Source organism: Ascidiella aspersa, chromosome 2 (genome assembly GCF_963924565.1).
Source record: "Ascidiella aspersa chromosome 2, kaAscAspe10.2, whole genome shotgun sequence".
Taxonomy (NCBI): domain Eukaryota; kingdom Metazoa; phylum Chordata; class Ascidiacea; order Phlebobranchia; family Ascidiidae; genus Ascidiella; species Ascidiella aspersa.
The window spans coordinates 30,026,089-30,142,894 of record NC_139448.1 but is presented as its reverse complement, the minus strand read 5'-3'; the positions used below and the strand labels follow the sequence as shown (position 1 = coordinate 30,142,894).

General features: G+C 35.0%; 6 protein-coding genes, 2 long non-coding RNA genes and 1 other non-coding gene across 12 annotated transcripts in view; 4 read left to right on the top strand and 5 right to left on the bottom strand.

Moving 5' to 3' along the window:
- Nucleotides 1-763, top strand: part of LOC146164793 (uncharacterized) — a 1,825-nt gene extending 1,062 nt beyond the window's left edge. Inside the window, exons 3-4 of the long non-coding RNA XR_014494556.1 lie at nt 300-359; nt 595-763. This is a non-coding gene — a long non-coding RNA (uncharacterized LOC146164793). The remainder of the gene's footprint in view (nt 1-299; nt 360-594) is intronic.
- A 15,353-nt stretch (nt 764-16,116) lies between these two features.
- On the bottom strand, nt 16,117-23,709 carry LOC146164792 (uncharacterized). Its single transcript, XM_083382711.1, has 6 exons — nt 23,392-23,709; nt 22,998-23,081; nt 18,053-18,115; nt 17,440-17,462; nt 16,676-16,785; nt 16,117-16,330 (listed from the first exon to the last, which is right to left on the bottom strand). Exons 1-6 carry the CDS (start codon nt 23,443-23,445, stop codon nt 16,233-16,235), a joined length of 432 nt encoding a protein of 143 aa, XP_083238837.1. The 5' UTR covers nt 23,446-23,709; the 3' UTR covers nt 16,117-16,232.
- A 523-nt stretch (nt 23,710-24,232) lies between these two features.
- On the top strand, nt 24,233-31,188 carry LOC146164791 (uncharacterized). The gene is made up of 7 exons (XM_083382765.1): nt 24,233-24,418; nt 24,711-24,794; nt 28,262-28,363; nt 29,163-29,225; nt 29,724-29,746; nt 30,384-30,493; nt 30,932-31,188. The coding sequence occupies exons 3-7, from the start codon at nt 28,307-28,309 to the stop codon at nt 31,036-31,038; spliced, it is 360 nt and encodes a 119-aa protein (XP_083238891.1). The 5' UTR covers nt 24,233-24,418; nt 24,711-24,794; nt 28,262-28,306; the 3' UTR covers nt 31,039-31,188.
- Nucleotides 31,189-36,298: 5,110 nt separating this feature from the next.
- LOC146164790 (uncharacterized) lies at nt 36,299-43,627 on the bottom strand. Of its 3 annotated transcripts, none has more exons than XM_083382821.1 (6): nt 43,530-43,627; nt 40,628-40,697; nt 40,339-40,407; nt 39,100-39,122; nt 38,629-38,693; nt 36,299-36,755 (listed from the first exon to the last, which is right to left on the bottom strand). In XM_083382821.1, exons 2-6 carry the CDS (start codon nt 40,682-40,684, stop codon nt 36,664-36,666), a joined length of 306 nt encoding a protein of 101 aa, XP_083238947.1. In that variant the 5' UTR covers nt 40,685-40,697; nt 43,530-43,627; the 3' UTR covers nt 36,299-36,663. The 3 variants fall into 3 exon arrangements, with proteins under 3 accessions (XP_083238947.1, XP_083238945.1, XP_083238946.1); XM_083382819.1 differs by having other exon boundaries at nt 43,459-43,618; XM_083382820.1 differs by lacking the exon at nt 43,530-43,627 and having other exon boundaries at nt 40,628-40,726.
- Nucleotides 43,628-55,899: 12,272 nt separating this feature from the next.
- Nucleotides 55,900-63,576, bottom strand: LOC146164789 (uncharacterized). The gene is made up of 6 exons (XM_083382757.1): nt 63,405-63,576; nt 60,220-60,289; nt 59,886-59,954; nt 58,947-58,969; nt 58,474-58,538; nt 55,900-56,623 (listed from the first exon to the last, which is right to left on the bottom strand). Exons 2-6 carry the CDS (start codon nt 60,274-60,276, stop codon nt 56,535-56,537), a joined length of 303 nt encoding a protein of 100 aa, XP_083238883.1. The 5' UTR covers nt 60,277-60,289; nt 63,405-63,576; the 3' UTR covers nt 55,900-56,534.
- A 12,417-nt stretch (nt 63,577-75,993) lies between these two features.
- Nucleotides 75,994-96,958, bottom strand: LOC146164787 (uncharacterized). The gene is made up of 6 exons (XM_083382291.1): nt 96,601-96,958; nt 80,151-80,258; nt 79,701-79,769; nt 79,143-79,165; nt 78,689-78,753; nt 75,994-76,813 (listed from the first exon to the last, which is right to left on the bottom strand). The coding sequence occupies exons 2-6, from the start codon at nt 80,205-80,207 to the stop codon at nt 76,725-76,727; spliced, it is 303 nt and encodes a 100-aa protein (XP_083238417.1). The 5' UTR covers nt 80,208-80,258; nt 96,601-96,958; the 3' UTR covers nt 75,994-76,724.
- On the top strand, nt 82,524-82,598 carry Trnaa-ggc (transfer RNA alanine (anticodon GGC)). The gene has a single exon. It is a non-coding gene; the product is annotated as a tRNA-Ala (tRNA).
- On the top strand, nt 83,352-97,622 carry LOC146164786 (uncharacterized). The gene is made up of 3 exons (XR_014494552.1): nt 83,352-83,435; nt 94,391-94,578; nt 95,974-97,622. It is a non-coding gene; the product is annotated as an uncharacterized LOC146164786 (long non-coding RNA).
- Nucleotides 97,623-107,922: 10,300 nt separating this feature from the next.
- Nucleotides 107,923-116,131, bottom strand: LOC146164785 (uncharacterized). Of its 2 annotated transcripts, XM_083382669.1 has the most exons (6): nt 115,908-116,131; nt 112,677-112,746; nt 112,388-112,456; nt 111,150-111,172; nt 110,679-110,743; nt 107,923-108,779 (listed from the first exon to the last, which is right to left on the bottom strand). In XM_083382669.1, exons 2-6 carry the CDS (start codon nt 112,731-112,733, stop codon nt 108,688-108,690), a joined length of 306 nt encoding a protein of 101 aa, XP_083238795.1. In that variant the 5' UTR covers nt 112,734-112,746; nt 115,908-116,131; the 3' UTR covers nt 107,923-108,687. The 2 variants fall into 2 exon arrangements, with proteins under 2 accessions (XP_083238795.1, XP_083238793.1); XM_083382667.1 differs by lacking the exon at nt 112,677-112,746.
- Nucleotides 116,132-116,806: the final 675 nt, after the last annotated feature.

The following is a 116,806-nucleotide window of genomic DNA, read 5'->3' as shown; positions in this document are numbered from 1 at the left end:
CCGAATTAAAAACGTTTTAAATTGAAATATTTAAAAACAAAAACAAAAGCGATGATAGTATGTTATTGTCAATTACGATAGTATTGTTTGACTGACAAGCGTTAACCTGATGAAGCACGGTCGTGCAAAAGTTCAAAATGCCACCTAATTTCTAGACTTAAAGTTACACCTATACAAATGCGGTTATCAACAAAGTTTTATAATGATAAAAACCGTATCGATAGACCTTATCTGTGACCAAAAGTTTTGCTTGTTGCGCATTTGATAAACTATACAACTTGCCTATTACCCATTTGCAGGGGAAGAGCAAATGTCACAATGATTTGAATGAAGCAGGTTAATCCCCTGAATCACCTGAGGTCAGTATTGTCTTCGATTTTTGGCAAAAGAACAATAGAGAGTCAATCTAACTTCTTCACATTTTCAGCAACCTCATAAACCCAACAAATAACAAATTTACAATTTAATGTTTATCAAACGTATTTTTTTTAATGCAAAAATTTAAAGGTTAACATAAACCGACCTATGGATATCAACAGGCAATCTATACGAATGTATGGATGTCCTTTTCAAAATAATATAAATATTTTACAGATCCACCATCTTGCCGGTACATTGGAAATCAATCGTGTCATCAAAGTGAAAATTTAATCTCACCAAATTTGAATTCTCTTCATTTCATTCATCAATCCTTTTTCTACATATGCATGTCGTTCGTAAAATAAGTTGGTTGTGAATAAAACTAGTCGTGAACGTCAAACAATTTTTGATGTAATTCGCTTAAAGAGTCTCGACAATTTAAAGTACCGGTACACGAAATTTTTCGACGATGGTCTTACACACTGGTCTCCAAATATTGTCCGGTTTTGATTTTGACAACTGATTCTAACTAATTTGGGGTCGATGAATCCGAAAAATAACTCAGATTTGCTCTACCACGTTTTTGTTAGTTATGAAGACTTCTAATCTGATATGGTTTGCGCATTTTCGTTTAGGAAAAGGAATACAACGAAATTTAGCTAAATTAGAGCACAGCCACCATTAATTCCAAATGAGTTAGCAAATGGCACATGATATAGTAAAAAAACTGAACATCTTATTCAATGTCCAAACCTGGATTCTGCCTTGTGAAACAACTTTTGTTGGTACAGAACTGATGATAATACCGTAACGGTAGCGTAAAGCTTTTGGGTTCGTGTGAATCAAAGAAGAAGCGTTCACTTAGAAACCCCTGTCGGGCAATCTAATTGATTAACGAAGTGACAACATTAAGCTGATAATGCCACATAATTCTGCAATCCTCTTAACTGTTAAAAGGCCATCTCAACGGACCATATCATAGCGTGTTAGCCACGAATATAGAGGGAATTTGCCTAAATGCTCTAGGCTAAGACAAAGTAAAGTTAATTGAAAAAATACATATTTAAGTGTAGGTCAAGGACTTGACTCAAGCCATTAGAACCCCCAGTACAAAAGTTTTATTCCAAACGTTGGGCTGTTTTTAACTTCTGATAAATGCATTTTACCGACGCGTATGTTGTTTTAGTATGTTACAGTATTATGTAACTAAAATAATTGTAGCTTTATACCTCTCGTTTCCAAAAAGTAAACTTCTTCAGGAGGAAGGCATGTTTGTAAAAAAATCATTTTGGGACACAAATTATTGAGAATCCATGGACGGGGGTCATAAAACATGATCAAACGTTACGAACCACTTGTCTCTAAACCAGTGCTTGAGTCATTCTGAAACGCCTTCAGTCAAGTAGGCCTAATTGTAAAAAACGTTAGTGTAAGTCGCGTCTTTTAAAAAAACAAAAAACAAGCCAAGTACCAGATAAGTCAAATCCAAGTCAAGTCATTCATTTAAAAATAAACTATTAAAATAAACAAACTCGTACGATTAGGAGCGATAATTTAAACAAAAACCCACATATAACAGGCTATTTGCTTGTGCAAAAATAGAGATTAATTATTCGAATTTATATAAATATGCTAAATAAAAACCAAGGAGTCGAACCGGAACCGAACCGGAACTTTATGAACCGGTTTTGGGTCAATTTTTCTAAACCGTAACCGAACCTGAAGCGGTTTTTATAAGATTTTAAGGAGCCGAACCGGAACTGAAGCGAATAATTGAGAGTACCTCAACCTTAACCGAACCCGAACCTGTAAACAAAAGCGGTTCGCTTCAGCATGACGTCACAACTTCTATTTTACAGAGTCAAGTTACGCCATGTTCGAAATTTATGAAAAAAATATGAATATTAAATAAAAAAATCGTTCATTTATGAAGTTATGAAAACTTCTAATCTGATATGGTTTGCATTTGCTAACTCATTTGGAATAAATGGTGGCTGTGCTCTAATTTAGCTAAATTTCGTTGTATTCCTTTTCCTAAACGAAAATGCGCAAACCATAAAACCATATAAGATTAGAAAGCAAACCATATCAGATTTAGCTAAATTAGAGCACAGCCACCATTTATTCCAAATGAGTTAGCAAATGCAAACCATATCAGATTAGAAGTCTTCATAACTAACAAAAACGTGGTAGAGCAATTTTGAGTTCATATTTGGATTCATCGACCCCAAATTAGTTAGAATCAGTTGTCAAAATCAAAACCGGACAATATTTGGAGACCAGTGTGTAAGACCATCGTCGAAAAATTTCGTGTACCGGTACTTTAAAGTGTCGAGACTCTTTAAGCGAATTACATCAAAAATTGTTTGACGTTCACGACTAGTTTTATTCACAACCAACTTATGTTACGAACGACATGTATATGTTGAGGAATGCATTTATGAATTGAATGACTTTTTATATCACCCAGCGTTGATTACGTTGCTAGCGTTTTTTCTCTCTACTTGATAACGCTGAAATGGATAGATATTTAAGACGGGTTCACATCAAGTTTTATTTTGACAAAAGAAAAGTCGTGACTGGATGACGCTCGTCGATAACGAATTGACTTTCAACGCAGACTTGGCGTCGTTAAAACATCGTTAATCTTTACGCGACCTCACCAATGCAAGGATGTCTTGGCACGTTTGGTTTTTGTCTGCAAGTCATCGGGTTTAAATATCAAAAAAGATGTCACGACATACCAAGGACGACAGTAAGTCTATGTTTTTATCTCACTTCTGATGATCTTTTGAGCCCTCTTCACAACAACAGTTCTTTTGAAGGTTAAATGTTTTATGTCGTCAGTCATGACGTAACTATGTGACGCTATCGTGTAAAATGTCATGTCTGCCCATAAACAAAACTTTGCTATCGAATCTGAACCAACCATCTTGGCAAACCACCATCATCCTTTCTGTAAATTTTCAGGTGCGTGATATTTTCGGGCCATATCGGCTTTGCTTTACTTGCAAAACAGGTAAAGATAAAGCAGAATACACATTACTTATCCTGAACAAGCAATCCAAGTATATGGAAAACTATTTGATAAATAAGCCGATTTGTAAAGACCCACTCTCATATCGGAACTTGTAAACATATCCCCTGAAAAGACAAGCATGATAAACTGCACTCAAAAAACAAACTGTCTTTTTTCATCGTCTTCTTATATTTCCAGTTGAAGTGGAAAACAGGTAGGCACAATTTTCTGTGATGTACACGACATTGTAGTTTGTAAGGTTCTCGGAATTGTCGTTGGAAGAAAACTTGTTTAAGTTTTATTGTTCACTCATACGTTTTTCACCATTTTAAGTGTTCACCAGAATCCCGCTGGTTCCGCCAAAAACAACAAAGCAACGCAGTAAATGGCAACAAAGATCAGTTTGTTCACCTTCAGTTCAATTATTATCTACTATAGACCAAAGAATTTGCAAGAAACGATTAGTACGATAGAATCAATTTCAATTTATACTACACGTTTTATTTTTAGTTGTTTATTACATTAACCCAAACTTACAAAAGACTTCACACTGTACCATTTCGAACTGTCAAGTCGAAAGCAAAGTCTTGTCTCACACTAACTAAAACAGAAAATGGACCTTTTATAAATCACAAAGCGTGTATTTTTGCCGGATGACGTTGAAATGGACTGAAATTTTAAAGCAAGCTAAAGAGCAATTACTTGACAAATGAAACATCGTGACTCGGTAACGGTCGTCGTTAAAAAATCGTTAAACTTGACGCGACCTTACAATGCAAGGATGGGAACACACAATAAGACCTAAAAAGCAACAATGCAACAATACATAAAGCCCAAAAAACTATAAAACCATAGTATTAAGACAAACGACATAATAAAGCCAAATACGCAGTAATATCCAGTACAGCATACGATCAAAATCGTCTGACTAAGACCTAAATCTGTCGGAATAAGGCCTAAATTCTAAATTCAACGGATTAAGGCCTAAATTCAACGGAATAAGGCCTAAATTCAACGGAATAAGGCCTAAATTCTTTGGAATAAGGCCTAAATTCAACGGAATAAGGCCTAAATTCAACGGAATAAGGCCTAAATTCATCGGAATAAGTTCTAATTTCATCGGAATAAGACCTAAGTTCATCGGAATAAGGCCTAAATTCATCGAAAGAAGGCCTAAATGGCCAGAATAACGGCCGTTTTGGTGACTACGTTTGGACGCCCTAGTCTGACCGGCGCCGTCAGGGCGCCGCTGTTTCGGCACCGGATTTTTTGTCCTGTTTGGGGTTATTGGTGGGTAATGGGTGGGGTTAGAAAATGGGTTACTGTTTAAACTTTTAGGGGAGTTAGTGATGTACTTAGGGGTGGGGTTTGGGGTTAGTTAAAGTGTCGTTTAGGCCTGATTTTGACCTTTTAGGTCTTATTCCGACGGATTTAGGACTTATTACGATTTAGACGGTACTAATACCATAGGTATTAGTCCTATTTTGGTCTTATTCCGAATTGTGTTTTATTCTGACGTTGGTGTTGTTCTTATCTTGGTCTTATGGCTGGAGTCCGCAAGGATGTCTTGTTTTATATTGCTAGTGTGGCACGTTTGATTTTGTCTGTTAATCATCGTGTTCAAAAAGCGAAACGATATCACGACATATCGAGGGCGACAGTAAGCCTATGTTTTTTTTATCTCAGTTTCGATGTTTACATATAAGATACCACAAGCAAGATATACAAAAATCGAAATGTTCTATCGTTTTGTGGGTCGAAATCTATTTTTGCAAAAAAATCTTCCTATTTGCAAAATTCTTTTGTGATTTGATTAAGAATTGTTCGGTTTGGTTTGCTTATTTTGTTTGGTATGTTTAAGTCGAATTTTTCCAGAATTAAAAAAAAATGTAAAAATGATGCAGGGTGGTATGGAAATACTAGTCTACCCACCCATGAGTCTTAAATTAGGGTAAAGGGGCAAAAGCCAATAAATTACAAAAAAACTTTTTGTATGTAAATAAAAGTAGTTTTCACGCTTTGCGCAAAGTTTTATCTAATTTCGCTATGTTTTTGTCCGTTCAATAGCCTCATACTATGGCATATTACGTTATGTGAGCTTACAGTTGAATAAAATCTATAAAAAGTGTAAATTTAAATGCTGTCCTTTCAAGCAAACTGCGGATTTCTTTCATGTGCTTAATGCGTCACGTACCGTTTTAAATTGTAAGTTTTGTAAATTTAAACCAAACAAACGCTATTTGTTTCGCGCTGTTAGTCTGGATTTGTCTGCAGTTTTATGCCGTCACGTCACGACGTAATTTTGTGACGTCATTCGGCAAACTGTCATGTGTGCCCCAAAACAAAACTCTTGATATCAACCCTAAACCAACCATTTTGGCAAACCACCATCTTCCCTTCTGTGAAGTCTCAGGTGCGTAATATTTTTACCCAATCGTTTTTTTGCATGTAGAAGCAGATAAAAATAAAGTAGAATGCACAATACTTATCCTGAACAAGCCATCCAATTATGTGGAAAATTATTTGATGAGTAAGCCGATTTGCAGAGACCAAATCTCATATTAGCACCTTACTTACATCATTGATTGACAGTTGAGTAGTAAGTAGAAATGTTAGGCATCATTGGCTTAGTAGAATCACTTCGCTGATTGATTAAAATGTCTGACAGCGGTTGCGATGTTAACGCTCCTGCATTGATTGACCTACAGCAGTGGTTCTTAAACTGGGGGGCGCGCCCCCCTTGGGCTTTCAAGAAAGTTAATTTGTCAGCATAGAATACTGTAAATCGTCGACTGTTGTGCTCAACATGACTTAAGTCTAAGCGTGATAGATTTCATATTCGGCAACCACGCTTTTGTTATAATTTCTATGCAAGCGAAGCAAGTGGCGACGGCAAAAAACGGTCTGCCACAAGGTAGTGTCTCAGCTCAAATTCCGTACTTAGTGTACTGTAAAAAACGACCATCCGCATCCCCCATGACAAAGACTCATTTATGTTCTATATGTAATACCAAACAAAAAACATTTTAGCAGCATTGAGGAAGCTCGCACCTGATAAGCTCTCCATATGCTTTCCTCAAGAGCAACCCGAAAAATAACACATTGCCTTTCACCTACAGAATCGTAATGCTTACTACGTGCTCACTGTTTGGCATATGATGGAACGGAATCAAGCGGTTACATTGTCTCACCACAGTATACTTTTGAAACATGATAGAACTCCGACTTATAGACCCCACATCGAGAACGTTAAAAGCAAAGTGAATGCCATAAAAACATTTCGTCTATACTGTTGTTGTAGAATATGCTTGTCCGGCCTGAGAAAATTAAACCAGGAAATTGCTTACAAAAGAATGAATTTAATTATTTTGGTTTATTATTAAATGTGATGTTAATGACCTTGACTTGAAATTGACTTGTTATTAATTCAAAACGGCTTGATTTGCAGTTCAGTTAGTTTGCAAATAATTTAAATGGGATTTAAGTTATTTCGAAAAGACTTGTTTACAACACTGTGATAGACATGGTTGTCCATGAACGTAATAGAGTTGAGTTTGACTTCAATGCCTTTGGCACAATGATTTACCGTACACGACATTGTAGTTTGTCAGGTTTTCGGAATTGTCTTTGAATGACAAATTGATTGCATTTTACTTCCGTATCAATTAGGCTCTGTACCGTGTGCCTTAAGCATTGTAGCTTACGCTACGCTACAACATAGGACTCGTGAACATTGATGCATGAACTTCGTCGAAAAAATTCATGTACTTGAAAGTGCCGTAGTTTTATTCAGAAACAACTTATTTTACGAACGATATGTATATGCTTAGAAATGCATTTATGAATTAAATGAAAAATAATTCAAATTTGTCAAGATTTGATTTTCACTGTGATGACACGATTGAATTCCAATTTGAAAGATGATGAATCTGTGAAACATATATTCATTTCAAAAGAACATCCATGTACTGTAGGCCTATTCTACAATTGTATGTTGCAAGGTCGATTCTGCCGTGTAACTGATCACAGAAGCTTTAGCTATCACGTAGAACTCCTCAACCTTATATAACACATCACCCTCGTGGAAAAATTGTATTTTACTTGAAAGGTTCGTCGAAGCATTGTTTTGCGAGTCACGCTATAATTTATTTGCGACACATGGCACTAATGATTATGGAAACCTATACATGTACAACATATTGGTAACAAGGGTTTATTCAGTTACAGCTTATTTTAGGAGTGCCAGGTGAAGGGTGATAAACGCAATTATTATTTAAATTAAAATAAATTGAATTTGGTTGCAAGATTAATTCTTTATGTGATCGATGATGAACCTGTAAAACATATATTAATTGTATAGGACATTCATATATTTTAGCGGTGTTTAGTGGTGTCAAATACGCAACTCGCGACATTCATTGAAGAATAATTTGGTATCTTCTTCAGTGACCCGTTTGTTTCGCTTTACTTAGGGTAGTGCTTTCCAAACTGTATGCCATGGCCCAGTAGTGGGCCACGAGGCCATTTTCAGTGGGCCATATGTAACGGAATGTAACGGGCGTAACACTAAAGCCTGTCGCGGTACTAACATTTTTAATCTATTGGCCATATTTGTTCCGAAGGCCACATGTTGCACACCAGAGTTGGATCAATTACATTAATTCAGTTTGATTACAATTACAATTACACCCTTTCATGTTTGAGTTGCATTACAATTACAATTGCTTTAAAAACTGCAATTAATTACATCATTTACAGTTTTCGGCAATAAAACTTCAATTTTCTCAATATCAATATATGGAGCCAGAATTTTAGCAAACTACAATTAGAATTACACAGAATAAAAATGCCTCAATTACATTACAGTTACAATTACATTAAAAACTGTAATTAATTGCAACAATTACAATCCAACTATGCACACCTCTGCATTAAAACGTAAAATCTTTATTCGTTTGGATTAGCACACAGCCGAAAAACGTTCGTTACTGTTTGGGTTGAAAATCGTTTTTAAACAACGCATGACTGGACATGAAACACAATATTTTGTTCCTGCTGAGTTTTAGGAAAATTCGTAAACACACCAAAAAACGATATTAAAAAATAGAAACTTTTTTTTTTCGATATTAAATGTTCGGCACGTTGAAAGAAAAAACGGATTGAGATCAAAAAGTAACCAAAAACTCTCGACGAAACAAATCTTGTTACTTTTTATGAGATAGCATAGACTAGAGCAGTGGTCTCCAATCTGTGGGTCGCGACTCCCAGTGGGGTCGCCTAAAATTTTTGAGGGGTAGCCATAACTCATCATATTCCTACTATTTAAGTACGATTTATGTATTATCCTTTCTTTACGATGACGTCACACAAATTACCATGAGTGAGTGTATAGGTGTGACAATTTTTTGTTTATTCTACATAACATTGCTGTTTTTAGGAGCTGCCAAATCAATGTGATGCATCAAGGCATCCGACTCTGTCTAATTATGTTATTGAAATACTCCTTCCGTTTTCAACCACATGGCGTTGTGAAGCTGGATTTAGCGCAAAGAACAAAATATTAAATACGAAATATCGTAATCGCTTGGGATTGGGGCATGACATGCGGTTATTGTACAAAGTGGGGCCGCCTTTGCAAAAACTGGTGGATACTTTGCAGCAACCATCGCACTGAATGTAATTTATGGAAAAATTTTGTGTTAGTTTGTTTGTTAAATTTAAATTGATATGTTAACTAAAACTTCCTAAAAGCAATCATTTTGGTTCACATTTGTAGCAACAGTTCTCTGGAATTGTGTATAATTTACGCATATTTGCTAGTGTTACTTTATTCTGACACAAAATGGGGTCGCAAACCTAATTCTAATTTCATTTTATTCAAATTGGGGTGGCTTGTTAAAAAGGTTGAAGACCACTGGACTAGAGTGACTCACTATTAAAGTTCTACAAAAAAATTGTTGTTCTACCAATAAGAAAGACAATGCTTACCTCAATAGTTTCATGGATATAACCCTTCTTCCTTTAAATCATTCACAAGGCCCGTATCTTCCTGCAAATTGTAAGTATTGGCAAGTAACGTGCTTAATCATGGTTTACCGTTTGCGCAACAAGCGATTATACACCTTGGCACATATAAAAAGGGCCTTTCAAAACGTTCTGTTATCACCCGAATTTCGAAATTATAGCACTATTTGTACTTGCGTTAATATGAGTTTTATTGAATAAAGACTGATGGATATCAAAACGTCACATTCACATGGTATCATACCTTTAAATTCGTTGAGTATTCACAGAAAAGACATATTGACTTTTAACGCCTGGTCGCCATATTTGTTAAAACTTTATACACTTTACCTTGGCAGTTCGAGTAAATGTTAAATGTTTTAGGTCATCACATTGTAACCAATAGAAATTACTGGGAAGACAGTTTTATAGACTTACTTCCAACGCTGGATTCTGTTCAGCAGAAGCGACTGATATCTTATCATTCGCAACGCGTGTATTGGCCCACCTAAAAAAATGTGATATATAAATTTTCTATTTTGTAAGACAACCTTAATTTGTTGCTCGCAAATCCTCTGTTTTATTTTTCAATTTTTAAACTAACTAAACAATAAGATTAAAATAAGTATAAAATAAGATGAAAAATATAAAATAAGATGAAAATAGGCAGTATTGTCAAGAGGTGAAATTTTAAATGTCTTTAGTACAAGTCAAGTCGTCATTGTCGTTGCAAACGAGGTAAATTTCATTGTCTTTCCAAGTGCTAAAATTAGTAAAATTGTCCAACTCTGAGCAACATTTTGCATGACAAACAACAACAAAAAATAACTATTTTAGTTGAAGTAATTGAGAAAATACAATGTATATTCACATATATATTTGAAAGCTCGTAATTTTAAGTCAAAGTGACTTGTGGCGTATATAGAAAACGACTGAATTACAGGTTGCTATATTGGTATTAACCATAGACTTATTATTTTAAACTTTGGCTGCGCTTTGCCGGTGGTGGTGGCATGTTTTAGCTGTTTAGTCTCGTAGCTGCAGTAATTATGAGACCTTGTTCACAGCCCCACAACTTTCGAGCAGCGCTTATCACCTATACCAGCGGTTTTCAACCAGTGGGCCATGGCTCACTGGTGGGCCATAAGAACATTTGAGGTGGGCCACAGACCAATTTAAAAAGCTAGATTTAGTTACATTTGTGTGATTATATTTAATTTTACAGGAATAACGGCTTGGGGAGGAATTAAAAAGGAATTTAAATTTATTGTTCAGCCGCAAGTATCTCACTAATGCACGGTTGAATAAAACAATCTGTTTTGAAATATGTTCTGCTGTGTTTTGTGTTAAACCCATTTTAAAGCTTTTTCTTTCTTAAAAATTCTATTGGGCCACAGAATGTTTTTGCAATACAAATGGGCCACGAAAGAAAAAAGTTTGAGAACCACTGACCTATACAGAGAATATATATAGTCATACAGCAAAAGAGTCCACAGTAGTGATTCTCAAACTGTGTGCCGCGGAACTTTTTCAATTTGGAAAAATTACCCTGTTCGTATTACATGTAAGCAAGCATGCGAGACTTGAAATTTGAATGTATACACTTTTTGAGATAACTGTCAACATTACGGTATTTTCTTACTGCGTTGCCGTGCTGTTTGGTGACTGTGAACCCATAATTGTAAGGTTTTGTAAAGTGTGCCGCGAATTTAAGTTTGGAAAGGCTTTGATATTCATATTATGTCAAGCATGTTTGGGCAATGGGCGAAAATTGCTCGCAATTGGTATTCGACCTATTTAGTAAATTTTTTTTTAGAATCTAATTCAAATTTTACTAAAAATGTTATTGTGGGTAACAAAGTTAAGGATCAGATGGGGGATACTAATTAAACTCAACGCTGAACACCTGTTTTAAAAGTACACTTTTTATAAAAAGTTCTCAAACTGTGCGTCGCGACGCCCTGGTGCGTCGTTTCATTTTTCAAGATCGTCGCACAATAATTCCGTTTCGTATGTGAACTCTAGTGTGCTAGTAAAATGCTTACATATATTATTATCCCCTGACATGTGCATTATAATCCACCGTAACAAAAAACTGCCGCATTTCAATATAATTTTCTGAAACAGACTGAAAAATAAACTGGCTTTGTCCTTTGAAAGTGTTACTGACTAAAAAAATATCGGTTATTTTTTCATTTTCACGAATTGATATGTAACGAAAAAAAGTCTAATAATTAAAATGATTTGCAATAATCTTGTGACAATATTTTATTTGTCGACATATTTATGGGAAGAGGTTGTAAAAAAGTATAAAAAAATTGCAAAGACTAGATACGTAATTGTGTGATTAGCTGTTGTGACATGGTATAGGCCTTAAAACATAATATTGATGGAAGAATACCGATAAAATCTATGTGTTCGATTCGCACTATTTTTTTCATAAGTTTTAAGGCTAACCCCTATACAAAGCAGATTAAAATACGTCGACAAGAAAGTTGCTTGTGATACAAAATCCGATTCCAATGTGGTAGTAAGTGTACTCCTCGTATACTGCAAGGTAGTACGCTGTATGTTAAAATGCCGAACCAAATTTATATGTGCATTTAATGTCTGGTTTGCTACCCAACGCCACGTTTCCTATCTTGAAAAATAATTTTCTCTTAAAATGATGAATTAACATTTGAAGGTAAGTCAATTTTGATTAAATTTGAATAACCTAAAAACAATAAATTTCTGCGTTTTTATTTTGCATTAAAATGGTTGTTTTGTCGTGGTATTGACGTCAAGCAAATAGTTATGCGTAATATTGGGAATTTCTTTGCACTTTTTTAAGTTTCTCACCAGGATTCCGCTGGTTCCGCCAAAGTCACCAAAGCAACGCAAACCATGGCAACAAAGATGAGCTTGTTCATCTTTAGTTCAGTTATTCACACCAAGAATTTCTCTACAAGAAAACAAATAGGGCAATATAAGAAATATTTATTGATACCAGTTCGTTCTCTATGTTTTCAAATTGTTAATTTTATTACCACCCAAGCTTTGAAACACTTAACACTGTACCACTATAAACTGACCCTTCGAAAGCAAAGTCATGTCTCACAATAACTAAAACAGAAACCTAATTTTTAAATCATCCAGCGTTTTTCGTTGCTAGCGATTTTTTAATCTGCCTGATGATGTTGAAATGGATTGAAATTTAAGAACAAGGTAAAAATAAAATTATTTGACAAATGAAACATCGTGACTCAATTACGCTCGTCGATAACGAATTGACTTTTGAAGCAAACACGACGTTGGTAAAAACTCGTTAATCTTTACGCGACCTTACAAATGCAGAAACGTCTTGGCACGTTCGATTTTGTCTGCTAATCATCGGGTACAAATGGCGAAAAGGTGTCACGAAAAACGAATGGCGACACTAGGTTCACATTTTATCTAATTTATGTTGATGTGTTAACCGAGGTTTTTCGTAAGGCTTTCTTAACGAATTGTAATTCGATTTTTTTGTTTCAGGGCGTCGATTTGGTTGAAATTGTTTTTTTGATCGTTAGCTCCAAGTGGCGGCACCGTCTCCTTATGGGAGAATGGTTGTCCTGAGGACTGGGCTCGAACAGCACTGACACTTCAGGTATTCCCGACCTACTTTTTGGTCAATAGAAAGAACAAGCCACTTCACATTCATCTTTTACTTTACACTTATTTTCTTTAATTTCCTTTAGTTACATTAAAAAAAACTGAAGGGGGTCTTTAACCGGATCCCTGGGTAGTTTCCTGCCATTTTCCCCGTGTAACACCGATTTTTTAGGGGTAGTTAAATATTAAAATTATAACTTTATACTGACACTATATTATTACCTACACCACAACTGAAAAGGCGAAAATGTTGACCATTTGCCGATGAGCAGTTTAACTCGGGCCCTACCTCCAAGTGGCGGCAACGTCTCCTTATGGGAGAATGGTTGTCCTGAGGACTGGGTCCAAACATTACTGACACTTCAGGCACTCCCGGCCTCCTTTTAGGCCAATGGGAAGAATGAGCCACTTCACATTTACCACTTTTTTTACACTTACTTTCTTTAGTTTCTTTTAGTTAAAAAAAAACAGAGCAGTCGACGATTCACGGTATCGTATGCTTGATTATTAAACCCAGGTAGCTCCTTTGCTGAGAACTTCCTGAAACCCATTCTCAATGTGTTTGGTTAGATGTGGGAGTTTTTCTGCAAAAGACTTGCCGGGGTGAAATGTTGTTTATTCTTAAAATACGTGAAAGGTCCAAGGCGGTTTACTAGGAGTTGTTCAACAAACTAGGTTGGCACAGAACTGATATTGGCCTAAAGCTTTTGACATGCGGGTCAAAGTGGAAGCGTTTACATCGCCACTAACCTAATTTTTAAATCATCCAGCGTTTTTCGTTGCTAGCGATTTTTTTGATCTGCCTGATGATGTTGAAATGGATTGAAATTTAAGAACAAGGTAAAAATAAAATTATTTGACAAATGAAACATCGTGACTCCATAACGCTCGTCGATAACGAATTGACTTTTGAAGCAAACACGACGTTGTTAAAAACTCGTTAATCTTTACGCGACCTTACAAATGCAGAAACATCTTGGCACGTTCGATTTTGTCTGCTAATCATCGGGTACAAATGGCGAAAAGGTGTCACGACAAACGAATGGCGACACTAGGTTCACATTTTATCTAATTTATGTTGATGTGTTAACCGAGGTTTTTCGTAAGGCTTTCTTGACGAATTGTAATTCGATTTTTTTTTCTCAGGGTGTCGATTTGGTTGAAATTGTTTTTTTGATCGTTAGCTCCAAGTGGCGGCACCGTCTCCTTATGGGGGAATGGACCCGGCCTCCTTTTAGGCCAATGGGAAGAATGAGCCACTTCACATTTCTTTACTTTCTTTTAGTAAAAAAAAAAAACAGAGCAGTCGACGATTCACGGTATCGTATGCTTGATTATTAAACCCATGTAGCTCCTTTGCTGAGAACTTCCTGAAACCCATTCTCAATGTGTTTGGTTAGATGTGGGAGTTTTTCTGCAAAAGACTTGCCGGGTTGAAATGTTGTTTATTCTTAAAACACGTGAAAGGTCCAAGGCGGTTTACTAGGAGTTGTTCAACAAACTTGGTTGGCACAGAACTGATATTGGCCTAAAGCTTTTGACATTCGGGTCAAAGTGGAAGCGTTTACATCGCCACTCTTGTCAGACAATCTAATCGATCACTAAAGTGATGAAACTTTTCCACTCAGCAAGTATTTTTTTAAATGAGCAAGATTATTTAAAGACTGAGTTAGCAGGGGACCGGGGCAGATCAATGTTTTTTCTATGGGGGCGAGTCGTGGTCGTTTTAAAGGTGACGTCACAAAACGTCACGTCACGAAACAAATAATCTTAATAAAATTACTGGTCGCGTTTGAACTCTGGAATATGCAACTCCAAACGGGTTTAAATACAATCAAGAATATGGCAACAAAGTGGTTGGGCAAAATATATCTGATTATACATACGTATACCTCTAACGTAGAAAGATAGGATACGTTATGCATATTCCGCAAACAATCACGAATCGTAAACTACTCACTCATTTGCATATATCAAGATGATTTTGCCAGTTTAGACCCCCAACCTCGTCCGTGTATGAGCAATATCTCTACAAGAAAATAACAGAAGCAGAAGCGCAACATATTAGCAAGTGAATTGTTTTAAGTAAAAAAATTCGGATAAATAGTCCGATTTTACTAAAAAAATACTGAATGAAAACATACCTCAAGTTATTTGATTAAATGACTTAAATGCAAGTCAAGTCATTTTTCCAACAGGCTAAAGTCAAGTCAAGTCATTTGTAAACAGCAGAAACTTAAGTGCACTAAAGTCAAGTCAGTCATTGACGTCATTAGTACAATGCCCCTGGTACACCTTAGCCTTTCGTGGAGCCAAAGACTAATGCGGGATAGTTTCGGCCCACATCTATTTTTCCTAGCGGAAACAAGACAAGGAAAAGAAGAACAAGCAAGTAGTCTAAATCTCAATCAACAAACAAACGTGAAATATACCGTGATAGACACGATAATTTGTAACGGCTTGCATTTTACAACTTAAAAATAAACACACCAACAAACCGCAAACTGACAAACTACCCCCTAATAGCTCAAAAACGCATATTTTGATGCAAAAATTAAATTTGATGACGTTTAAAAAATTTTCAAAATTTAACTTAAAATTTTTTTTTTTAAGTTTTGTCACATTAGGAAACAATTGAATTAAACGACGCCTAGTTTGTGAAATACAAACCTATAGTGTATTTTCCGGTGGTACACAAATTAGTTATTTTTTCGGGTTTACGTAAAACCCTTGAAAATGAGACAAACAGCTATAAAAATGCCAAAGAAAAACAAAGCAGTGTTTTCTTTTAGAGAATTGTTGAGTAAACAGTTCAAAAATAATTGCAAACGAATGATGAAGACCTAGCTCCACTACAGTTTTCGTTAAATTTGTATACGATTTTGAGCATTTTGTGAACGATTTTGACTTGAAATAATTTAAAAAAATGTTGACAAGTTAAAAAAACATACGCTCTAGTAATGACTCACCGTCACATTAGCATTTGTAAATATACCCACTGACAAACCACCTATGACAAACCGAACCCTAAAAAACTCTACCAAAATATACAACCTTCGGAAGTTTATTTTTATTTTTAAAACTTCTAGAAAGCAGCACGATTACTGACAGTGTAGAAAAGCAGTTACGTTTCATAGCTACCACAATAGCACAACTGCAACGTCAATTTGATATCTACCCAAATGTTAAATACAGCAGAAACAGTGTTTTAGACTTTTTAAGATAAGTTATTATAAAGGTAAGTGACAATATTCTCAACAGTGGCGTCTTCACGTCTTTCCAGTTGAATTGGGAAACAAATAGTCAGCACCGCATCTAAAAAACAAAGTATATTTTATATTTAATGAAATGCAGCTAGAAAGTGTTTTAAATAGGTACCTAACAAAGCTACATATCCCCTTTTAAATATGGCAACGCAAGAATATGATTGTTTACGGGTATTTCAAGTTTAATATGCTGAGATATTGAGCGTTAAAAATCTGAAATTTTTATTAATAAGAGATTTATAATAAATGTAGTGAAGTCAACGTTCCCGCTTAAAAATTAATCGTTTACACCTATAGTTCCGAACATCATAAGCACAAGGCGGTGATACGAAGCAGTAAAAGCAGTTAACGACACCAATATACGCCTCCTAAGAAGAGTCACAAAAATACACACCTAAATCGTCTTGACCCATTTGCTGTTGCATCTGTGGGGGTGATTCTTCTGCTACTGGATGCACCTCGCCTCTTTCCTGTGGCAACTCTCTCTCGGCATCGTCATTATTTCTGTTGTAAACAAGTTTTAATTTTACAAAAATCTATAATATTGTAGAACAGTGTTTCTCAACCTTTTTTCACCGCGACCCAAATATTAGGCGTAACTATAACAACCAAGCTTTGGCGACCCAAACTATCTTCGCTGAACTTCTTGTAAGCAAACAAAACGTAAGTTCGAATTATGATAATTATTATAAAACATTCTTCGTATTGCTTCTTAAATTTTCCTAAATTTTGGGAAAATTTTGCTCAGAACCAATATCAATAAATCTAACTATGTGAACCAATCGAGTCGACGACCCAACCAAATTAAACGTGTCCCAATTTCGGGTCGCCACCCACAGGCTGATGCACACTAATGTGGACATCCGACAAAATAGATATAAGTGTAAAACAAAAACTTTACAACACTAATGTAGTGTTGTGTACTCATCTGTAACGTTCGAATATTAATATTTACAACTTAATGTTTACATCCTAATGTAGCTTAACGAAATCCTTCAATAGACAGTTTTTATGTTTTAACGTTGATTTAGTTAGTGAAAATGGATTCCCAGCAAGAAATTGATTTCTTCTGGTCTTGCCTTACGAACAGCTTGCTTCTCGAAAGTACCTTAACCGTTGTTATTTATTTTTTCAATTCTAAATTGTAAAAATACTTACATAATGTTTGTAACCTCCAGGTTCTAAAACAAAGAGAAAAATGTCAGTATAAGGTTACACGTAAGGATAGGATTTAGAATTTAGTTAGACAGTGGCTAACTAGACAAACAGCACAATTGTGACGGTTAAAAGACTTAAAAAGAGCAATCAATAAAGTTCAGAAAGTGCGAAAAATAGTGTTAATACTAAAAATTAAAATTTCACAAGATTAAAAAAACTCTTTTAAAAAACGCACTGTGGCTGCTATTTTGCCTATAGCTGAAGTAAAATAAATTTGAAACTGCAAAGTCATTATTCGTTGTGAGAATATTGGTTTCTCTAGGATCCACCACTAAAAATAGGTTCAATGTAGAACTATTATTATGCGACATGGTTTCAAGTGTTGAGGCTGAATTACATATCGGCTTTGCAGGGGTCATATTTATAGCATAGGGCCTTCGGCCTTGCAAGAAAAAGAATTAAAATCGTTGCAAGTAAAGAATTAAAATCGTTTAAAAAAAACGGTATAATAAAAATATTTGTTTGCTACTTTGTACAAAAAAAAAACGTCTGCTGGAAAGTTTGCTTTTTTGAGTTCAAAAAATAACCAATGCATTTTAAAACCACAATATACCAAAGTTATTTCCTGTCCGACTGTCGGTGACCAGTTATTCAAAGCTAGGTGGGCAATCAACACCTGCAAAAAACATTATATTAAAAATGTATAAATCAGAACTAAAATGTACGACTATACCAAAATTTGAGGCGTGATAACGTAACGGTTTAGCGCAGCCTACAACCAGGGTATTAAAACTTATTTTCGGTTACACCGAACTTCACATTGAAGGGGATCTACAGTACTATATCATTCAATGAATGACTTCAAGATACACACACATACGTTATCATCAACTGGGTGGTGAGTTCGAACCTCACTGCAAGCTAGTTGTTTTTTCTATCCTGCCCATTTTTGGAAAGATTCGGTTAGTGTGCGACGATTTTCGATGTATTATACGTCAGTCGTAATGGTCTAGATCAGTGCTTCAACTTTTTTTGTTTTGTTCACCCCTCGCATCTATCTCCAGATTTCATTCACCCTTGTCTCATGATCTGATAAAACTATCTCGTCTATATGTAACAGCACAAAATGAACACCCGAAATATCCGCCCTGCTCGCAAGCTATCAAGCATTTCTGACGGTTTACCCCTATTCACCCCTTTTGATTGGTTACCCCTACAAAAACTTTATTCACCTTGGGGTGAACCATTCACCTCATTAAGAAACATTGGTCTAGATCACAGTTGTCGAACACATTAGGTGTTTGTATCTTTTATTACTTTCAGTTGGTTTTCTTTGATAAATTTGATTACACTGCACAGGTATACAAAATATTGAAAAGTACTTGCCCGAACTTCTGGAGTTAAGTTGTCAAAGAAGTTTACTATTGCTGACGGCTTGGTCATTGTCGATTTTTACACTGTTTTCGAATTACGAAAATGAAAGAGTAACTAAACAAAATAAATATCTATATGAGATTTAACCAGAATACACAATATATAAACATGTTTTAAATAATTGTACGACAATCTTTAATAGTCGTACGATAGTCGCTTGTGTAATTTTTGTATGAGCATTTTGTTATCTGAATTATTGTTTCATAAATTTTCTATTGGTTTTTTCTAAACTTATCAATAAAAGACGTCAAATTATTGATGCTTCTGTGTTAGTAAATACTACCTAAATTTTTCAACAACCAGGTCTTTTTTATCATATAACGGACCTGGTATTTTACAAAATAATAAATCGTTGCAATACAGGCGAATAGATGTGGAGAGTAATGAACTTTTGATCTTTATTATTACCAGTTTTGTAAGGACCAGCGTTAAACAATTTGACTTGACGTCTTAGGGACAATATGACTTGACTTCGACTTTAATTGGGCAAATATATTTTTTCATTCATTAATTTTTTGACAAGATGTATTATGTTTCTGAATTTTATACACGTAAGCAGTGTTGTAATGACTTCAGTCAATGAGAATGACATAATGTTTTTTGTTGTTGATTTTGGTTGAATTTTGCTAATAATCGGACGAGTTTACGAATTTTAATGGTTTATGTGTATTTTTTATATCAGTGATTTACCTTAAAGATGGCATGCTCTATAGTAATGACTTGACCGAGCCTGACTTGGGCAACTGTAGACTTGGACTGGGATTTGACTTGTTATTTGTTTAAAACTTGACTTAGACATAAGTTATTTTACAAATGACCTGACTGGCACGTAAGTCATTTCAAATTGACTTGTTTACATTGAACGTCGGGACTTTGCCTGGTTTATGCTTAGTTTTATTTGTGTCGCAAAATATATTTTGAGGAATACAGTACATTAAGTTATTTTAATAACTGTGGTTGAGGCAAATTACTTGACCTGTCTTGAGTTGCAATCAAAATACTTTGGCTTGGACGTGGTTATCAAACTGGGGTCCGAAATCCTGGGGGCAGTAATAATTTTAAAGTTTTAAAGCAATGTATTTTTTTATTTGTTCATGATTTATTTCCTAATGTTTATACTATTCTAAACTCTAAAGCTTTAACAAAATAGTTTATTATCCATTTGCTAGGATTTGGTTGAACCGGTTATGTTGAGGTCAAAAGACATGTAAACGTAGTTTAATTTTTTTTGTTAACCTTACATGCTTAATTACGTAGGTATACGTCATGTCGTCATATATATGGCATTTTTTGGTTACTTCAACTGTTTGTTTGTTTGCGATTAACTTATAAGTACTAATAACTAAATACGGCGGATATTCAGCAATCCACTCATAGGGGTGTCATATAATTCATCCACTCACAATACATGGTTGGAAAATATCAACTATATGCTATTCCGCCCTACAATTATTTACAGTTGGCGGCCATATCAGTTTCAAAATTTGATACTGCGCATGCGCACGTCGGACTGTGGTAGTTTTACTTGGTCGTACTCGAGTCCCGGGTCCCGAGTCCGATTCTTACATCACAGCCCTGGTCTGCAGTAAACAACCCCTTACTAGTTGTTTTGGTCTTGAACGTTGGCATACTACTATCCTTAAAATCTACGAATATGATCACAAAATGATCGAGGGACCAATGGAACAGACTGTTCTAATGGTCCGCTAATCGTCATTCCTTAGAAAATGACTCGTGGCTAGCCAGAACGCTGAATCAAACTAACGTTCAATGTGTAGCTAAATATCTCCTCTCTCCACAAAAAAAACCTCCCTCCATTACATTTACCTAAAGACTATCAAAACATTTTCCGTATACCAAGTTAAGAAGTACTTCACCTAGAAATGTGATAAATTGTAATAAATCAACCATTTTTCAAAGCATGCTGTAGAACATTTAGACGAAGTTATGTACACAAAATTTCATTACCACAACCAAAAGTTTATTTAGTTTCGCCTACAGGTGGCACAATATTTAAGCGTTCCATGGGTCCCGCACCTCCCCTGCACTGACTTAACTAAGATAACAACACGACGTTTAATGTCTTTGGAGGAGAAAACTAAGAACCAATTTCAAATCTCAAAAAGTAGGGAACAATTCAAACAAATTAGGAGCATTTTTAGAATCAGGATCCTAAAATATCATAAAACGACTCTCATGTCCAGTCCCAAAACACATGTTTTATTTACCAAAGAAATAAATTATTTCACAGCATGTTAATAATAAATAAAACATACTAGTAGAATGGGATAGTGGCTCTTAGTACCATGACTTTTTACGTTTTTTTATTTTTTTTCTCTCTTTATTGTACTGTGTTTTTGGTATAGTATGGACGCCGCCAGTTAAAAAGTTTCAGAAAGCCTGCTACATGTATGTTATCCAGTCAGACATTGTTCGCCAGATTATAAACATGGGTCACTGAAAGTATGTATAGGTAGCCCGGTAATTCGTCAAACAATAAAATAAATATCCCCCTTGTCCTAGTTGGGCCCTTTTTCGTTTATATAAGGTACAACGTCGTAGCCCTATAGTGATGGCCACAAGCCAAAATCAGGTCATTTGTTCACTACGATAGAATTTAAAGATGTTACAAATGTTGACTAATTGGTATTGATAGGTTGTGTCAAAAGTTGGATTTTTACAAGATTTTTTTATAATAAATAACTGTAGATGTTAAGGTATAACATTCGAGAAAAAGTACAACTCATCATGTTTTTTTTCAGAAATGAATATTTGTCCATTAGCATACTTCTTATAAACCTATTGAAGCTATTAACAATTTTGACACATCTTAAAATATGTGATTTGCTGTGGAAAACATGTTTTTTTTAATTGAAAATTTGTTACACGTTGAAATATGCAAGAAAGATCATATTGGCGGCTGGAATATCATCAGGAGCTGGCAGTTATTTTAAAAAAGAATTGCTTCCTACTGTTTATATTTTACGTATAAAATATATTTACTAATTAAGATCAAACAAACATACTTGAATGTAAGACCTAATTTTTTTACTTTTGCAAGCCCAACTTTGACAGGGTTTGGTAATTTTTGACGAGCACATTTCAGCTGTATAAGACAACAAGTTAAGACAAACAGCATGAGAAGCATGTGGACTATACAATATAAACCTCTGTTAGATTATATAGTACAGTCGAATCCCTTGCGAGAAATTGTAAAATACTATCTAATGCTGATATACCCAAGGGGGGCTACTTTGAACACTTTTTGAAGTTATTTTTCTGTATTTTTTTTTACTTTTTATGCTAATTATCTGAAATTTGGTCAAAATTGGGGCTGTGTATAAATGTTTCAAATGGTAGTTTTTTCTTGTTTAAAATATCTAATTTTGGAGAATTTCCCACCAAATTTCTATGTGTTCAAAGTTAGGTAGGGGGTATTCTAACTTTGAACACTACATATTACAAGCACTTTAGGGCTTAATTGACAAGCTCTGTTCAAAGTTAACACTTCACATAGCATTATTAGTAAAAAAAACTTGGGTATTCAAAACAGGTTTAGTGAAATAATTGCCAAAAAATGGTGCTTTTAAGTAAGAAGGGACGCACTTTCTAAAAAATCAAAAAGTTTTGAATTATCTTACGTGTGCTAATACAATTCTTAGTATTTTACTGAAAAAAGAATAGATCAAAACCTTTTTTACTTTCCGAGATCCAACTAGAAGTTTCTAGGCTACTTACAAACTACCAAATGTTGATAAAAGTCACGTGGTGCAGTTTTAGTATCAAAGCATTTCTTACTGTTAGCATAGAAACCTTATTTTAAAATATTCGGAAAGAGCGGGTATTGAAGTCTATTTCATGAAATTTTCAGGGAAAACCGATTTATATTGTCTATTTTAGAGACCTTAATGTATGGTGCAATGAATTTTTTAAATTAGTGTTCAAAGTTAGAGTGCTGTTCAAAGTAGCCCTTCATGACGGTAACACTAGTTTCCATTTGCAGTTTTACAGGTAATACTATGTTGGTTCAAACCAAATATCGAAAAATCATCGTCACACAACAATAAGATTTTATTGTTTTGGTAGACAAAATACCAGACTGTAACCTAATTAAGTTTTCTTACCTGAAAATTTGATTTTTCTTTTTCACAGAATTGTGTTCCCTGCTTCCTAGACTTTGTACTACAACGAACTGTGACGTACACATTCTAAATAAAAAGTAATTTCAGATTTATTCAATTTATGCCATTACAAGATATAAAATAATTAAATTTTCTTATTACTGAATTCACCAACATTTTTTTCCCAAAACCAAAATACCTTATTGCCAACTGAAAATATCACCAAGCATTGTGAAAATCGATTTTAATCCATATAGCACTTATCTAAGTGTTTTATTTAAAATAGAGCACACAACAGGCAAGAAATTGATTAATATTTTTTTTAATTTATATTTTATACAAATACTAATAAACATAGTAAAATACGGTACTATGTTAAATTATTTATCCTTCTTACCTGCCGAGAAGGTAAACCGTCTGAAAACATTTCCTGAATTTTTGACCAATACATATTCCGTACCTAACTTTAATAGTATGGAAAGTAAGAGACCTTGTAATCCGTGTTTAAAACAATTGCAAAAGCCCAGCGATAACACTAGTCACAGTCTAAAGTACTGTTCCTGCTGAAGCCTATCCAAACTTTTTAATGTCAGCAATTTTCACGGGAAAGTTATGTCAAACGATCCTAGCATACAAAGCACTTCCTTTTGTGCAGCAACGTAAAGTTGAACCGACCTGTATGCCGAACAACATTCGCTTTAAAAGAGAAACTTGTTGAACAAATTATAAACAAAGGACCCAGCTTCAAAATAAAATCTAAATCATCTGAATAATACCTAACTTGTTCGGAATAAGGCGTAAATGGCCAAAATAAGGCCTGAAACTGTAGGAAGAAGGTATGAAGCCTTAGAAGGGCAGTAGGTCTGGCATCTGCCGTTTTGGTGTCGACTATTGTACGCCGTATTGTGACCGGCGCTGATGTTTTGGTGCTGGATTGTTTGCCCCTGTTTGTGTTAGTGTATAGGGCAGTGTTTCCAAACCTTTGTAACCCTAGTGCGACGTGTGGACTCGAATTCAAATCAGACAAACGTTTTTTTTTGCGCATCGCGTCAACACTTTGTTCCATCCATAGGTCTATTGTCACTGCTTCACTAGGTACTGGGTCCTATTTGTTCAACAAGTTTCTCTTTTAAAGCGAATGTTGTTCGTATACAGGTCGCTTCAACTTTACGTTGCTGCACAAAAGGAAGTTGCTAGGCGAGGATCATGTGACATCCTTTTTAGTGATAAATTGCTGACATTAAAAAAACTATGATAGGCTTCAGCACGAACAGTTTGTACTCTGACTAGTCTTAGCGCTAGGCTTTTGTAATTGTTTTAAACGCGGGTTACAAGGTCTCTTACTTGGCATAATATTGAAGTTGCGGAATATGTATCGCTTAAAAATTCGGGAAATGATTTCGGATATTTTACCTTCTCGGCAGGTAAGAAGGAAATATAATAAAAAATACTGTTTATTAGTATTTGTATAAAATATAAATTAAAAAGTTATGTATCAATTTCTTGCCTGTCGTGTGTCCTATTTTTATTAAAACCCTTAGATTAGTGCTATGGATTAAAATCGATTTTCACAATGCTATGTGATATTTTCAGTTGGCAATAAGGTATTTTGGTTTTGGGAAAAAAATGTTGGTGAATTCAGTAATAAGAAAATTTAATTATTTTATATCTTGTAATGGCATAAATTGAATAAATCCGAAATTACTTTTTATTTAGAATGTGTACGTCACAGTTCGTTATAGCGAAAAGTCTAGGAAGCAGCGAACACAATTCTGTGAAAAAGAAAAATCAAATTTTCAGGTAAGAAAACTTAATTAGGTTACAGTCTGGTATTTTATCTACCAAAACAATAAAATCTTATTGTTGTGTTACAATGTTTTTTCGATATTTGGTTTGAACCAACATAATATTACCTGTAAAACTGCAAATGGAAACTAGTGTTATACCAGCATTAAATAGTATTTTACAATTTCTCGCAAGGGATTCGACTGTACTATATAATCTAACAGAGGTTTATATTGTATAGTCCACATGCTTCTAATGCTGTTTGTCTTAACTTCTTGTCTTAAACGGCTAAAATGTGTTCGTCAAAAATTACCAAACCCTTTCAAGTTGGGCTTGCAAAGTAAAAAAATATTGTATTTTTTTTATCGACGTCTTACATTTAAGTATCTTTGTTTGATCTTAATTAGTAAATATATTTTATACGTAAAATATAAACAGTAGGAAGCAATTCTTTTTTAAAATAACTGCCAGCACCTGATGATATTCCAGCCTCCAATATGATCTTTCTTGCATATTTGAACGTGTAACAAATTTTCAATTAGAACAAATCACATATTTTAAGAAGGGTCCCCACAACAAATCACATATTTTAAGAAGGGTCAAAATTGTTAATAGCTTCAATAGGTTTATATGAAGTATGCTAATGCACAAATATTCATTTCTGAAAAAAAAACATGATGAGTTGTACTTTTTCTCGAATATTATACCTCTATTTTCTATAGTTACTTTATTATAAAATCTTGGAAAAATCCAACTTTCGACTCAACCTATCAATACCAATTAGTCAACATTTGTAAAATGTCTTTAAATTCTATCATATAGAGCAAATGACCTGATTTTGGCTTGTGGCCAGCACTGTAGGGCTACAACGTTGTACCTTATATAAATGAAAAAGGGTCCAACTAGGACAAGAGGAATATTTATTAGTGTTTGTCGAATTACCGGGCTACCTATACATACTTTCAGTGACCCATGTTTAAAATCTGGCGAACAATGTCTGACTGGATAACATGCATGCAGCAGCCTTTCTGAAACTTTTTAACTGGCGGCCTCCATACTATACTTAAAACACAGTACAATAAAGAGAGAAAAAATACAAAAAACGTAAAAAAATCATGGTACCAAGAGTTACTACAATTAAATCAGTATTTTTACAAAATAGTTATTGTTAACAAGCTGTGAAATAATTTATTACTTTGGTAAATAAAACATGTGTTTTGGGACTGGATATGAGAGTCGTTTTAGGATATTTTAGGATCCCGACTCTAAAAAGTCACCTAATTTGTTTGAATTGGTCCCTACTTTTTGAGATTTGAAATTGGCTCCTAGTTTTCTCCTCCAAAGACATTAAACGTCTTCTTGTTATATAAGTTAAGTTCGAGTATGGGAGGTGCGGTACTCATGGAACATGGGGACCAATGGAACGCTTGAATATTGCGGCACTTGTTGGCGAAACTTGATAAATTTTGGTTGTTGGAGTGAAATTTTGTGTACATGACTTCGTCTAAAAAGTTCTACAGCGTGCTTTGAAAAAATGGTTGATTTATTACAATTTATCACATTTCTAGGTGAAAAATGTACTTGTTAACTTTGCATACGTAAAGTGTTTTGATAGTCGTACAATCGTAAGGAAGTGAATTTTTTTTTGTGGAGAGGGGAGATCTTTAGCTACATATTGAAAGTTAGTTTGATTCATTTGGTTCAGCGTACTGGCTAGCCACGAGAGATTTTCTAAGAAATGGCGATTAGCGGACCTTCAGAACAGTCTGTTCCATTGGTCCCTCGATCATTTTGTGATCATATTCTTAGATTTTAAGAATAGTAGTATGCCAACGTTCAAGACCAGAACAACTAGTCAGGGGTTGTTTACTACGGACCAGGGCTGTGATGTAAGAATCGGACTCGGGACTCGGGACTCGAGTACGACCAAGTAAAACTACCATAGTCCCAAGTCCGACGTGCGCATGCGCAGTATCAAATTTTGAAACTGATATGGCCGCCAACTGTAAATAATTGTAGGGCGGAATAGCATATAGTTGATATTTTCCAACCATGTAATGTGAGTGGATAAATTATATGACACCCCTATGAGTGGATTGCTGAATATCCGCCGTATTTAGTTATTAGTACTTATAAGTTAATCGCAAACAAACAAACAGTTGAAGTAACCAAAAAATGCCATATATATGACGACATGACGTATACCTACGTAATTAAGCATGTAAGGTTAACAAAAAAAAAATTAAAATACGTTTACATGTCTTTTGACTTCAACATAACCGGTTCAACCAAATCCTAGCAAATGGATAATAAACTATTTTGTTAAAGCTTTAGAGTTTAGAATAGTATAAACATTAGGAAATAAATCATGAACAAATACAAAAATACATTGCTTTAAACTTTAAAGTTATTACGGCCCCCACGGTTTCTGGACCCCAGTTTGATAACCACGTCCCAGCTAAAATAGTTTGAAAAAAAGTTTGATTGCAACTCAAGACAGGTCAAGTAATTAAAACTAAGCATAAACCAGGCAAAGTCCCGACGTACAGTGTAAACAAGTCAATTTGAAATGACTTATGTCCCATTCAGGTCATTTGTAAAATATCTTAAGTCCAAGTCAAGTCTTAAACGAATAAGTCAAAATCCCAGTGCAAGTCATCAGTTGCCCAAGTCAGGTCAAGTCATTACTACAGCATGCCATCTTCAAGGTAAATCACTGATATAAAAATAAACATAAATCATTAAAATTCGTAAACTCGTCCGATTATTAGCAAAATTCAACCAAAATCAACAACAAAAAACATGTCGCAACCTTATCGTTTTATGTGCAAAATTTCAACCCAAGTCATTTGACTCAATGACTTAAGTCCAAGTCAAGTCATTCGTCCAAAAGTCTTAAGTCAAGTCAAGTCATTTGAAATCAGTGACCCAAGTGCACTCAAGTTATGTCATTCTCATTGACTGAAGTCATTACAACACTGCTTACGTGTGTAATATTCAGAAACATAATACATCTTGTCAAAAAATTAATGAATGAAAAAATGTATTTGCCCAATTAAAGTCGAAGACAAGTCATATTGTCCCAAAGACGTCAAGTCAAATTGTTTAACACTGGTCCTTACAAAACTGGTAATAAAAAAGATCAAAAGTTTATCACTCGCCACATTTATTTGCCTTTATTGCAAAGACTTATTATTTTGTAAAATACCAGGTCCGTTATATGATAAAGAAGACCTGGTGGTTGAAAAATTTTGGTAGTATTTACTAGCACAGAAGCATCAATAATTTGACGTCATTTAGTGATACGTTTAGAAATATCAATAAAAAAAATATGAAAAAACATTTCAGATAGCAAAATGCTTATACAAAAATTACACAAGCAACTATCCTACGAATATTAAAGATTGTCGTACAATTACTTAAATAATGTTTATATATTGTGTATTCCGGTTAAATCTCATGTATATATTTATTTTGTTTAGTTACTCTTTCATTTCCTTAATTCGAAGACAGTCTAAAAATCGACAATGACCAAGCCGTCAGCAATAGTAAACTTCTTTGACAACTTAACGCCAGAAGTTCGGGCAAGTACTTTTCAATATTTTGTATACTTGTGCATTGTGATTTAAATTTACCAAAAAAAAACTAACTGAAAGTAATAAAAGATACAAACACCTAATGTGTTCAACAACTGTGATCTAGACCAATGTTTCTTAATGAGGTGAGTGGTTCACCTCAGGGTGAATAAAATTTTACAGGGGTGAACCAACCAAAAGGGGTGAATAGGGGTAAACAGTCAGAAATACTTGATAGCTTGCGAGCGGGGCGGATATTCCGGGTGTTCATTTTGTGCTGTTATATATAGACGAGATAGTTTTATCATATCATGAGACAAGGGTGAATGAAATCTGGAGATAGATGCGAGGGGTGAACAAAACTAAAAAAGTTTTAAGAAGCACTGATCTAGAGTTCTTGACCACTAGGACTAACGTATAATACATGGAAAACCGTCGCACACAAACTGAATCTTTCCAAAAATGATGCAAGCAGAGCAGGATAGAAAAACAACTATTTTGCAGTGAGGTTCGAACTCACGGCCTCCGCCTCCGGCCATACAAGGACCGTCGCAACCTCACATTGACAGCAGCTTTAGAAGAGCTAGATCACAGTTGATGAAACGTATATATGTGTATCTTTAAATCATTCATTGAATGATATAGTACTGTTGATCCCCTTCAATGTGAAGTGCGGTGTAACCAAAAATAAGTTTTAATACCCTGGTTGTAGGCTGCGCTAAACCGTTACGTTATCGCGCCTTAGTTTTTAGTATGGTCGTACATTTTAGTTCTGATTTATACATTTTTAACATAATGTTTTTTGCAGGTGTTGATTGCCCAACTAGATTTGAATAACTGGTCACCGACAGTCGGACAGGAAATAACTTTGGTATATTGTGGTTTTAAAATGCATTGGTTATTTGTTGAACAAATATTTTGAATATACCGTTTTTGTTTTAAACGATTTTAGTTCTTTATTTGGTACAGGCCGAAGGCCCTATGCCATAAATATGACCCCTGTAAAGCCGAAATATAATTCGGCCTCAACACTTACAACCTTGTCGCATAATAATCGTTCAACATTGAACCTATTTTTAGCGGTAGATTCTACAGAATCCAACTTTGACTTTGCAGTAGAAAATTTATTCTACTTCAGCTATAGGCAAAAATAACAGTTACGTGCGTTTTTAAAAGAGTTTTTTTTAATCTTGCGAAATTTTATTTTTTAACACTATTTTTCGCACTTTTTAAACTTAATTAATTGCTCTTTTTAAGTCTTTTAACCGTCACAATTGTGTTGTTTGTCTAGTTAGCCACTTGCTATCTAAATTCTAAATCCTATCCTTACGTTTAACCTTACATACTGACATTTTTCTCTTTGTTTCAGAACCTGGAGGTTTTAAACATTAGGTAAGTATTTTTACAGTTTAGAATTGAAAAAATAATTAACAATGGTTAAGGTACTTTCGAAAATCGAACTGTTCGTAAGGTAAGACCAGAAGAAATCAATATCTTGCTGAGAATCCATTTTCACTAACTAACTCAACGTTAGAACATAAAAACTGTCTATTGAAGGATTTCGTTAAGCTACATCAGGATGTAAATATTAAGTTGCAAATAATAATATTCCAACGTTACAGATGAGTACACAACACTACATTAGTGTTGTAAAGTTTTTGTTTTACACCTATGTCTATTTTGTCGAATGTTCCACATTAGTGTACTTAAAATGGGAAATTGGGCCACGTTTAATTTGGTTGGGTCGCCGACTCGAGTGGTTCACATAGTTTGATTTTTTGAGATTGGTTCTGAGAAAATTTTCCCAAAAATGTAAGAAAATTAAGGAAGTAATACGAAGTATGTCTTATAAATATAATTCGAATTCATGTTTTGTTTGCTTACAAGAAGTTCAGCGAAGATAGTTTGGGTCGCCAAAGCTTGGTTGTTATAGTTACGCCTAATATTTGGGTCGCGGTGAAAAAAGGTTGAGAAACACTGTTCTACAACATAGATTTTTGAAACTTGTTTACAATATAAATTGCAACAGAAATAATGGAGATGCTGAGAGAGAGTTGCCACAGGAAAGAGGCGAGGTGCATCCATTAGCAGAAGAATCACCTTCACAGATGCAACAGCAAATGGGTCAAGACGATTTAGGTGTGTATTTTTGTGACTCTTATAAGAAGCCTATATTGGTGTCGTTAACTGCTTTTACTGCTTCGTATCTTCGCCTTGTGCTTATGATGTTCGATACTAGGTGTAAACGACAGTGTTGTAAACAAGTCATTTTGAAATAACTCAAGTCATTGACTTAAGTCATTGACTTAAGTCATTGACTTAAGTCATTACAACACTTGTAAACGATCACTTTTTAAGCGGGAACATTGACTTCACTACATTTATTATAAATGTCTTATTAATAAAATTTTCAGATTTTTAACGCTCATTATCTCAGCATATTAAGCTTGAAATACCCGTAAACAATCATATTCTTGCGTAGCCATATCTAAAAGGGGATATGTAGCTTTGTTAGGTACCTATTTAAAACACTTTCTAGCTGCAGTACACGAAATCGAAAATATACTTTGTTTTTAGATGCGGTGCTAACTATCTGTTTCCCACTTAAACTGGAAAGACGTGAAGACGCCACTGTTGAGAATATTGTCACTTACCTTTATAATAACTTGTCTTACAAATTCTAAAACACTGTTTCTGTAGTCTGTAGTTAACATGGTGGTAGATATCAAATTGACGTTGAAGTTGTGCTAATGTGGTAGCTATCAAACGTAACTGCTTTTCTATATTGTCGAAAATCGTGCTATACTTTCTAGAAGTTTCAAAAATAAATACAAACTTGCGATGGTTGTATATTTTGGTGGAGTTTTTTGGTTTAGTTTGTCATGGGGTGGTTTGTCAGTGGGTATATTTACAAATGCGACGGTGGGTCCTTACTAGAGCGAATTTATTTTTTTATCTTGGCAGAAAAAGTCAAACTATGTAAAAATTTAAACGTTAGGTAAATTTTTGTTTTTTAATTGTTTACAAAATGCACAAAACCGTTTACAAAATTAACGAAAACTGTAGTGAACTTTCTGTAATTTTCGTTCAGTTTACAATTTTATTAAATTTTATTTTTGAATTGCATTTAACAAATATTTAACTGTACCGGTATATATGTTTTAAAGCAAGGGTCTCAAACACGCGGCCCGCGGGATCATTTTGTGCGGCCCGTGTCGAAATTTTGCATTTTCAAGTATTTGACAATATTAAAGTGCCACGTATCTTTTTTTATCAGATTTGTTAAAATTCACCTTAAATTTGCTTCAAAAACCTGAAACAACTCACCAAACTTCACTGTCATATCACTTTCAAACGCTACGAGTTGTAGGCTTTGATTGTTCTAGCCTAGTATTGAATAAATGGCTATAGTTTAAAAAGCTAAATTACACTTGTCTTTTGCTTCAAAAATGAGAAAAATGACAGACGAAAGAAAAGTTTTTCAAGATAAGTGAGAGGAGTTATATTTTGTCACCGCGGTCAGAGGCATGGGCGCCCGCAGGGGGGGCAAGGGGGGCACTTGTCCCCCCCAGGAATTTCAAAATGCGATTATTAGTATTATTTATAAGTGTAATATGTATTACTTATGAAGGTTAAAAATATTATCCAATATCCATTGCCCCCATTGGCGTATTCAGGTGGGCGGGAGTTCTTACCTCCTTTTTGTAAGTGATATTATCGTTTTTTGATCGTTTTTGTCATGGTTTAACAAACTGTTCGAAGCGCGAAACCAAAATCGAGCGCAAAACGCCGTTTTTCGTCTTTTGTTTGGTCGACCGTAAACGCTGGAAGTTTTTCTCTTTCGTTATTTGTTTAGGTTGACTGATTAGCAAGTGTGTATTCGACAATTGACAACGCTAAGTCAAACCTTCTTTCCTTTTTTGTCGCTAAAAAACGTCGAATTATACGCAGTAAGTTCCTCGCTGTTCGGTCTCTGCGCTAATATCCGATGTGGGTGTAACATCGACATTTAACTGAAGCAGATTCTTAAAAGGAGGTATAATGGTGACTGTCGTGCGCGTTTCAAAGTCTCCATTTTTAAGTAATGATGTTTAACGCAAAATTATGCTCTTTTAGCATACTGTACTCTAAGACCACGTGCTAAGTGTGCAATGGACACAACTTATTCCCCCTCAACCGCAGCTTGTAATTTAGCTGACTTTGCACACAGCTTGGCGCAGATGTTGCGCTTATCGTGGCATAATAACACCCGGAAAAAACAATCTTTGTTTTAGTATTGCAGGTGGTGAAAGACGTGCTTGTAATTTAGCGCTCGTTCCGTTCATGGAACTTGAAAAGTGCGCTGCTGATAGTCGAAATATGTGTGATTCTACCACAATTAATCACATATATTTCACGACCTTGGTTTGTTTTTTTGCTTAATGTAAACGATTGCACACCGTGATTTCGGAGCTGGCGCCTGACAGGATTGTCGGCGACGGACGTGGTCGCTTTTACTGGACGTATTTGGATGTTTTTGATTAGTTTTCTTATCACGTTTTGCAATCACCATTCTATGACGTCATGCTGTCACTGTTTTATGACGTCATTATTTATAAACGTCAGACGAAAAATAGGGGAATTCCCCAAGTTGAAAATTCTTGACCCCCCCTTTTTGATTTTCTGGTTACGCCCCTGATTGCCCCCCCTGGAAAATTTTCTGCGGGCGCCCCTGGTCAGAGGTACTAGTTATTGCCTTATTTGCAGGCAGAAGATCTCTGTTATGATGAAGTATAACAAGGGGTTGCACTTCGAAACTATGCACCGCGATGAATAATATGCTTACCAGGGCAAAGTAAAAAAATAAAAAGTTAAACCAGCATTTTGCAAACAAAGAAGTTTCTTTGCAAATATTAGGCAGTCCACATCTGCAAGCAACTCTAAGATTTGTTTTTGCTGACAATTTGAAGCCCAATATCGAGGTCCTTGTTGAAAAACGCTGCAAGTAAAGTAGCCAGAACAAATAACTATAGCCTAAAATCAGCCTACATGTCTTTATATTTTATTGTGTTCTTATTATGGGTTCTTAATGGTTGAAATTTTATTGTGAATTGCGGCCCTTGGGCATTTTACACGTCCTCATTTGGCTCTCAGAGCAATTTGAGTTTGAGACCCTTGTTTTAAAGCAATATACGGTATACGGTATACAAGAGAAACTTGTTGAACAAATTAATAACAAAGGACCCAGTACCTAGTAAAAAACAGTGACAATAGACCTATGGGTGGAGCACCAAAATATACCTATAAAGCAGAATAAACATTGATAGGCTTACCCTAGCATTAAGACCAACGATATAACAAAGTCAAATACATAGTAATATCCACTTCAGAATTAGATATAAATATTCTGAATATTACCTAAATTCATCGGAATAAGGCGTAAATATAACGCCCAAAACTGTAGGAAGAGGCTATGAAACGATAGGGGGCCGTCGGTCTGGAATCGGCCGTTTTGGTGTCGACTATGTACGCCATATTGTGACCGGCGCCGATGTTTTGGCGCTGGATTGTTTGGCCCTGTTTGGGTTTAGTGTAAGGGAATGAGAGAGGATATAAATTGGGTTAGGGTTAAAATTATTTGGGGAGTTAGTGATGAATTAGAGTGGGGTTTAGGGTTAGATAAAATGTTGTATGGGCCTGATTCTGGCCATTCAGGTATTTTTCCGACGGATTTAAAATTTATTCCGATTTGGACGTTATTACGACTATACATTGTTGGTCTTATTTTTGTAGTATTTCGAACTGTGTTTTTTATCGACGTTGACTTTGTTCTTATTTCAATCTTATGGATAGAGTCCCTGTGGATGATTGGTTTCTTTAAATCCACGAACCTGCCTATAGTGCCTTGTTTATTGTCATTATATATAGGTATTGCTTTTTTCGGCAATGCAAATATGATAATGTTGGACCCCACGGTATTGCAGCCAACAGAACTGATAAATTTAAGTTTATGGTGGGCGACTGCCTTTGCTTTGTCTTCATTATTATAGCTTTTAAATTTGTTGAAAAGAGCCAATTAAAGGGTTGCTTTCTGTCTGACGCACACAAACCTTTAGAGTCAGATCCGGGTTGGTCGGAGTCTGACTCGGGACGCGGGAGTCGGACTCGGGTTCATTTTTTTGGCCGAAGCCGGACTCAGGTAAAAAAACCTATCAGCCAAACGTTATTTTTTGTTGTGCTACGTGATACCTATGTCCTGTGCCAATATTTCGCGATAAAAACACAGAATCCATTTCCAAAAATTCTTAGCATCAGTAGAAAAAACAAATAACAGAAGTTGGACATAGACAATTGACACGAAACAAAAGTGTAACTATCCTTAAACAAGAAAGGATGATGACAACCATTTTCACTTTTTCATTAAGGCTGTATTGACTGTGAGGGAAGCCCAGGGATAACTGCGCAATATAGGAACCTCTAGCTCACCTCCAACCAATCACTTTATTTGAGTGAAGCAATCACGAACAGTTTTAAAACCGCACAGTGGCAGCGCAGCAAGCTGTAAAAACTAAATTCTTATTAGCGCAACGCAAGACTATGACGTCACAATGCACAATTCTACTCAAAACTTGCAATTGCGTGAATGAACAACTAATTGTAAATTGTGACGACGAGCGCAAACACGTTGGAATTACGTTAACGCAATGTCACCTTTGCGCGTATAGGTCGAGCCTAAGTTTGGCTTTCTTTTTTAGTCCCACAATTAGGCCTATGTACAGCATAGTTATTATTATTGTGTTTGTTAACCCTTGGTAAAGTAAGTTGCCTGAAATTTTATTGCACAAAACATTTTCTTTTTCAAGACCGTCGTGTTGATTTTTTTGTTAGGTGCTTCGCGGTCCCAGAAAATCGTCTCGTGGACACCAAAAGGACCGCGGACTCCAGTTTAAAAACCACCGCTCTAGCTGGTCACTAACGCCACCCGTGTACGCTTTTAAACTGCATGCTACCTCTCTACTTGCTACAGTGTTGACAATATAGTGGACAACTAGATTTATTTTAGCTTTTTACAATTAAACTAGACTTAAAATTAGACAATTTCAGTTTGTTTTTCAAAACCATTTTTAGTTTTCTCGATTACCTAATTTTAGAAAAAACGAATTACATAAAGAATTTGAAGTAGAATTGCATTTTATTATTTACAATCAATGTCATTTGAATTGCGAATTATTCTTATACGAATGTGAATGGTACAAATGTGTTAGCTAATTTTGATGCTTTTCAGCACAGCATGCTTTTTGTACTGTAAAAATTACATACTGGTCGTTCCAACCAAAGAGTTTTAATTCAAATTCTTTGTTTTGACAAAGAAAAATACTAACAATGCCGTAATGCCGTTGGATAAAGTAGCATTTTTGGTAAAGTTTTGGTAACGAATTAGATTAGAACCAGAATTAAAGCACACAAGCAATTAACAAATTAGATTAGGATTAGAAGTAGCCGCATTTGCTCTTATTCACTGATCTAGAAAACTAGAATTATCTGGTTGTCCAAATCTGGTTGACAGGATGTGTGTAACGCTGCCTTGTAGAGAAATCCAGTACAGTGTCATCATATAGGCGGATCCAGGTTAGGTTTGACCATGACAAATTTTATGTCGTTACAAGTTACGGCTTAATTCAGCTTAAGGAAGTCATAAGAAGCGTGCTGTTCTGGAATGAACTGATGTGAATACACAAAGCGAGAAAAAGTTTACTTGGCAAAAGTTTTATCGTACACTCTCGAACAGAATTGACGCCATAAGAACATCAAACAGTTTTAGCTTTAAAGCATTTATTATTACCGTGTCGTGAATTTTTGTACGTTTGTACAGGGGTGGGCAACTGTGTTCAATGGAAAAGCCATTTGCAGAAAATATAGTACCAGAGAGCCTCAAAATTATTTCAAAACAAAAACGGTAAATAATGTAAGCTCAGCAAAAATAACAGAATTGTAATAGTCATAAACAAAATGCTGGCCTAAACAAAGAAAAAAAACGAGAGAAACGTTCATACAAAATACTCTTGGTAGACTTGACATTTTTTTGGAATTCTACGATTCGACTAGAAGAGCCACACAAAACATGCCGTCGTATATATTATAATATTGCGACGCCAAAAACCAAGTAACAGCATACACCGTGAAAAATTTAGCACTGTTGATCTAGCCTACTTTTGAAAAAAACCTACGCTGTAGCAACATTACAACCAGATTGCATTTAAAAAAAATCATTTAAGCTACGTTTTAACACAAAAAAGCAGTTTAGTCATGTTTAAAATAAAAATCCTAATCTACTGCAGATAGGACTTGAGGTTTTCCACAGTCATGTCCTGAAGTCGTTCCAGTTTCATTGGAATGTAAATAGTGATGAGCACTTCGGCCTCTAAAAATATAAATCGTCTTCATTTAATCACAAGTTTTAATTAGTTTAAAAGCTCGACTTAATTTAAAAATATAAACTTATTTCATAAATCACGTAACATTACACAAAGTTTGCAAACAAAACGAAAAAAAAAATTCTCTCAGAGTCTCGTTACATGCCATAGGATATACCATTAACATATTGGCTGTTACATTAATACCGCGTTGTGTTTAGTATCACAATTAACACCACATTTATATATTTAAGTTGACTGGCACAAACAGCTTCATCATTCCACCCTGATAACTCCGTTATTTCCTTCTTATGTTGTAAATATTCATTAATGATAATAATTTTATACTACGTTAGTTCTAGCGATATTTCATCCCGGAACCGTTATAGTTTTTATTTTCGAATTAACACATTTTAGATATAAACAACTTTGAAAAAGAAAGCGGCTTAAAATCGTTATCAATAGTCAAATATTTTAGGAATAACATGTTAGGTAGAAGATCTATGGTAAAAAAGATTGTTTTAATCGTATTATATGTTTTAAACGTATTATATGGGAAAATTTCACCATACCACCTAAATTTTAGGTGTTCGCTATACCTATCTCGTTTGTAAAAGCGACAAATATTTTTTAGATTAGTTCGATATAAACTGCGGCCAGTGGTTTCAGTAGATCACATACAAAAAATAAGGGATTTAGTAAGCGGGACTTTCCCAAAGCGCAAGCAGAAAGTTTAAAATTAGGCAAGTCAAAGTTCTATTAATATTTTGGCATATCTCTTAACTATTTCTTAAAAATTTCAGTCAAACATTTTTAACTTTGATAGTATGACATTAAACTTGAATTTACCAATAAGCAAGTCATAGATTTGATGATCGATATAGGCTACACATAGAGCGTCTCTTATGTTGTCCAATATGCAGTAATTCCAACCCAGCTCAAGTATAGCCTACCTTTTTATGCATATTTTATGTCGTGTTGGAATAAAATAAATAAACTTTTTTGTCCACCCTATTTGGTGCATTTAACATTAACAACTCGCAAAAATAACGGATTTTGTTAAAATCATAGTGCATTTTTAGAAGCTGTCATTATTGTAATGGCTGAAGTGAATGATTTGACTTAAGGCGTCTCATGAGTAGACGTGTTTTAAGATCTTTTGACAAATTACTTTTAATAATCCTTTCACAAATTACTTTTAATAAGTGTTTTAATTAGTAATTTATTCTCGATTTAGAAGTCAAAATGTGCTTGATTTTGGTTTTGTTTTGGGTATTTGCAATGCGAAATATGGTTTGGAGTGGAAAGAATTTGTCAATTTTAATAATTTACACTTTATTTTTAATCCATCGACTTGGGGTAGTGACTTGGAATAGGACTTGACGTATTATATTTTAAACAGTGCTTGGGACTTAAGTTACTTTGCAAATGTCACTCAAATTATTTTTCAAATTACTTAACTTTAAGTACATTTGAACTCACTTGTTTGCAATCTACAAACCGCCCAATGGAAAAGTCTAGAAGCGAATAAAACTTTAACATAAACTAGATAGGATTCGAAAGCTACAAAGAGCTAAAACGATGACGTCACAATATTTTAGTTTTTTTGACCCGAGTTAAAGGCACCTAGGGGTTTAGCCTCATAAACCTCTTACGCGCACCTATACATACCACTCTATGTCATGTCTAGAAATTGAAAGGTTTGCGATCTACACTTTTTCTTTAAAGCTTCAGACAAAAGTCGGTCTAATTCTAAAACATACCAAGCAAACCAAAAAAGAATACGAGGAAAAACAAGATATGTCCCGAAAATAAATTTTCGGCCCATGTAATAACAGATGCCATGTTTTTGTTTGTTTCGAATTACAGTACAGTACTGACCTACAACATTATGCACATCCTCTGTCCTTTCATTCCTGTCATTGGTGATCTGTGGTGGCCTTGATCTATTAGTGAATAAACTAGATTACAAAAGAGTTTTACAACAATCGTCTTCAAGCAAAAAAGATTTATGCAAACACACACAAGCTACCACGATTATTTGATCGCAGTTGTTCTTTATTGTTAAGCTGGCATAAAACATGAACAGAGGTGTGGTGAAAAGTTGTTACCTTTTCTATTTCACTAATGCCTAGCCCTAGTATAACAGCCATGTGGGATGACACAATTCAAAAAAGCCTCTGATGTAAAAGCGTGATTCCTCGTTAATAAGGTGTGCATTAGTGTAATATATTTATTTTGATGTAAGATAACACTTTTCAAGGTATATTCAAGCTACCTTGCAGTCAAAAGAATAGAAGCCCTTACAGGCGTTACTTTTACTCAATTGGCTATTTTACCACGGAAACTAACCTGATGCTTCGAATATCCATTCCCTGAAAAACAAAAAGCAAGTTTGTTAGAAAAGTGAACACGTCCTGTTGTAGAAATAACCAAACCTTGAAATATTTTTGAAATACAATCCTCGTTTTTGAGACAAAGCTTTTGAAACTTATTATGTAGCAACAATATTGCGTGGCATTTAGATATTTTTTTTTAAATTTGTGTTATGCATATCACTTTGTTCGAATTTAGTTTCGTTAATGACTAGGGCGATTATTTTTTTACTTGTCAAAAAAAGTAAAAATTTTTTGAAAATTTACATGTTAGGTCAAAATTTTCAAGTCAAAATCGAATTAAAATGCACATAAATTGTTTACAAAATTAAAAACAAAGCTATAGTCAGCTTTTTGAAATTGGTCGTTCAGTTTTTTTTAAATTTATCGTTCAATTTTATCAAAAAGAAATCGTTTTTAATTATATGTAGTCTTTTTAACCGTATTATATCTTCAGTAGAGTAATATAAAGTATAAAAAACGTGTGAATAACGACGCCTAGGTTATTTAAATCAATATTTCTAACAGGTTAAAATTTTGTCAAAGAAAATTATTTTTAGGTCAAAATTTGTCAAAATTTTAATTTTTCAGGTCAAAATTTCTTAATTTTTAGGTCAAAAAAGAATTGCCCTAGTAATGACGGTAAAATGTCAACAGTCACAAAAATGAAGTCCAACCGAACTTAAAATTGATTTTAGAAACCGGTAATTTTCGTCGGAACCTTATCTAAAACTGAAGGTTTAGACCAGCGCATTGCAATCTTATCACAAAGTTAAAATATATTGGCGGCGCACTTATAAAACAGAAACTAAAACATTGACACAGGAACATGTCAAAATCACCTGAGAGCGAAAAACATTTTGGGATTTATTGCAAACGAACGAATTTTTTTACCAAGTTTTACCATGTTCGAATTTAACTCTGTTTGTCAAATAGTTAAAACATGTTTGACGAATAAATGTCAAAACGAACCGAACCAGAATCAGAAAAAAACAAACAGTGACTTTTTGCCTAAAATCAACCACATAATTAGTTAATTAGTATTATAACAAATTTACGGAAGAACTAAACCCGATTTTGGAAAAAGTGTTTGCCCGAACCGAATTGGTCAGGCGATTCGATTCTTTGGATTGGTCATTATTCGAAATTTTGCACCCAAAATCACATGTTTACCAAAATGAACAACAGCCTACTTGTACAACATCTGAAAACTTACCCAAATTAACTCCCCTTCCTGAACAGGAGGTTCGGAAATATCACGCAAAAGTAGTTGGGCAACGGTCTCCTGAAAAGTATATAGGTGGTAAAAAAATATTTTTTGTAGATTACATGGTGTTGGGACCAAAGCTAAAATATTTTGTTGGTTAAGAAACTCTGGTAAAGGCAACACATCTGTTATCAACTTAATGGCACTGAACGCTTTTATTAGGACTTTCCGCAATATTTCTAAAAAGGTGATTTAAAAAGAATTATATATTTCAACTGTGTAAAAAATAAATTCTTACTTTAGGTGCAGAACTCAAGCTTTCGAAGAACTCTGATACTTCTATTGACCTTGTCATTTTTCTTTAGTTTCTGTTAAAAACTTTAACCGTAAACATTCTGCACAGATAGATTACCGTGTTTATTGTATTTTTTTTGAGAAACATATTAAATGAACAAAGAATTTAATTTTATATTACATATTTAAAAATAAAAATCGATTCTAAACATTGCTTCCATATTTTGTTTTTATATGCAAAATGCTTTACATCCCCATTAGGTTATTCCGATACTTTTTAATCCAGTACCGATACCCGATATTTTAGAGAAAAAGTACCGCGATCCGATCCGATGCTAATGACGTCATAAACCATCAAAATGGATTAAATTATAACGTTCAAACGTTTTTTTGCCTAGGTTATTAGGTTAAAATTTGTGTTTGGTGTTAAGAATGTGAATAAGCAACAGTCGAGGTAAAAAATTGCTGCACTGGAATGAAAATCATAACTTAAGGATCTACATTAATTTGGTATGAGATCAACACCGATTCCACCCTATTATTGGACGATCGCCGATACTCAGTGTTGTAAACAAGTCAATTTAAAACGAATTAAGTCCCAGTCAAGTCATTTGATAAAAGATTTAAGTCCAAGTCAAGTCATTTTGGTCAAACAACTTAAGTCAAGTCACTTGAAAACAGTGACTTAAGTGCATTTAGGGCAAGCCAATCACTTAAGTAACGGTTAACGGTTATCGGCTCCGATCCCATAAAATCAGGCATTTTTTACCAATCCTAGTGAGAAAAACAAAAGTCGGTTTGAGGTAAAATAAAGCCAAATTGGCAAAAGTAATTGGCAAAAGGGGATTGTTGATATATCGACTCATACGCTGTGGCTTTGAATATTTTCTATTTTGACCTTTTATCGTAAAAATCTGATTTCTTCTGAAAGAAACGTTCCTTGATATTTTACATATTTTATACAAAAAATCAAGGAACGTTACGTTTAACAGAAATCAGATTTTTACGATATATATATATTTAATGGCACATGTTTAAAGTTTCGCAGCACTAATACCTGTATTGGACTTGGGTGTGATGGGCTGGAGTTTAAGCTAACTAAAAGATATAGTTTCACCAATTAATAAAAGTTGTAAGTAGAGCTGTTCGATACTTGATATTTATTCTTCTACTGATACCAAATGACGTAATTACTATGCTCAAACAAGCAAACTTAATGAACTAGTAATGTTAAGATTTTTTTTAGGATTGTTAAGATTTTTTTTCAGGTCGCTGGGCCACAATTTACTCTTCGTTAGGAAGTTTAGTAGCCTAAGTTAGGCCTATAGTTATGTACGGTTCTGTAAGGTAGCTTGATAATGAATTGTGCAGTGTTGTAATGACTTAAGTCAATAACTTGTATAACTTGACTAAAGTGCACTCAAGTCTCTGTTTTCAAATGCCTTGACTTGACTTAAGTATTTTGGGCAAATGACTTGACTTAAGTCATTTAGACAAATGACTTGGGTTAAAATAAATTGTTTTAATTAACCATTTATTTATAAAATTGCGTTATTTATCATAATCTTTGCACATAAAACAATTTGCTTGCTATATATGTTGCTTTTATGTTATTTATTTACTTGGGTTATTGCTCATAATTGGAGAAGTTTTCCAGTTTTCATAATTTATAGTTCTATTTTTGTGACAAGGGCTTGACTTGAAGTTGGCTTGCTCTAATAATGACTTGACTGGGACTTGACTGGGACAACCGATGACTTGGACTTGTTTAGAAAGAATTGACTTGGACTTAACTTATTTTAATAAATGAGCAGACTGGAACTTAAGTCATTTCAAAATGACTTGTTTACAACATTGGTTTTCTAAAACTAGAAAAACATTTATTGCCCCTAAATATTTCTGATGTTTCTCTATATATTAATAAATGTCCAAAGCCGCCTCTAAATATGAAGATCCTACTACTGACCAGCAGATGTTTTACACTTTTAAAGCTGCCGTCCTAGAGCACATATTAAAAATTTATATGTCAGAAATAACGCCTCAGTATTCATAGCCGTAAGTTTTAAATTGGTTTTTATGGTTAGCCAAAATCATTTTTTCAGACATCCGCAAATTAAGTTTTGTGACCAAGTTCTGTGATCATTTCAGCAAACAACAAACACGTAGCATTTAACAAGCAAACAAGCAGACTTCTATAAAAAAAGAACCACATTTATCAAATATTATTCAAAAACATCCCGGTCGGAACGACTTTTTTTGTCGCACGACCGGTAAGCCGTATGACGAAGTCGAAAATCATCCCTGACATTTGAAGTCACGTGACATTAATAAAACCATTAGGTGTCCATTTTTTGTGGAAAAAATTTCTGTGCTCATTTCTGTTTTATTATTTAGGTCAAGTAATTTTCGAAAGTCCATGTCAAGTATTTTTTTTTCAAAAGACTTAAGTCATCAATTAAAATATTTTTACTCAATGACTTAAATCCAACCCCAGTATACTTAAGTCAAGGTAATTAACTTAAGTAAAACAATGTGCATTGAAAAATATTTAACGTGTTTTACTTTGGTAGCAAATACATAAATTTGGGTTACCTGTATTTCAAGAAGCCTATTATAACCGAAAAAGGAAAAACAAAAATCGAAAAGTAAGAATATATCAAACGTGGTAATCGGAAATGCGAAAGTTTAAAAATTTTTTTAAAATCATAGAGTGCAGAAATTCTCCTTATATGCGTACATATTAAGTTTTACTTTTTAACGCACATTTCTAAAAGTTTTACGAATTGGTGGCTTTCTGAGAAATGTACAGCATTATAAGACATGTTTAATGCTTACCTTCTTGTTAGCCATATTGAGATGATGTCTTGAGGGCAAGTACATGATTATATTCCAGCCAATAGACTGACCTGTGCTGTGCATATTCCATAATTCCACATATCAGAGGGTGCAACAAGTTTTTTTTGAAGTATGTATTGTTTTATACCAGATTTTGCTGTATTATTTTTCATATCCACTACCCTAAAAAGCAAAATAATTTACCAGTTGAAAGCCCAGCGTCTGTTAAATGACAATCCAAACGACTAACAATGCCCAATGAATAACATTCTACTGAAAGCTCAAAAGGCATCGTAATACAATTCATCGTTTGTTGCTAAGGCCATGGATACATAACAAACCGAACACAATAATGGTAAAAAATGGTATCGAGTTTGACGCGCAGCAATCAAAGAAATCACGCGCGTTTTATTGTCCTCGTTCTATATCACGGGTGGGCAACATTTTTCTAGTCGCTCTCACGTATATTATAACACCAGCAACGACTATCAATCTGAGATGCAACGCAAAAAATGCTTTTCATTTTTTTTTTTAAGCAAAGAACTCAGAAATAAAATCTTTGGCATTAAATTAACCAAAAACATACCCATTTTAATTAATTATTTTTGGGTGAGGGCTTCCACCTCCGGACAACCGTCTACCAAACCTTCGAGGAAGAGAGGCACGGAATCCATTGAGGGAGGGGAGGCGCCAGCGGGGGATGGATTGGGTATGAATGGCCTCTTAGTTGAAATAGCCAATTAAATATGAGGAATGGTCTAGTGTCCAGTTCGTAAAATTGGTCGCGTGATTTTCGTTTGTGGGCCGTAGGGGACGTAGGTCGCCCACTCCTGCTATCGTACCATCAACGTTATTTACGGTACCATATCTTGAAGACAACTTTTGTGCGAATCATTAGAATGGCATGTGAGGATAACGTTTCCATATATTCTAGTAACACTTTTATTGCTGTTTGCTTTCTAAATACTCAAAATTTAATATTAAACCGCAACTCTTACTCGAATAAAGCTTTATATTATCCGCTAATCTGGCGTATAGCTAAAAGTGCTTCGGTAGCAGTACCACCCTGACCCAATAAAGCATAACTTGTTATAGTAGCACTTAGCTATAGTAGCACAAATCAGCCTGACCCAATAAAGAATGTTGCCAGTAATATAGTTAGTTTGCCTTCAGATTATTTCAAGCGCACACAGGCGTTACGCCACAATCAATGGGCTTTTATTTATTTTTTAGTCACAAGCCCTTTATGTATATATGGATCGTTGCGAGTGTCAGTCCAAGCGTATCACAGCCAGTGAATCACACTTGTTTTTGATTCCATCTAAAACTATACAACTGAAATGTCAAGTAACTGATTATAAAAAAGCATTTCAAATGGTTAATTTTATGTATATGTTTTATCTGAAAAACGCATTTTTAGAGATTTTGTGCTAAATGACAAAAATAGCAGCAATTTTTTATAAGAGGTTTTACAAACGATTTTACCTCGGTACTATCTAAATCAGGGGCGGGCAACATACGGCCCGCGGGTCAGATCCGGCCCGCGACGGGATTTTGAGCGGCCCGCATACAGTTTCCGATCTTACATGATAATGTGGCCCGCGGCCACATTTTGCCACAATCCCCCCCTATTTGCTTACTACGTCAATTTGTAGTGATTGTTAGGTATTCTTTAGTTCTTTGTTTTCTTTGTGTTTTTAAATTCTTTGTTTTGGATTAAAATTTTTATCAGTTTACAATAAGAATTTGGCTATGAAACGTAAAGCTGACAAGGAGTGTCGCAATATCAAAGAATTCTGAATGCAGGGGCGTAGCGTGGGGGAGAAGTCTAGGTGTCTTCACACTCCCTTATATATCGGTAAACTATGTTACATAGGAAACATTGCACCTGGCATACGAAACACGTCGTTGCACATATCGTTGGACAAGTTACTTTATCGTACCGATAATAAGGTAAACTTATTATCTGACGCCAACAACCAAGTAGACGCACTATTACAACATGCTTGCAAAAAGCTTTGCGAGAAATATCCTGACCTTTTCAAGGAAGATTTGGCGTGTTTGAAGGATTTCGAACTAGAAGTGAAATTCAATAACGACGTAAAGCCCATTTTCCGCAAGCCAAGACCTGTTCCATTTGCTCTAAAGAATGATGTCAATCACGCATACGATGCTGGCATCGCAAAAGGTATTTGGACTCCGGCGAAATTTAACGAGTGGGGAACGCCAGTAGTTCCTATACGAAAGTCACCGCTTCCCGGACAAACTTTGTGGAGACTATTCTGTAACAGTTAAACCCGCAGCTATCTACACACCGCCATCCACTTCCTCTTCCTGAAGACTTGATGCGCAAGTTAAGTGGTGGTTACGGCTTTACAAAGATTGATTTAGCTGATGCCTACAACCAAATTCGGTTGGGACCTGAAAGCCGAAAGCGACTAGCTATTAGTACACACCGAGGGGTGCTATTGCAAAATGTTTTACCTTTCGGTATAACATCTGCTCCTGGGTATTTTCAATCCATCATGGACGAGATTACAAGTGATCTACAAGGTGTTACAGTTTATGTTCCATTTGCTCTACAGAATGATGTCAATCACGCATACGATGCTGGCATCGCAAAAGGTATTTGGACTCCGGCGAAATTTAACGAGTGGGGAACGCCAGTAGTTCCTATACGAAAGTCACCGCTTCCCGGACAAACTTTGCGGAGACTATTCTGTAACAGTTAAACCCGCAGCTATCTACACACCGCCATCCACTTCCTCTTCCTGAAGACTTGATGCGCAAGTTAAGTGGTGGTTACGGCTTTACAAAGATTGATTTAGCTGATGCCTACAACCAAATCCGGTTGGGACCTGAAAGCCGAAAGCGACTAGCTATTAGTACACACCGAGGGGTGCTATTGCAAAATGTTTTACCTTTCGGTATAACATCTGCTCCTGGGTATTTTCAATCCATCATGGACGAGATTACAAGTGATCTACAAGGTGTTACAGTTTATCTCGATGATCTTTTAGTTAGCGGATCAACGGCTGAAGAGCATGTTTACAATCTTTGCCAACTTCTTCAACGGCTTAACGACAAAGGTCTACGCTGTCGTTTGGAAAAATGTAAATTCGCGCTAGCACAAGTGGAATACTTGGGACACATTTTGTCAAAAGATGGTATTTCCAAAGGATCAAAGGTGGATGCCGTTATTAAAATGTCATCACCAAAAGATGTGTCAAGCTTACGTTCTTTCCTTGGTTCGGTCCAAGAATACAGCAAGTTTCTGCCTTCACAATTTTCAAGCGTGGCAGAGCCACTGTATCGACTTACCCGGTCAAACATGGCATGGGAATGGGGTCATGAGGAGCAAGCTGCATTTTGCAGATTAAAAGAATTGCTGACAGCTGATACAGTTCTGACACATTTTGACCCAATGTTACCTATTGGGATTTCCTGCGATGCATCAAACGTTGGAATTGGAGCAGTTTTGTTTCACCGCTATCAAGATGGAAGCGAGAGACCAATTGCCAACGTATCCAAATCACTAACTAAAAGCCAGCGCAACTACAGCCAAATTCAGAAGGAGGCTCTTGCTATCATCTTTGCGCTGAAGAAATTCTACCAATATATATATGGTAGGAAATTTTTTCTACTGACAGACCACAAGCCACTACTGGCATTGTTCTGTCCTACTAAAGCTACGCCTGCTCTAGCTGCAAATCGCTTAGCACGGTTGGCACTTTTTCTTGGCCAATTCCAATACGATATTGAATATCGAAAGACATCGCAACATCAAAACGCCGATGCACTTAGTCGTTTACCAGTTGGTGAGGATGCTGACTTCGACAGAGAGGAAAGTGCACATGACACCGACACGGCTTGTGCAATCACCAGTCTTAGTTTACAAGTGCAACCCACCGATTCGGCGTTACTCCGAAAGGAAAGTGGAAAAGATCCAACCTTATCCAAAGTCATGCGTTTTACGAGAGAAGGTTGGCCATCTACTATTGAATACAACGATCCAGTTGCAAAGTTTCGCAAGGTTGTGGATTCGTTGAGTACCAGTTATGGGTGTCTACTGTATGGTTCACGGTTAGTTATACCGGAATCACTTCGTTCTGCAGTTCTACAGATCCTTCATCAAGGACATTTTGGGATTCAACGAATGAAGCAACTAGCAAGAACTGCAGTCTATTGGCCAAATATGGATGACGACATTACTGTTCTTTGCCACAAGTGCCAAACTTGTGCTGAACATCAAAACGCTCCACCAAAGGCACCTGTACATCCATGGATGATGCCTGCCCATTTCGGTTACCCCCATTCTATTGTTTCCGACAATGCGCAAGCTTCTATGTCCGCCGAGTTCCAATACTTCTGCAAACAAAGGGGCATAGTTCATCTGACCGGAGCTCCATACTTTCCTGCTACAAATGGTGCGGCAGAACGATTGGTGCAAACTTTTAAAAAGGCACTTAAGAAGTCTTCTAAACCTCCCAAAGAGGCATTGCAAGAGTTTCTACTGCAATACAGGCGTATTCCGAACGCCAGTGGATTTTCACCAAGTGAACTACTTAACGGCAGACAGATTCGGGCAAAAATAGATACTCTGTTGCCTTCGCCAGCACACCTGATACAACGTAAACAAACACAGGGAACACGTAAACCCGTGAAGATCACTTCTTTTAACATTGGAGACCCATGTTACGCTTTGTATCTTGGTCCAAGACGTACCGAGGATGCTCGCTGGGTTCCTGCCACCATTTTAAACGATGTGGCAGCCGTACTTTTCATGTTAAGGTTCTTCCACGTGGTCAAATTCGGAGACGTCATATCGACCAGCTACGCGCTCGATACGCGTCCGATGAGGATTTGGAACCGGGAGCGGAAGCAAGTATTCCGCAGGGCCTCACTGCTAGTGCAGATTCAGACATGTCACTGAATCACAGCTCTCCTTCATTCGGTCCCGACAATCCTCGACGAACGAAGAGATCGCGTAAACTTCCCGAGCGATTTCACTTCTGATGAGGGGTTTTCGATCTTCGAAGGGGAGATGTTGTGGTCACGATTCGTTTACTGTCCTTAAGGCAGAAATCGCGTACGCGCATTTTTACAGTCGCGTGTTTCGTTAATTGTACCGCATTTCTTTACTGTTTTGCCTGTGGTGATTATCACTGTGTGCTATGTAAATTGCCAATTATCCAAGCTATATAAGCTTGTGCCTTTTTATTCTTACGCCTTTTCAAATCTACTCTTCGAGCGAACAATACAAGAATACAACATGTAGGCTACACCGCTACCCTAATGCAGTTGAACTCGAACGGGACGCATTTATTACAAAACAATCTTCATTCCTAAAGTTTCACTTGTCTCACGTTGCTATGATAAGAATTGTTTTGCAACAATTATACTTGTCTGGTACGTTCAAGGTGTAACAGACTTTTGCCACGCTAGAACTGCAATTAATAATTCTCAATCAATTGAGTTCAACTCATCAGAATGTACAGTAAACGACAAATAATATTGTAATATTTTTATACGTTTTGGCATAGCTTTTTCAGACTAAACAAATTGCATGATATTCGTTTCGACAAAAGGTGTTATTTAAATGTGTTGTTTCGGCCGAGAGATTAAAAATACTGTTGGACAACCGGGCTGGGAGTCGGTAAAAATAACCCGAATCCCGAGTCCGACTAAATGTGCGAATAGGTCGAATCCCGAAGCCGGATGCGACTTTACAGCTTGTATTTCACCTATTTCCCAGTCGGAAAATTATCCATGTGCCATGCATGTTTTATCCCCTCGCCTTGTAAGGACCAACTACATATGTGATAAATCGGTTATGTAAGCACGGAAATTTAACACCGTCAGGTGCATGGCCCAGTCATGGCCATAAGGTATCAATATGGTTGGGCATCCTGTCAAATTACGACTATAAATCTGCAAAACATCATGGGTAAATTTACATTGAGCATTTCAATGTATTCATGCACGTTAAAAATATGGAAAGAAACAAAAAGAAACACAGAAATAGAAACTGTACAAGGCAATAACAAACTGCAGTTTAAAAAGACATCAATAATTGTCTGAAGGTTCCTTTTGTATGATTTATTCACTGTCAGAAATATAGATTCTGAAAATGAGTCACAGTCAACACCGGTTCAGATATATCGGACTTGTGATTCGCAGGGGGTGGTCATCACATCACAGGTTCTGTGTTTTCTTTATTAGCAATAGAATTGGCTTGTCTTCTTGCATCTCTGCCACCATCCCAGTCTATTGCACCTTGGAGTCGATAACAGATGCAGTTTGGTCTTTGTGACCTATGAACAGGAGAACGCCTAAAAAGAAAAAAAAATAGCTTGTAACTAATAAGTAGGGCGATTATTATGTTTTGAAAAGTCAAAATTATTTTAAGTTAAAATCAGTCAAAAATAGTTTATAAAATTAAAAAAAAAAATATTGGCAAAACATTAGAACCCAGCATATGAAATAATAAATAAAAATCACATGCACTTTATATAGTATGATATTTAACTAACTAACCTGCAAATTTTGATAGTTAGCCGCCCTAATTAGGAAAATCTTTAACATCTATAAGCTTTAAATCCCAGAGGCCTTGTTGGTGATGGTATTTATTGGCACTTTTCGTCGATATTTTAATGCTTTTAAGATTTCCAGGTATTTAGTCAGGATTTTCTGCTCACTTGATATAAATATTGACATGTGCCTTTAGATTGCTTAAAAAATCTGGGATGTGCACCTGCCCCTGAAATAAACTTGTCAACAGATGTAAAATGGAGCTTGTTTCCTACTTTGTTTAGATACAAATTGAGTTCTTGCTAAAAGTTATTTTATTGAATGAATTTATTTTTTTATTCTGATATAAAATTTGAAATATAATTACAAATATAGCTTATTCCTACACAATCCTAAACATATATTTGATAGCTAGCCTGATCTTTAGGGCTCAAGGCAAAAAAAGAAAACAACCACTAACAAAAAAGTCTAACGCTCAGCTCCAGCTGCCCTACAGCTTTCAACTGATTTGTGATTTCAATTGTCTTAATAATAAAGTTCAAGCTCGATTGTGATGTCATCCGCATATAGGACAATCGGACGTCTGGAGTTAATGTAATAAATTTTATCAATTAACATCTTTATTTTCAGCATATCTAAATATACCTTCTTAACTTTGCTAAATATGTTGCCTAAACAAGAAAAATATAAAGATTATAACAGCTAACTTATACCCATGTGCTACCTTTACAATTTCCAGTTGGCCGTCATGTCAGTCCCTTCATTTTTTTTAAGGCTTTCAAATTTCAAGAATTTAAAGCTAACGCATTAAAGTGCTTTTATGAGAAATATATCCTTACTCGAGTCCCGAGTCCGACTTCGCAGCCCTGTTGGACAGTTCAGCATTTTTGATAAAATCCGAATTAGATTACAACTAGAAGGAAACGCATAATAAGACCTATAATAAAGCAATAATACTTAAAACAGGAGATTCTGAAAACCATAGTATTAACACCAACGAAAAAAACAAAAATACTCAGAAATATCCATCACAGAGTAAGAATTATACGAAAATATAAAATATAAACCTACTGGAATAAGCTCTAAATGAGTAATTTAAACGCCAATATATTTTTAAGTGCTAATTAGCAGCCTCTAATAATGCCGCTGGTTTAACGGTATAAAACCCTTGCAGCTGTCAATTAACTGTTTTTCTGACGGAAGTTAAGCCTTAACTTATCTTTTAGTACGGTACTTTGTTTTATTTGGTTTAATTTCCTTAGAACACATGTTACGTTTAAATCAAACAAACTTTGGCTTTCTGTATATTATTTAAAAGCGCATATGAAAGAATAGATTGCATGTTTAGTTGTATCTCGTTATTAAACTCAGTGTATACGTGTTTTCAACTAATTTTGAAAATGATCTCTCTTCAGTACAATTAGTTACCAATTATCATACTGTCAGGAAACGTGAAATAACCGTTCACAATACGTCACAATGCCCCAAAAAGAATTATTTTAAGTCGCGTTTAGCAACTCAAGTTGTAAATTGAAAGCAGTGGCGGGATTCAGCCAGTTCGCACCGGTTTTAAAGAACCGTCTCACGAAATTTCATATATCAGCGAACCGGTTAGCATTTTTGGTAACTGGCAAGGGATTTTTGCTTCTGATCTAATGCACCGATTTTTTAGATCCAAGTAGATCTTTTTTTTTTTCAAAATGTGCAAGGGTCAATTTTGCACGTAACAGTCATCTATTGTGACAATTTTTCAATTTTATTTGTGAATTTTTGTCTAAACTGAATTGTTCCGTCATACGTACAACTAGTTATGAGAAGACGGCTGCTGCTTTTCAAGCTGTTAGCAGTGATGGGATTCAGCCGATTCGCACCAAACGCTGGAATCTGGAGTTGCACTCTGTTCTTGCAACATACACGATTCGTCGGCAAATTTGGCTTAGCCATGCTACAGTATAGGTACTGGATTTTTGTCCTAAAGCAAAGCCAAGGGAATATGGTTTCCAGCGTTTGGTCCGAATCGGAATCACGCTTGGTTGCATAGAAAGAAAAATTGTCTGATTCCAGGAAGAAAGGGATTTCCCATTACGCTTCTGCGACTGAAACGCGCGAATCCAGGCTGGAAAGGTTTTTGTTCAAGCAGTACAATCTTATAAATTGAGAAAAAAGACAAAAATAAATATGCGAAACTTTGCTGCTGCGTGGTTTCAAATGTTATTGTCTGGGTTGGTAATTCAAGGTTTTAAATGATTTCCAAATTAGGATTCCCACAAATATTAAGAAGTTAATTACGTAACAAATTCTGCAGCATTTTTTATGGGATTTCAGGAGTTCAGCAGAAAGCTTTTTAGCATGGTTTATTGGTTTAACCAAGGTTTTAGAACTTTTATTTTGCGAACTCTTAATTTCCCTTTTTTAAAGGATCACCACCCTTTACGTTTTAGAGCGATAAACAAAATGATTTTAGCTTTTCTGCACGCATTTGTTGAAGTGCAGTTAATGTAAATGTAGCCCTACTCGTCACCCTAAAACAAGATATAATACGAGAAAAAACAAGATATGTCCCGAAAATAAATGTTCGGCCCATATAACTAGATAGGAGTCGATAGCTAAAGAGAGCTGAAACGATTTGGTCACAGTATTTTAGTTTTTTTGTCCCCCAAGCAAATGCCCCTAGGGGTGCAGACTCATAAAGCTCTTATACGCACCTACATACCACTATGCGTCATGTCTGGAAATTAGAAAGTTCTACGATGTATACTTTTTAGCATGGTTTATTGGTTTAACCAGGGTTTTAATGTAGGCCTACTCGTCACCCTGAAACACTTTTGCACCACCCACATATTTGCCCACTCTGATTTAAACAGTATAGTGCTATCTAACGAACAAGCGTTTTTTTTACATTCTTTCATGAAAATGATTAAAAACATTTCAGTATTTCTAGAAAGACAATTGGGTCACTTTGTGACCCGTGGGACAGTGGTTCGCCATCCCTGGTATAGTTCAGGTAATTGGCTGCCCTCTCAACAAACAACAACTGTAGCTTCATATACAACAATACTTTATTTGCCAAAAAATAAGACGTTTTGTAGCAGAATCGGCTAAAAAGTATGACTCTTGTGATAGATAATTTTTTCAAATGCCCTCAAGTTTGCAAGCCAAAAATTACTTACCTACTATGTTTGTTTCGCCCCCCAAAAATATTTGCTCACTAAAGGCGGGGCCTTGTGAAACGCGGGGCCCGTAGCAGCTGCTGCATCTGCTACGTTAATCCGGACCTGGCCTGTATGCCAAACAACATTCGCTTTAAAAGAGAAACTTGTTGAATAAATTATTAACAAAGGACCCAGTACCTAGTAAAAAGCAGTGACAATAGACCTATGGGTGGAGCACTAAAATATACCTATAAAGCAGAATAAACATTGATAGGCCTACCCTAGCATTAAGACCAACGATATAATAAAGTCAAATACATAGTAATATCCACTTCAGAATTAGATATAAATATTCTGAATATTACCTAAATTCATCGGAATAAGGCGTAAATATAACGCCCAAAACTGTAGGAAGAGGCTATGAAACGATAGGGGGCCGTCGGTCTGGAATCGGCCGTTTTGGTGTTGACTATGTACGCCATATTGTGACCGGCGCCGATGTTTTGGCACTGGGTTGTTTGTCCCTGTTTGGGTTTAGTCTAAGGGAATGAGAGAGGATATAAATTGGGTTAGGGTTAAAATTATTTGGGGAGTTAGTGATGAATTAGAGTGGGGTTTAGGGTTAGATAAAATGTTGTATGGGCCTGATTCTGTGATTCTGGCCATTCAGGTATTTTTCCGACGGATTTAAAATTTATTCCGATTTGGACGTTATTACGACTATACATTGTTGGTCTTATTTTTGTCGTATTTCGAACTGTGTTTTTTATCGACGTTGACTTTGTTCTTATTTCAATCTTATGGATAGAGTCCCTGTGGATGATTGGTTTCTTTAAATCCACGAACCTGCCTAGTATCTTGTTTATTGTTATTATATATAGGTATTGCTTTTTTCGGCAATGCAAATATGATAATGTTGGACCCCACGGTATTGCAGCCCACACAACTGCTAAATTTAAGTTTATGGTGGGCGACTGCCTTTGCTTTGTCTTCATTATTATAGCTTTTAAATTTGTTGAAAAGAGCCAATTGAAGGGTTGCTTTCTGTCTTACGCACACAAACCTTTAGAGTCAGATCCGGGTTGGTCGGAGTCTGACTCGGGACGCGGGAGTCGGACTCGGGTTCATTTTTTTGGCCGAAGCCGGACTCAGGTAAAAAAACCTATCAGCCAAACGTTATTTTTTTGTTGTGCTACGTGATACCTATGTCCTGTGCCAATATTTCGCGATAAAAACACAGAATCCATTTCCAAAAATTCTTAGCATCAGTAGAAAAAACAAATAACAGAAGAGTAAATTCAATTGGACATAGACAATTGACACGAAACAAAAGTGTAACTATCCTTAAACAAGAAAGGATGATGACAACCATTTTCACTTTTTCATTAAGGCTGTATTGACTGTGAGGGAAGCCCAGGGATAACTGCGCAATATAGGAACCTCTAGCTCACCTCCAACGAATCACTTTATTTGACTGAAGTAATCACGAACAGTTTTACAACCGCACAGTGGCAGCGCAGCAAGCTGTAAAAACTAAATTGTTATTAGCGCAACGCAAGACTATGACGTCACAATGCACAATTCTACTCAAAACTTGCAATTGCGTGAATGAACAACTAATTGTAAATTGTGACGACGAGCGCAAACACGTTGGAATTACGTTAACGCAATGTTACCTTTGCGCGTATAGGTCGAGCCTAAGTTTGCCTTTCTTTTTTAGTCCCACAATTAGGACTATGTACAGCATAGTTATTATTATTGTGTTTGTTAACCCTTGGTAAAGTAAGTTGCCTGAAATTTTATTGCACAAAACATTTTCTTTTTCAAGACCGTCGTGTTGATTTTTTTGTTAGGTGCTTCGCGGTCCCAGAAAATCGTCTCGTGGACACCAAAAGGACCGCGGGCTCCAGTTTAAAAACCACCGCTCTAGCTGGTCACTAACGCCACCCGTGTACGCTTTTAAACTGCTGCCTCTCTACTTGCTACAGTGTTGACAATATAGTGGACAACTGTATCATTCTAAGTTTTCTCGATTACCTAATTTTAGAAAAAACGAATTACATAAAGAATTTGAAGTAGAATTGCATTTTATTATTTACAATCAATGTCATTTGAATTGCGAATTATTCTTATACGAATGTGAATGGTACAAATGTGTTAGCTAATTTTTATGCTTTTTAGCACAGCATGCTTTTTGTACTGTAAAAATTACATACTGGTCGTTCCAACCAAAGAGTTTTAATTCAAATTCTTTGTTTTGACAAAGAAAAATACTAACAATGCCGTAATGCCGTTGGATAAAGTAGTATTTTTGGTAAAGTTCGAATTAGATTAGAACCAGAATTAAAGCACACAAGCAATTAACAAATTAGATTAGGATTAGAAGTAGCCGCATTTGCTCTTATTCACTGATCTAGAAAACTAGAATTATCTGGTTGTCCAAATCTGGTTGACAGGATGTGTGTAACGCTGCCTTGTAGAGAAATCCAGTACACTGTCATCATATAGGCGGATCCAGTTTAGGTTTGACCATGACAAATTTTATGTCGTTACAAGTTACGGCTTAATTCAGCTTAAGGAAGTCATAAGAAGCGTGCTGTTCTGGAATGAACTGATGTGAATACACAAAGCGAGAAAAAGTTTACTTGGCAAAAGTTTTATCGTACACTCTCGAACAGAATTGACGCCATAAGAACATCAAACAGTTTTAGCTTTACAGCATTTATTATTACCGTGTCGTGAATTTTTGTACGTTTATACAGGGGTGGGCAACTGTGTTCAATGGAAAAGCCATTTGCAGAAAATATAGTACCAGAGAGCCTCAAAATTATTTCAAAACAAAAACGGTAAATAATGTAAGCTCAGCAAAAATAACAGAATTGTAATATACAATAAACGGTAATAATTAACACAATAATATTACCGTTAATAACAAAATAACACGAACAATATTTATCAATATCAGTTTTTTGTTTTATTTGCTAATCTCTGAAACCTTAGCAATGAAATTGCGTTGACTTGCTGTTAACTAAATCTTCGTATTCTATGTCAGGTGTTACGTCATAAACAAAATGCTGGCCTAAACAAAGAAAAAAAAACGAGAGAAACGTTCATACAAAATACTCTTGGTAGACTTGACATTTTTTTGGAATTCTACGATTCGACTAGAAGAGCCACACAAAACATGCCGTCGTATATATTATAATATTGCGACGCCAAAACCAAGTAACAGCATACACCGTGAAAAATTTAGCACTGTTGATCTAGCCTACTTTTGAAAAAAACCTACGCTGTAGCAACATTACAACCAGATTGCATTTAAAAAAAAAATCATGTAAGCTACGTTTTAACACAAAAAAGCAGTTTAGTCATGGTTAAAATAAAAATCCTAATCTACTGCAGATAGGACTTGAGGTTTTCCACAGTCATGTCCTGAAGTCGTTCCAGTTTCATTGGAATGTAAATAGTGAGCACTTCGGCCTCTAAAAATATAAATCGTCTTCATTTAATCACAAGTTTTAATTAGTTTAAAAGCTCGACTTAATTTAAAAATATAAACTTATTTCATAAATCACGTAACATTACACAAAGTTTGCAAACGAAACGAAAAAAAAATTCTTTCAGAGTCTCGTTACATGCCATAGGATATACCATTAACATATTGACTGTTACATTTATACCGCGTTGTGTTTAGTATCACAATTAACACCACATTTATATATTTAAGTTGACTGGCACAAACAGCTTCATCATTCCACCCTGATAACTCCGTTATTTCCTTCTTATGTTGTAAATATTCATTAATGATAATAATTTTATACTACGTTAGTTCTAGCGATATTTCATCCCGGAACCGTTATAGTTTTTATTTTCGAATTAACACATTTTAGATATAAACAACTTTGAAAAAGAAAGCGGCTTAAAATCGTTATCAATAGTCAAATATTTTAGGAATAACATGTTAGGTAGAAGATCTATGGTAAAAAAGATTGTTTTAATCGTATTATATGTTTTAAACGTATTATATGGGAAAATTTCACCATACCACCTAAATTTTAGGTGTTCGCTATACCTATCTCGTTTGTAAAAGCGCGAATATTTTTAGATTAGTTCGATATAAACTGCGGCCAGTGGTTTCAGTAGATCACATACAAAAAATAAGGGATTTAGTAAGCGGGACTTTCCCAAAGCGCAAGCAGAAAGTTGTATTAATATTTTGGCATATCTCTTAACTATTTCTTAAAAATTTTAGTCAAACTTTTTTAACTTTGATAGTATGACATTAAACTTGAATTTACCAATAAGCAAGTCATAGATTTGATGATCGATATAGGCTACACATAGAGCGTCTCTTATGTTGTCCAATATGCAGTAATTCCAACCCAGCTCAAGTATAGCCTACCTTTTTATGCATATTTTATGTCGTGTTGGAATAAAATAAATAAACTTTTTTGTCCACCCTATTTGGTGCATTTAACATTAACAACTCTAAAATCATAGTGCATTTTTAGAAGCTGTCATTATTGTAATGGCTGAAGTGAATGATTTGAATTAAGGCGTCTCATGAGTAGACGTGTTTTAAGATCTTTTGACAAATTACTTTTAATAATCCTTTCACAAATTACTTTTAATAAGAGTTTTAATTAGAAATAGTTATTTGTAACAATATGGGTAATTTATTCTCGATTTAGAAGTCAAAATGTGCTTGATTTTGGTTTTGTTTTGGGGATTTGCAATGCGAAATATGGTTTGGAATGGAAAGAATTTATCAGTTTTAATAGTTTACACTTTATTTTTAATCCATCGACTTGGGGTAGTGACTTGGAATAGGACTTGACGTATTATATATTAAACAGTGCTTGGGACTTAAGTTACTTTACAAATGTCACTCAAATTATTTTTCAAATTACTTAACTTAAAGTATTTTTGAACTCACTTGTTTGCAATCTACAAACCGCCCAATGGAAAAGTCTAGAAGCGAATAAAACTTTAACATAAACTAGATAGGAGTCGAAAGCTAAAAAGAGCTAAAACGATGACGTCACAATATTTTAGTTTTTTTGACCCGAATTAAAGGCACCTAGGGGTGCAGCCTCATAAACCTCTTACGCGCACCTACATACCACTCTATGTCATGTCTAAAAAATTGAAAGGTTTGCGATCTACACTTTTTCTTTAAAGCTTCAGACAAAAGTCGTTCTAATTCTAAAACATACCAAGCAAACCAAAAAAGAATACGAGGAAAACAAGATATGTCCGAAAATAAATTTTCGGCCCATGTAATAACAGATGCCATGTTTTTGTTTGTTTCGAATTACAGTACAGTACTGACCTACAACATTATGCACATCCTCTGTCCTTTCATTCCTGTCATTGGTGATCTGTGGTGGCCTTGATCTATTAGTGAATACACTAGATTACAAAAGAGTTTTACAACAATCGTCTTCAAGCGAAAAAGATTTATACAAACTCACACAAGCGACCACGATTATTTGATCACAGTTGTTCTTTATAGTTAAGCTGACATAAAACATGAACAAGGGTGTGATGAAAAGTTGTTACCTTTTCGATTTCACTAAAGCCTAGTATAACAGCCATGTGGGATGAGACTTTTTCAAAAAAGCCTCTGATGTAAAACCGTGATTCTTCGTTAATAAGGTGTGCATTAGTGTAATATATTTATTTTGAATTAAGATAATACTTTTCAAGGTATATTCAAGCTACCTTGCAGTCAAAAAAATAGAAGCCCTTACAGGCGTTACTTTTACTCAATAGGCTATTGTCTGTTTTACCACGGAAACTAACCTGATGATTCGAATAACCATTCCCTGAAAAACAAAAAGCAAGTTTGTTAGAAAAGTGAACACGTCCTGTTGTAGAAATAACCAAACCTTGAAATATTTTTGAAATACAATCCTCGTTTATGAGACAAAGCTTTTGAAACTTATTATGTAGCAACAATGTTGCGTGGCATTTGGATATTATTTTTTTAAATTTGTGTTATGCATATCACTTTGTTCGAATTTAGTTTTGGTAATGACTAGGGCGATTATTTTTTTACTTGTCAAAAAAAGTAAAAATTTTGTGAAAATTTACATGTTAGGTCAAAATTTTCAAGTCAAAATCGAATTAAAATGCACATAAATTGTTTACAAAATTAAAAACAAAGCTATAGTCAGCTTTTTGACATTGGTCGTTCAGTTTTTTTTTAATTTATCGTTCAATTTTATCAAAAAAAAATAGTTTTTAATTATATCTAGTCTTTTTAACCGTATTATATCTTCAGTAGAGTAATATAAAGTACAAAAAACGTGTGAATAACGACGCCTAGGTTATTTAAATCAATATTTCTAACAGGTTAAAAAATCACCTGAGAGCGAAAAACATTTTGGGATTTATTGCAAACGAACGAATTTTTTTACCAAGTTTTACCATGTTCGAATTTAACTCTGTTTGTCAAATAGTTAAAACATGTTTGACGAATAAATGTCAAAACGAACCGAACCAGAATCAGAAAAAAACAAACAGTGACTTTTTGCCTAAAATCAACCACATAATTAGTTAATTAGTATTATAACAAATTTACGGAAGAACTAAACCCGATTTTTGAAAAAGTGTTTGCCCGAACCGAATTGGTCAAGCGATTCGATTCTTTGGATTGGTCATTATGCGAAAATTTGCACCCAAAATCACATGTTTACCAAAATGAACAACAGCCTACTTGTATAACATCTGAAAACTTACCCAAATTAACTCCCCTCCCTGAACAGGAGGTTCGGAAATATCACGCAAAAGTAGTTGGGCAACGGTCTCCTGAAAAGTATATAGGTGGTAAAAAAATATTTTTTGTAGATTACATGGTGTTGGGACCAAAGCTAAAATATTTTGTGAAGTACTAACAAAAGCTTATAGTACAGTGGTTCTCTAGGGGCCATGGTTAAGAAACTCTGGTAAAGGCAACACATCTGTTATCAACTTAATGGCACTGAACGCTTTTATTAGGACTTTCCGCAATATTTCTAAAAAGGTGATTTAAAAAGAATTATATATTTCAACTGTGTAAAAAATAAATTCTTACTTTATCTGCAGAACTCAAGCTTTCGAAGAACTCTGATACTTCTATTGACCTTGTCATTTTTCTTTAGTTTCTGTTAATAACTTTAACCGTAAACATTCTGCACAGATAGATTACCGTGTTTTATTGTAGTTTTTTGAGAAACATATTAAATGAACAAAGAATTTAATTTTATCTTACATATTTAAAAGTAAAAAGCGATTCTAAACATTGCTTCCATATTTTGTTTTTATATGCAACCTGTTTTATTTCACTATTAGGTCATTCCTTGATATTTTAATCCAGTACCGATAACCGATATTTTAGAGAAAAAGTATCACGATCCGATCCGATGCTAATGACGTCATAAACCATCAAAATGGATTAAATTAAAACGTTCAAACGTTTTTTTGCCTAGGTTATTAGGTTAAAATTTGTTTTGGTGTTAAGAATGTGAATAAGCAACAGTCGAGGTAAAAAATTGCTGCACTGGAATGAAAATCATAACTTAAGGATCTACATTAATTTGGTAGATGAGATCAACACTGATTCCACCCTATTATTGGACGATCGCCGATACTCAGTGTTGTAAACAAGTCAATTTAAAACGAATTAAGTCCCAGTCAAGTCATTTGATAAAAGATTTAAGTCCAAGTCAAGTATTTTGCAAAAACAACAAGTCAAGTCATCGGCTGCCCAACAGAGAGTAAGTCAATTTCAAGTCATGTCATTGACATAAAAGTAAACTGTTTTACTATTAAAAATACGAAACTCGTCCAAATATAAGCAACAGTTTAACTAAAATATAGCACAAGCCCAATACACAGCAATAAAAGTGTTTAAGGGGCAAAACTTGACATAAATTTTAATGAAAACACTTCATTTAATCCCAAGTTATTTGACAAAATGACTCAAGTCCAAGTTAAGTCATTTGTCCAAAAGATTAAAGTCCAGTCGAGTCATTTTGGTCAAACAACTTAAGTCAAGTCACTTGAAAACAGTGACTTAAGTGCATTTAGGGCATGCCAATCACTTAAGTCTTTACAACACTTCCGATGCTACCAATTGGTAACGGTTATCGGCTCCGATCCCATAAAATCAGGCATTTTTTACCAATCCTAGTGAGAAAAACAAAAGTCGGTTTGAGGTAAAATAAAGCCAAATTGGCAAAAGGGGATTGATGATATATCGACTCATACGCTGTGGCTTTAAATATTTTCTATTTTGACCTTTTATCGTAAAAATCTGATTTCTTCCAAAAGAGACGTTCCTTGATTTTTTACATATTTTATACTGTACTATATATATAAAATATGTAAAAAATCAAGGAATGTTTCTTTTAGAAGAAATCAGATTTTTACGATATATATATATATATATTTAATGGCACATGTTTAAAGTTTCGCAGCACTAATACCTGTATCGGACTTGGGTGTGATGGGCTGGAGTTTAAGCTAACTAAAAGATATAGTTTCACCAATTAATAAAAGTTTTAAGTAGCGCTGTTCGATACTTGATATTTATTCTGCTACAGATACCAAATGACGTAATTACTATGCTCAAACAAGCAAACTTAATGAATTAGTAATGTTAAGATTTTTTTTAGGATTGTTAAGATTTTTTTTTTCAGGTCGCTGGGCCACAATTTACTCTTCGTTAGGAAGTTTAGTAGCCTAAGTTAGGCCTATAGTTATGTACGGTTCTGTAAGGTAGCTTGATAATGAATTGTGCAGTGTTGTAATGACTTAATTCAATAACTTGTATAACTTGACTAAAGTGCACTCAAGTCTCTGTTTTCAAATGCCTTGACTTGACTTAAGTATTTTGGGCAAATGACTTGACTTAAATCATTTAGACAAATGACTTGGGTTAAAATAAATTGTTTTAATTAAGCATTTATTTATAAAATTGCGTTATTTATCCTAATCTTTGCACATAAAACAATTTGCTTGCTATATATGTTGCTTTTATGTTATTTTTTTACTTGGGTTATTGCTCATAATTGGAGAAGTTTTCCAGTTTTCATAATTTATAGTTCTATTTTTGTGACAAGGGCTTGACTTGAAGTTGGCTTGCTCTAATAATGACTTGACTGGGACTTGACTGGGACAACCGATGACTTGGACTTGTTTAGAAAGAATTGACTTGGACTTAACTTATTTTAATAAATGAGCAGACTGGAACTTAAGTCATTTCAAAATGACTTGTTTACAACATTGGTTTTCTAAAACTAGAAAAACATTTATTGCCCCTAAATATTTCTGATGTTTCTCTATATATTAATAAATGTCCAAAGCCGCCTCTAAATATGAAGATCCTACTACTGACCAGCAGATGTTTTACACTTTTAAAGCTGCCGTCCTAGAGCACATATTAAAAATTTATATGTCAGAAATAACGCCTCAGTATTCATAGCCGTAAGTTTTAAATTGTTTTTTATGGTTAGCCAAAATCATTTTTTCAGACATCCGCAAATTAAGTTTTGTAACCAAGTTCTGTGATCATTTCAGCAAACAACAAACACGTAGCATTTAACAAGCAAACAAGCAGACTTCTACAAAAAAGAACCACATTTATCAAATATTATTCAAAAACATCCCGGTCGGAACGACTTTTTTTGTCGCACGACCGGTAAGCCGTATGACGAAGTCGAAAATCATCCCTGACATTTGAAGTCACGTGACATTAATAAAACCATTAGGTGTCCATTTTTTGTGGAAAAAATTTCTGTGCTCATTTCTGTTTTATTATTTAGGTCAAGTAATTTTCGAAAGTCCATGTCAAGTATTTTTTTTTCAAAAGACTTAAGTCGTCAATTAAAATATTTTAACTCAATGACTTAAATCCAACCCCAGTATACTTAAGTCAAGGTAATTAAGTAAAAAGCAATAACTTAAGTAAACAATGTGCATTGAAAAATATTTAACGTGTTTTACTTTGGTAGCAAATACATAAATTTGGGTTACCTGTATTTCAAGAAGCCTATTATAACCGAAGAAGGAAAAACAAAAATCGAAAAGTAAGAATATATCAAACGTGGTAATCGGAAATGCGAAAGTTTAAAAATTTTTTTAAAATCATAGAGTGCAGAAATTCTCCTTATATGCGTACATATTAAGTTTTACTTTTTAACGCACATTTTTAAAAGTTTTACGAATTGGTGGCTTTCTGAGAAATGTACAGCATTATAAGACATGTTTAATGCTTACCTTCTTGTTAGCCATATTGAGATGATGTCTTGAGGGCAAGTACATGATTATATTCCAGCCAATAGACTGACCTGTGCTGTGCATATTCCATAATTCCACATATCAGAGGGTGCAAGAAGTTTTTTTTGAAGTATGTATTGTTTTATACCAGATTTTGCTGTATTATTTTTCATATCCACTACCCTAAAAAGCAAAATAATTTACCAGTTGAAAGCCCAGCGTCTGTTAAATGACAATCCAAACGACTAACAATGCCCAATGAATAACATTCTACTGAAAGCTCAAAAGGCATCGTAATACAATTCATCGTTTGTTGCTAAGGCCATGGATACATAACAAACCGAACACAATAATGGTAAAAAATGGTATCGAGTTTGACGCGCAGCAATCAAAGAAATCACGCGCGTTTTATTGTCCTCGTTCTATATCACGGGTGGGCAACATTTTTCTAGTCGCTCTCACGTATATTATAACACCAGCAACGACTATCAATCTGAGATGCAACGCAAAAAATGCTTTTCAGTTTTTTTTTTAAGCAAAGAACTCAGAAATAAAATCTTTGGCATTAAATTAACCAAAAATATACCCATTTTAATTAATTATTTTTGGGTGAGGGCTTCCACCTCCGGGCAACCGTCTACCAAACCTTCGAGGAAGAGAGGCACGGAATCCATTGAGGGAGGGGAGGCGCCAGCGGGGGATGGATTGGGTATGAATGGCCTCTTAGTTGAAATAGCCAATTAAATATGAGGAATGGTCTAGTGTCCAGTTCGTAAAATTGGTCGCTTGATTTTCGTTTGTGGGCCGTAGGGGACGTAGGTCGCCCACTCCTGCTATCGTACCATCAACGTTATTTACGGTACCATATCTTGAAGACAACTTTTGTGCGAATCATTAGAATGGCATGTGAGGATAACGTTTCCATATATTATAGTAACACTTTTATTGCTGTTTGCTTTCTAAATACTCAAAATTTAATATTAAACCGCAACTCTTACTCGAATAAAGCTTTATATTATCCGCTAATCTGGCGTATAGCTAAAAGTGCTTTGGTAGCAGTACCACCCTGACCCAATAAAGCATAACTTGTTATAGTAGCACTTAGCTATAGTAGCACAAATCACCCTGACCCAATAAAGAATGTAGCCAGTGATATAGTTAGTTTGCCTTCAGATTATTTCAAGCGCACACAGGCGTTACGCCACAATCAATGGGCTTTTATTTATTTTTTAGTCACAAGCCCTTTATGTATATATGGATCGTTGCGAGTGTCAGTCCAAGCGTATCACAGCTAGTAAATCACACTTGTTTTTGATTTCCATCTAAAACTATACAACTGAAATGTCAAGTAACTGATTGTAAAAAAGCATTTCAAATGGTTAATTTTATGTATATGTTTTATCTGAAAAACGCATTTTTAGAGATTTTGTGCTGAATGACAAAAATAGCAGCAATTTTTTATAAGAGGTTTTACAAACGATTTTACCTCGGTACTATCTAAATCAGGGGCGGGCAACATACGGCCCGCGACGGGATTTTGAGGGCCCGCATACAGTTTCCGATCTTACATGATAATGTGGCCCGCGGCCACATTTTGCCACAATCCCCCACTATTTGCTTACTACGTCAATTTGTAGTGATTGTTAGGTATTCTTTAGTTCTTTGTTTTCTTTGTGTTTTTAAATTCTTTGTTTTGGATTAAAAGTTTTATCAGTTTACAATAAGAATTTGGCTATGAAACGTAAAGCTGACAAGGAGTGTCGCAATATCAAAGAATTCTGAATGCAGGGGCGTAGCGTGGGGGAGAAGTCTAGGTGTCTTCACACTCCCTTATATATCGGTAAACTATGTTTCATAGGAAACATTGCACCTGGCATACGAAACACGGCGTTGCACATATCGTTGGACAAGTTACTTTATCGTACCGATAATAAGGTAAACTTATTATCTGACGCCAACAACCAAGTAGACGCACCATTACAACATGCTTGCAAAAAGCTTTGCGAGAAATATCCTGACCTTTTCAAGGAAGATTTGGCGTGTTTGAAGGATTTCGAACTAGAAGTGAAATTCAATAACGACGTAAAGCCCATTTTCCGCAAGCCAAGACCTGTTCAGTTGGCTCTACAGAATGATGTCAATCACGCATACGATGCTGGCATCGCAAAAGGTATTTGGACTCCGGCGAAATTTAACGAGTGGGGAACGCCAGTAGTTCCTATACGAAAGTCACCGCTTCCCGGACAAACTTTGTGGAGACTATTCTGTAACAGTTAAACCCGCAGCTATCTACACACCGCCATCCACTTCCTCTTCCTGAAGACTTGATGCGCAAGTTAAGTGGTGGTTTCGGCTTTACAAAGATTGATTTTGCTGATGCCTACAACCAAATCCGGTAGGGACCTGAAAGCCGAAAGCGACTAGCTATTAGTAAACACCGAGGGGTGCTATTGCAAAATGTTTTACCTTTCGGTATAACATCTGCTCCTGGGTATTTTCAATCCATCATGGACGAGATTACAAGTGATCTACAAGATGTTACAGTTTATGTTCCATTTGCTCTACAGAATGATGTCAATCACGCATACGATGCTGGCATCGCAAAAGGTATTTGTGGACTCCGGCGAAATTTAACGAGTGGGGAACGCCAGTAGTTCCTATACGAAAGTCACCGCTTCCCGGACAAACTTTGCGGAGACTATTCTGTAACAGTTAAACCCGCAGCTATCTACACACCGCCATCCACTTCCTCTTCCTGAAGACTTGATGCACAAGTTAAGTGGTGGTTACGGCTTTACAAAGATTGATTTTGCTGATGCCTACAACCAAATCCGGTTGAGACCTGAAAGCCGAAAGCGACTAGCTATTAGTAAACACCGAGGGGTGCTATTGCAAAATGTTTTACCTTTCGGTATAACATCTGCTCCTGGGTATTTTCAATCCATCATGGACGAGATTACAAGTGATCTACAAGGTGTTACAGTTTATCTCGATGATCTTTTAGTTAGCGGATCAACGGCTGAAGAGCATGTTTACAATCTTTGCCAACTTCTTCAACGGCTTAACGTCAAAGGTCTACGCTGTCGTTTGGAAAAATGTAAATTCGCGCTAGCACAAGTGGAATACTTGGGACACATTTTGTCAAAAGATGGTATTTCCAAAGGATCAACGGTGGATGCCGTTATTAAAATGTCATCACCAAAAGATGTGTCAAGCTTACGTTCTTTCCTTGGTTCGGTCCAAGAATACAGCAAGTTTCTGCCTTCACAATTTTCAAGCGTGGCAGAGCCACTGTATCGACTTACCCGGTCAAACATGGCATGGGAATGGGGTCATGAGGAGCAAGCTGCATTTTGCAGATTAAAAGAATTGCTGACAGCTGATACAGTTCTGACACATTTTGACCCAATGTTACCTATTGGGATTTCCTGCGATGCATCAAACGTTGGAATTGGAGCAGTTTTGTTTCACCGCTATCAAGATGGAAGCGAGAGACCAATTGCCAACGTATCCAAATCACTAACTAAAAGCCAGCGCAACTACAGCCAAATTCAAAAGGAGGCTCTTGCTAGCATCTTTGCGCTGAAGAAATTCTACCAATATATATATGGTAGGAATTTTTTTCTACTGACAGACCACAAGCCACTACTGGCATTGTTCTGTCCTACTAAAGCTACGCCTGCTCTAGCTGCAAATCGCTTAGCACGGTGGGCACTTTTTCTTGGCCAATTTCAATACGATATTGAATATCGAAAGACATCGCAACATCAAAACGCCGATGCACTTAGTCGTTTACCAGTTGGTGGGGATGCTGACTTCGACAGAGAGGAAAGTGCACATGACACCGACACGGTTTGTGCAATCACCAGTCTTAGTTTACAAGTGCAACCCACCGATTCGGCGTTACTCCGAAAGAAAAGTGGAAAAGATCCAACCTTATCCAAAGTCATGCGTTTTACGAGAGAAGGTTGGCCATCTACTATTGAATACAACGATCCAGTTGCAAAGTTTCGCAAGGTTGTGGATTCGTTGAGTACCAGTTATGGGTGTCTACTGTATGGTTCACGGTTAGTTATACCGGAATCACTTCGTTCTGCAGTTCTACAGATCCTTCATCAAGGACATTTTGGGATTCAACGAATGAAGCAACTAGCAAGAACTGCAGTCTATTGGCCAAATATGGATGACGACATTACTGTTCTTTGCCACAAGTGCCAAACTTGTGCTGAACATCAAAACGCTCCACCAAAGGCACCTGTACATCCATGGATGATGCCTGCCCATTTCGGTTACCCCCATTCTATTGTTTCCGACAATGCGCAAGCTTCTATGTCCGCCGAGTTCCAATACTTCTGCAAACAAAGGGGCATAGTTCATCTGACCGGAGCTCCATACTTTCCTGCTACAAATGGTGCGGCAGAACGATTGGTGCAAACTTTTAAAAAGGCACTTAAGAAGTCTTCTAAACCTCCCAAAGAGGCATTGCAAGAGTTTCTACTGCAATACAGGCGTATTCCGAACGCCAGTGGATTTTCACCAAGTGAACTACTTAACGGCAGACAGATTCGGGCAAAAATAGATACTCTGTTGCCTTCGCCAGCACACCTGATACAACGTAAACAAACACAGGGAACACGTAAACCCGTGAAGTTCACTTCTTTTAACATTGGAGACCCATGTTACGCTTTGTATCTTGGTCCAAGACGTACCGAGGATGCTCGCTGGGTTCCTGCCACCATTTTAAACGATGTGGCAGCCGTACTTTTCATGTTAAGGTTCTTCCACGTGGTCAAATTCGGAGACGTCATATCGACCAGCTACGCGCTCGATACGCGTCCGTTGAGGATTTGGAACCGGGAGCGGAAGCAAGTATTCCGCAGGGCCTCACTGCTAGTGCAGATTCAGACATGTCACTGAATCACAGCTCTCCTTCATTCGGTCCCGACAATCCTCGACGAACGAAGAGATCGCGTAAACTTCCCGAGCGATTTCACTTCTGATGAGGGGTTTTCGATCTTCGAAGGGGAGATGTTGTGGTCACGATTCGTTTACTGTCCTTAAGGCAGAAATCGCGTACGCGTATTTTTACAGTCGCGTGTTTCGTTAATTGTACCGCATTTCTTTACTGTTTTGCCTGTGGTGATTATCACTGTGTGCTATGTAAATTGCCAATTATCCAAGCTATATAAGCTTGTGCCTTTTTATTCTTACGCCTTTTCAATTCTACTCTTCGAGCGAACAATACAAGAATACAACATATAGGCTACACCGCTACACTAATGCAGTTGAACTCGAACGGGAAGCATTGATAACAAAACAATCTTCATTCCTAAAGTTTCACTTGTCTCACGTTGCTATGATAAGAATTGTTTTGCAACAATTATACTTGTCTGGTACGTTCAAGGTGTAACAGACTTTTGCCACGCTAGAACTGCAATTAATAATTCTCAATCAATTGAGTTCAACTCATCAGAATGTACAGTAAACGACAAATAATATTGTAATATTTTTATACGTTTTGGCATAGCCTTTTCAGACTAAACAAATTGCATGATATTCGTTTCGACAAAAGGTGTTATTTAAATGTGTTGTTTCGGCCGAGAGATTAAAAATACTGTTGGACAACCGGACTGGGAGTCGGTAAAAATAACCCGAATCCCGAGTCCGACTAAATGTGCGAATAGGTCGAATCCCGAAGCCGGATGCGACTTTACAGCTTGTATTTCACCTATTTCCCAGTCGGAAAATTATCCATGTGCCATGCATGTTTTATCCCCTCGCCTTGCAAGGACCAACTACATATGTTCAGTGATAAATCGGTTATGTAAGCACGGAAATTTAACACCGGCAGGTGCATGGCCCAGTCATGGCCATAAGGTATCAATATGGTTGGGCATCCTGTCAAATTACGACTATAAATCTGCAAAACATCATGGGTAAATTTACATTGAGCATTTCAATGTATTCATGCACGTTAAAAATATGGAAAGAAACAAAAAGAAACACAGAAATAGAAACTGTACAAGGCAATAACAAACTGCAGTTTAAAAAGACATCAATAATTGTCTGAAGGTTCCTTTTGTATGATTTATTCACTGTCAGAAATATAGATTCTGAAAATGAGTCACAGTCAACACCGGTTCAGATATATCGGACTTGTGATTCGCAGGGGGTGGTCATCACATCACAGGTTCTGTGTTTTCTTTATTAGCAATGGTATTGGCTTGTCTTCTTGCACCTCTGCCACCATCCCAGTCTATTGCACCTTAGAGTCGATAACAGATGCAGTTTGGTCTTTGTGACCTATGAACAGGAGAACGCCTAAAAAGAAAAAAAAATAACTAATAAGTAGGGCGATTATTATGTTTTGAAAAGTCAAAAGTATTTGGTTAAAATCAGTCAAAAATAGTTTATAAAATTAAAAAAAAAAATATTGGCAAAACATTAGAACCCAGCATATGAAATAATAAATAAAAATCACATGCACTTTATATAGTATGATATTTAACTAACTAACCTGCAAATTTTGATAATTAGCCGCCCTAATTAGGAAAATCTTTAACATCTATAAGCTTTAAATCCCAGAGGCCTTGTTGGTGATGGTATTTATTGGCTCTTTTCGTCGATATCTTTAATGCTTTTAAGATTTCCAGGTATTTAGTCAGGATTTTCTGCTCACTTGATATAAATATTTACATGTGCCTTTAGATTGCTTAAAAAATCTGGGATGTGCACCTGCCCCTGAAATAAACTTGTCAACAGATGTAAAATGGAGCTTGTTTCCTACTTTGTTTAGATACAAATTGAGTTCTTGCTAAAAGTTATTTTATTGAATGAATTTATTTTTTTATTCTGATATAAAATTTGAAATATAATTACAAATATAGCTTATTCCTACACAATCCTAAACATATATTTGATAGCTAGCCTGATCTTTAGGGCTCAAGGCAAAAAAAGAAAACAACCACTAACAAAAAAGTCTAACGCTCAGCTCCAGCTGCCCTACAGCTTTCAACTGATTTGTAATTTCAATTGTCTTAATAATAAAGTTCAAGCTCGATTGTGATGTCATCCGCATATAGGACAATCGGACGTCTGGAGTTAATGTAATAAATTTTATCAATTAACATCTTTATTTTCAGCATATCTAAATATACCTTCTTAACTTTGCTAAATATGTTGCCTAAACAAGAAAAATATAAAGATTATAACAGCTAACTTATACCCATATGCTACCTTTACAATTTCCAGTTGGCCGTCATGTCAGTCCCTTCATTTTTTTTAAGGCTTTCAAATTTCAAGAATTTAAAGCTAACGCATTAAAGTGCTTTTATGAGAAATATATCCTTACTCGAGTCCCGAGTCCGACTTCGCAGCCCTGTTGGACAGTTCAGCATTTTTGATAAAATCCGAATTAGATTACAACGAGAAGGAAACGCATAATAAGACCTATAATAAAGCAATAATACTTAAAACAGGAGATTCTGAAAACCATAGTATTAACACCAACGAAAAAATCAAAAATACTCAGAAATATCCATCACAGAGTAAGAATTATGCGAAAATATAAAATATAAACCCACTGGAATAAGCTCTAAATGAGTAATTTAAACGCCAATATATTTTTAAGTGCTAATTAGCAGCCTCTAATAATGCCGCTGGTTTAACGGTATAAAACCCTTGCAGCTGTCAATTAACGGTTTTTCTGACGGAAGTTAAGCCTTAACTTATCTTTTAGTAGGGTACTTGGTTTTATTTGGTTTAATTTACTTAGAACACATGTTATGTTTAAATCAAACAAACTTTGGCTTTCTGTATATTATTTAAAAGCGCATATGAAAGAATAGATTGCATGTTTAGCTGTATCTCGTTATTAAACTCAGTGTATACGTGTTTTGAACTAATTTTGAAAATGATCTCTCTTCAGTACAATTAGTTACCAATTATCATACTGTCAGGAAACGTGAAATAACCGTTCATAATACGTCACAATGCCCCAAAAAGAATTATTTTAAGTCGCGTTCAGCAACTCAAGTTGTAAATTGAAAGCAGTGGCGGGATTCAGCCAGTTCGCACCGGTTTTAAAGAACCGTCTCACGAAATTTCATATATCAGCGAACCGGTTAGCATTACTGGTAACTGGCAAGGGATTTTTGCATCTGATCTAATGCACCGATTTTTTAGATCCAAGTAGATCTTTTTTTTTTCAAAATGTGCAAGGGTCAATTTTGCACGTAACAGTCATCTATTGTGACAATTTTTCAATTTTATTTGTGAATTTTTGTCTAAACTGAATTGTTCCGTCATACGTACAACTATAGTTATGAGAAGACGGCTGCTGCTTTTCAAGCTGTTAGCAGTGATGGGATTCCACCGATTCGCACCAAACGCTGAAATCTGGAGTTGCACTCTGTTCTTGCAACACACCCGATTTGTCGGCAAATTTGGCTTAGCCATGCTGCAGTATAGGTACTGGATTTTTGTCCTAAAGCAAAGCCAAGGGAATATGGTTTCCAGCGTTTGGTCCGAATCGGAATCACGCTTGGTTGCATAGAAAGAACAATTATCTGATTCCAGGAAGAAAGGGATTTCCCATTACGCTTCTGCGACTGAAACGCGCGAATCCAGGCTGGAAAGGTTTTTGTTCAAGCAGTACAATCTTATAAATTGAGAAAAAAGACAAAAATAAATATGCGAAACTTTTGCTGCTGCGTGGTTTTAAATGTTATTGTCTGGGTTGGTAATTCAAGGTTTTAAATGATTTCCAAATTAGGATTCCCACAAATATTAAGAAGTTAAATACGTAACAAATTCTGCAGCATTTTTTATGGGATTACAGGAGTTCAGCAGAAAGCTTTTTAGCATGGTTTATTGGTTTAACCAAGGTTTTAGAACTTTTATTTTGCGAACTCTTAATTTCCCTTTTCTAAAGGATCACCACCCTTTACGTTTTAGAGCGATAAACAAAATGATTTTAGCTTTTCTGCACGCATTTGTTGAAGTGCAGTTAATGTAAATGTAGCCCTACTCGTCACCCTAAAACAAGATATAATACGAGAAAAAACAAGATATGTCCCGAAAATGATTTTTTTGCGGCCCATATAACTAGATAGGAGTCGATAGCTAAAGAGAGCTGAAACGATTTGGTCACAGTATTTTAGGTTTTTTGTCCCCCAAGCAAATGCCCCTAGGGGTGCAGACTCATAAAGCTCTTATACGCACCTACGTACCACAATGCGTCATGTCTGGAAATTAGAAAGTTCTACGATGTATACTTTTTAGCATGGTTTATTGGTTTAACCAGGGTTTTAATGTAGCCTACTCGTCACCCTGAAACACTTTTGTACGACCCACAGATTTGCCCACTCTGATTTAAACAGTATAGTGCTATCTAACGAAGAAGTGTTTTTTTACATTTATCCTTTCATGAAAATGATTAAAAACATTTCAGTATTTCTAAAAAGACAATTGGGTCACTTTGTGACCCGCGGGACAGTGGTTCGCCATCCCTGGTTTAGTTCAGGTAATTGGCTGCCCTCTCAACAAACAACAACTGTAGCTTCATATACAACAATACTTTATTTGCCAAAAAATAAGACGTTTTGCAGCAGAATCGGCTAAAAAGTATGACTCTTGTGACCAAAAATTTCTTACCTACTATGTTTGTTTCGTCCCCAAAAAATATTTGCTCACTAAAGGCGGGGCCTTGTGAAACGCGGGGCCCGTAGCAGCTGCTGCATCTGCTACGTTAATCCGGCCCTGGCCTTTATGCCAAACAACATTCGTTTTAAAAGAGAAACTTGTTGAACAAATGATTAACAAAGGACCCAGTACCTAGTAAAAAGCAGTGACAATAGACCTATGGGTGGAGCACTAAAATACACCTATAAAGCAGAATAAACATTGATAGGCCTACCCTAGCATTAAGACCAACGATATAATAAAGTGAAATACATAGTAATATCCACTTCAGAATTAGATATGAATAATCTGAATATTACCTAAATTCATCGGAATAAGGCGTAAATGGCCAAAATAACGCCTAGAACTGTAGGAAGAGGCTATGAAACGATAGGGGGCCGTCGGTCTGGAATCGGCTGTTTTGGTGTCGACTATGTACGCCATATTGTGACCGGCGCCAATGTTTTGGCACTGGGTTGTTTGCCCCTGTTTGGGTTTAGTGTAAGGGAATGAGGATATAAATTGGGTTAGGGTTAAAATTATTTGGGGAGTTAGAGATGAATTAGAGTGGGGTTTAGGGTTAGATAAAATGTTGTATGGATCTGATTCTGGTCATTCGGGTATTTTTCCGACGGATTTAAAATTTATTTCGATTTTTTTCGTTATTACGACTATACATTGTTGGTCTTATTTTTGTCTTATTTCGAACTGTGTTTTTTTTTCGACGCTGACGTTGTTCTTATTTGAATCTTATGGATAGAGTCCCTGTGGGATGATTAGTTTCTTTAAATCCACGAACCTGCCTAGTGCCTTGTTTATTGTCATTATATATAGGTATTGCTTTTTTCGGCAATGCAAATATGATAATGTTGGACCCCACGGTATTGCAGCCAACAGAACTGATAAATTTAAGTTGATGGTGGGCGACTCCCTTTGCTTGGTCTCTATTATTATAGCTTTCAAATTTGTTGAAAAGAGCCAATTGAAGGGTTGCTTTCTGTCTTACGCACACAAACCTTTAGAGTCAGACCCAGGACTCGGGTAAACTGTGTAAAACTACCCGTGTCCAGAGTCCTACGTGCGCATGCGCATTACCAAATTTCGAAACTGAGGGACACAAACCGTAAAGTGCAATAGCAATAGGTGCAAGAATTACAAATCGTGCATTGTAGTTGGATGAAATAGATGATATCCCTGAGTGGATTGCTAAATATCTACCTTATTTTCTTTACGTAAATGGTAAAACACAGATTGTAGAGTCAAAGCTGGACTAGCGACTCGACGAAATCGCACATTTGGTCGGAGCCGGACTCGGGTAAAAAAAACTATCAGCCAAAGGTTATTTTTTCTTTGTGCTACGTGATACCTGTGTCCTTTGCCAATATTTTGCGATAAAAACCCAGAATCCATTTCCAAAAATTCTTAGCATCAGTAGAAAAAACAAATAACAGAAGAGTAAATTCAATTGGACATAGACAATTGACACGAAACAAAGGTGTAACTATCCTGAAATAGAAAGGATGATGACAACCATTTAGACTTTTTCATTAAGGTAGTATTGACTGTGAGAGAGGCCCAGGGATAACTGCGCAATATAGGATCCTCTAGCTCACCTCCAACGAATCACTTTATTTGAGTGAAGTAATCACGAACAGTTTTAAAACCGTTACCATACAGCCCACAGTGACAGCGCAGCAAGCTGTAAAACCTAAATTCTTATTAGCGCAACGTAACACTATGACGTCACAATGCACAATTCCACTCAAAACTTGCAAACGCGTGAATGAACAACTAATTGTAAATTGTGACGACGAGCGCAAGCATGTTGGAATTACGTTGGCGCAATGTCACCTTTGCGCGTATAGGTCGAGCCTAAGTTTGGCTTTCTTTTTTAGTCCCACAATTAGGCCTATGTACAGCTTATAGTTATTAATATTGTGTTTGTTAACCCTTGGTAAAGTAAGTTGCCTGGAATTTTATTTTTCAAGACCGTCGTGTTGATTTTTTTGTTAGGTGCTTCGCGGTCCCAGAAAATCGTCTCGTGGACACCAAAAGGACCGCGGGCTCCAGTTTAAAAACCACCGCTCTAGCTGGTCACTAACGCCACCCGTGTACGCTTTCAAACTGCTGCCTCTCTACTTGCTACAGTGTTGACAATAGAGTGGACAACTAGATTTATTTTAGCTTTTTAAAATTAAACTAGACTTAAAATTAGAGAATTTCAGTTTTTTTTTCAAACGAGATAAGAATTAGAACTGTATCATTTTAAGTTTTCTCGATTACCTAATTTTAGAAAAAACGAATTACATAAAGACTTTGAAGTAGAATTGCATTTTATTATTTACAATCAATGTCATTTGAATTGCGAATTATTCTAATACGAATGTGAATGGTACAAATGTGTTTGCTAATTTTTATGCTTTTTAGCACAGCATGCTTGTTATACTGTAAAAATTACATACTGGTCGTTCCAACCAAAGAGTTTTAATTCAAATTCTTTGTTTTGACAAAGAAAAATACTTACAATGCCGTAATGCCGTTGGATAAAGTAGCATTTTTGGTAAAGTTCGAATTAGATTAGAACCAGAATTAAAGCACACAAGCAATTAACAAATTAGATTAGGATTAGAATAAGCCGCATTTGCTCTTATTCACTGATCTAGAAAACTAGAATTATCTGGTTGTCCAAATCTGGTTGACAAGATGTGTGTAACGCTGCCTTGTAGAGAAATCCAGAACAGTGTCATCATATAGGCGGATCCAGGTTAGGTTTGACCATGACAAATTTTATGTCGTTACAAGTTACGGCTTAATTCAGCTTAAGGAAGTCATAAGAAGCGTGCTGTTCTGGAATGAACTGATGTGAATACACAAAGCGAGAAAAAGTTTACTTGGCAAAAGTTTTATCGTACATTCTCGAACAGAATTGACGCCATAAGAATATCAAACAGTTTTAGCTTTACAGCATTTATTATTACCGTGTCGTGAATTTTTGTACGTTTATACAGGGGTGGGCAACTGTGTTCAATGGAAAAGCCATTTGCAGAAAATATAGTACCAGAGAGCCTCAAAATTATTTCAAAACAAAAACGGTAAATAATGTAAGCTCAGCAAAAATAACAGAATTGTAATATACAATAAACGGTAATAATTAACACAATAATATTACCGTTAATACCAAAATAACACGAACAATATTTATCAATATCAGTTTTTTGTTTTATTTGCTAATCTCTGAAACCTTAGCAATGAAATTGCGTTGACTTGCTGTTAACTAAATCTTCGTATTCTATGTCAGGTGTTACGTCATAAACAAAATGCTGGCCTAAACAAAGAAAAAAAAACGAGAGAAACGTTCATACAAAATACTCTTGGTAGACTTGACATTTTTTTGGAATTCTACGATTCGACTAGAAGAGCCACACAAAACATGCCGTCGTATATATTATAATATTGCGACGCCAAAAACCAAGTAACAGCATACACCGTGAAAAATTTAGCACTGTTGATCTAGCCTACTTTTGAAAAAAACCTACGCTGTAGCAACATTACAACCAGATTGCATTTAAAAAAAAGTCATTTAAGCTACGTTTTAACACAAAAAAGCAGTTTAGTCATGGTTAAAATAAAAATCCTAATCTACTGCAGATAGGACTTGAGGTTTTCCACAGTCATGTCCTGAAGTCGTTCCAGTTTCATTGGAATGTAAATAGTGAGCACTTCGGCCTCTAAAAATATAAATCGTCTTCATTTAATCACAAGTTTTAATTAGTTTAAAAGCTCGACTTAATTTAAAAATATAAACTTATTTCATAAATCACGTAACATTACACAAAGTTTGCAAACAAAACGAAAAAAAAATTCTCTCAGAGTCTCGTTACATGCCATAGGATATACCATTAACATATTGGCTGTTACATTAATACCCCGTTGTGTTTAGTAATACAATTAACACCACATTTATATATTTAAGTTGACTGGCACAAACAGCTTCATCATTCCACCCTGATAACTCCGTTATTTCCTTCTTATGTTGTAAATATTCATTAATGATAATAATTTTATACTACGTTAGTTCTAGCGATATTTCATCCCGGAACCGTTATAGTTTTTATTATCGAATTAACACATTTTAGATATAAACAACTTTGAAAAAGAAAGCGGCTTAAAATCGCTATCAATAGTCAAATATTTTAGGAATAACATGTTAGGTAGAAGATCTATGGTAAAAAAGATTGTTTTAATCGTATTATATGTTTTAAACGTATTATATGGGAAAATTTCACCATACCACCTAAATTTTAGGTGTTCGCTATACCTATCTCATTTGTAAAAGCGACGAATATTTTTTAGATTAGTTCGATATAAACTGCGGCCTGTGGTTTCAGTAGATCACATACAAAAAATAAGGGATTTAGTAAGCGGGACTTTCCCAAAGCGCAAGCAGAAAGTTGTATTAATATTTTGGCATATCTCTTAACTATTTCTTAAAAATTTTAGTCAAACTTTTTTAACTTTGATAGTATGACATTAAACTTGAATTTACCAATAAGCAAGTCATAGATTTGATGATCGATATAGGCTACACATAGAGCGTCTCTTATGTTGTCCAATATGCAGTAATTCCAACCCAGCTCAAGTATAGCCTACCTTTTTATGCATATTTTATGTCGTGTTGGAATAAAATAAATAAACTTTTTTGTCCACCCTATTTGGTGCATTTAACATTAACAACTCGCAAAAATAACGGATTTTGTTAAAATCATAGTGCATTTTTGGAAGCTGTCATTATTGTAATGGCTTAAGTGAATGATTTGACTTAAGGCGTCTCATGAGTAGACGTGTTTTAAGATCTTTTGACAAATTACTTTTAATAATCCTTTCACAAATTACTTTTAATAAGTGTTTTAATTAGAAACAGTTATTTGTAACAATATGGGTAATTTATTCTCGATTTAGAAGTCAAAATGTGCTTGATTTTGGTTTTGTTTTGGGTATTTGCAATGCGAAATATGGTTTGGAATGGAAAGAATTTATCAATTTTAATAGTTTACACTTTATTTTTAATCCATCGACTTGGGGTAGTGAATAGGAATAGGACTTGACGTATTATATTTTAAACAGTGCTTGGGACTTAAGTTACTTTGCAAATGTCACTCAAATTATTTTTCAAATTACTTAACTTAAAGTACATTTGAACTCACTTGTTTGCAATCTACAAACCGCCCAATGGAAAAGTCTAGAAGCGAATAAAACTTTAACATAAACTAGATAGGAATCGAAAGCTACAAAGAGCTAAAACGATGACGTCACAATATTTTAGTTTTTTTGACCCGAGTTAAAGGCACCTAGGGGTTCAGCCTCATAAACCTCTTACGCGCACCTATACATACCACTCTATGTCATGTCTAGAAATTGAAAGGTTTGCGATCTACACTTTTTCTTTAAAGCTTCAGACAAAAGTCGGTCTAATTCTAAAACATACCAAGCAAACCAAAAAAGAATACGAGGATAAACAAGATATGTCCCGAAAATAAATTTTCGGCCCATGTAATAACACATGCCATGTTTTTGTTTGTTTCGAATTACAGTGCAGTACTGACCTACAACATTATGCACATCCTCTGTCCTTTCATTCCTGTCATTGATGATCTGTGGTGGCCTTGATCTATTAGTGAAAAAGCTAGATTACAAAAGTGTTTTCCAACAATCGTCTACAAGCAAAAAATATTTATACAAACTCACACAAGCGACCACGATTATTTGATCTCAATTGTTCTTTATAGTTAAGCTGACATAAAACATGAACAGGGGTGTGAGGAAAAGTTGTTACCTTTTCGATTTCACTAAAGCCTAGTATAACAGCCATGTGGGATGAGACTTTTTCAAAAAAGTCTCATGTAAAACCGTGATTCTTTGTTAATAAGGCGTGCATTAGTGTAATAAATTTAAGAAAACACTCTTCAAGTTATATTCAAGCTACCTTGCAGTCGAAAGAATAGAAGCCCTTAGAGGCGTTACTTTTACTCAATAGGCTATTGTACTACGGAAACTAACCTGATGCTTAGAATATCCAGTTTCTGAAAAACAAAACGCAAGTTTGTTAGAAAAGTGAACACGTCATGTTGTAAAAATAACTAACCCTTTAAATATATTTGAAATACAATCCTTGTTTTTGAGACAAAGCTTTTGAAACTTATTATGTAGCAACAGTGTTGCATTGCATTTAGATATATTTTTAAAACTTGTATTATGCAGATCACTTTGTTCGAATTTAGTTTTGGTAATGACTAGGGCGAGTATTTTTTTACTTGTCAAAACAAGTCAAAATTTTGTCAAAATTTACATGTTAGGTCAAAATTTGTCAAAACCGAGTTGGGCAAGCGATTCGATTCTCTGGATTGGTCATTATTCAAAATATTGCACCCAAAATTACATATTTACCCCAATGAACAACAGCCTACTGGTATAACCACTAACTTTAAACCTTGTTTAGTACTTAACTCTTTGCACGCTAAGGTATACTGTTCTTTCCATATGGGCTAATAAGTTGACTTCAGTTGTTAGATCGCACATATACGTTAGTATTCTATGGTATAACATCTAAAAACTTACCCAAATTAACTCCTCTTCCTGTACAGGAGCTTCGGAAATGTCACGCAGAAATATTAGGGCAACGCTCTCCTGGAAAGTATAGGTGGTAAAACAGTTTTTATGTGGACTACATGGTGTTAGGACCAAAGCTAAAATATTTTGTGAAGCAGTAACAACAGCTTAGGACAGCGCTTCTTAACTTTTTATGGCTTGTAGCCCCTTTCTATGGGGGCTGGGGGCCATGGTTAAGAAACTCTGGTTAAGGCAATGCAACTGTTATCATGTGATGGCACTGAACTCTTTTTTTAGGAATTTTCGCCATATTTCAAAAAAAGTGATTTAATAAAGAATTATACATTTCTTAATTTAAGATGATTTCGTTATTACTTGCCAAACGTACTCACTAAGGATGTTGTACTGATTTAGTCTAAATATCACGTGTGTCCAACTGTGTAAAAAATATATTCTTACTTTATGTGCAGGAGACAAGCTTTCGAAGAACTCTGATACTTTTGTTGATCTTGTCATTTTTATGGTTTATGTTAAACTTCGCCTACTCTTTTTCTGCATCCGAAATTTCTGCATTGGGATAAAAATAAAAATAAAATAATATATATATATTGGTTTGGGATCAACAGAGATACCACCCTAGTATTGGACGAATACCGATTCTATAGCACTTGTTAACGGGTAACGGCTCTCCAATATATTATTGGGCATCCCTAATCACTATATTTTATTTTTTCTACCAACTTTAGTAGAAAGACAAAGTTACTTTCATGGAATAAAGCCAAACATGCCAGTAAAAAATCATGAATCTTGTTTGGGTTTGCAAAACTGTCGGTTTGGATGTTGCCACAGTGTCAAAGGAATCTTAAGAAACATTTTGGATTCTCGGCAACAAACAGCAGGGTCCCCAAATGCATCAGTTACATTGATCAAAAAAATTCGCCATAAGTGAGAAAACAAATTCCATTCGTCCATATGTATCAATGACGTGGTCGTGGTAAACTTTTTGTTTTAGGATTCGTAGAATTTTCGTTACCCCATTGAAAACGTCTTGTCTAGAAAACGTTTTATTTTGATTTTCAACAGGAAATCTCGTCTTCGACTTAAATTTGAAGTGTTAGAAACGTCTTGAGACATTTTTAGAATTACAAGAAAATTTGAAAAATTGTGTGGTCTTAAAGGTCCTCTACATGTTGTATGATTATCGGATTTGTAGAAAACGTTTTGTTTTTCGAAAACATTAACAAAACAATAAGCAAAACGTTTATTTTTAAACTAATGGAAAACGTATGTTTTTCACAAAGTTAAATAGGTTTCATATCAAATCGAAATCGGTTCAAAAACGATTTGATAAAACAATTATAAACATATTGGGAGAGGTTTTGTTCACAAATCGTTGTTAAAACGTTCTGAACACAAACTCTTCGTACGGTTTACGTACAACACTACAACACGTTATTCTAGAAATTACAAGAAGACGTTTTCAATTTTTATTTAAAACCGATTAAAAAACAATCTAAGTCAAACTTAATTAAATCTTATTTTAAACGAATAAAAATGTTTTATTAAAAATCAATCGAAGAAGTTTCAATATTGTATCCCAAAACTATTTTTGAAAACCCTAATAAAAACAGTTTATAAGAAAGAGTTGTTTAAAACAGTGTTTCCCAACCTTTTTTGAATTAGCGCCCCATTTGGGTTTGTCAGATTCGTTTAACGCTCCCCTTAACAAACCCGGAGATGCATTCAAGATGCTAGTTTGGCAGGTGACATAATAACTTTAAACTTTGACGTTGGAAAAACACGCCATAAAACAATTACCTTAAATCAATTTTAAATACATTCAGCGAATTTGGGAGGGCATAACGAATTTCGCGTAGCCTATAGAAAAAACTAGTTCAAATAGAAAAGCATTTTAACTTTTAGACAAAAACACTATGAAACACATTTAATAAACCAAAGCAAACTAAAACATATATGCTAGCAAAAAGCCAAACAAGATTAGTACAAAAAGGCGAAAGTTTAGTTCATTTATTCTAAATTGGCAAAAATAGATTTGTTTAGGGATCGAGCATGGCCTAAAATTTAATGTTGATGATGATAACGGGTTATTAAATACGTTTAACAAAATAAAGATTAAATACCTAGAGGTAAATATGGACTAATAGGCTTACTTTATCAATTTAAGTACCGTATACCCAAGTCGTATAACTTACACTAAATGTTGTTGTATTTTATGTTATTTAAAATTGAAAAATTATAACATTAACAGACCATAAGCGACCTTCGTCTAGTTGTTTTCTTATATAATTAGAGCCTGATAGTATTTGCAACCAATTTTTTTAAATGCAAGCAATTTTTTTTTAAATTTTAATGACGATTTTGCCCCATTTTGAGGTAACTTCAACCAAAAACTAGCTGTAATAACATTGGTCCCCACTCTGCAGTCCCAGACCAATGAGATCACGCCAACCATTTTCGCAAAGACTATACACAGTTCAGTTTATCTACTTACGGCTGATTTTTTGGCACAATAATACAAAAATGCACAGCAGGCCTACAACTTGCCTAAATGGAAGTGGTTTGGTATGTTTGCTTCTTGGCAGTTAACAAATTAGGTACGTTAGGAGGAAATACTAATGATATGTAAGCCGTAATCGTTGGTCAAAAAGCATCTTCAGAAGGGCTATATTTCAGTTGTAAACATACATATGTGTATTAATGTTTCATTGGATAATGATATGGTACTGTGAATCCCCTTCAATTGAAGTTGCTTGTACTAACAGATTGAGCAAGCATTGGCGTATGGTTGTTTCTCGACTCGTTCCCTTCTGAGCCTGCATAGCTCAGTTGGTAAAGCGACGGTCCTGGCTTGACCGGAGGTCGTGAGTTCGAACCTCACTGCAGGCTAGTTGTTTTTCTAGTCTGCCCTGCTTGCATCATTGATCGACAGATTCGGTAAAGAGTCTGCAATGGCTTTCGGTATACTAATGATATGTAAGCCGTAATCGTTGGTCAAAAAGCAGCTTCAGAAGGGCTAGATTTCAGTTGTAAACACACATATGTGTGTTCATGTTTCATAGGAGGAAATAACGCACTATTCTTTTTCTAATTAGCTACGGTAACGGTATTCCGATACAAGCTTAAACAGTACATCTCATAATAACATTTTTATGTGTTAAAATTTGTAAACGCCCCCTAATATGAGTTTAGCGCCACCAAAATTAAGAAAAGGTTCACAACCCCCGTTTTAACTCCTAAAAGTCCACAAGGGGCGTTGTCGCCCACGTTGGGAAATACTGGTTTAATTAAAACATTAAAAATAAACATTGAAAGATATTTTGATGACAAGAAATCAGCAGGAATATACCTTAGACTTTTTTTTTCAGAGTCACAATCAGTCATTAAAAAGTTCTAGTTATTAATAGAGAAATATATTTCGCCAATCCGGCATCATCAGTCTTTTATATTAAATGAATGGAAATCAGTAGGTGTTCACTTTATATTGAAAAGTGTTTGCAAAACATCGTGTTGTTCTAAAATTTAAAAGAGATTTGGGATTCTTGTTTTAAAAATCTGTAAATTGGACCAACCCGATTAAAAAATTTTAAAATGTTTGTCCTAAATATCCGAAAATCCGTCACGCAACAAGTGATTTGCTATGATTTTAGTCTTAGTAGCGTGAAAAAACTTTTATGGCGTGAAAAGGGAAAAGCCTTGTTCAAAACAACAACTACAACAACAAATGTAAGTTATAAGTTCAATAATATTGTCTTAGTTTTAACTATTTATATTTAATGTGGTTGATTACAGGCGCTGGTCAGAATCCTACCTCATTTTCGTGGGTTTAAATTGCTAACATTATTTTGGTTGGCGTGCGAGTTTGTTAGGGTTAATTACTATTTGCGCTGGTCTAGAATCCTACCACAACGCACATTATTTGGGTTAGGGTGCGGGTTAGCGTTTGGTATAGGGTGGGTCAAGCAATATTATCAATTAATAAATATAATATTACTTAACTCACCCACAACCAAACGCTCACCCTTACCCAAATAATCTAGGCGTTAATTTAATAATTGTTTGAATGCTGTAGTAGGATTCTAGACCAGCGCCGTATTATTTATTAGAAAGAGACTATTTGCCCTGCAACCCGTCAACAAACTTTAAAATTTGAAGTAAGAAAACCGTTCCATTTTCCATATAATGAGCCGGCCTCTGAAGTTCGGTATAAAGATCGGTCAAGCACTATGCTATGCAGGGATGGCAAACTTTTTTAACGCATGGTTCATCAACGAGACCTTAATTCTTAAAAAACGTATAGGTCGGTCACACATTAAATTCTATTGCTGTGTCCTCTATACAAGTATTCTTGACAGTTGGTAATTCATGTTTTTGGACAAGTTTTTTATTAGGATTCGCACAAATTTTACCAACCAAATAAGTTAATATGCTACAACATTTTTTATTTGATCAAACAAATTTAGCAGTAAGCTTTTTAACACTGTTTTCACCTGGGCCTTTCAAAAATTTTATTCTGCTTGAGACTGGGAAGGGAGCTTTTTAACACAATGTGAAAAATATACACACACTTTGAGACATCCTGGCATGTATGCATGCGCACATTCTGAAATAATTTGTTGGTGCATTTTCGATCATGTGCACATCTCATAGATGTGTGCTCATTTTTTCACATTTTGCCCAAAACGCAACGTTTCCTGATGGTTTTTGATGGGAGTAAAAGTAGTATTTTTTCACCAGAACAATGAAATATTTTTATACCATAACACATGATAATTTTTAGGAATGGCGTTATAAATAACGGGGACGTCTAAAAGAAATAATCTTAGGAACCACGAGGTCATCTTTCGAGTAGCCTAGTTCACAACTATAAAACTGGAATTTTAGTTTGAACACAAAAAGGAGATGGCGTTATGGCTCGATGAAAAAGGGTCATTGTCTTAAACAAAAGTATTTTTTTGTCAACGTACCACAGAAGTTATTTCACCGTAACGGTGTTCCGACATACTTTCACAACTTGTCTGCGACCCATTTTTTGCCAACCTTTAGGCTTTTCAGAGATAAGCAAAACTATTTTTGTTGTCTTTTTTTACATGCATTTGATGAAGCCAAGCTACTGTATAGGCCTACTCGCAAGTCCTAAACTTTTGCACTATCCCCATTTTGGTAATCCCTGGCTTAAACAGAAGTGACTTAGAATACCGTATAGATTTTGAAAACATTAATTCTTTCCTGAAATGTTAGATTCCAAATTTATAGAGACACAGGTGGGTCATATATCCGTTTACCTAACTTCGTAATTCATGTTGTAATTCTGCATATCTGGTTATAGTAAGTTGCAATTTTCAAAGTTCACTAAACGGCGAGCCGGGCAAATAGCCTCTTCCTTATAATTATGGGATAAGATATTTGCCGACACATTTTTTGCCAACCTTAGTAAGTTGCAATTTTTAAAGTTCACTAACTTCGAAATTCCCACTACCCTAACTGGATCTGCAAAATTACAATTTACTGTTTGCTATTAAAGCAGTTTACCGAACTTTGAAACTGATGAAGTTCGGTAACCGGATATCCGTTCACCTAACTTCGTAATTCATGTTGTAATTCTGCAGATCTGGTTACAACAGTAGTGCAATTTTCAAAGTTCACTAAACGGCGAGCCAGGCAAATAGCCTCTTCCTTATAATTATGGGAGAAGATATTTGCACGGCAACCAGTATCAAAATGGAAGTATGATAACGGTAGAATGCTGGCAACTTTGCGACCATGAGGCTGAAGAATCAGCCAAAAAAACAAAGAAAATGGTGTAAAAAAATTAAATAATTTTTTTGAAAGATCTATTTTACAAAAAGAAATTGATTTGTTTTGCCTTTCTGAAAAAAGTTGTGGAGTGAAAAGAACGTTGTTTAGAGGCAAAAATATGTAATGCCACTGCGAGGCATATAGATTGTTTATTATAGGGTCATTCCATTGCTACTGGTACAGTGGTGGCACCATATGTCATAGATTTTTTTAAATTTTATTTGTAGAATCTCCCTGCAATTCTATGAAAAGTGATACCAATTTTACCGAAATTGTTCAAGTACTTTTTGAGATATCAGCGACTGAAAATTGGCCCTTTTTAGGCTTTTTCGTGATCGCTCATGCATAAAATTTAACTGAAAATTTTGTTTGACCTATTACGAAGGTGTTTTAAATGGTAACTTAAAAATTCCAATGCATATCAGTTCTCCGAAGTAAGCAGATTCTAAAAAGATATATTGTTGTTTGTTTTTGTATCACTACAGGCCACCAAGTGGCTAGTTTCACACATGATTATTTGTGATCAGTCATGCATGACAAAACTTTGATCGGTTATAGCGAAAAATACTCTACTTCGATTTTTCTGCAACTTAGCTTAAATGAAAGGTAATTTTGTTGGCTTTCTACACTCCAAATATGAAGTGGGATATTTGAGTAGAAATTACAAAATTTCATTGCTTTGTAATAGATTGCGAAAAAGCTTTATGACGCACTATTATAATGTACAATTATGAAATGTGATTGTCTGGTGATTCCAGGAAGTCAAAAAAACTTATAGAAGTCTGCTGGTACAGCAATGCACACTAGAAGCCAATACATAGACCAATAATTTCAATCAATGTATGGCGAAAATTGCCAATAATTTTAATGATTTGCGACTGAAAACTTTATGCACAATCAGCGCACAATACTACTTATACTAACAGAGGAGGATTCTATGCGATGACAAATAGAAATATACTATACAATGTTAAGTACAAGTATATATGTATATTGGAAGACACCTCATATTCAAGTAACATACTACCAAGAGCTTAAATCTTTCGCAATGTTATTGCAAAGCACTGGCCTTCCTTCAGTTACACAATAATAACTGCACAGTATGTTCCAAGTAACCCTTATTACTAAGTAATAACTAATAATACATCTAAAGATCTATCACTTATTAAGGTTGAAAATTTGATGGAAATAAACTTTGGTTTGATTATAAATCATGACTGAAACTAGCTGCAATTTACTCTGTTACAAGTTACAAAAACTTATAAAGATGTGTGAGACCAGTCACACCACTTTTTAAAAAACAGGCTTCCATCAGACTTGGGGATTTAGTATTGTCCTCTTGATACAAAACATGACATGAAAAAAAAAAAAAAAAAAAAAAAAAAAAACATGACATGAAACATGGTCCAATGGAAAAAATATTGGTCTTGCCTTTGAGGCCAGTAATATGATTGAGCAGGTCTTTTTGGATGCATGCAACAACTTGACATATATACCATCATCTTTAGCAATAGAGACTATGCAGCCCATGTACCAGTCATGCTCATATACAAACTTGTGAAACATAAGCAACAGGAGAAAGCATTGGCATTTAAGGTGGTGTAGTGCTTTTACAAATTTTAGATTGCGCAGCAAATTCAAGGTCACAACTTGTCCTAATGTCGTATAACTCCTTCATTCAGTGGTTCAAATAGTGGAGTATAGTACCTTTTTAAGTCGGTCCAGACTAAAACCTCTTGCAAATGAGAAGAAACTGATTTCATGTCCTTCGGAATCACTTCAAAACTAATAGTTGAAAAAGTTTGGCAACTAAAACACATATTACTGGCTTCAAAAGCAGGACCAATACTTTTTTCCATTTGATCATGTTTTGTGCCACATTGCATGTCATGTTTTGTTGACATTAAGAGGACAATACCACATCTCCAAGTCTGATGGAAGCCTGATTTTAAATAAGTGGTGTGACTGGTCCCACACATCTTTATAAGTTTTTGTAACTTGAGGCAGTATGAATTGCAGCTAGTTTCAGTCCTGATTTGAAATCACACCAAAGCTCATTTCCACCAACTTTCAACCTTAATGAGTGTTAGATCTTTAGATGTATTATTAATTACTACTTAGTAATAATGGCTTTTTAGAACATACTGTACAGTTAATATTGTGAACTCAGGGGTCGGGAACCTGAGTTATGTATGGTTCTTTTGGTAAGGCCATATGGCTCTTTTGATAAAAGAATCTTGCTTGCAGATAAATGTAAGCTGTCATTTCTCAGCATGATCTGAATAAAATTGCAAGCGGCCACAACCGCTTTCCTAACTCTATATTTTCTTTTTATTACTCATAGTAGCAAATTTTTTTCCTTCTTCTAGCGAATCTCTTTATATTCGAAAGGCCCAATTCTTTTAACCGAACTACGTAATCAAATTTGTGCAAACCTAACTAATTAAATTTAATGCACATTATGTTCTGTCCTTCAAATGAGAACAAAATAAAAGGCCTTGCACAATTTACTAGTTTTTGCCAACATATATATAGCTAGATGTTTGTGGCTCTCATGAAAACACAAAAGAATATTTGACTATTATGGCTCCCTTAGTTAAAAAGGTTCCTGCCTCTGGTGTAACTGAATGAGGGGCAGTGCTTTGCAATAACATTGCTAAAGATTTAAGCTCTTGGCCGTCATAAAGCTTTTCCGCAATCTATTACAAAGCAATGAAATTTTGTAATTTCTACTCAAATATCCCACTTCATATTTGGAAGCTAGAAAGCCAACAAAATTACCTTTCATTTAAGCTAAGTTGCAGAAAAATCGAAGTAGAGTATTTTTCGCTATAACCAATCAAAGTTTTGTCATGCATGACTGATCACAAATAGTCATGTGTGAAACTAGCCACTTGGTGGCCTGTAGTGATACAAAAACAAACAACAATATGTCTTTTTAGAATCTGCTTACTTTGAAGAACTGATATGCATTGTAATTTTTTAATTACCATTTAAAACACTTTCATAATAGGTCAAACAAAATTTTCAGTTAAATTTTACGCATGAGCGATCACAAAAAAGCCTAAAAAGGGCCAATTTTCAGTCGCTGATATCTCAAAAAGTACTTGACCAGTTTCGGTAAAATTGGTATCACTTTTCATAGAATTGCAGGGAGATTATACATATAAAATTAAAAAAAAATCTATGACATAGGGTGCCACCACTGTACCAGTAGCAATGGAATGACCCTATATTAAAAGTACTCTATTGAAATCCTAGAATTGTTGTGTGTTGGCAGTTTTACTTTAATTTGGCAAGTAAGCCTATATTGACTTAAAAAAGCAATCACGATAGTCGTTATTCTAATTAAAACATAAGGGGCCAAAGGCATTGTGCATACCAGGGTGGTCCAAACCCAGGCCCCAGCCACATGTGACATTATTATTCGTGGCCTGCAAAGCACTGTTGTAATATTACAATGCATACCTTTGAGGGTTTATTCAAATATATCTAAGTGAACAACGAACAGTTAGGCTTACTGAAATTGTTTGGTTATGATCACACTTTTCCGGTAATACCATAAAATAAACCAGTTTACTACAGCTCACCAAATTTGGATCCAGGGGGTTGGGCAAGAACGCCTGATTTTTGTGTTTGACCGGTTTGTGAGAAGCCACAGTGTGTTGTATATATAACTTTCCTTCTAAAATGGCTGTTTTGCCAACTTTAAGTTATATATATTTGTGTTTTAAAGCAAATGTAAAGAATATATCGCAATGCTAGAAAGTATTGTTCTACAAGTTTTCACTGTGACTTTAGGCTAACGCCCTGACCCTTTCCAAGATGCAATTTCAGCCAAATTCAATTGGTTAATAAAAAATTTTTGCGCGAAATGATAACGTCTTTGTAATTTAGCGATGGTGTAGTATGCAACATCTCTCTTATGCGAACATTCTACGCTTATAAAACGCAGTCTTCTAAATTAAAAGTTTTGTCAAATATGCAAATTTTTCAACCTTGGACCACCCTGGTGCATACTATGGTATGTTGCGCTGTGTGACTCATAGTCTCGGCAAACAATTTCTATTAAATCTGTATATTTATAAAAGAGTTAGTTTGTAAGCCGAATGATTATCAGTGGCAACATGTTCGCCCGGTCGGTCACTGGCAGAGCAATGTCATCAACTAACAAAAGGACAACATATCGTAAACTCTTAACAGAAATGCGCAAAACTTTTTTCAAGCGCAATTACCTGCGTTGACATCAAAAATCAAATTAGGTATATTGCCTTAATAAAATATAAATTTCACTTTTTTCAACTTAGAAGATGTTTGACGTGATTAACCATTTGGTATTTGGTCCTTCCAGCGGTTTTAATAGTAACCAATTTTCAGTTTCAAGCGAGATTTTACTTACGTTGGAAGAAGTATGGTACCGGGATGACTTAAAAAGCACACCACATGTTATAATTTATGTTAACGTAAGTGTGCAACATTCCAAGTAAAGACTTAAATTTAAAAATGTCAAATTTAGGCAAAGTTCACAACCAATTTTTACTTTTTAACCTGATGTGGGATTTTCCTTACATTGTACGCCATTTGATACCGGGATTATGTGTTTGCATAAAAATCACACAAGTCAAACAAACACTGTATACTACACATACTTTAAATAAACATCAGGAAACCTATAAAGTTTATACTTTTATGTTTAATAGCTTTTTGCAGTTCGTTTAACCACGTAAAGGTCCAAGTTCTCAATATAGTTCGTTTATTGCAGCGTTTTCCAATTAAAACAGCCAAAAATATAGTTTAAGCATTAGGTGGAGAAGCATGGCCTGGTACATCCTTGATATGCCCATGCGAATGTCATACCTGTCTATTTAACAGGAATGGCAACTATCATGATTGCTTTTTTAACTCAATAAAGAAGTACTTGCCAAATTAAAACTGCAAATACACAACGGTTCTAACAAAATTTACTACTTTTTAAACTATAAGCAATCTATATGCCTAACACTGAGTTTTTTCCCTGCTAAACAACGCCTTTCGTACTTCCGTAACTTTTTTCAGAATGCCACAAATAAAGTAATTTCTGCCAATTTTAAAACATATCGGATTGAATATATGTAGACCAAGCACAATTTCTTTTGGAAAATCAATTTAAAAAAATAAATTGTTTTTTGACCAATTTCTTTGGTTTTCTGTCTGATTCTTCGGCTGACATAGTCGCCAGCTTTCTGCCATACTTCCTGTACCCCTCTAAAGCAGTGCTTTCAACAAACCTTTTTTACCTACTGATTCACGTTTATTGAGAATGTTTTAGAGGTCCCCAAATATGACAAGGTCAGGTCATTCCATCTTTAATTTAAAGTTTTTCAAAATTTGTCCACCCATGTGCTTAGATTTTCTTTATATTTTAAACAATTAAAGACCTCAGAGAAAAAATAAGATTGCAACAAATTTGAGCGTTCTGTGATGAGTGGTTGCGAAGATATAACGTTTTGAAATTTTGACCACTAGGTGGAAATAGGTCGTTTTTTGTTCCGCTTGAGTGCTTTCATCTCTCTGGAGGCTTTATTTTGCAGCAGAAGCCTGTAGTAAATTGCTATTTCCCCATTTATTGGGGTGCTGGATTCAAAAATGATGCTTAAAACACTATGTGGTTATTTATTCTATATGAAAATTGCATTTGAAGTTTTATGACTTCCGAAGACTTTTCCGAAGCTCTCTGCAGTTCTTTTTCAAGTTTTTTGTTGGCAAAATAATCTTTAGACAACATAGTATTTGGACTTTCTAAATTCGTTCTTGGTAATTGGTTATTAAGCTATAATTTAGGCCTCTCTTTATAAAATAAAAACTGATAAACCTAAAAATGTATTGATACACTGCCTTTTGCAACCTCTCATACAACTATTGTACAGACATAACTACAATAACACATTGGCTTAAATATTTCTATTCAACATTTTGTATAAGATTCCAGAAATAGAAGTACTTACAATGAGACAATGTACAAAACTGCACAGATATTTTGTTATGTGTTGATCTGTATTCCATGACATACTGTGTAAATTCAAAAGCTTCAATGCAACTATGTGGAGATCTGTTGCACTTCAGCTTTTCAATTTACACAGTTTGTCATAGAATATACAACAAACATCACCATATCAAGCCCATTTAAATAAAAGAGGTAACACTTTTAATTTTTAAGGCTTGTCTAACTTTAACAAAGTAAATTAATGGGTTCCGTGACATGTCAATATGACTCTCTTTGTTGGATAAGTATAAGTATGGTGCTTGCGTAGTAATAAGTTTATAACAATTAATATCTTGAATTTAAAGAAATTATATTTAGAAATAGCTAGATAGTTTACAGATAATCTAGATTTTAGAAAGTTAATCAATATATTTGAACAAAATATAAATATTATTAGGCATATTGCCACATAAAGTTGCTTAAAGGGTCTTGCTTGTTGCCTTAGACCAGTGGTTCTCAACCTTAAAAGTGTCGTGGCTACCTTCCATTAGCACTAAACACTTTGTGATCCCTTTGCCCACAAATTCTAAAAACATCTCTTGACATAACGCAAACCGAAACAAAATGGGTTAACTGGATAAAAATTGAAAAACGCCATGCCTGTTGCCTCCTGAAGACTTCTCTGTGGCCCCCCTTGGGCCCTGGGACATGGTTGAAAAATGCTGCCTTTAAAACATATATTTGAATTTTTCTACCTAGTTAATAAATTTTCAATTGGTAAAAATTGGAAATTTATAAAATTATTAAAAAAATGTATCTAGTTGTCATATTTATGAAAAATTAAGGCAATTCTAATCATCGAAAACTAAAGAATAGTAATTTAAAACAAATATTTATCTTGTAAATTGTAGAATATTATATCTAGAATTGTACCAAAACATTTAAATCTAGATGAAAATAATCTAAAATAGCAACTATGTGCTCTGGTCAAATTTATGCGGCCATCCGATCCATCTCCCTGTTTTTTTTAGCTTTGATACAATGATATTTGCTATAATTAATTTTATGACATACTGTGTAGATTGAAACCTCACAAGTTACAGGCAGTGGCATGACCTACACACTATTATCAAATATAGTTAACAAAATGTTTCAAAGTTTCATACTTTGTCTCATTACTTGTATGTATTTGTTTAGAACTTTATACAATATGATGAATAGAAATATTTCAGCCAATTATCGTATGTCTGTACAATAGTTGTATGTAAAGTTGAACACATTTTAAAGTTTGGTCACTTTTTATTGTGTTATAAAGTGCTCAAGTTTGAAACTTAATAACCAATTACTAATTGTGAAAAACCAAGAACGAATTTAGAAAGTTCAAATACTATGTTGTCTAAAGAATATTTTTCCAACATAAAAATTGAAAAAAAACTGCAGAGAGCTTTGGAAAAGTCTTCGGAAGTCATAAAACTTCAAATGCAATTTTCATATAGAATAAATAATCACATAGTGTTTTAAGCATCATTTTTGAATCCAGCACCCCATTAAATGGGGAAATAGCAATTTACTACAGGCTTCTGCTGCAAAATAAAGCCTCCAGAGCAATAAAAGCACTCAAGCGGAACAAAAAACGACCTATTTCCGCCTAGTGGTCAACATTTCAAAATGTCATATGTTCGGAACCGCTCATCACAGAACGCTCAAATTTGTTGCAATCTTATTTTTTCTTCGAGATCTTTAACTGTTTATAATATAAAGAAAATCTGAGAACATGGGTTCCGGCCCTTTAAATTAAGCATGGAATGACCCGGTAGCAAAATAATTATTATAAAGAACACACAAAATTATTTTTAAATTCAAAGCCAGTAGATAATCTTTAACTCTAAAAAGCAAAGCAACATAAAAGGGGGTGTAAAAGTACAATCTGTGGGTGCACATGTCTTCTTTTTTAACGTAGGCACTGTTTCATAGATAAGCTGAGTTTTTCAATAAACTTGTGTGCAAACATGCAGCTTAAATCCAGTTTAAATGCATAAAGCAAAAAATAGCATTTATTTGTTACAACTATTGATTTTAAGTCAATATAGGAGTACTTAAGCGATGTCAGTAAAAGTGCAAACACACAACAATTTTATGATCAAAATTAAGTTATTCTTAAACTAATAAACTATCCATCTGCCTAGCATTCCCTTTTTCCCACTTAACAAGTTCTTAGCTGCACTTTAGTTACTTTTTTTCAGAATGGCACAACAAAATCAGTTTCTGCCAAGTATAGTGCGGAGTGTTCCCTCCTATCCAGGCTTTAAAAAATGTATAAGATTAAATATGTGTTGAAACAAAAATAATTTTTTTGTAAAATAAATCTTTCACACCTTCTTTGTTAGGCTGGGGCATTATTTTCCAACTCAGTATAGTAATTGCAAGGGGGAAAATACAGTTTTATTTCGTGGCAGTGCTTAAGTAGTCCTATATTTAATAAATATGTTTGCCAATTAAACCAGAAATAAATGCTATTTTTTTCTTAGTTTTGAGCAGTATGTTTGCACACAAGTTTGCTAAAAATCAGCTTTATCTATATTGTAATGGTGTCAGAATAAGAAATGAAGATATGTGATTATTGCAACTGAAGTCAACTTATTTAATTACACGACGTGCCAAAAAATTGGTTTCAAGGTGGCAAAAGATTCCTTGGTAGATTTGACGCATTAGGCTCATTAAAAAATTAATAGTAAAATATTGAATGCACAACAAAATGTCTGCACCAAAACGACATAGAAGTTCCATAAAGCATACATTGTGTGTATCTTGTTTTATAATTTGGATAGGTATTACTCCTGAAATAATAGTCATACGGCAAAAATGTTATAGATGTGCACAAATAGCAAACATTGCATTAACTAGCTTTTTTTGTTCGCAGAACTTGCATTTTGCAGGGAATCCACACAGCGCTGAGCTTGTGAAGGCATAGAAAAGTAAAAAGCTTAAAATGGGCAAAACATATTGAGAAATCTTATGTAACTGGTCTGGAAGTCTGCACAGCCAAGATTTTGTGCCTCATCTTGAACTACACTGGTCAACAAATTTTCACTTTTTTTAAACGAGAATGTGAGTATTTTATCTTACGTATTTTTTGCGATGATTCCGAATATACCTTTAGTTTTTCTCTAAGACATCACATTTATAAGATATTGTCAAATTTAAATTTTCCGAAAGAACGAATTGAAAAAAACACATCACTCATGTTATCACCATAGAACTTCTATCAGGTATTTTTAATTATTCCCCTCTTTATAAAACCATTGGTGAGAGGATTTTATAGCCTAAAATGTCGTTTTTGTTCATCACTAACTGAACCAATGGTTCTCTGGAAAATAGTAAGAGTGCAGAAAATGCATTTTGACCTGTATAACCCATCAACATCTTAACCTAAGTTGGTCGTCAACACCTACCGGAAAAGAATGCGAATTTCATAAATAGTAAACCAAGACAAATGCAAACTAAATAAGTAAAAATGAAGATATCTCCTCGTCCTAATGCACGTTAACGACGACAATGACTTCGAATGGTTGCAAAACAGTATAGACTTTCTCGTCTCAGTCAAAAATCACATTCATTCGAATTAAGAGACTGATGATGCCGTAATTGGCGAAATATATTTCTCTTTTATAAACTAAAACCTATAGTGACTGATTTTGACGAGACAAGAAAGTTTATACTTTTTAGTAAAACAAGAAATATAATTTTTCCTACAGCTCTCTGGCTATCGACTCCCATCTAGCGGTAAAAAAACTTGAATACAGAGTTCGGTCATATTGGCTTGCTTTGTTCAGCTCGCGAAGCGACTTAAAACCATGCTGTGTGTTTTAAGCTTTTAGGCGTCAAGTGGCAGTTTGTCATTGTCTCTGGAAATATTTTTTTGGTTTAGAAGCGACACAAATAAAAATGAATAAATAAATAGAATATTTTGTTCGCAAAATGATTTTAAAATGAGTTTTGCTTAGTCTTTACCAAACTAACGTATAAAAAAATTAACCCCTTGGCAACTACCCCTTTCGCTTCTAAGCCATAAATGAGGGCGGGAAAATTTCGGCCTATATCTGTTTTTGCTTGGAGAAACAAGTTTAGGAAAAAAAAACACGAACCAAAGTGAAATTAAAATATTCAAAACTAACCCTGTTAAGTTACGTTACTTATGACGGTATTAAAAAAATTACAAATAAAACAAAATATCATATAAACACTGAAAATCCCCCCCCCCCCCAAGGTTGTCTCCCTTATTCGTATCACGCCTCACAGTTAAATGTACAACTTTTTGTCACTTTGGTGTATGACGTCATATAACTCTAGTTCCTGAACAAGGACAGCTATTCAAGAGAAAGTTTAAAGCAGTGGTTCATAACCGTTTTTCCGCCGCGCCACGCCTTTTGTAATTTTCCTATGCCTTGCGCCCACTGTTTTCCTAGGGCAACATACCTCATTTGATTTTTTATGTCAACGCAGGTAATTGCGCTGGAAAAAAGGTTTTGCGCGGTTATGTTAAGAGGTTTACGACATGCAGCACGCGCGCCGGTGGGGAAGCGAGCAAACGACGGGGATTCTCCGGTTCTTTTGTTAGTCGACGACGACGTTGCTCTGCCGGCGACCGAACGGTCGAACATGTTGCCACATCTCACAAACTTTGTCTTTTATTATGTAGATAGCCGTAAGTCTTAAATCGCTATTTATTGTAAGTCAAGGACACTTACTAAATATATTTAGTCCAAGTCGATTTTCACCGCCATTTACAAATCAAGGCCCGTTTTCCTCAATGATTTAAATCAAAGTCAAGAATTTTGTCTTATTTAAAAGCAATGACTTAGGTACGCAATGTGCATTAAAAACATTTAGCGTGTTTTACTTTGTCAGCAAATACATAAATTTGGATTACCTGTATTTCAAGAAGCCTATTATAACTGAAGCAAAAAAAAAAACAAAAATCGCACCGTAAAGAATCCATTAAATTTGATAGTCGAAATGCAAAAGTTTAACAAAATGTCACGAAAATGACGAGCGGAGAAGTTCCCCTGATATGCGTACAACGTATACGGTACAACAAAAATTGTATTGCTCGTAAGCAGTTATGCTTACCTTCTTGATAGCCATAGTGAGATGATGTCTTGAGGGCAAGTAGCCTACATGTATTCCACTCAATAGAATGACCTGCACATTGAATAATTCCACATAGCACAGGATGCGACAAGCATTTTTTAATCTTGTATCGTTTGTTACCAGCTTTTCTGTAATATTTTTCCATCCACCACCCTAAAAAGCAAAATAATGTACCCGTTAAAAGCACAGGGTCTGTTAAATGCCAGTCTACATGACTTTCAGACAATACCCGATGAATAACATCGTACTAAAAGCGTAAAAGGCATCGAAATACAATTTAACGTTTGTAGTTAAGCGACACAAAACGAACCAAAACAAATATGGTATTGAGTTTCACGCGAAGGATTCACATGCGTTTTTTATCCTCGCTAAAAACTTGATTCACGCTACTCAATGTTGAAGTCGACTTTTGCGCAAAGCATTAATACAGCCTATGAGACTAAAGTTTCTATATATTATATGAACACTTTTATAGTTGTTTGCTTTCTAAATACTCAAAAGTTAATATCTAACTGCAACTCTTACTCGAATAAATAGATTTATATTATCCCTAGCACGGTACCTCAGGGAAAGCGGGGCAAAACGGACCCCTTACTTTTCTCGTTAACGGAAGTTGCCAGCGTCAATATTTGTTTGCTGAACCGTGACTATCGTCAAAAAAACGTTTGTGGCCAAAAATTAGGCAAATTCGATTTTGCACAACCAAGGAGGGGAGAAAATGTGTTTGGGGATATTGATAGGATAGCGCAGTAAAATGATGCCTTTGTTACTAAAGTTCAAGTAAAGACGAAGTTGCTTTTTTTCTAAATGATTTGTGGGGAAGGGTCTGTTTATTAATCCGAAATAGTTGGCTTTTTAAGTTAAAAGATTTTAAAGAATTTTCGTGGGTTTTCGTGCGATAAATAGTGTTGGGGCAAAACGGACCCCTCGCAAGTTAATCCGTTATTACTAGCGTATAACTAAACTTAAAACTGCACTGTTTGTTTTACTGATAGCCTATCAGTAAGACATTTTGGAACTGGATAAAATTAAATAATATATCAATATTTTATATGTTTAGACATGGGAGCCCGCACGGGGGGGGGGGGAGCTCTTACCTTCTTTTTTTGAGTGATATTTTCGTTTTTGTCATGGTTTAAAAAACTGTTCAAAGAGGCGTGCTTTTAAAGCAGGGAGTCGAACCGGAACCGAACCGGAACTTTATGAACCAGTTTTGGGTCAATTTTTTCCCAACCGTAACCGAACCTGAACCGGATTTTATAAGATTTTAAGGAGCCCAACCGGAACTGAACCGAATAACTTGAAAGTACCTGAACCTTAACCGAACCAGAACCTGTAAATAAAAGCGGTTCGCTCCTGTATGACGTCACAACTTCTATTTTACAGAGTCAAGTTACGCCATATTAAAATTTTATGAAAAAAATATGAATATTGAGTGACAAATTCGTTAATTTTTTTTTATTTTTTAGATATTTTAATATTGAGTTAACTGTTTTTTTAATAAGTCCGTAATTTGGATTAGATGACTTTTCAAAGATTATTCTCAACATTTATCGTCCCACATTTTGAGATTTAACGCAAATTATATTGTATCTGAACCAGAACTTTATGAACCCGAACCGAACCGAACCTGAACCGGAAAAGTCAAACGGTTCGACTCCCTGTTTTAAAGTAATTGGGTCACGCGTCTTAATCTAATGCGAAACTAAAATCGAGTGCAAAACGCCGTTTTTCATCTTTTGCTTGGTCGACAGTAAACGCTGGAAGTTTTTCTTTTTCGTTATTTGTTTAGGTTGACTGATTAGCAAGTGTGTATTCTACAATTTGTTTTTTTTTGCCTGAAGTTACCGTGTTTCGCAGCTGGCGCTTAACAGGATTGTTGACGACGCACGTGGTCGCTTTTGCTGGACGTATTTGGCTGTTTCTGATTAGTTTTTTATCACGTCTTGCATTCACCATTCTATGACGTCATACTGTCACTGTTTTATGACGTCATTATTCATTAACGTCAGACGAAAAATAAGGGAATTCCCTAAGTTTAAAATTCAGGACCCCCTTTTTTGATTTTCCCCTGATTGGCCCCCCCTGGAAAATTTTCTGCGGGTGCCCCTGTGTTTAGATCAGTTTTGCGGGAAGGCCAAACAAAATTTTACCAAGATCTATTGTAAAAACGCTCGAATGCTATTTGATTTAATCTTATTAGTTGGTATACATTAAGAGAAATATAAGGAAGTTTACGTACGGCCGATTTATAACCATGTAACTTATATATAGTTGCAATGCTACTTAATATAGTGCTATTGTGGTTTTCTTGTATGTTTCGGCCTACTTTTGTAAAATATTCTTAACCTATGAGGCCCGTGTATACCATTACTTAAATTATGACGTCAAGTTCTGACGTAACTTATAACAATATCTATAAAAAATTCTATGCGCCCCTTAAACACAAATCCTTGATCCGGCATTTCCACACAACAAGGCAATTAAATTATATTTTATTACTGGCGTCCATTTTGCCCCGCCAGGGGTCCGTTTTGCCCCGTGTAAAAATCGACAACAAAGGTTAATTCGTTCACAAGGTATGCTTCTTTTAGTTTTTTTTTAGCATAGGACTATAACTTTCAGTAAGACCTTTTAGTTGATACCCTAATAATTAAAAAATATTTTGTGAAACGTAAAATATATAGCATTTATCCCTTAAGGGGTCCGTTTTGCCCCGCCTTCCCTTAAGTAACATAGTAAAATAAACAAATGTAGGGAATCCTGTGCAATTTGTCATACATTGATGGCTAAACAAAAATAGTACTAAATAGTTCGCAAACAGCAGAATTATTTGGTATAACTTGGCTCATTGAAGTACAAAGTCAAACAGTGCCATAATGAAGTTAATCATTTTTGCAAATGAGTTTTAATTTAGTTAACGGTCAGGTTGCGAAATATTCGGCGTAATTACAGCTCGGCTTATTAAAATATTACAAAACAGCCGTTTAGATTTGATTTCGGTTTGGACAAAATAACCCCGAAACAGGTTAAAAAATCGGTTCGGGTTCGGTTACCTACCCACAAATAACATCTCGCTAAAATCGAAAGCCTTCGAAATATAATTATTCAACAACAAACTAACAACATTTTAAGCACTAAATATCTTGCTTATTTAATTCAGTAACAAGTTAACTAGCATTGATCTGTGGTTAAAACTTGTTCCGCTACATGGCGTATAGCTATACTAGTCTATAGTAACACAATCAGCCTGACCTAATAAAGAATGTAGCGAGTGGGATATTTAGTTTGCCTTCGGGTTAGGTCAAGCGCATACAGGCGTTGAACAACAATCAATGGGCTTTAGTCACAACCCCTTTATGCTTTAGTCACAACCCCTTTATGTATATATGGAACGTTGCGAGTGTCAGTCCAAGCGTATCACAGCCAGTGAATCACAGTAAATGATTTCCATCTAGAACTACACAACTCACAAAATGTCAAGCAACTGATTTCTAAAAAGCATTTCAAATAGTTAATTTTATGTAGGTATTTTATCTGAAAAACGCATTTTTAAAGATTTTGTGCTAAAACAAAAAATGTTAAATTGTATAATTAGTTTGATTTTTTTAGAAAGATGATTTAATCCAAATGTTAAATAAATTTGGAATACCAACCCAATGCCTTAACCAATTTTTTAACCAAACAAGCTTACCTTATCAAATTATTGGCAGCAGTTCAGGTTTAGGGCGGATACGATAAGTTATTACGAAATGTAACCAGTGGGTAGCAATATATTTATATATTATATTTGTGGAACTATTTAAAATATAAAACATGGTAATATATACCATTACTGACGGTACAAGAAAATATTTAACATAAGCAATTAAAAAAAAATTAACCGCCCACCTCCACCTCGTAAGGACCATCGTTCATATCTTGGTAAAGATTTGTCTTTAAAATGCCACAACGTGTAACACCATTTTTTACACAACGATATACTTTAAATATGACAAAAATAGCAGCAATTTTTCATAAGAGGTTTAACAAACGATTTTACCTCGGTACTGCCTAAATTTACCTTACATTAGCACATACGGGTAGCGATCATCAACCATTTAGACAAACATTCAATGAAGTAGGCTATACAAGTTTTAAGCATCACAAACAACAAACTAAACAAACAACAAATAAAGCAAAGGTTATTTAACTAAGATTTGACAGCACGCCAAGTTAAAATTTAACAGGGTTCTTTGTTTCACTTGTGTTGGGTAAAAAATAAAACAACTAAATTTGACTCCTAGATTAAATGGACCCTTCATTAAACTTTTTCAAATGGATGAAACTGTGTATGCCTGGGGAGACCAAAACAAAATTTTATTTCGTCATACAACTACCAATTAATGATTCTGTTCATTTATTTGCAACAAGTAAATAATGACAAATAAAAAGAAAAGAGAGCGAAAAAAAGTAAAAAACATATGTTCAACAATAGTGCGGGGCGAAAATATACAAATTACCAAACGACGAAAGAAAATCGTTTGTTACGATTGCACCCAAGTTAAATTTAATCTGGAAGCTTCTTAATTTGTTTTCCATCTTTACGTTGTGCAGGTTGCATTAAATACCTGTTTTACCAAAGCAAACGTGCAATCCCGCAAATTAAAGTGCGGTGCCATTCTAATTCAGCTCCGGGTACAAAGAGGATTGTTGTTTGTATTGGTTTGTAAAGCGTTTTAATTCGGTTGTGTTGATGAATAAATACTTTCAGTTTTTCGGTTTCTTTTTGTCTTGCAGATCGTGAAGTAGGCGTCCCATATTCGTCTGAGAGACTTGATGTTATAGTTTTATTAGTTTGACAAAATCTCTGGTATTTACTTGTAAGTTGAATTTATTTGCAATGTGTCGCATTGTTAGTACTCGCTATTTTTATTCAGTAAGTCCTTATGAAAGGTTATTTTCTAGTCTATAAGTGCAGACATAAAAAACATATATTCTATTAATATTTTAAATAGCCAAAACGAACTGTTTTCTTAAGGATGTATGATTTTTAGAGCTGTTTGCAAGTCGTCATAACTGGGCAACGCTACTTTCGCAGGGAAAGTACACGACTATGAGTATCATAATTGCCTTGTTCGTTCATACGCTTTCATCCAGGCGGTTACCTTGGCGTAAAGGGGCTTAAATTTGTTTTTAATCGGTCTCTACAGTAACGTACAAAAATTTAGCGATTTACTTAGTATTTAATGCGAACAAGTAGCTATATATAATAAAAAAAATCACGCGCTACATTTTCTATGCAAACAACGACACCTAGCAGCAACCTTATTTGTTTTCTCATAATAGAAAATATATGTCAGAATTGCTACTGCGTTAAGGCAGGGGTTGGCAACGTACGACCCGTGGGGCCGATTTTTTGTGCGGTCCTTCACCTTTCTCCAGCTATTTTTCCCTAAATAAGGCTATGAGTGTGCCATTGTTGGGACTTTTGTTCTATCAGTTTCCTGTTTAAAGTGCGATGTAACCCATAGGCTACACCGCTACACTAATGCAGTTGAACTCGAATGGGAAGCATCTATTACAAAACAATCTTCATTCCTAAAGTTTCACTTGTCTCACGTTGCTGTGATAAGAATTGTTTTGCAACAATTATACTTGTCTGGTACGTTCAAGGTGTAACAGACTTTTGCCACGCTAGAACTGCAATTAATAATTCTCAATCAATTGAGTTCAACTCATCAGAATGTACAGTAAACGACAAATATTATTGTAATATTTTTATACGTTTTGGCATAGCCTTTTCAGACTAAACAAATTGCATGATATTCGTTTCGACAAAAGGTGTTATTTAAATGTGTTGTTTCGGCCGAGAGATTAAAAATACTGTTGGACAACCGGGCTGGGAGTCGGTAAAAATTACCCGAATCTTGAGTCCAATTCCGACCAAATGTGCGAATACGTCGAATCCCGAATCCGAATGCGACTTTACAGCTTGTATTTCACCTATTTATTGCGCTTGTGGATATTTCATATACCCACAACACTGGTGGAAAAATATTTAACCATATATGCTACCTTTACAATTTCCAGTTGGCCGTCATGTCAGTTTTAAAATTTGCTACTGCGCATGTCGGCCTCGGAGCTCGGGTAGTTTTACGTGGTCTTACTCTAGTTATTTCCCTTCATTGTTTTTAAGGCTTTCAAGAATTTAAAGCTAACGCATTAAAGTGCTTTTATGAGAAATATATCCTTACTCGAGTCCCGAGTCCGACTTCGCAGCCCTGTTGGACAGTTCAGCATTTTTGATAAAATCCGAATTAGATTATAACTAGAAGGAAACGAACAATAAGACCTATAATAAAGCAATAATAATACTTAAAACAGGAGATTCTAAAAACCATAGTCTATTAACACTAACGAAAAAACCAAAATGCTCAGAAATATCCATCAGTAAGAACTTAAACGAAAATATAAACCCACTGGAATAAGCTCTAAATGAGTAATTTAAACGCCAATATATTTTTAAGTGCTAATTAGCAGCCTCTAATAATGCCGCTGGTCCTACGGTATAAAACCCTTGCAGTTGTCAATTAACTGTTTTTCTGACGGAAGTTAAGCCTTAACTTATCTTTTAGTACGGTACTTTGTTTTATTTGGTTTAATTTACTTAGAACACATGTTATGTTTAAATCAAACAAACTTTGATATATTATTTAAAAGCGCATATGAAAGAATAGATTGCATGTTTAGTTGTATCTCGTTATTAAAGACTTAATAAAAAAACAATCAGTGTATACGTGTTTTCAACTAATTTTGTAAATGATCTCTCTTCAGTACAATTAGCTACCAATTGTCATACTGTCAGGAAACCTGAAATAACCGTTGATAATACGTCACAATGCCCCAAAAAGAATTATTTTAAGTCGCGTTTAGCAACTCAAGTTGTAAGTTGAAAGCAGTGGCGGGATTCAGCCAGTTCGCACCGGTTTTAAAGAACCGTCTCACGAAATTTCATGTATCAGTGAACCGGTTAGCATTACTGGTTACTGGCAAGGGATTTTTGCATCTGATCTAATGCACTAATTTTTTAGATCCAAGTAGATCTCGTTTTTTTCAAAATGTGCAAGGGTCAATTTTGCACGTAACAGTCATCTATTGTGAAAATTTTTCAATTTTTATACTAGCAGTAATATTCCATTTGTGATTTTTGTCTAAATTGAATTGTTGCGTCATAAGTACAACTAGTTATGAGAAGACGGCTGCTGCTTTTCAGGCTGTCAGTGAAGGGATTCAGCCGATTCGCACCAAACGCTGGAACCTGGAGTATTTCCCTTTTTTAAAGGATCACCACCCTTTACGTTTTAGAGCGATAAACAAAATGCTTTTAGCTTTTCTGCACGCATTTGTTGAAGTGCAGTTAATGTAAATGTAGGCCTACTCGTCACCCTAAAACAGGGGCGGGCAACCTTTTTAACACAAGGGCCAGTTAGGAAATTTAATGGCCAGTTTGGAAAACAGGAGGGCCGCACATCAAATAAACACTAATTGATATTTTCAGATTTTGATAGAAAAACACAAGTACAAGCGAAAATGAAATATCATAGCAGACACACATGTGGATGTTCAAATAGAAGTTAGTGAGAAGGCTGATGTTGGATGTTTTGAACCAACTTGTCAATGTTTGGTTCCAGGCCAGATGTGCATGGACGCAAACTATTTAACAGCAATAGTTCAAAACCAGCTGTTAAACATAACATCTCAGTCAATATGCGCGACAAAAGTCGTAGCAGACAAGTGTATTTGTTGCAAAACAATTCTTTATCATAACAACGTGACGCAAGTAAAACTTTATGAATGAAGATTGTTTTGTAATAGATGCTTCCTATTCGAGTTGAACAACTGCATTAGTGTAGCGGTGTAGCCTATGGGTTACATTGCACTTTTAAACAGGAAACTGAAAGAGCAAAAGTTCCCACATTGGTGCACACAAAATACCCTTGTGTATAGGGGAAAATATCTGGAAGAAGGCGAAGGGCCGCACAAAAAATGGCAAAGGGCCGCATGCGGCCCGCCCCTGCCCTAAAACAAGATATAATACGAGAAAAAACAAGATATGTCCCGAAAATGAATTTTGCGGCCCATATAACTATAGGAGATAGCTAAAGAGAGCTGAAACGATTTGGTCACAGTATTTTAGGTTTTTTGTCCCCCAAGCAAATGCCCCTGGGGGTGCAGACTCGTTAAGCTGTTATACGCACTTACATATCATTATACGTCATTTCTGGAAATTAGAAAGTTCTACGATGTATACTTTTTAGCATGGTTTATTGGTTTAACCAGGGTTTTAATGTAGGCCTACTCGTCACCCTGAAACACTTTTGCACGACCCACAGATTTGCCCAACCTGATTTAAACAGTATAGTGCTATCTAACGAAAGTGTTTTTTTACATTTATCCTTTCATGAAAATGATTAAAAACATTCAGTATTTCTAGAAAGACAAGTGGGTCATTAAAAATGTGTGGTGGGTCGCTTTTTGACCCGCGGGACAGTGGTTCGCCATCCCTAGTATAGTTTATGTAATTGGCTGCCCTCTCAACAAACAACAATCGTAGCTTCATATACAACAATACTTTATTTGTCGAAAAATAAAACGTTTTGTAGCAGAATCGGCTAAAAAGTATGACTCTTGTGATAGATAATTTTTTACAAAGCCCTCAAGTTTGCAAGCCAAAAATTACTTACCTACCATGTTTGTTTCGCCCAAAAAAAATATTTGCTCACTAAAGGCGGGGCCTTGTGAAACGCGGGGCCCGTAGCTGCTGCTGCATCTGCTACGTTAATCCGGACCTGGCCTGTATGCCAAACAACATTCGCTTCAAAAGAGAAACTTGTTGAACAAATTATTAACAAAGGACCCAGTACCTAGTAAAAAGCAGTGACAATAGACCTATGGATCGAACACCAAAATACACCTATAAAGCAGAATAAACTTTGATAGGCTTACCCTAGCATTAAGACCAACGATATAATAAAGTCAAATACATAGTAATATCCTCTTCAGAATTATATATAATCGGCCGTTTTGGTGTCAACTATGTACGCCATATTATGACCGGCGCCGATGTTTTGGCACTGGATTGTTTGTCCCTGTTTGGGTTTAGTGTAAGGGAATGCGAAAGGTTATAAATTGGGTTAGGGTTAAAATTATTAGGGGAGTTAGAGATGAATTAGAGTGGGGTTTAGGGTTAGATAAAATGTTGTATGGTCCTGATTCTGGCCATTCAGGTATTTTTCCGACGGATTTAAAATTTATTCCGATTTGGACGTTATTACGACTATACATTGTTGGTCTTATTTTTGTAGTATTTCGAACTGTGTTTTTTATCGACGTTGACTTTGTTCTTATTTCAATCTTATGGATAGAGTCCCTGTGGATGATTGGTTTCTTTAAATCCACGAACCTGCCTATAGTGCCTTGTTTATTGTCATTATATATAGGTATTGCTTTTATCGGCAATGCAAATATGATAATGTTGGACCCCACGGTATTGCAGCCCACAGAACTGATAAATTTAAGTTTATGGTGGGCGACTGCCTTTGCTTGGTCTCTATTATTATAGCTTTTAAATTTGTTGAAAAGAGCCAATTAAAGGGTTGCTTTCTGTCTTACGCACACAAACCTTTAGAGTCAGATCCGGGTTGGTCGGAGTCTGACTCGGGATGCGGGAGTCGGGCTCGGGTTCATTTTTTTGGCCGAAGCCGGACTCAGGTAAAAAAACCTATCAGCCAAACGTTATTTTTTTGTTGTGCTACGTGATACCTATGTCCTGTGCCAATATTTCGCGATAAAAACACAGAATCCATTTCCAAAAATTCTTAGCATCAGTAGAAAAAACAAATAACAGAAGAGTAAATTCAATTGGACATAGACAATTGACACGAAACAAAAGTGTAATTATCCTTAAACAAGAAAGGATGATGACAACCATTTTCACTTTTTCATTAAGGCTGTATTGACTGTGAGGGAAGCCCAGGGATAACTGCGCAATATAGGAACCTCTAGCTCACCTCCAACGAATCACTTTATTTGAGTGAAGCAATCACGAACAGTTTTAAAACCGCACAGTGGCAGCGCAGCAAGCTGTAAAAACTAAATTCTTATTAGCGCAACGCAAGACTATGACGTCACAATGCACAATTCTACTCAAAACTTGCAATTGCGTGAATGAACAACTAATTGTAAATTGTGACGACGAGCGCAAACACGTTGGAATTACGTTAACGCAATGTCACCTTTGCGCGTATAGGTCGAGCCTAAGTTTGGCTTTCTTTTTTAGTCCTACAATTAGGCCTATGTACAGCATAGTTATTATTATTGTGTTTGTTAACCCTTGGTAAAGTAAGTTGCCTGAAATTTTATTGCACAAAACATTTTCTTTTTCAAGACCGTCGTGTTGATTTTTTTGTTAGGTGTTTCGCGGTCCCAGAAAATCGTCTCGTGGACACCAAAAGGACCGCGGGCTCCAGTTTAAAAACCACCGCTCTAGCTGGTCACTAACGCCACCCGTGTACGCTTTTAAACTGCTGCCTCTCTACTTGCTACAGTGTTGACAATATAGTGGACAACTAGATTTATTTTATCTTTTTACAATTAAACTAGACTTAAAATTAGACAATTTCAGTTTGGTTTTCAAAACAGATAAGAATTAGAACTGTATCATTTTAAGTTTTCTCGATTACCTAATTTTAGAAAAAAACGAATTACATAAAGAATTTGAAGTAGAATTGCATTTTATTATTTACAATCAATGTCATTTGAATTGCGAATTATTCTTACACGAATGTGAATGGTACAAATGTGTTAGCTAATTTTTATGCTTTTTAGCATAGCATGCTTTTTGTACTGTAAAAATTACATACTGGTCGTTCCAACCAAAGAGTTTTAATTCAAATTCTTTGTTTTGACAAAGAAAAATACTAACAATGCCGTAATGCCGTTGGATAAAAGTAGCATTTTTGGTAAAGTTCGAATTAGATTAGAACCAGAATTAAAGCACACAAGCAATTAACAAATGAAGTAGCCGCATTTGCTCTTATTCACTGATCTAGAAAACTAGAATTATCTGGTTGTCCAAATCTGGTGACAGGATGTGTGTAACGCTGCCTTGTAGAGAAATCCAGTACAGTGTCATCATATAGGCGGATCCAGGTTAGGTTTGACCATGACAAATTTTATGTCGTTACAAGTTACGGCTTAATTCAGCTTAAGGAAGTCATAAGAAGCGTGCTGTTCTGGAATGAACTGATGTGAATACACAAAGCGAGAAAAAGTTTACTTGGCAAAAGTTTTATCGTACACTCTCGAACAGAATTGACGCCATAAGAACATCAAACAGTTTTAGCTTTACAGCATTTATTATTACCGTGTCGTGAATTTTTGTACGTTTGTACAGGGGTGGGCAACTGTGTTCAATGGAAAAGCCATTTGCAGAAAATATAGTACCAGAGAGCCTCAAAATTATTTCAAAACAAAAACGGTAAATAATGTAAGCTCAGCAAAAATAACAGAATTGTAATATACAATAAACGGTAATAATTAACACAATAATATTACCGTTAATAACAAAATAACACGAACAATATTCATCCATATCAGTTTTTTGTTTTATTTGCTAATCTCTGAAACCTTAGCAATGAAATTGCGTTGACTTGCTGTTAACTAAATCTTCGTATTCTATGTCAGGTGTTACGTCATAAACAAAATGCTGGCCTAAACAAAGAAAAAAAACGAGAGAAACGTTCATACAAAATACTCTTGGTAGACTTGACATTTTTTTGGAATTCTACGATTCGACTAGAAGAGCCACACAAAACATGCCGTCGTATATATTATAATATTGCGTCGCCAAAAACCAAGTAACAGCATACACCGTGAAAAATTTAGCACTGTTGATCTAGCCTACTTTTGAAAAAAACCTACGCTGTAGCAACATTACAACCAGATTGCATTTTAAAAAAATCATTTAAGCTACGTTTTAACACAAAAAAGCAGTTTAGTCATGTTTAAAATAAAAATCCTAATCTACTGCAGATAGGACTTGAGGTTTTCCACAGTCATGTCCTGAAGTCGTTCCAGTTTCATTGGAATGTAAATAGTGATGAGCACTTCGGCCTCTAAAAATATAAATCGTCTTCATTTAATCACAAGTTTTAATTAGTTTAAAAGCTCGACTTAATTTAGAAATATAAACTTATTTCATAAATCACGTAACATTACACAAAGTTTGCAAACAAAACGAAAAAAAAAAATTCTCTCAGAGTCTCGTTACATGCCATAGGATATACCATTAACATATTGGCTGTTACATTTATACCGCGTTGTGTTTAGTAATACAATTAACACCACATTTATATATTTAAGTTGACTGGCACAAACAGCTTCATCATTCCACCCTGATAACTCCGTTATTTCCTTCTTATGTTGTAAATATTCATTAATGATAATAATTTTATACTACGTTAGTTCTAGCGATATTTCATCCCGGAACCGTTATAGTTTTTATTTTCGAATTAACACATTTTAGATATAAACAACTTTGAAAAAGAAAGCGGCTAAAAATCGTTATCAATAGTCAAATATTTTAGGAATAACATGTTAGGTAGAAGATCTATGGTAAAAAAGATTGTTTTAATCGTATTATATGTTTTAAACGTATTATATGGGAAAATTTCACCATACCACCTAAACTTTAGGTGTTCGCTATACCTATCTCGTTTGTAAAAGCGCCGAATATTTTTTAGATTAGTTCGATATAAACTACGGCCTGTGGTTTCAGTAGATCACATACAAAAAATAAGGGATTTAGTAAGCGGGACTTTCCCAAAGCGCAAGCAGAAAGTTTAAAATTAGGCAAGTCAAAGTTCTATTAATATTTTGGCATATCTCTTAACTATTTCTTAAAAATTTTAGTCAAACTTTTTTAACTTTGATAGTATGACATTAAACTTGAATTTACCAATAAGCAAGTCATAGATTTGATGATCGATATAGGCTACACATAGAGCGTCTCTTATGTTGTCCAATATGCAGTAATTCCAACCCAGCTCAAGTATAGCCTACCTTTTTATGCATATTTTATGTCGTGTTGGAATAAAATAAATAAACTTTTTTGTCCACCCTATTTGGTGCATTTAACATTAACAACTCGCAAAAATAACGGATTTTGTTAAAATCATAGTGCATTTTTGGAAGCTGTCATTATTGTAATGGCTTAAGTGAATGATTTGACTTAAGGCGTCTCATGAGTAGACGTGTTTTAAGATCTTTTGACAAATTACTTTTAATAATCCTTTCACAAATTACTTTTAATAAGTGTTTTAATTAGAAACAGTTATTTGTAACAATATGGGTAATTTATTCTCGATTTAGAAGTCAAAATGTGCTTGATTTTGGTTTTGTTTTGGGTATTTGCAATGCGAAATATGGTTTGGAATGGAAAGAATTTATCAATTTTAATAGTTTACACTTTATTTTTAATCCATCGACTTGGGGTAGTGACTTGGAATAGGACTTGACGTATTATATTTTAAACAGTGCTTGGGACTTAAGTTACTTTGCAAATGTCACTCAAATTATTTTTCAAATTACTTAACTTAAAGTACATTTGAACTCACTTGTTTGCAATCTACAAACCGCCCAATGGAAAAGTCTAGAAGCGAATAAAACTTTAACATAAACTAGATAGGAGTCGAAAGCTACAAAGAGCTAAAACGATGACGTCACAATATTTTAGTTTTTTTGACCCGAGTTAAAGGCACCTAGGGGTTCAGCCTCATAAACCTCTTACGCGCACCTATACATACCACTCTATGTCATGTCTAGAAATTGAAAGGTTTGCGATCTACACTTTTTCTTTAAAGCTTCAGACAAAAGTCGGTCTAATTCTAAAACATACCAAGCAAACCAAAAAAGAATACGAGGAAAAACAAGATATGTCCCGAAAATAAATTTTCGGCCCATGTAATAACAGATGCCATGTTTTTGTTTGTTTCGAATTACAGTACAGTACTGACCTACAACATTATGCACATCCTCTGTCCTTTCATTCCTGTCATTGGTGATCTGTGGTGGCCTTGATCTATTAGTGAATAAACTAGATTACAAAAGAGTTTTACAACAATCGTCTTCAAGCAAAAAAGATTTATGCAAACACACACAAGCGACCACGATTATTTGATCGCAGTTGTTCTTTATTGTTAAGCTGGCATAAAACATGAACAGAGGTGTGGTGAAAAGTTGTTACCTTTTCTATTTCACTAATGCCTAGCCCTAGTATAACAGCCATGTGGGATGACACTTTTCAAAAAAGCCTCTGATGTAAAAGCGTGATTCCTCGTTAATAAAGTGTGCATTAGTGTAATATATTTATTTTGATGTAAGATAACACTTTTCAAGGTATATTCAAGCTACCTTGCAGTCAAAAGAATAGAAGCCCTTACAGGCGTTACTTTTACTCAATAGGCTATTTTACCACGGAAACTAACCTGATGCTTCGAATATCCATTCCCTGAAAAACAAAAAGCAAGTTTGTTAGAAAAGTGAACACGTCCTGTTGTAGAAATAACCAAACCTTGAAATATTTTTGAAATACAATCCTCGTTTTTGAGACAAAGCTTTTGAAACTTATTATGTAGCAACAATATTGCGTGGCATTTAGATATTTTTTTTTAAATTTGTGTTATGCATATCACTTTGTTCGAATTTAGTTTTGGTAATGACTAGGGCGATTATTTTTTTACTTGTCAAAAAAAGTAAAAATTTTTTGAAAATTTACATGTTAGGTCAAAATTTTCAAGTCAAAATCGAATTAAAATGCACATAAATTGTTTACAAAATTAAAAACAAAGCTATAGTCAGCTTTTTGAAATTGGTCGTTCAGTTTTTTTTAAATTTATCGTTCAATTTTATCAAAAAGAAATCGTTTTTAATTATATCTAGTCTTTTTAACCGTATTATATCTTCAGTAGAGTAATATAAAGTATAAAAAACGTGTGAATAACGACGCCTAGGTTATTTAAATCAATATTTCTAACAGGTTAAAATTTTGTCAAAGAAAATTATTTTTAGGTCAAAATTTGTCAAAATTTTAATTTTTCAGGTCAAAATTTCTTAATTTTTAGGTCAAAAAAGAATTGCCCTAGTAATGACGGTAAAATGTCAACAGTCACAAAAATGAAGTCCAACCGAACTCAAAATTGATTTTAGAAACCGGTAATTTTCGTCGGAACCTTATCTAAAACTGAAGGTTTAGACCAGCGCATTGCAATCTTATCACAAAGTTAAAATATATTGGCGGCGCACTTATAAAACAGAAACTAAAACATTGACACAGGAACATGTCAAAATCACCTGAGAGCGAAAAACATTTTGGGATTTATTGCAAACGAACGAATTTTTTTACCAAGTTTTACCATGTTCGAATTTAACTCTGTTTGTCAAATAGTTAAAACATGTTTGACGAATAAATGTCAAAACGAACCGAACCAGAATCAGAAAAAAAAAACAGTGACTTTTTGCCTAAAATCAACCACATAATTAGTTAATTAGTATTATAACAAATTTACGGAAGAACTAAACCCGATTTTGGAAAAAGTGTTTGCCCGAACCGAATTGGTCAGGCGATTCGATTCTTTGGATTGGTCATTATTCGAAATTTTGCACCCAAAATCACATGTTTACCAAAATGAACAACAGCCTACTTGTATAACATTTGAAAACTTACCCAAATTAACTCCCCTTCCTGAACAGGAGGTTCGGAAATATCACGCAAAAGTAGTTGGGCAACGGTCTCCTGAAAAGTATATAGGTGGTAAAAAAATATTTTTTGTAGATTACATGGTGTTGGGACCAAAGCTAAAATATTTTGTTGGTTAAGAAACTCTGGTAAAGGCAACACATCTGTTATCAACTTAATGGCACTGAACGCTTTTATTAGGACTTTCCGCAATATTTCTAAAAAGGTGATTTAAAAAGAATTATATATTTCAACCCTGTAAAAAATAAATTCTTACTTTAGGTGCAGAACTCAAGCTTTCGAAGAACTCTGATACTTCTATTGACCTTGTCATTTTTCTTTAGTTTCTGTTAAAAACTTTAACCGTAAACATTCTGCACAGATAGATTACCGTGTTTATTGTATTTTTTTTGAGAAACATATTAAATGAACAAAGAAACTAATTTTATCTTACATATTTAAAAATAAAAAGCGATTCTAAACATTGCTTCCATATTTTGTTTTTATATGCAAAATGCTTTACATCCCTATTAGGTTATTCCGATACTTCACATTTTAATCCAGTACCGATACCCGATATTTTAGAGAAAAAGTACCGCGATCCGATCCGATGCTAATGACGTCATAAACCATCAAAATGGATTAAATTATAACGTTCAAACGTTTTTTTGCCTAGGTTATTAGGTTAAAATTTGTTTTGGTGTTAAGAATGTGAATAAGCAACAGTCGAGGTAAAAAATTGCTGCACTTGAATGAAAATCATAACTTAAGGATCTACATTAATTTGGTAGATGAGATCAACACCGATTCCACCCTATTATTGGACGATCGCCGATACTCAGTGTTGTGAACAAGTCAATTTAAAACGAATTAAGTCCCAGTCAAGTCATTTGATAAAAGATTTAAGTCCAAGTCAAGTCTTTTGCAAAAACAACAAGTCAAGTCATCGGCTGCCCAACTTAAGTACCAGTCAAGTCATTAAGAGAGTAAGTCAATTTGAAGTCATGTCATTGACATAAAAGTAAACTGTTTAACTATTAAAAATACGAAACTCGTCCAAATATAAACAACAATTTAACTAAAAAATAACACAAGCCCAATACATAGCAAAAAAGTGTTTAAGGTGCAAAACTTGACATAAATTTTAATGAAAACACTTCATTTAATCCCAAGTTATTTGACAAAATGACTCAAGTCCAAGTCAAGTCATTTGTCCAAAAGATGAAAGTCCAGTCAAGTCATTTTGGTCAAACAACTTAAGTCAAGTCACTTGAAAACAGTGACTTAAGTGCATTTAGGGCAAGCCAATCACTTAAGTCTTTACAACACTTTCGATGCTACCAATTGGTAACGGTTATCGACTCCGATCCCATATAATCAGGCATTTTTTACCAATCCTAGTGAGAAAAACAAAAGTCGGTTTGAGGTAAAATAAAGCAATTGGCAAAAGGGGATTGTTGATATATCGACTCATACGCTGTGGCTTTGAATATTTTCTATTTTGACCCTTTATCGTAAAAATCTGATTTCTTCTGAAAAAAACGTTCCTTGATATTTTACATATTTTATACAAAAAATCAGGAACGTTACGTTTAGCAGAAATCAGATTTTTACGATATATATATATATATATATATATTTAATGGCACATGTTTAAAGTTTCGTAGCACTTATACCTGTATCGGACTTGGGTGTGATGGGCTGGAGTTTAAGCTAACTAAAAGATATAGTTTCACCAATTAATAAAAGCTTTAAGTAGAGCTGTACCAAATGACGTAATTACTATGCTCAAACAAGCAAACTTAATGAATTAGTAATGTAAAGATGTTTTTTAGGATTGTTAAGATTTTTTTTCAGGTCGCTGGGCCACAATTTACTCTTCGTTAGGAAGTTTAGTAGCCTAAGTTAGGCCTATAGTTATGTACGGTTCTGTAAGGTAGCTTGATAATGAATTGTGCAGTGTTGTAAGTCAATAACTTGTATAACTTGACTTAAGTCAATAACTTGTATAACTTGACTAAAGTGCACTCAAGTCTCTGTTTTCAAATGCCTTGACTTGACTTAAGTATTTTGGGCAAATGACTTGACTTAAATCATTTAGACAAATGACTTGGGTTAAAATAAATTGTTTTAATTAAGCATTTATTTATAAAATTGCGTTATTTATCCTAATCTTTGCACATAAAACAATTTGCTTATGTTGCTTTCATGCTATTTTTTTTACTTGGGTTATTGCTCATAATCAGAGGAGTTTGCCAGTTTTCATAATTTATAGTTCTATTTTTGTGACAAGGGCTTGACTTGAAGTTTGCTTGCTCTAATAATGACTTGACTGGGACTTGACTTGAAGTTTGCTTGCTCTAATAATGACTTGACTGGGACTTGACTTGGACAACCGATGACTTGGACTCGTATAGAAAGAATTGACGTGGACTTAACTTATTTTAATATATGAGTTGAATGGAACTTAAGTCATTTCAAAATGACTTGTTTACAAAATTGGTTTTCTAAAACTAAAAAAACATTTATTGCCCTTAAATATTTCTGATATTTCTCTATATATTAATCCAAAAGCCGCCTCTAAACATAAAGATCCTACCACTGACCAGTAGATGTTTTACACTTTTAAAGCTGCCGTCCTAGAGCACATATTAAAAATTTATATGTCAGAAATAACGCCCCAGAATTCATAGCCGTTAGTTTTAAATTGGTTTTTATGGTTAGTCAAAATCATTTTTTCAGACATCCGCAAATTAAGTTTTGTGACCAAGTTCTGTGATCATTTTAGCAAACAACAAACACGTAGCATTTAACGAGCAAACCAGCAGACTTCTATAAAAAAATAACCACATTTATCTAATATTATTCGAAAACATCCCGGTCGGAACGACTATTTTTGTCGCTGTATACGGAGCGACTGGTAAGCCGTATGACCAAGTTGAAAATCATCCCTGACATTTGAAGTCACGTGACATTAATAGAGCCATTAGGTGTCCATTTTTTGTAGAACAAATTCCTGTGCTCATTTCTGTTTTATTATTTAGGTCAAGTAATTTTCGTAAAAGTCCAAAGCTTTTGGACTTTTTTTTTCCCAAAAGACTTAAGTCGTCAATTAAAACATTTCTTCTCAATGACTTAAATCTAACTCCAGTATACTTAAGTCAAGGTAATTAAGTTAAAACCAATAACTAAACAAACAATCTGCATTAAAAAATATTTAACGTGTTTTACTTTGTCAGCAAATACATAAATTTGGGTTACCTGTATTTCAAGAAGCCTAACCGAAGAAGGAAAAAATCGAAAAGTAAGAATATATTACACGTGGTAATCGGAAATGCGAAAGTTTAAAAAATTCCACAAAATCATAGAGTGCAGAAATTCTCCTTATTTGCCTACATATTAAGTTTTACTTTTTAACGCACATTTTTAATAGATTTACGAATCGGTGGCTTTCTGAGAAATGTGCAGCATTATAAGACATGTTTAATACATCAACATTAATGCTTACCTTCTTGTTAGCCATATTGAGATGATGTCTTGAGGGCAAGTACATGATTATATTCCAGTCGATAGACCGACCTGTGCATATTGAATAATTCCACATATCAGAGGGTGCAACAAGTTTTTTTAAAGTATGTATTGTTTTATTCCAGATTTTGCTGTATTATTTTTCATATCCACTACCCTAATAAGCAAAATAATTTTCCAGTTGAAAGCCCAGCGTCTGTTAAATGACAATCCAAACGACTAGCAATGTTCAATGAATAACATTCTACTGAAAGCTTAAAAGGCATCGTAATACAATTCCTCGTTTGTTGTTAAGGCAAACGGATTCAAAACAAATTGGACGCAAATATGGTATTGAGTTTCACGCACAGCAATCAAAGGAATCACGCGCGTTATTTTGTCCTCAAACATTTTTCTAATCGCTCTCACGTATATCTTATAACAACCGCAACGACTATTAATCAGAGATAAATCTAGGGTATTGCGCGATTTAAAGACGGAGGAACAAGATTTGCGCAAAGCGCAAAAAATGCTTTTAATTAGTTGCAATAGCTAATTAAATATGAGAAATGGTCTAGTGCAGTGGTTCTAAACCGCAACTCTTCCTCGAATAAATAGCTTTATATTATCCCTAGCACGATACGTAGGTAGAAAAGGAAAAGTTAAATTAAATAATGTAAAACATCCTGTGCAATTTGTCACACATCGATCGCTAAACAAAAATAGTACTAAATATTTCGTAAACAGCACAAAATGTGGTATAACTTGACTCATTGAAGTTCAAAAAGTGCCATACTGAAGTTAATTATTTTTTTAGATAAGTTTTAGTTTAGTTGACATTCCGGTTGCGAAATATTCGGTGGAATTACAGTTCGGCTTCTTAAAATATCACAAAATAGC

What these genes read in the sequence shown, in the direction of transcription:
- LOC146164785 (XM_083382667.1), bottom strand. Translation starts at nt 116,003, where the DNA reads ATGTGGAATTATTCAATATGCACAGGTCGGTCTATCGACTGGAATATA. An exon ending in AGGAAGGGGAGTTAATTTGG is followed by an intron (nt 111,173 to 112,387) that starts GTAAGTTTTCAA and finishes TTTGTTTTTCAG; the next exon opens with GGAATGGATATTCGAAGCAT. An exon ending in GGATGTGCATAATGTTGTAG is followed by an intron (nt 108,780 to 110,678) that starts GTCAGTACTGTA and finishes TTATATTTTTAG; the next exon opens with AGGCCGAAGTGCTCATCACT.
- LOC146164787 (XM_083382291.1), bottom strand. Translation starts at nt 80,207, where the DNA reads ATGACAAGATCAACAAAAGTATCAGAGTTCTTCGAAAGCTTGTCTCCT. An exon ending in GCTTGTCTCCTGCACATAAA is followed by an intron (nt 79,770 to 80,150) that starts GTAAGAATATAT and finishes TATACTTTCCAG; the next exon opens with GAGAGCGTTGCCCTAATATT. An exon ending in GGATGTGCATAATGTTGTAG is followed by an intron (nt 76,814 to 78,688) that starts GTCAGTACTGCA and finishes TTATATTTTTAG; the next exon opens with AGGCCGAAGTGCTCACTATT.
- LOC146164789 (XM_083382757.1), bottom strand. Translation starts at nt 60,276, where the DNA reads ATGACAAGGTCAATAGAAGTATCAGAGTTCTTCGAAAGCTTGAGTTCT. An exon ending in AGGGAGGGGAGTTAATTTGG is followed by an intron (nt 58,970 to 59,885) that starts GTAAGTTTTCAG and finishes TTTGTTTTTCAG; the next exon opens with GGAATGGTTATTCGAATCAT. An exon ending in GGATGTGCATAATGTTGTAG is followed by an intron (nt 56,624 to 58,473) that starts GTCAGTACTGTA and finishes TTATATTTTTAG; the next exon opens with AGGCCGAAGTGCTCACTATT.
- LOC146164792 (XM_083382711.1), bottom strand. Translation starts at nt 23,445, where the DNA reads ATGTATTGGTCAAAAATTCAGGAAATGTTTTCAGACGGTTTACCTTCT. An exon ending in ACGGTTTACCTTCTCGGCAG is followed by an intron (nt 23,082 to 23,391) that starts GTAAGAAGGATA and finishes CTTTTTATTTAG; the next exon opens with AATGTGTACGTCACAGTTCG. An exon ending in TCGGACAGGAAATAACTTTG is followed by an intron (nt 17,463 to 18,052) that starts GTATATTGTGGT and finishes TCTTTGTTTTAG; the next exon opens with AACCTGGAGGTTACAAACAT.
- LOC146164791 (XM_083382765.1), top strand. Translation starts at nt 28,307, where the DNA reads ATGACCAAGCCGTCAGCAATAGTAAACTTCTTTGACAACTTAACGCCA. An exon ending in ACTTAACGCCAGAAGTTCGG is followed by an intron (nt 28,364 to 29,162) that starts GCAAGTACTTTT and finishes TGTTTTTTGCAG; the next exon opens with GTGTTGATTGCCCAACTAGA. An exon ending in AATGGGTCAAGACGATTTAG is followed by an intron (nt 30,494 to 30,931) that starts GTGTGTATTTTT and finishes CTTTGTTTTTAG; the next exon opens with ATGCGGTGCTAACTATCTGT.
- LOC146164790 (XM_083382821.1), bottom strand. Translation starts at nt 40,684, where the DNA reads ATGACAAGGTCAATAGAAGTATCAGAGTTCTTCGAAAGCTTGAGTTCT. An exon ending in GCTTGAGTTCTGCACCTAAA is followed by an intron (nt 40,408 to 40,627) that starts GTAAGAATTTAT and finishes TATACTTTTCAG; the next exon opens with GAGACCGTTGCCCAACTACT. An exon ending in AGGAAGGGGAGTTAATTTGG is followed by an intron (nt 39,123 to 40,338) that starts GTAAGTTTTCAG and finishes TTTGTTTTTCAG; the next exon opens with GGAATGGATATTCGAAGCAT.